Source organism: Salvelinus alpinus, chromosome 6, assembly GCF_045679555.1.
Source record: "Salvelinus alpinus chromosome 6, SLU_Salpinus.1, whole genome shotgun sequence".
Lineage (NCBI taxonomy): Eukaryota > Metazoa > Chordata > Actinopteri > Salmoniformes > Salmonidae > Salvelinus > Salvelinus alpinus.
Genome location: NC_092091.1, coordinates 73,379,969 through 73,499,683, shown reverse-complemented (window position 1 = coordinate 73,499,683; position 119,715 = coordinate 73,379,969). Strand labels below are relative to the sequence as shown.

Here is a 119,715-nt window from a genome sequence, read left to right as displayed (position 1 = left end):
AGCTCCTCAAACTGGCAGCGCTCTGCCAACCTCACCGACGGTGTCAACGAGACAGGCATCATCTGCATCACCCTATGCCCGGGCAAAGGGACCCTCAACAGTTCTATGGCGGTGGGCCCCAGAGCCCAAAAAAATGACCCTGTGGACTGCAGTGCCACCTGCTGTTAGAAGTTAGAACTGGTGGTAGAGGACAGGGCAGGCAACATGGGTGTGTGTCTGGGCTCAGTGAAGGACTCTGTTGGGGTAGTTGTGAGCTCTACAACCCAGGGCCCCGTTTCCCAAAAGCATCTTGGGAAACTACTACATCCACCCAGGTCTCTGTCACCAACACTACAGCTGTACCTGTAGTTAGTACTACATCCACCCAGGTCTCTGTCACCAACACTACAGCTGTACCTGTAGTTAGTACTACGTCCACCAGAGGGCCACCTTTGACTCTGTCCCTGTATCTAAGGATCTGTGTGATGCTTTCTCTCCTCCTGTGGAATAGAGTAGAGCTGTAGAGTTGTATAATAGTTCATGTAGGTAGATGTCATGTGGAACAGTGGAATCAGTGCAGAGAGAGTTGTGTCATTAGATGTAACCAGTATGTATATGTTATGTTGTACTAAAAGACAGGGTGGAAATATGAATGTTTTATCATAAAACATGTGAAGGGTTTTAATTGTTCTTTCTATTCTCTTAAATCTGTCAAACTGGAACTATGGAGATGTTGTCAGAACTTCTGCTTTTTCATTCTGAGTATTTCTTCACAGTCAGCATAGATAGAACAAAGAGCCTATATGGTACAGATCTAGAATCAGGTTTCCCTCCCAAAATCCTAACTTTAACCATTTGTGGTGGAAATTCAAAACGGACCTAAGATCAGTGTCTTGTGGCAACTTCCCCCTGCACCGCCGGTCACAGAGTGCAAGACATAAGTGTCTCTCCATTTGAAGGCTGTGGGTGCTGTACATTTAGTCAGGATATATGTAGGTTATATGTGAACGTATCCAAAATTGGGACCCTGTGACCCACACATACATCATATAGCATGATATAGAGTCATATCATGTAGTATATTATCACCTCAGTTGAATCACATGTTTAAAACTGATGAACACTGGGAAACAAACATGTTCAGATTAGGAACTAAGGCTGGTTCAAGTCACGTGGTGACCAGTTTCCCCTTCACTGTGGTTGAACGTTTAAAAAATAGTGTCACTACAGTATATCACACAGACGCAGGACAGTGCAGGGAGAAGACACAGCTATAGACATATATTAGAGTTGAGGTTAGAAGTAGAAGTTACTGTATTTGAGCACAAGTGTGTTAAGATGTCAGAGGGAGTCTATGAAAACTCAGATGGATTTGAAGACGATGAGCCTGATGCAATGAAGAACACAGACATTGATGGCCAAATATATGGCAACGTAAGAGCCTTCAAACCCAGTCCAAGAGATGGAGTTGTTGCTACAGGTAAGATCGCGCACACACAAATTACACACATTGAACAGGTGATATTAATATATATTGTATTGCTATAGCTTTTTTTGTCCCAATCCTGGATGATACAGTAAAACACATTACCAAAGATTACTTTACTTACTTTAACTTCTTGGAACTATAGGGGGTGCTGTTCCGCATTAGCATATTTGGGTCTCCAAATTAAACTGCCTCGTGTTAAATTCTTGATCGTACAATATGCATATTATTGTTATTATTGGATAGAAAACACTTTCTAGTTTCTATAGCCGTTGGAATTTTGTCTCTGAGTGGTACAGAACAATATCTACAGCACTTTTCATGACAGGGGTCAGATTTCAGAAATTTTTACCCCTGATCTGGAGTCTGTTTTTAAGGCGACAGTGAATGCTATGAAGAAACCGACACTGCCTACGTCTTCCTCTGGGTGTCTGTACGTCATCACGTTTTGAATGGAGTCTATTGCACAATCACAGCCACTATAAAACAAGAAAACGTGGAAGTACACTCTCTTTTCTTCGCGCGTCACAAGCAGGATGGACATCGGACTTGCCTCATTCCAAATCGTTGTTTAACCAGTAATATTTGTCTGGTCATGTTTTTACTCGTTATAGTTGTTAAAAACATCATAATGTAGTTAATTTGAACCGTTTTATAGCAATTTATATCCGTTTAGTGCGATTCTGAGGAATTTCTTTGTCGTGCACTTTTTAGCTTTGGGAACGTTTCGGGGTCTCGGTCGTTGTTAGTGGACATTTCGAAGGACAGAGGACATCTATCGACCAAAAGAAGTTTATAACATAGAAAGGATACATTGCCCAAGAATCTGATGGAAGAACAGCTCAAAGTAAGCAATATTTAATATGATAAATCGTTGTTCTGTCGAAATATTTTAAACGCATATTTCGCCATTTTGTTTGGTATAGCTTCACTTGGCGAACCCTGTATTGAAAAGTAAGGATAATTTTAAAAATGTAAGTCAGCGGTTGCATTAAGAACTAATTTGTCTTTCGATTCCTGTCAACCCTGTATTTTTTTGTCAAGTATATGATTAGCTTTCGATTAAACTAGATCACTCTGAAAGCTGACGTCCCTCATTTTGATGCTTGAGTTGTGACTATTTCCATTGTATAACCACGGTTTTGTATGGCTAAATATGCACATTTTCGAACAAACTGTATATGTATGTTGTAAAATGATGTTACAGGAGTGTCATCGGAAGAATTCTGAGAAGGTTAGTGAAAAAATTAATATATTTTGGCGGTGATTACGTTATAGCGCTCTTTGGCTGGAATCGATGCTCTGGTAACGTTTTCACATGTGGTATGCTAACTTATCGATTTATTGTGTTTTCGCTGTAAAACGCTTAGAAAATCTGAAATATTGTCTGGAATCACAAGATCTGGGTCTTTCCATTGCTATGCTTTGTCTATTCTTATGAAATGTTTTATTAAGAGTAAATTGGTCATACACGTTGCTCTCTATAGTAATTCTAGTCGTCTTGTGATGGTCGGTGCAATTGTAAACTGTGATTTCTACCTGAAATATGCACTTTTTTCTAACAAAACCTATCCTATACCATAAATATGTTATCAGACTGTCATCTGAAGAGGTTTTTTCTTGGTTAGTGGCTATCAATATCTTAGTTTAGCCGAATTGGTGATAGCACCTGAAGTAGTAAGAAACTGATGGAGTTAGAAAAGTGGTGTATTTTGCTAACGTGTTTAGCTAATAGATTTACATATTTTATCTTCCCTGTAAAACATTTTAAAAATCTGAAATGGTGGCTTTATTCACAAGATCTGTATCTTTCATCTGGTGTCTTGGACTTGTGATTTAATGATATTTAGATGCTACTATCTACTTGTGAAGCTATGCTAGCTATGCTAATCAGTGTGTGGGGGGGTGGGGGGTGATCCCGGACCCGGGGTAGAGGCTCGTTAGAGGTTAACAATTTGTGATTTAGTGCATTTTCAGTGGTGGAAGAGACCCTCTGGAATTGCTGCAGTTTGTCTGGGGCTGCTGTGTGTTCTCTTATTGGCTGGGATCATAGGCCTGTCTGTCTACTGTAAGTTGAATATGTTGTCACTGAGACTTAAGTAGCCTACTTAATCATCAATGGTGAGGAAATTACATTTTTACTTAACTCTTCCTTTTTACAGATGGAGTCATTGGTCATCACTACTCAACAGAGAGAGACCAGCTACAGGCCAGTTACAACACCCTGACCAAAGAGAGAGACCAGCTACAGACCAGTTACAACACCCTGACTAAAGAGAGAAACCAGCTACAGACCAGTTGCAACAACATGACTGAAGAGAGAAACCAGCTACAGACCAGGGTTAGGTTCTATGGTGAGTGTAGTTCACTCATTTCATTTAGTACATAGAAGAGATGTAGTATATTTGTAGACTTTTGAATGCCTGCTGTTCTGATGTGTTCATCTCAGAGAAACCCTGTCTAGCTGGATGGTGGAAGTTTGGCACCAGCTGTTATTATCTCTCCTCCACGATGAACTCAGCTTGGGCCGGTCAGAAGGAGTGCAGAACAATGGGAGGAGAGTTGGTTATTATAAACAGCAGAGAAGAACAGGTAATAGATAATACATTATTAATACTACAATACTACAGTTTCTTTATTATCATCTTCTTCTCTGATTAATATTCAACATGTATAACCAACTGCATTGCAAATGTTCATATTACTCTAAATTTTTTAAATACATTTCCTCTCAGAAACGAAAGGTAGCAAGAAATTATATAAACTCAGCAGAAAAAGAAAAGTCCTCTCACAGTCAACAGCGTTTATTTTCAGCAAACTTATCATGTGTAAATACATATTTCTATGAACATAACAAGATTCAACAACTGAGACCTAAACTGAACAAGTTCCACAGACATGTGACTAACAGAAATGGAGTAATGTGTCCCTGAACAAAGGGGGGGTCAAAATCAAAAGTAACAGTCAGTATCTGGTGTGGCCACCAGCTGCATTAACTTCTTATGGCTGAAGGGGCAGTATTGAGTAGCTTGGATGAAAGGTGCACAGAGGTGCCCATATTAAACTGCCTGCTCCTCAGTCCCAGTTGCTAATATATGCATATTATTATTCATATTGGATAGAAAACACTCTGAAGTTTCTAAAACTGTTTGAATGATGTCTGTGAGTATAAAATAATTCATATGGCAGGCAAAAACCTGAGAAAAAATGGGAATTATGAGGCTGGTCGATTTTCAACCAAGATCCTATTGAAATCACAGCGAGATATGGATGAGTTTGCACTTCCTACGGCTTCCACTAGATGTCAACAGTCTGTGGAACTTTGTCTGATGCCTCTACTGTGAAGGGGGGCCGAATGAGAGGGGAATAAGTCAGGTCTGCCATGACCTGACCATGCTCTAACCATGCGCGTTCACATGAGAGGGAGCTCTGTTCCATCGCTCATCTGAAGTCAATGTAATTCTCCTGTTGGAACGTTATTCAAGATTTATGTTAAAAACATTCTAAAGATTTATTCAATACATCATTTGGCACACGGGTTGGCGAGCGGAACGAACGGAACTAAAGGGTGAATGAGAACCAACTCCCTGTTAACACAATGAGGAGTTGGTCACGGTTCAAGAGCCACGTTTTCCGGTTCTGTGCACCGTGCCTTCAGTGCGCATCCACAGCCCGGTGCGCTCTGTGCAAGCTCCCCGCAGTTGCCGTGCTAGAGTGGGCATTCAGCCAGGACGGATTGTGCCGGCTCAGCGCTCCTGGTCTCCGGTGCGTCTCTTCTGCCCAGGATATCCTGCCCCAGCTCTACGCACGGTATCCCCAGTTCGCCAGCACAACCCAGTGCGGCCTGTGTCAGCTCCCCACACTCACCGAGCTAAAGTGTGTATCCAGCCAGGACGCGTTGTGGCAGCTCCACGTACCAGGCTGCCAGTACGTCTCCTCAGTCCGGTGAGACCTGTTCCAGGTCCACGTACGAAGCCTCCAGTGATGATCCATGGCCCGAATCCTCCAGTGATGATCCATGGCCCGAATCCTCCAGTGATGATCCATGGCACGAAGCCTCCAGTGATGATCCATGGCCCGGAGCCGGTCCGCAGTTCGGAGCCTGCAGCGACGGTCCGCAGTCCGGAGCCTTCAGCGACGGTCCGCAGTCCGGAGCCTTCAGCGACGGTCCGCAGTCCGGAGCCTGCAGCGACAGTCCGCAGTCCGGAGCCTGTGTAACGGATGTGAAATGGCTAGCTAGTTAGCGGGTACGCGCTAGTAGCGTTTCAATCAGTTACGTCACTTGCTCTGAGACTTAAGTAGGGTTTCCCCTTGCTCTGCAAGGGCCGCGGCTTTTGTGGAGCGATGGGTAACGACGCTTCGTGGGTGACTGTTGTTGATGTGTGCAGAGGGTCCCTGGTTCGCGCCCGTGTCGGGGCGAGGGGACGTACTAAAGTTATACTGTTGCATTGATGCTGTTGACCCGGATCACTGGTTGCTGCGGGAAAAGGAGGAGGTTGAAAGGGGGGTGAGTGTAACGGATGTGAAATGGCTAGCTAGTTAGCGGGTACGCGCTAGTAGCGTTTCAATCAGTTACGTCACTTGCTCTGAGACTTAAGTAGGGTTTCCCCTTGCTCTGCAAGGGCCGTGGCATTTGTGGAGCGATGGGTAACGATGCTTCGTGGGCGACTGTTGTTGATGTGTGCAGAAGGTCCCTGGTTCGCGCCCGTGTCGGGGCGAAGGGATGGTCTAAAGTTATACTGTTACACCTGCAGCGACGGTCCGCAGTCCGGAGCCTGCAGCGACGGTCCGCAGTCCGGAGCCTTCAGCGACGGTCCGCAGTTCGGAGCCTGCAGCGACGGTCCGCAGTTCGGAGCCTGCAGCGACGGTCCGCAGTCCGGAGCCACCAGCGACGGTCCTCTGTCCGGTGTCTCCAAAGACGGTCAGCAGTCCGGAGCCTCCAGCGAGGAGCTGCAGTCCAGAGTTTCCAGCGAGGAGCTGCAGTCCAGAGCCTCCAGCGGGGTTTCCCAGTCCAGAGCCTCCGGCGACGATCTGCAGTCCGGAGCCTCTGGCGACGATCTGCAGTCCAGAGTTTACAGCGACGAGCTGCAGTCCAGAGCCTCCAGCGGGGGTTCCCAGTCCAGAGCCTCCGGCGACGATCTGCAGTCCGGAGCTTCGAGCGGTGGTTCCCAGTCCAGAGCCTCCGGCGATGATCCACGGTCCGGTTCCTCTGGCAACGATCCATGGTCCGGAGTCTCCGGCGACGATCCACGGTCCGGTCCCACAGAAGCGGAGGGATCAGCTTACGGAGCGGGGGCTACATCCCGAACCGGAGCCACCACTGAGGATAGATGCCCACCCAGACCCTCCCCTATTGAGTCAAGTTTTGCGGCCGGACTCCGCACCTTCTTGGGGGGAGGGGGGGTACTGTCACGCCCTGACCTTAGAGAGCCTTTTTATTTCTCTATTTGGTTAGGTTAGGGTGTGATTTGGGGTGGGCATTCTAGTTTGTATATTTCTTTGTTGGCCGGGTATGGTTCCCAATCAGAGGCAGCTGTCTATCGTTGTCTCTGATTGGGGATCATACTTAGGCAGCCCTTTTTCCCACCTTCAGTTGTGGGATCTTGTTTTCTGTTTAGTTTCTTAGCCTTACAGAACTGTGCGCTTTCGTTATTTTGTCTTTGTTGTTTTGTTTTGGTGTCATCAATAAAAAGACGATGTACGCCTACCACGCTGCACCTTGGTCTACTCCTACAAACGAGAGCCGTAACAGTATGGCTGGTGGCATTGTCATGCTGGAGGGTCATATCAGGATGAGCCTGCAGGAAGGGTACCACATGAGGGAGGAGGATGTCTTCCCTGTAACGCACAGCGTTGAGATTGCCTGCAATGACAACATGCTCAGTCCGATGATCCTGTGACACACCGCCCCAGACCCTCCACCTCCAAATCGATCCCACTCCAGAGTACAGGCCTCAGTGTATGTTCATTCCTTCGACGATAAACGCAAATCCGATCATCAACCCTGGTGAGAAAAAAATGCGACTCGTCAGTGAAGAGCACTTTTTGCCAGACCTGTCTGGTCCAGCGACGGTGGCGACGTTAATGCCGATGATGTCTGGAGAGGACCTGCCTTACAACAGGCCTACAAGCCCTCAGTCCAGCCTCTCTCAGCCTATTGCGGACAGTCTGAGCACTGATGGAGGGATTGTGCGTTCCTGGTGTAACTCGGGCAGTTATTGTTGCCATCCTGTACCTGGCCTGCAGGTGTGATGTTCCGATGTACCAATCCTGTGCAGGTGTTGTTACACGTGGTCTGCCACTGCGAGGACGATCAGCTGTCTGTCCTATGGGTTGAAGAAATATATAAATTATATTTTAAACATAATTTAGAAGATTTTCTTTCCTAATAAATAATTGCATATGAAAACAAACAATTAAATATTGACCTCCATCCCTATACTGTCACAGAAATCACAATGAAAACTGCAGTGGAACCAGTGCTGTCAGTCACAGCACACCCATGGCACATCGGACTCACACTCCTGTGGGGAGCTTGCAAGCAGATAACGCTCTCCGCAGCGAGCACTGCAGGTGGTGTCTTGTTTTATAAAAAAATATAATTAAATTGATTAACATGGTTTGCAAATGTAGAAGTACTGCAGCAATACTAGTAATTGACACAACTGAGAGAGAAAAACAACCAGATGATGAAGTACCTGAGGGTGGAGCCATGGGTGGAGTGACAGAGGTGGCTGCTGGAGCTGTTCTCTTCCTTTTCTGTGCTGCAGAGAGAAACAGTCGTGTCAGACAGAGCATGTTTCATGAAAACAATTTTCTACTTTTTACATCAATACCTCTGGAGGAAGCTGCAGAAGTTTTGGAGGAGGTGGACATGCCTTGAGAGCTGGTGCTATGGACTGTAGATATGTAAAGAGAAACATTTTAAACATTGGAGTAAAAAAAAAAACATAAACAGTCTTTTTTTCATAATTGAGCATGCGTTCATGGAGGTGGCTGTATTCAAGTTGCAGGGGGCAGGGACACCAGACAAGGCTGCTGTGGTGGTGTGACTAGAGGAGATGGAGGAGGTAATTGGTCCAGAGGAGGCCGCTTCAGTGGTGACAGACAGGGGGGTGGTGTGCATCGTGGTGGTGGATGAAACCGCTGACAATGACTTGGAGGAGCTAGTGTTTGTGGTGGTGGGGTTGAAGGACCGACAGTGGTGTGGCTGAGAGAACAGGCATGTGGCCTACTTCGGCAGCAGGAGGCTCCGGCGGCTCCTACAGGTGTTGCACACTGGGAGGCACTGGCGGTGGTGACGCAGCTGTCAGGAAGGATTCCTGTGAGGCATCCAGCAGAGGTGATGGCATCAATGGTCTCATGCATAGCAGCCCTCTCCTGTGCTCTCTGTGTTCTGAGGGCTGCCTGATGCTCTTTCTCCTCTGCCTCGGCCCTCTCCTTCTCACCCCTCTCCTGCCACTGGCACGTGTGTTCCTCCCCGGTGAGGCATGCGGCAACAACTGGGAGTCTTCTGTATCGGTATAGCCGATACTTCAGGACAGTTAGGATGTGCCCCAGGTCCTTCGCTATCAGCCCCTCTATTAGGGGGTGCTCTTCTAGGGCTGGGACTGGAACAGGGGCTGGGGGTCCTCCTATGGTCGCTGGGGAGGAGGTGCTGGTGGACGACACAGTGCTGCTATTCAAGGAAAGGCGGTGGTGGGACCCGGTAGGGACCAAGACGGCATTAGACGGGACCTTTCAATGGCTGAAGGGTCAAAAAGGAAGAGGCCACATTTCTTAAACCCTTCCACCACATAGCGCATGTCCTTGCAGCGCTGGGACGGGTAGCGGAATACTCTGGCAAATTCTGATTTGTTTACCATGTAGGAGTGGTCAACATGGCTGAGGTCTCCAGCTACCTTGGAGAACTCAGCCTTTAAAGAGCCAGACTATGCCACGTCCAGAGGCTACAGGGCATAGGTGCAGTGTGGTGGAAGACAAAGAAGTCTTCCCTTAGTGCTGACGCCATCACCTCCGGGTCCACGTGGATCTTGTGCCCATCGAAGAGAAGAAGGAGAGGGCGCTCTTTCACTGTATGCTTATTGAAGTACTCAGACCACTTCCTGAACAGGTCCCCGTCAATGTAGCCACTGTTTGACCGTCCATACAAGGCTTGGGAGGGGCCTCCCAATGTGTTGTGGCCGCAGGGGAAACACTTGGGGTAGATGATAAACGGGGGGGATGTCATCTCTCTCTCTGTCTCGTCCTCTCTCTCTGAAGCAGGCCAGCTCGGTGATGTGTTCCTTGGTCCGCAGAGCCTGCTGGAACACGTGTTTCACGCCCCAGGGAGCCAGCACTTTGTGCCTGCTCTGACTGCTACTAAACCCAGACTTGTCACACTTATAGATTTGTCTGGGTTTCTCCCTCAACTCACTCTCCTCCATGTGCTTCTCATAACATTTACATTACATTTAAGTCATTTAGCAGACGCTCTTATCCAGAGCGACTTACAAGTTGGTGCATTCACCTTATGATATCCAGTGGAACAACCACTTTACAATAGTGCATCTAACTCTTTTAAGGGGGGGGGGGTAGAAGGATTACTTTATCCTATCCTAGGTATTCCTTAAAGAGGTGGGGTTTCAGGTGTCTCCGGAAGGTGGTGATTGACTCCGCTGACCTGGCGTCGTGAGGGAGTTTGTTCCACATTGGGGTGCCAGAGCAGCGAACAGTTTTGACTGGGCTGAGCGGGAACTGTACTTCCTCAGAGGTAGGGAGGCGAGCAGGCCAGAGGTGGATGAACGCAGTGCCCTTGTTTGGGTGTAGGGCCTGATCAGAGCCTGAAGGTACGGAGGTGCCGTTCCCCTCACAGCTCCGTAGGCAAGCACCATGGTCTTGTAGCGGATGCGAGCTTCAACTGGAAGCCAGTGGAGAGAGCGGAGGAGCGGGGTGACATGAGAGAACTTGGGAAGGTTGAACACCAGACGGGCTGCGGCGTTCTGGATGAGTTGTAGGGGTTTAATGGCACAGGCAGGGAGCCCAGCCAACAGCGAGTTGCAGTAATCCAGACGGGAGATGACAAGTGCCTGGATTAGGACCTGCGCCGCTTCCTGTGTGAGGCAGGGTCGTACTCTGCAAATATTGTAGAGCATGAACCTACAGGAACGGGTCACCGCCTTGATGTTAGTTGAGAACGACAGGGTGTTGTCCAGGATCACGCCAAGGTTCTTAGCACTCTGGGAGGAGGACACAATGGAGTTGTCAACCGTGATGGCGAGATCATGGAACGGGCAGTCCTTCCCCGGGAGGAAGAGCAGCTCCGTCTTGCCGAGGTTCAGCTTGAGGTGGTGATCCGTCATCCACACTGATATGTCTGCCAGACATGCAGAGATGCGATTCGCCACCTGGTTATCAGAAGGGGGAAAGGAGAATATTAATTGTGTGTCGTCTGCATAGCAATGATAGGAGAGACCATGTGAGGATATGACAGAGCCAAGTGACTTGGTGTATAGCGAGAATAGGAGAGGGCCTAGAACAGAGCCCTGGGGGACACCAGTGGTGAGAGCACATGGTGCGGAGACAGATTCTCGCCACGCCACCTGGTAGGAGCGACCTGTCAGGTAGGACGCAATCCAAGCGTGGGCCGCGCCGGAGATGCCCAACTCGGAGAGGGTGGAGAGGAGGATCTGATGGTTCACAGTGTCAAAGGCAGCCGATAGGTCTAGAAGGATGAGAGCAGAGGAGAGAGAGTTAGCTTTAGCAGTGCGGAGCGCCTCCGTGACACAGAGAAGAGCAGTCTCAGTTGAATGACTAGTCTTGAAACCTGACTGATTTGGATCAAGAAGGTCATTCTGAGAGAGATAGCAGGAGAGCTGGCCAAGGACGGCACGTTCAAGAGTTTTGGAGAGAAAAGGAAGAAGGGACACTGGTCTGTAGTTGTTGACATCGGAGGGATCGAGTGTAGGTTTTTTCAGAAGGGGTGCAACTCTCGCTCTCTTGAAGACGGAAGGGACGTAGCCAGCGGTCAAGGATGAGTTGATGAGCGAGGTGGGGTAAGGGAGAAGGTCTCCGGAAATGGTCTGGAGAAGAGAGGAGGGGATAGGGTCAAGCGGGCAGGTTGTTGGGCGGCCGGCCGTCACAAGACGCGAGATTTCATCTGGAGAGAGAGGGGAGAAAGAGGTCAAAGCACAGGGTAGGGCAGTGTGAGCAGAACCAGCGGTGTCGTTTGACTTAGCAAACGAGGATCGGATGGCGTCGACCTTCTTTTCAAAATGGTTGACGAAGTCATCCGCAGAGAGGGAGGAGGGGGGGGAGAGGGGGAGGAGGATTCAGGAGGGAGGAGAAGGTGGCAAAAAGCTTCCTAGGGTTAGAGGCAGATGCTTGGAATTTAGAGTGGTAGAAAGTGGCTTTAGCAGCAGAGACAGAAGAGGAGAATGTAGAGAGGAGGGAGTGAAAGGATGCCAGGTCCGCAGGGAGGCGAGTTTTCCTCCATTGCCGCTCGGCTGCCCGGAGCCCTGTTCTGTGAGCTCGCAATGAGTCGTCGAGCCACGGAGCAGGAGGGGATGACCGAGCCGGCCTGGAGGATAGGGGACATAGAGAGTCAAAGGATGCAGAAAGGGAGGAGAGGAGGGTTGAGGAGGCAGAATCAGGAGATAGGTTGGAGAAGGTTTGAGCAGAGGGAAGAGATGATAGGATGGAAGAGGAGAGAGTAGCGGGGGAGAGAGAGCGAAGGTTGGGACGGCGCGATACCATCCGAGTAGGGGCAGTGTGGGAAGTGTTGGATGAGAGCGAGAGGGAAAAGGATACAAGGTAGTGGTCGGAGACTTGGAGGGGAGTTGCAATGAGATTAGTGGAAGATAAGAAGTGAATAAGGTGTCCATGGTCGGACGTGTGGCACACTCAGCTCTCACCCTGTCCAGGGTGTCCAGCCTCCTCATGCTCAGGTTCTTGTGCCTCCTCCTGATCATTTCCCAACACCTCTTCCCCAGTGGTGGGATTGTCTTCCCTGGGTGCTGAAACCTGGAATAGAATAGAATGAAAATTCTCCATCCTGGATGAAAATGTTTATTTTGGCATCACAATATACATCCACATTTACATCACACACATTGAGAACAGTCAGTCCAGCATTCTACATACATTAACACATAGAACACCAGATACCTGCGGAGTTCATCAGCCTCTGTCTGGTGAAGGGGAACCCATGGCTGGCACAGTAGATACAGTACTGCTCCAGAGAATGTTCATCCTCGGTGCAAGCAATGTGGGTGGTCCCCTGCGACCACCATGGGTGACCCGACCGGGGGTCTGCCGAGCTACACCATGAACCTTGGTAGATAAGAAAATTAAACTGTTACTAGCAGATAAAATTCACGTACATGTGGTAATCTCCTAAAAACAAAATATGTCTAAACTTGGCAGCCTGGCAGATAGCCATCCCAGCATGGAACATGTCCCCCTGACTCCCCTGCTTCCTCTTGACAGTCTCCATGCTGTGTTGGGAACGTAGCTAAATAACTTGGCATAATATACACATTCTAGAAAGATAACTCCATCTGAATATGTAGAAACATTTACAATTCATAACTAAGGCATTGAAAGGTGACGATGAAAGGTTTCACAATAACTGAAAGTGTACCCACCTTTGTTGTTATCTGTAATAAAAATGATTTTAATATTGATACATACATTGTAACATTTGACTAAATACTGCCTCTATGTAGGTGTTGTAAGATGAAACACAGCCTACAGTGATAGGTGTCAAAAAGTGCATGGTTCAGAGTAGAAATGACCCCGTCAGACGACTCCAATATTGATACGCTAAAACTTGACAACGTTCAGCTGTTTTTGTGAAATGTGTTATCTTACACTTAAACTCATTTATTTTTTGGTTACTAAGCTGATCCGTGTAAAGGAAAGAATGAATGGGGCCATGTATCGTGAGATTTTGAGTGAAAACCTCCTTCCATCAGCAAGGGCATTGAAGATGAAACGTGGCTGGGTCTTTCAGCATGACAATGATCCCAAACACACCGCCCGGGCAACGAAGGAGTGGCTTCGTAAGAAGCATTTCAAGGTCCTGGAGTGGCCTAGCCAGTCTACAGATCTCAACCCCATAGAAAATCTTCGGAGGGAGTTGAAAGTCCGTGTTGCCCAGCAACAGCCCCAAAACATCACTGCTCTAGAGGAGATCTGCATGGAGGAATGGGCCAAAATACCAGCAACAGTGTGTGATAACCTTGTGAAGACTTACAGAAAACATTTGACCTCTGTCATTGCCAACAAAGGGTATATAACAAAGTATTGAGATAAACTTTTGTTATTGACCAAATACTTATTTTCCACCATAATTTGCAAATACATTCATTAAAAATCCTACAATGTGATTTTCTGGATTTTTTTTTCTCATTTTGTCTGTCATAGTTGAAGTGTACCTATGATGAAAATTACAGGCCTCTCTCATCTTTTTAAGTGGGAGAACTTGCACAATTGGTGGCTGACTAAATACTTTTTTGCCCCACTGTATATAGTACTTTTTTGAAAACTCTCATAACCTAACTCAACTTTAATAAATTGTAATGAAAATCAGTGGTCAGCTAGCTAGAAGGGTGTATTTAGTCGCAAAACTTACCGTTATCTTCTCCGAGTTCATTTAAGTTTTGAGCTCGAGGTCTCTGATACTGGGGGGAAATTGGGGGGAAATTAGCTACAGTACAGTACTACTACTGCTATTATGCCATTACTATTATACTACTACTATCATGATATTTTGGGTATGTGTACTTTTACTTTCTACTTACTTTTCCAGCAGTGGTGGAAAAAGTACCCAATTGTCAAAGTAAAGATACCTTAATAGAAAATGACTGAAGTAAAAGTGAAAGTCACCCAGTAAAATACGACTTGAGTAACAGTCTAAAAATATTTGATTTTAAATATACTTAATGTGAGAAGCTGTATCTTTAACAACCACAAGTCCCCCTCAACAGGAAGAGAGATGGGTTTGAGAAAACACCACTTTAAATACTGCTATTCTTCCTCCATTTACAGATGATACAACAGAGATGCTTCATACTTTGGGATTATATGAGGCAAATTATATTTTACACTTAAGTCAAATTTAGACAGTCATTGATGGCAATGGGAGACTAAGTGAAATTTTGAATTAAAGGGTTACTTCAGGATTTTGGCCCTTTATCTACTTCCCCAGAGACAGATGAGCTTATGGATAACATTTTTATGACTGTATCCAATATGAAGGAAGTTTGAGGTAGTTTTGTGAGCCAATGCTAACTACAGGTAGCCTGATGACTGGAGGTGATTGGCAAGCTAGCCTTTCACGAGTCACCAACCCTGATCCGGGAGCACCCCCCACTCCCCCCCCCCACTGAGTAGCATAGCTAGCATAGCGTCACAAGTAAATTGTAGCATCTAAATATCATTAAATCACAAGTCCAAGACACCAGATGAAAGATACAGATCTTGTGAATCCAGGCATCATTTCTGATTTTTAAAATGTTTTACAGGGAAGACACAATATGTAAATCTATTAGCTAACCACGTTAGCAAAAGACACCATTTTTTTACTCCAACAGTTTTTTCCTGCGTCAGTAGCTATCACTAATTCGACTAAATAAAGAAAATATATAGCCACTAACCAAGAAACAACTTCATAAGATGACAGTCTGATAACATATTTATGGTATAGCATAGTTTTATTTTGAAAAATTTGCATTTTTCAGGTATAAATCACAGTTCTACATTGCAGCTGCAATCTGAAATAGTGCCGACGCAGCCAGAACAATTACAGAGACCAACGTCATATAACTAACTACTCATCTTAAAACATTTCAGAAAAATACACAGCGTACAGATATTGAAAGCCCAACATCTGGTGAATCCAAACAATATTTCAGATTTATTAAATGTTTTATAGCGAAAACAAAATGTAGCGCTAAATTAGCATAGCTACGCCAGCCAGAACCAGCTGGGCGCCCACGACCAGTTCACATGCACGACAGATATGAAATAACATCGTAAATTGGGTCTTACTTTTGCTGATCTTTCATCAGAATGTTGATCAAGGTGTCCTTTGTCCAGATGAGTTGTTGTTTCGATTCAGAATGTAAACTTTCCCACTTCATTTAGCATTGGTACTGGTCGAGTGGCACGGATCTCTCAAACGAAAATAAAATCAGAGAACGGAACACCGCAAAACTCCCGAAAAAATTCAAATAATCTGATTAAACTATATTGAAAAAACATACATTACGATGATATGGTCACATGTATCAAACAAAATTCGAGACGGAGATAGATTTCATCCATAACGGCAGCAAAACAGTAGACAATCGCACCTCCAACTCGCGCGATTCAGAGAACCGGAAGTTGTCGGTCACGCCAAAGAAATAGGTCTTATTTCACGTCAGAACAAGATAAACAAAAAATTTCTACTCTGACGTCCTCTTGACACCCAGAGGAAGGCGAATGAATTGTGTTTCGGGTCATAGGTGGCATGACCATATATAGGCAGAGCGTTGAAGCGAGCATAGACATCTTGCATTCTACTTCATGGTCAGGGAAAGTGCTGTCAAATGACTTCTGTATCACTCAGAGACAAAATTGAAACGGTTTTAGAAACTAGAGATTGTTTTCTATCCAATGGTATTAATTATATGCATATAGTAAGAGCAATAATTGAATAAGAGGCAGTTTAATCTGTAGAGCAAATTATGCTAATGCAAAAACAGCACCCCCTATATTGACAAGAAGCTAGCAGATACCCAGGAAATCAGCTCCTATTGATTTTCATTTTGGAAATCTGTTCTCAAGTATAATAGATAGACAACCACCAATGTAAGCAAGGATTGAAAATATTAAGTTATCTGACTGTTTTTAACCCTGTAGGTGCTGGTATTAACCATGATATCTGACTGTTTTTAACCCTGTAGGTACTGGTATTAACCATGATATCTGACTGTTTTTAACCCTGTAGGTACTGGTATTAACCATGATATCTGATTGTTTTTAACCCTGTATGTCCTAGTATTAAACATGATATCTGTGTTATTAACCCTGTAGGTACTGGTATTAACCATGATATCTGACTGTTTTTAACCCTGTAGGTACTGGTCTTAACCATGATATCTAACTGTTGTTAACCCTGTAGGTACTGGTATTAACCATGATATCTGACTGTTTTTAACCCTGTAGGTACTGGTATTAACCATGATATCTGACTGTTGTTAACCCTGTAGGTACTGGATTTAACCAGGATATCCGACTGTTTTTAACCCTGTAGTTACTGGTATTAACCATGAAATCTGACTGTTTTTAATCCTGTAGGTACTGGTATTAACCATGAAATCTGACTGTTTTAACCCTGTAGGTACTGGTATTAACCATGAAATCTGACTGTTTTAACCCTGTTGGTACTGGTATTAACCATGATATCCGACTGTTTTTAACCCTGTAGTTACTGGTATTAACCATGAAATCTGACTGTTTTTAATCCTGTAGGTACTGGTATTAACCATGATATCTGACTGGTTTTAACCCTGTAGGTACTGGTATTAACCATGATATCTGACTGTTTTAACCCTGTAGGTACTGGTATTAACCATGATATCTGACTGTTATTAACCCTGTATGTACTGGTATTAACCATGATATCTGACTGTTTTAACCCTGTAGGTACTGGTATTAACCATGATATCTGACTGTTATTAACCCTGTAGGTACTGGTATTAACCATGATATCTGACTGTTTTTAACCCTGTAGGTACTGGTATTAACCATGATATCTGACTGTTTTAACCCTGTAGGTACTGGTATTAACCATGATATCTGACTGTTTTTAACCCTGTAGGTACTGGTATGAACCATGATATCTGACTGTTTTTAACCCTGTAGGTACTGGTATTAACCAGGTACTGGTATTAACCATGATATCTGACTTTTTTTAACCCTATATATTCTGGTATTAACCATGATATCTGACTGTTTTAAACCCATAGGTACTGGTATCAACCATGATATCTGACTGTTTTTAACCCTGTAGGTACTGGTATTAACCATGATATCTGACTGTCGTTAACCCTGTAGGTACTGGTTTTAACCTTGATATCTGACTGTTTTTAACCCTTTAGGTACTGGTATGACCCACAACCTGATTTTGCAGGTCCAACTGGGAACGAGGACTGAGATGAGATACGTAATGACCAGCTTCCTCTAAAGGCATGGAATGACTTGTCATGTGACAGGAAACTCAAATGGATTTGTGAGAAAGTGTTTTAGCACTTAACATACTGTAACACATACAGTAGACTACAGTGCACACATCTTCCTCCTTCGTTCATTTTCTCTCTCTGTGTCTCAAACCAACGGCCATGTTGTATTTCTTTATATAGCATATTAATAAAAGTCTGACTTATTTCCTGACATTGTAACTTCCTGTGTACCAGAGTCAACATGAAGTTAGTACATTTGACTTTGTCCACACTCTGCATGCAGTGCATTTCATCAATTCCAATTCTAATATATTATTTTACCTTGCTACAGTTATTTACATTCTCCAATTTAGATCTGGTGATAACATTCTCAACAGTACCAAACCACCATTACATACACTGTATAGGAGTTGACTGTATCACTAATCAATGAGTGTAGTAGAGATATCAAAGGGTATCAAAGGATGATTACTTAATAATCTTTGACAGTCAGTCTTTGTTGTCATGTTACATATTAGTAAAATATCAAATGCTCATATTTGACTGTTGTTCCCCTATATGGGTCCCAAAAGAGGGAAGTGAAGTGGATCTTTTCAGTGGTTCAACCAGCTGTCACTCAAAGCCTCCTCAACCAATCCGGTTCATTTAGAGAGAGCAGAACTGCGTCCAATTATGTCGCCATCTCCTCCTCACTGGTTAAGCCTACCCACCCTCAATATCCACTTGGAGCAGTTTGTAGTGTCAAATCTATTGTCTGGACATTATAATGACCCATGTTTGTAGTCCTGGACCTCCTGAACATTGTGCTGCAGAAAATGTTTTAACAATAACCACTGTAACAATCTCTCACATGCACACTTGCACACAAGTATGCAAACTTGTTATATTTTTTATATTAGCATAGCCACAACTACCCATGTAATTTTGTTGATACTTCCCTAGAGTTAATTAACACCTACAGCAGTCACACAGACAGACACACACAGATGACTCAGAGACAGAGATATCACTAGAAGCAGAGACTTAACGTATAGAGGGCTTGCAGTTGACGTACGATGCCTCCTGGCGGCCATGTTGGAAGACCACCACATTAATTCTAGAAGCAGAGACTTAATGTATAGTAGACCTACATAGAAAGAAAGACCCAGGCATTGTTAAAGATGTCAAAGGTCATCTATGCTGAACCAGATATGAACAAGAAGGTCAAGTTTGACAGAGGTGAGATGGAGGAGAGGATTGTGGATATCTACGTCAGTGCAGACACCCTGAGAGACGGTGAGACCAGCACCAAGAGAGAAGAGACAGCAGACACTGCTCCTAATAATGGACCAGGAGACCAGCACTCAGGTAACAACACACACACACACACACACATACAAAACATAAAAGTATATGGAATGTGTCCACAGAGCCTGATAGCTCAGGGAAGAGACCCTTCCTAGTTGCTGCAGTGTGTCTGGGGCTGCTGTGTGTTCTACTGGCTGGGATCATAGGCCTGTCTGTCTACTGTGAGTTTGTGTGCAAGTTCATTGCTTTTCACATAGTTGTATTAAGTGCTGGTTACTAAGCCTATTTACCTGGTGTTTTACCTAGTAACTATGTGTTAATACTTTGTAGATAACAGAGCCATCAAAGATTCTGAGGATAAAAGGAACAACTTGTCACAGAGTCTTTCCCTTTATAAGACCAACACAACTGCAGAGAGAGACAAGCTACAGACCAGATACAACACCCAGAATAAAGAGAAAGACCAGCTACAGACCAGTTACAACACCCCGTGTCACACCCTGGCTAGGGTCGGTATGTGATATCTGGTGTAATTCGCCTGTCTTATATGGTGTCCAGTGTGAATATAAGTATGCTCCCTCTAATTATAATTATCTCTCTCTCCCGCCCTTGCTGGAGGACATGAGCCCTAAGACCATGCCTCAGGACTACCGGGCCCGATGACTCCTGGCAGTCCCCAGTCCACCTGATCGTGCTGCTGCTCCACTTTGATATGTTCTGCCTGCGACTTATGGAACACTGACCTGTTCACTGGACTTGCTACCTTGTCCAGGACCTGCTGTTTTTAGAAAAATCTGGCCTTTAATGGCCAGGTACACTTATAATCTCCACCCAGCACAGACAGTTACCAGGGAGTTTTTCCTAGCCACCGTGCTTCTATATCTGCATTGCTTGCTGTTTGGGGTTTTAGACTGGGTTTCTATATAGCACTTTGTGACATCTATCAGGGATGAAGGTAAGACCCAGATGCAGGCCACGTTGAATTAACAAAGGTTTAATAATCCAACAGGGGCAGGCAATAGACAGGTCAAGGCAGGCAGGGGTCAGTAAACCAGAGGTGGGGCAACGGTACCGGACGGCAGGCAGGCTCAGGATCAGGGTAGGCAGAGGTCAACAATCCAGAGGGTGGCAAAGGTACAGGTTGGCAGGCAGGCTCAGTGTCAGGGGCAGCCAGAATGGTCAGGTAGGCGGGCTCGGAGTCAGAACAGGTAAGGGTCAAAACCAGGAGGGCGAGAAAAAGAGAGACAAGAAAAGGCAGGAGCTGAGACACAAAACCGCTGGTTGACTTGACAAACAAGACTAACTGGCAACAGACAAATAGAAAACACAGGTATAAATACATAGGGGATAAGGGGAAGATGGGCGACACCTGGAGGGGGGTGAAGACAATCACAAAGACAGGTGAAACAGATCAGGGTGTGACTACATCTGCTGATGTTAAAATGGTTTTATAAATACATTTGATTGATTGATGATTACAGACTAGCTACGATGCCCTGACTGAAGTGAGAAACCAGCAACAGCGAGACCAAGACAGGGTTCAGGAGATGTTTGCTATGCTTGGTAAGTGGTGGATATAAATACGGGAGGCCAGGACATTAGACAGGTTTAGGCAGCCTCATAGAGAGGCAGATTGACGAGGGCAGCATTTTTCTGGCTAAATTGACCAAGACACACCCCTTCTAGCCTTTAGGTGGCCTTAAGTTAGATTTGGTTGCCCCATGGGCTGTGTGTACAACCTACAGTAAACAGCCTGGTCCATGGAGCACTGGGCTTTGTGTACAACCTACAGTGGTTCTTCCTTTAAAAGTTGCGAGCTTGCACCGCATGATTTAGAGGTACCCAGCATCACGGCTTCATTGCTCCAGAGCACCTCAAGGGGGAGTTAGAGCACTCATTATGCATTTGGACTCATTATGCATTTTATATGACCAATCATATCGAGTGGTTCCAGTGATGTTGACGTGAGCCACCCTTGCCTTGTGGCGTTCTTCAACAAAGATGGCTGACAAAACATTACAGTGGATCCAGATGTAAGTTGCTATAACATCATAACGAGTCAAGCATAACATTTTCAATTGAGAGGAAAATGTTAGTTAATGTAGAGACAAACGTTTGTGCATATTATTTTGTCATAAAGTTAATTCACGAAAATCGCTCTTTAGCAAGTTATCTGTCTAGCTAACATTAGCCAGCTAGCTAGTGTTAGGAGAAATAATTTAACATTTGTGTTGATTAATGTTTTAGGGATTCCTGAGAAAACCAGCAAACCAGGCTGTCGTCATGTGAAACAGTGAATGTAAAGAATCTAGCTAGCTAAAGCATTTACTGCAAATGTAATGTACAGTTGTGTAAGCTTGCCTTGCAATGCAGCTGAAGTAATATAGCTAACTATCTATTTACTTGCTTATTGTGTAGTGGAGGATAAACATAACTGTATGCCTATGGATGTGTAGCTAGCTACAGTATGTAGCCGATCTGTGTATGAACCCTAAAACGTTAGGTTCTGAACTAATATTCATACCAATCTATTAACCTCAGCTATCATAGTTGTTGTATCAACTTCAAGTCTGAATGGCATTAATGAAGCCTGTGGATAGAGTAGAATATAATAACTTTATTGTGCCAAGGATGCAAGTACTACATACACATGTACTGTAGTTATTACCACGCATGAAATCCCCACATTGTAGCCTGTACATTGAATATATTCACTGATCATGTACTCTTCCTTGGCTAATAAAGATGCGGTTCAGGTATGAATCTCTGTGAGACATTATTTTTCAGTCATATCAAACTCCATTCTTTGAATGATGCTGTGTCTGCATGTATGTATTACAATTAGACACGTCAACAGTGTTTACCACTCCTGCTCCTTGGACATCAATGATTATACATTGTAACTATGCAATAGACTAGAAGCATGATTGATTTGTATTTCATATATACAGAAGAAGAAAAACTATGCATATCTAACTCCCTTCATCTTTATTAATCTGAGGACACAGGATAGTATTTCAATGAGATACTTCATTTCAACCAGTGGAGAATGTGAAACACTTTATTGAAAGAAGTTCATTATCCAGGTGTTATAAATGCATTATAATTATGATAATTGTAATATTAAAAATACAAGTTCAATCTGTACTTCAATGCACATATGGTGTGCATTATAAAACGAGGAAGAAAGACGAGGTGGGTAAAGTGGTGTAGAAGACAGAAAGGGAAAGAGGTAAGAACCTCGCAGACAGCATATGATTCATAAATTACAGTGCTACCCTAATATTCTCTCAGTTCATCACAATTGCGGTGTCTCCTAACCAGCCTTGGGCTCCCAGTCGGCCCGAAGGTTATCTTAAGATCGGGTGAGGTGGCAATGACGGGACTGGCTTCCTCTCTCACATCAAAACATACCTGCAGACGAGAGAGCATGATTAAGCCTTGTTTGTTATATTCTAACAAGGTCAGTCATCTTAAATCAGGAGGTGAAATGCAAAACTGACCTTTGATCATTAACTCTGGGACTGCTACATCTCTGTCTGTATTTCAATTAATAATACTTCCTGTTGACCTGACCAAGTGACATCTCACCTATGATCATGCTGTGCTCTCTGCGTCAGCATGGGGGGTCAATGTAAATAGTCCGGTGGCCATTTGATTAATTGTTCAGCAGTCTTATGGTTTGGGGGTAGAAGCTGTTTTATGAAATAGAGTAAGGTTCTCAGATAGGACGAGAGGAGATGGGAGGAGAGGAATATAGGAAAGACTAATAGAGATAGAGCCTGTACTCCGGAAAATGATTCTTCATTATTTTTATTAGAAACATGTCATGTGATTTAACATAGGCTTATACTAAACAAAAGAAAGAGGGACCAAATATTAACCTATACTTTTCACTTTAATAATGCACATAATAAAGTCACAGATTAATAAATTAAGTAACAATGTTCTTTAACAAGGTCTACCAACTTCCTGATTAAATGTGATTGGATACTTAAAACAGTGTGACCTGGACACACACAGAGTGCAGAACAGTACAGAGAGGGCACAAACACACACATTCACACACTGCTGTTGTGTCTCTTCCTGGAGGTTGCTGTCTGTGTGAAGTCCTCCCTAAACCTATAACAGTGTCTGTTCTCAGACTCAGACTGTTAAAACAAAACAGCTGTTTAACAGCATATAGTCCCAATCCAGTGTATACTCTCTAGCTCCATAGAAAACAACAGTATATTTTAGGGGGTAATTAGAATGAACCTATAAATGGAGATATCTTAGGAGATGTACGTTAATGTAGACAGGAAGAGCTGTGGACAGGATACTGTGAACTGGAGCATAAATAAACAACCTGAATCTCAGAACACTGGTAAATACCCTGTAGTCATAGAGACACACACATGGAAATCTAAACCAATAGTTATTATCCCTCCACTTGCCACACAAACTGTTTACCTTAAGATCATGAGGTTGGTTGATGTCTAATGCCCCAAACTCAAATGTTTAAAATAATGATCTGTAACAAACAGATTGTTAATATTTAAAAACAGAACACAACTTGTCTTCCAAACAATGGTGTCTTACTTCACAAGGGAAAGGTTTTGAAACAGTCATTAGAATGATTTGCTGGTGGAAATTGATACATGAAATGCTACATACTACGTGTCCCAGTTTAAATGTTCTGAAATGTTGGAGGCTCCAAAGGTGTATTTGTCATGATTGTGTGTAGAATAAACGGACCAAGGCGCAGCGTGCATAGAGTTCCACATGTTTAATAAATGAAACTCAACAAAACAATACAAAAACAAACGAAACGGGAAGTCATGGAGTGCTAACTAGACGTAAACAAGATCCCACAAAGCGCAATGAGGAAATGGCTGCCTAAATATGATCCCCAATCAGAGACAACAATAGACAGCTGCCTCTGATTGGGAACCATACCAGGCCAACATAGAAATAAAAAAACTAGAGTACCCACCCTAGTCACACCCCGACCTAACCAACATAGAGAATAGAAGGCTCTCTATGGTCAGGGCGTGACAGTAACCCGCCCCCAAAGGTGCGGACTCCGGCCGCAAAACCTGACTCAATAGGGGAGGGTCCGGGTGGACATCTAACGTCGGGGGCGGCTCCGGTGCGGGGCGAAGTACCCACTCCGCTCGCGGATATGGAGCCGGGTAGAACGCCGTGCCCGGACTGGGCACCGGTGCCGAAGAAGGCTCCGGCCATGGAGCTGAGTTGACCGCCGTGCCTGGACTGGGCACCGGCGCAGAGCAAAGCTCCTCCCAAGGAGCGGCACCGGCTCAGAGGAAGGCTCCGGCCTTGGAGCGGGACTGGATGCTGGATGCTGTGCCTGGACGTCTCAGGAGGTTCCGGACTATGGACCGTCGTTGGAGGTTCCGGACTGTGGACCGTCGTTGGAGGTTCCGGACTGTGGACCATCGTTGGAGGTTCCGGACTGTGGACCGTCGTTGGAGGTTCCGGACTGTGAAACGTCGCCGGAGGTTCCGGACTGTGACGTGAGACTGAATTGTCGCCGGAGGTTCCAGACTGTGAAACGTCGCCGGAAGCTCTGGACTGGGATCCGTCGCCGGAAGCTCTGGACTGGGAACAGTCGCCGGAAGCTCTGGGCTGGGAACTGTCGCCGGAAGCTCTGGACTGGGAACAGTCGCCGGAAGCTCTGGACTGGGAACTGTCGCCGGAAGCTCTGGACTGGGAACTGTCGCCGGAAGCTCTGGACTGGGGATCGTCGCAGGAAGCCTGGTGCGTGGGGCCGGCACTGGTGGTAGGTGCGTGGGGCCGGCACTGGTGGCACCGGACTGGTGACACGCACTGTAGTTCCCTGGGCTGCTGCTGTGGATACAGCTCTTCCTGAACTGCAAGCCACTTGAGATGAACGTACGAGCCAGATACAAAGCTATGAAGATTCTGCAGGAGAGCAAAACAGTGAACTGCCTCAGGCACTGATTTTACAGTATCGAGAAGAACCAAATTCAGACAATGTGCATTACAGTGCCCATAAAATGCAAATCTTGCACTGTTTTTAATCCGGGCAGACACACCAGAATGATTTCCGCTCATGGCGGATGCACTGTCATAGCCTTGCCCCACAAGATTATTTCAGTAGTCCAGACCATGTTTTTCAAGGCAATCAATTATAATTTTTGTGAGCCCTGATGCATCTAAGCTTTCAGCTGACTGAAAGCGTAAAAAACTTTAGTGGATGGCCCCTGTGTAATAGTACCTCACAACTAAAGACATTTGTTCTTTTTTCATTAACTCTTTGGTTTCATCTGCAATTACACTAAAAACGTCACTTTCTTTTACTTCTCTTATTAGTTCACTTTGAAACATCTCTGCTCAGCCCTCAAGAAGTTCCTTCTGGATTTGGTGGCTTTTGTACTTAGCATTGTCACATGCATTCATCCTTTTCTCTATGAGAGGGTCATGCTTTGCTATTTCTTCTAAGATTGTCAAAAAATGACCCTTTTTGTCAGAGTCATCAGACTCTCGATGACCTCTCTGCGCTATATTTTGAGTGGCAGTTAATAGGAGCACATCTGCAATTGTTTAAATGTAAGTACAGTTTTCCCCCACTTTCTTTTTTCGGTCCTCATTTATGACATCTAACTTTGATGAGTTGCTGTCAATAGCCCTTTTATGCTGATTCCAAGCATACATAGCATTGATATGATGCTCTGCCTTCGAATTGAGCTTAAACCCAGAATATTTAAACAGCGCCATTTTCCATTTACAAAAACCTGACTGTGATGTGAAGGCAGATTAACCTGTGGATAGACAGTAGATGTTATGACAGTTAACCTGTGGATGGACAGTAGATATTATGACAGTTAACCTGTGAATAGACAGCAGATGTTATGACAGTTAACCTGTGGATAGACAGTAGATGTTATGACAGTTAACCTGTGGATGGACAGTAGATATTATGACAGTTAACCTGTGAATAGACAGCAGATGTTATGACAGTTAACCTGTGGATAGACAGTAGATGTTATGACAGTTAACCTGTGGATAGACAGTAGATGTTATAACAGTTAACCTGTGGATAGACAGTAGATGTTATGACAGTTAACCTGTGGATAGACAGTAGATGTTATGACAGTTAACCTGTGGATGGACAGTAGATTTTATGACAGTTAACCTGTGGATGGACAGTAGATGTTATGACAGTTAACCTGTGGATGGACAGTAGATTGTATGACAGTTAACCTGTGGATAGACAGTAGATGTTATGACAGTTAACCTGTGGGTAGACAGTAGATGTTATGACAGTTCACTGCCACCCTATGACCTCTGTTGTCTCTGCTAGTCAACATGATGTCTGCTGAAAGATTCCTTCATTACCAAGTCCCGCCGTCTTTCTCCTCCAACCCCACTAGTGACATTGTCCACGTTCCAGATTGACTACATTGAAGTCACCTGTCAGATCTCACAATGCCTGGATTGGTGTTTAACACATCAGTTAATCATATCATGTTGTATAGTAATCGTATGCCCATTTGTTAATGCGTGCAACTCAACTGCAATATAGTCGGCCTGGAACGAGACAGCTCTCTCCTCATTGTAGTTGATAGATTGAGCCGTACTGAGCTCTGACCTCACAGACACAGGAAACTACTAACCCTGCTACTGTTCTCCACCCATATCACTCTGACAGCTACAGTTTCCTCTTCTCTCTCTGGTTGGACAGAATACTTGTTACTCTTTGGCCTCAAGTTTATTTCAAAGCTATGTATTAGTGTTACTTTTGTGTAAAACTATGTCTAATGATTCATTTGAAAGTCAACAATAGGTGTTTCTATATGTCCTGCAAGCATTTCTGAAAACATTTTTTTGCTTAGTCATTATGCGGTATTGTGTGTAGATTGATGAGGGGAAAAAACAATGTAATCAATTTTAGAATAAAGCTGTAACGTAACAAAATGTGAAAAAAGTGAAGGGGTCTGAATACTTTCTGAATGCACTGTAAAGTACATGGTATTTGGCGGCCAGTCAAACGCTGGGGGGAAGTTTCCATTAGGTATATGATCAGCAATCCCTCCCCCGATCCTAACCTTAACCATTTGTGGTGGAAATGCAAAACTGACCCAAGATCAGCGTCTAGGGACAACTTCCCCCTACACTACCAGTCACAGAGTGAGAGCCATAATGTGTTCTCCATTTGAAGGCTGGGGGTGTTGTAAACTCAGTCAAGATATATGTAGTATATATCCTGTGAATTAACAGGATCCCAATTAATTTTAGCACATCCAGATTTGGGACCCTGTGAAATCACACATTCATCATATGGCATGATATAGAGCCATATCGTGTAGTATATTATCAAACTAAGGCTGGTGCAAGTCACGTGGTGGCTTGCTGATTGTGTTGTGTTGAACTCACACTTTGGTTGACTGATAAAGAGTTTCACTACTTAAAGTCACACAGACGCAGGACAGTGCAGGGAGAAGACACAGCTACAGACGTACATTAGAGTTGAGGTTAGAAGTAGAAGTTACTGTATTTGAGCACAATTGTAAGATGTCAGAAGGAGTCTATGAAAACACAGATGGATTTGAAGACAACAAATCTAATGCAATGAAGAACACAGACATCGATGGCCAGTTATATGGCAACGTAGGAGCCTTCAAGCCCAGTCCAAGAGATGGAGTTGTTGCTTCAGGTAAGATTACACGAACACGCACGCACGCACGCACGCACGCACGCACACACACACACACACACACACACACACACACACACACACACACACACACACACACACACACACACACACACACACACACACAATATATTAAACAAGTGAGCTTATCCTGTAGTACTCTAGCTTTATTTGTCTCAATCCTGGATGATACAGTAAAACACATTACCAAAGATCTTTAATAATGTGTGATTCAGTACATGTTCAGTGGTGGAAGAGACCCTCTGGAGTTGCTGCAGTGTGTCTGGGGCTGCTGTGTGTTCTCCTAATAATCTTTGAAAGTCAGTCTGTTGTCAAATTACATATAAGCACAATATCAAATGCTCATATTTGATTGTTGTTCCTCCATATGGGTCCCAAAAGAGGGAAGTGAAGTGGACCTTTTCTGTCATTCAACCAGCTGTCACTCAAAATCTCCTCGACCAATCAGGTTCATTAAGAGAGAGGGAGGCAAGTTGTCTAGCGGTTAAGATTGATTGGCCAGTAACCGAAGGGTGCTGCATCGAAATCCTGAGCCGACTACGTGAAAAATCTGTTGATGTGCCCTTGAGCAAGGCACTTAACCCTAATTGGTCCTGTAAGTCTCTCTGGATAAGAGCGTCTGATAAATAACTAAAAGGTAAATGTAGAGGAGAGCCCTGGTGGTTACTGTTGTCATCTCATCCTCACCGGTTAAGACTACCCACCCTCAATATCCACTTGGACAGGTTTGTAGTGTCAAATATATTGTATGGACATTATAATGACCCATGTTTGTAGTCCTGGACCTCCTGAACATGTTGATGTATATTTGGGAGTAAACAGAGGGTCCAAATCAGCAGAAAGGTGAAAGGAAGGAGGAGTTCTGGAAACTCCCTGAATTATCTTGGGGCTGTTACATATGATATGTAATATATGTTAACAACTAGCCTTTGTTGTCCACTTCCCCTCTATGATCTATATCTTCCTGGTATAATAGTGTCCTGTCCATCATCACAAATAGCAAGTCCCATTCCCTGGGCAGGAGGACTGTGTTGAGATGTACTCTGGACAAGATGACCATGTAGAGACATGGAATGATTTAACCACTGTAACAATCTCTCTCACACACACACACACATACACAAGCACGCAAGCACGGACACAAGCATGCAAACGTATTCTATTTTTTAAATTAATAACTACTGTGTCATTATGTTGATACTTCCTTATAGTTAACACCTACAGCAGTCACACAGACAGAGACACACAGATGACTCAGAGACAGAGATATCAGTAGAAGCAGAGACTTAACGTATAGAGGGCTTGCAGTTGACATACAACATCTCCTGGTTGCCATGTTGGAAGACCATCACATTAATTCTAGAAGCAGAGACTTAATGTATAGTTGACCTACATGGAAAGAAAGAAACAGGCATTGTTAAAGATGTCAAAGGTCATCTATGCTGAACCAGATATGAACAAGAAGGTCAAGTTTAACAGAGGTGAGATGGAGGAGAGGATTGTGGATATCTACGTCAGTGCAGACACCCTGAGAGACGGTGAGACCAGCACCAAGAGAGAAGAGACAGCAGACACTGCTCCTAATAATGGACCAGGAGACCAGCACTCAGGTAAAACACACTCAACCCTATTATAGGAGAAGGTCCAAGGCACCTCCCCTAGGATTGTAGACAAGTCTCCCCTAGCCCATAGACAAGTCTGTAATAGCACTATTTCACCTCTATGTGAGTTACTCTCTCATGTTAACCACTAGGTGGAATCATCACTGAACCATTCAGTACTGTATCCAACCATCAACATATGAGAGAGAGAGAGAGAGAGAGAGAGAGAGAGAGAGAGAGAGAGAGAGAGAGAGAGAGAGAGAGAGAGAGAGAGAGAGAGAGAGAGAGAGAGAGAGAGAGGACTTCGTCATAGTAGGTTATTGTTACACCACTTTCTCACAGATCCAGTTATGATATTGATCATCATTCCATGTCTTTACAGGGTCATCTAGTCCTATGTTTTTACAGCATGTCCTGTCCACCAGTACCTAAACAACACAGAGATCCAGACAGTCAGACACTGTAATACAAACATCCTCCTCATTTATAGACATAGTCCTATGTTTTTACAGCTTTAAAGACACTGTCAAAGATGAGCATACCATTATCAACACATTTTGTCTCTCTTTCCATTACATTTTCAAATGCAAATAGTACTTGGCTTCTATAATACATCTACAGTTCTCATGGAATGACATCCATGAGTCAAAACATATATTTTTACATGATTGGAAGCTCTCTCTCTCAGTGTTTTTCTGGTAGTCTAGTAATTACTATGCTGATAAGTCCAACCTAGTCTCAAAACATTTTGTATTATTCCGTACGTAAATCAGAGACACTCCATTTTAATATGATATATTACCTTTCATATGGTATGTATCAAATTGTGGATGCCCATCATCCATTTTGTATGATATGTTACAAATTACAATGTGTATGATATGTTACAAATTTGCAAAAACATACAATAAACATATGAACATCCTAAACATATGAATTCTACTAACATTAGCTAGCTGGTAGAAATGACTATGTTGATCGTTGGATACAGTGACACGGAGGAGAGGAGATCGGAGGAGGGGAGAGACTAATTGAGATAGAGCCTTAGTGTCAGAGAGAGACATAGAGGAGGAAGAAGAAAATTAATAGAATAAAGAAGAGAGAAAAAATAAGACAAATAATTGTTCTTTTTAGATTTAGAGGAGAGTATGTAGACATACTGTACTCTCTAAAATTATTCTTCATTAGTTTTATTAGAAAAATGTCATGTGATTTTCCCAAAAAAGTGGGACCAATTATTTTACCTTTATTTAACTAGGCAAGTCAGTTAAGAACAAATTCTTATTTTCAATGACGGTGTAACTGCCTTGTCCAGGGGCAGAACGACAGATTTTGTACCTTGTCGGCTCAGGGATTTGATCTTGCAACCTTTCCGGTTACTAGTCCAATGCTCTAACCACTAGGCTACGCTGCCGCCCCACCTATGCTCATCACTTTAATAATAAGAATAACAAAGCACAGATTAGTAAATGAAGGAACAATATTCTTTAAAACTTCTTATGGCTGCAATCCCGTTAACGGGATCGATATGACAACAGCCAGTGAAAGTGCAGGGCGCCAAATTCAAACAACAGAAATCTCATAATTAAAATTCCTCAAGCATACAAGTATTTCACACCATTTTAAAGATACACTTCTTGTTAATCCCACCACAGTGTCCGATTTCAAAAAGGCTTTACAGCGAAAGCACCACAAACGATTATGTTAGGTCACCGCAAAATCACAGAAAAACACAGCCATTTATACAGCCAAAGACAGGAGTCACAAAAAGCAGAAATAGAGATAACATTAATCACTAACCTTTGATGATCTTCATCAGATGACACTCATAGGACTTCATGTTACAAAATACATACAGTGGGGAGAACAAGTATTTGATACACTGCCGATTTTGCAGGTTTTCCTACTTACAAAGCATGTAGAGGTCTGTCATTTTTATCATAGGTACACTTCAACTGTGAGAGACGGAATCTAAAACAAAAATCCAGAAAATCACATTGTATGATTTTTAAGTAATTAATTAGCATTTTATTGCATGACATAAGTATTTGATACATCAGAAAAGCAGAACTTAATATTTAGTACAGAAACCTTTGTTTGCAATTACAGAGATCATACGTTTCCTGTAGTTCTTGACCAGGTTTGCACACACTGCAGCAGGGATTTTGGCCCACTCCTCCATACAGACCTTCTCCAGATCCTTCAGGTTTCGGGGCTGTCGCTGGGCAATACGGACTTTCAGCTCCCTCCAAAGATTTTCTATTGGGTTCAGATCTGGAGACTGGCTAGGCCACTCCGGGACCTTGAGATGCTTCTTACGGAGCCACTCCTTAGTTGCCCTGGCTGTGTGTTGCGGGTCGTTGTCATGCTGGAAGACCCAGCCACGACCCATCTTCAATGCTCTTACTGAGGGAAGGAGGTTGTTGGCCAAGATCTCGCGATACATGGCCCCATTCATCCTCCCCTCAATACGGTGCAGTCGTCCTGTCCCCTTTGCAGAAAAGCATCCCCAAAGAATGATGTTTCCACCTCCATGCTTCACGATTGGGATGGTGTTCTTGGGGCTGTACTCATCCTTCTTCTTCCTCCAAACACGGCGAGTGGAGTTTAGACCAAAAAGCTCTATTTTTGTCTCATCAGACCACATGACCTTCACCCATTCCTCCTGTGGATCATCCAGATGGTCATTGGCAAACTTCAGACGGGCCTGGACATGCGCTGGCTTGAGCAGGGGGACCTTGCGTGCGCTGCAGTATTTTAATCCATGACGGCGTAATGTGTTACTAATGGTTTTCTTTGAGACTGTGGTCCCAGCTCTCTTCAGGTCATTGACCAGGTCCTGCCGTGTAGTTCTGGGCTGATCCCTCACCTTCCTCATGATCATTGATGCCCCACGAGGTGAGATCTTGCATGGAGCCCCAGACCGAGGGTGATTGACCGTCATCTTGAACTTCTTCCATTTTCTAATAATTGCGCCAACAGTTGTTGCCTTCTCACCAAGCTGCTTGCCTATTGTCCTGTAGCCCATCCCAGCCTTGTGCAGGTCTACAATTTTATCCCTGATGTCCTTACACAGCTTTCTGGTCTTGGCCATTGTGGAGAGGTTGGAGTCTGTTTGATTGAGTGTGTGGACAGGTGTCTTTTATACAGGTAATGAGTTCAAACAGGTGCAGTTAATACAGGTAATGAGTGGAGAACAGGAGGGCTTCTTAAAGTAAAACTAACAGGTCTGTGAGAGCCGGAATTCTTACTGGTTGGTAGGTGATCAAATACTTATGTCATGCAATAAAATGCAAATTAATTACTTAAAAATCATACAATGTGATTTTCTGGATTTTTGTTTTAGATTCCGCCTCTCACAGTTGAAGTGTACCTATGATAAAAATTACAGACCTCTACATGCTGTGTAAGTAGGAAAACCTGCAAAATCGGCAGTGTATCAAATACTTGTTCTCCCCACTGTATATGTTTTGTTCGATAAAGTTCATATTTAAATCCAAAAACCTCAGTTTACATTGGCGCCATGTTCAGAAATGCCTCCAAAATATCCGGAAAATTGCAGAGAGCCACATCAAATAACAGAAATACTCATCATAAACTTTGATGAAAGATACATGTTGTGTCAGATTTCAAAAAGCTTTACGGCAAAAGCACAATATTCAATAATCTGAGAACAGCGTTCAGCCACAAAAGGAAGCCATACAGTTACCCGCCAAATTGTGCAGTCAACAAAACTCATAAATAGCATTATAAATCTTCACTTACCTTTGCTGATCTTCGTTGGAATGCACTCCCAGGACTCCCACTTCCACAAGAAATGTTTGTTTTGTTCGATAATGTCCATAATTTATGTCCAAATAGCTATTTTTGTTAGCGTGTTTGGTAAACAAATCCAAAGTCAGGAAGTGCGTTCACTAAAAGCAGACGAAATGTCCAAAATTTTCGTAACAGTCAGTAGAAACATGTCAAACGATGTATTGAATCAATCTTTAGGATGTTTTTAACATACATTTTCAATAATGTTCCAACCGGAGAATTCCATTGTCTTCAGAAGTGCGATGGAACAGAGCTCCCTCTCATGTGAACGTGCATGGTCAGAGCATGGTCAGCTCATGATAGACCTTACTCATTCCCGTCTCCTTCGGCCCCACTTCACAGTAGAGGCATCAGCCAAGGTTCTACAGACTGTTGACATCTAGTGGAAGCCGTAGGAAGTGCAAACTGACCCATATCTCACTGTGTATTTGATAGGCGATGAGTTCCTGGTTGGATTTTTTTCTCAGGTTTTTGCCTGCCATATGTGTTATGTTATACTCACAGACATCATTCAAACAGTTTTAGAAACGTCAGTGTTTTCTATCCAATACTAATATTAATATGCATATATTAGCAACTGGGACTGAGGAGCAGGCAGTTTACTCTGGGCACCTCTTGGCACCTTTTCATCCAAGCTACTCAATACTGCCCCTGCAGCCATAAGAAGTTTTAACAAGGTCTACCAGCTTCCTGATTAAATGTGATTGGATACTTTAAACAGTGTTACCTGGACCCACACAGAGGGCAGAACATTACTGAGAGGAAACTCACTCACACAAAAGCAATGCTAATAGAAGGTGAGAATGACTCACAACCTTCACTGTACAAGGGACAACGTGTAGGTTACCAACGGCAACACAATGCACCATACACCAGTGGACCTGCCTGCTACATATCCACACACTCATCATGGTGTCTATCTGCTGTTGTGTCTCTTCCTGGAGGTTGCTGTCTGCTCAAACCACTGGTTAAGGTGTGAAGTCCTCCCTACACCTGTAACACTGTACGTTCTCAGACACAACAGACTGTTAAGCTAAAGCAGCTGTTTAACAGGATATAAAACATAATATACTGTCTGTTGTACTGTGTGTAGATACATAAAGTACCAAAGTATATTTTAAGGGGGCAATTAGAATTAGCCTTTATATGGAGCAGTCTGAGGATATTTATGCTAATGTAGACAGGAAGAGCTGTGGACAGGATACTGTGAACAGGACCATAGATAAACAACCTGAATCTCAGAACACTGGTAAATACACCGTAGTCATAGAGACACACACGTGGAAGTTTAAACTAATGGTTATTATCCTTCCACTTGCCGCATAAACAATTGTGCCTATGTTAATGTGATGAGGTTGGCTGATGCCCCATGCTCCAAGGCTTCAAAATTCAACTGAGTAAAATAAACTGTAACAAACAGATTATTAATATTCAAAAACAGAATACAATGTGTCTTCCAAATATAGGTCTTACTTCACAAGGGAAGCTTTTGAATTGATATACTTGTGGAAAAGGACACATGAAACGCTAAATACTACATCTCCTAAAGGAAACGTTGTTCCTTTAAGACTAGAGGTTAAATGTTCTGAAATGTTCGAAGCTCTGTATTTTAGGATGTACACTAACTGCTGAAACATTCATTTTCATGTTCATAAAGTCCAATGCAAATTGCTACTGTGTATTTCCATCTGGTCTCATTGCATTTCTTATTATTCTGTACGTAAATCCGAGTCACTCCATTTAGTGTAATATGATAGGTTTCATATGATATGTATCAATTTGTGGATGTCCATGTGTCACGGCCGTCGAATGAAGAGGACCAAAGCGCAGCGTGGTGAGCGTACATATTCCTTTTATTTAGGATGCCGCTGTCACGCCCTGACCTTAGAGATCCTTTTTATGTCTCTATTTTGGTTGGTCAGAGCGTGAGTTTGGGTGGGCATTCTATGTCTGGTGTTCTATGTTGTCCTTGTTTTGTATTTCTATGTGTTTGGCCTGGTATGGTTCCCAATCAGAGGCAGCTGTCTATCGTTGTCTCTGATTGAGAACCATACTTAGGTAGCCTGTTCCCACCTGTGTTTGTGGGTAGTTGTTTTCTGTTTTGTGTATCGTCACCTTACAGAACTGTTCGTTTGTCGTTTTTGTTGTTTTGTTCAGTGTTCAGTTGATTGATTAAAATATGAACACTTACCATGCTGCACCTTGGTCCTCTTCTCCTTCTCCCGACGACGTTCGTTACAGACGCCGACAAAAAACAATAAACAATACAAAACAACCGTAAGGGCTATGTGCCACAAACAAAGTTAACTTCCCACCAAGAAAGGAGGGAAAAGGGCTACCTAAGTTTGGTTCCCAATCAGAGACCATGATAGACAGCTGTCCCTGATTGAGAACCATACCCGGCCAAAACATAAAAATACAAAATCATAGAAAACAAAAATATAGAATGCCCACCCCAAATCACACCCTGACCAAACCAAATAGAGACATAAAAAGGATCTCTAAGTTCAGGGCGTGACACCATGATTCATATTGTATGTTACAAATTACAATTTCTATGATGTTACTATTTACATTTTGTATGACATGTGTCGTGTCTTTGACTATGCCAGATTGATTGCTATGACATGCTATTCTATAAAATTATTTCTCCGTAATTAATATTACCTGATTGAACTAATCATGTAAATATTAATTAACTAGAGAGGGACACCACGAAATAATATTTATAGAGCTGTTATCTTTCGAATAAACTCTTAAAGATTTTGTAATATTTTACTAAATAGCCGTCACATTAATCGTCATTATATTCAGTCTCATCTGAAAGTTGTAAGTCCTTGATTGTCTGCAAGAATCCTGGCTAACAAGTTGAATCAGCAATACAAAATTGGGTTTAATTATTTATTTACTAAATACCTAACTAATCACACAGAATCACACATATACAATTAAATCATAACTTGATCACAAATTACGTCATACAGAAAACGTCCCTAGCGGGCGGAATAGATATGACAGCTTGTTACACAAAGGGAATGGGCTGAGTCTTAGTGAAAGAGCGGGAGATTGGAACATAGGCGAGCTGTGTATCTGATGCAGTATCTGATGCATTCTAAATTACCGCCCATTTGAGAAAGAAAATGCAATACATATTTACTCTGAGCTGCGCTTCAGTAGGTTGGTGGTAGATGGAAGAACGTATCGCCAACCCGAGTCCTCTGTCCTTTGGAGAATGTCTCTGGTTGTCACGGGATACTTTGTAGTAACGTTGTGTGTGGAAGACGGGATACTCGGACTGTCCTTCCTAACCTGCGTTTGTAGCAGCTGTTGCCAACTCAACGGCTAGGAGATATCACTTCTGTAGTGAACACGAGTTCAAAGTTCATACCATTCACAATCAAAGTCCATGCTGATGTTGGCCTAGTTCTGTAGTTATTGTCTGAACCATCTTGACATCGGATCGTCATCCAAAATGTACCCGGAACAGGAAGTTACATTTTTGTCACTGGCTTTATATAGTGGAGGTAGAGGGGTGTGTCTGAAAAGTCTATTACCCAGGTCTCTTCACAGGGGTTTGGAAGGTAAAATTCATTTGGAAGGTAAAATTACATTTCACCTCTTCACAAACAATGTCATATTCAAACATTTGAATTAAACAACAATTCCATGTGAATCCGATACCTCTGACGTTTAGACTTTTCACAGTAGCGTTTGTCATTCTATCATTGATGAAAATGTGTCAGAGGGCAACCGAACTGACATAATATACCTTAAGTACCACCGCATATGTACAGTGGGTTGGATTACCAGAATATAGTTAATTTCCCCCAACTTCTGATGTTACCCAGAATCTCTATGTTAACCCATGGGTTTCCTTATGTCACATCAGTTATAGTGGGGAGAGAGAAAAAGGGGGAAAGAGGTATTTATGACTGTCGTAAACCTACCCCCAACCCAACGTCATGACACATGTTACGAATTACAATTTGTATATGTTACGAATGTCCTAAACATATGAATTCTACTAACACTAGCTAGCTGGCTAACGTTAGCAAGGCTAGGAGATAACTAACTGGTCACTATATTTCATGTTAATGTGAGAAGCTGTATCTTTAACAACAACAAGTCCCCCTCAACAGGAAGAGAGATGGGGTGAGAAAACATCACTTTAAAAGTGTTATTGTGTCTCATTGATGCTATGTACAGTACCTGTGTCCACAGAACCTGATAGCTCAGAGAAGAGATCCTCCAGAGTTGCTGCAGTGTGTCTGGGGCTGCTGTGTGTTCTCCTACTGGCTGGGATCATAGGCCTGTCTGTCTACTGTAAGTCTTAAGTTACAATTCCTACATTTCACCAGCATTCACTTACAATTCACCAGATTATCTATTTTATTGATACACTTTGTTGTTGTTATAACAGATGATGGGGTCTCTAAGAGCTTCATAGCCTATAAGACCAACTCATCTGCAGAGATAGAACAGCTACAGACCAGCTACAACAACCTGACTAAAGAGAGAGACCAGCTACAGACCAGTTACAACACCCTGACTAAAGAGAGAGACCAGCTAAAGACCAGTTACAACACCATGACTAAAGAGAGAGACCAGCTACAGACTGAGAGAGAGTTTCTTAACTGGAGGCTTAGCAATCTCAGTGAGTAAACCTACAGTAATACATTATCATTAATCCCACACAACTAATCATCATTCTGTGTTCTTTCATTAAGTGTCCAGTGTGATAAATTGAAGGAAATTCGTATGTTCATCAATATTTTCAAACCTGTCCTGAAGGCTGGAAGAAGTTTGCATCCAGTTGGTACTTCCTGTCTACTGAGACTAAAACCTGGAAGGAGAGCAGAGAGGCCTGTCTGGAGAGAGGAGCAGACCTGGTGATCATAAACAGCAGAGAGGAACAGGTGAGACGGAGAGGAAATGGGTGTGCAGGGGGTAGATATGATCAAACATATACGTCTGCTAATTTATCTTTCTCAACAACAGACATTTCTCTTCAACCTCAAGAAGAGAGTCTGGATTGGTCTGACTGACTCTGTTAAGGAGGGGACCTGGAAATGGGTGGACGGCACCCCACTGACCACAAGGTGAGAGATGATAACTAATCTGGAGGCTCCATTCAACCTTTTTCTATGCAGGTTACTGACATTGATGATAGCAGTCAACACAGTTAACTATAAGATGTCGACATATTATTTAGTATTATGATGTGATGTCTGACTGTTTTTAACCCTGTAGCTACTGGTATTAACCATGATATCTGACTGTTTTAACCCTGTAGGTACTGGTATTAACCATGATATCTGACTGTTTTAACCCTGTAGGTACTGGTATTAACCATGATATCTGACTGTTGTTAACCCTGTAGGTACTGGTATTAACCATGAAATCCTGCTGTTTTTAACACTGTACGTACGGGTATTAACCTTGATATCTGACTGTTTTTAACCCTGTAGGTACTGGTATTAACCATGAAATCCTGCTGTTTTTAACCCTGTAGGTACTGGTATTAACCATGATATCTGACTGTTTTTAACCCTGTAGGTACTGGTAATAACCATGATATCTGACTGTTGTTAACCCTTTAGGTACTGGTATGCCAAACAGCCTGATAATGCAGGTCCTACTGGGGACGAGGACTGTGCTGAGATACACGAAGATCAGAGTCCTCTAAAGTCATGGAATAACATGTCATGTGACAGCAAACTCAACTGGATGTGTGAGAAAGTGGTTTATGATATCATCCACAGAATAAAAGGGAAATGTAGAGAGGAAGATAATAAAAGTGTAACATAGAGGTTGAGGTTGGGACAATTACTGCACCAGTTTATCTTTATAGCTGATTCCTGAGAACAGAGGACTTTCTTATCAGGAGAAACTGTATAACCTCAATTTCCGTCTACTGCACAGGCCTCATGTTGTGTCTAATGTACTGACCTCATGTTGTGTCTAATGTCCTGACCTCATGTTGTGTCTAATGTCCTGACCTCATGTTGTGTCTACTATACTGACCTCATGTTGTGTCTAATGTACTGACCTCATGTTGTGTCTAATGTCCTGACCTCATGTTGTGTCTAATGTCCTGACCTCATGTTGTGTCTAATGTCCTGACCTCATGTTGTGTCTACTGTACTGACCTCATGTTGTGTCTAATGTCCTGACCTCATGTTGTGTCTACTATACTGACCTCATGTTGTGTCTAATGTACTGACCTCATGTTGTGTCTAATGTCCTGACCTCATGTTGTGTCTAATGTCCTGACCTCATGTTGTGTCTAATGTCCTGACCTCATGTTGTGTCTACTATACTGACCTCATGTTGTGTATAATGTACGGAACTCATGTTTTGTCTACTATACTGACCTCATGTTGTGTGTGTGTGTGTGTGTGTGTGTGTGTGTGTGTGTGTGTGTGTGTGTGTGTGTGTGTGTGTGTGTGTGTGTGTGTGTGTGTGTGTGTGTGTGTGTGTGTGTGTGTGTGTGTGTGTGTGTGTGTGTGTGTGTGTGTGTGTGTGTGTGTGTGTGTGTGTGTGTGTGTTACCTGAGTGCTGGTCTCCTGGTCCATTATTAGGAGCAGTGTCCTCTGTCTCTTCTCTCTTGGTGCTGGTCTCACCGTCTCTCAGGGTGTCTGCACTGACATAGATAACCACAATCTTCTCCTTCATCTCACCTCTGTCAAACTTTACCTTCTTGGTCATATCTGGCTCAGCAGAGATGACCTCAGACATATCCAAAAACGTACTGTGTTTTCTGTCTGTACTCAGGTTCTGGTACTATTGTTGTCTCTCTGTCTGTGTCTCTTTCTGTCTCTGCTGTTTCTGTCTCTGAGTCTTTAACTAACTGTTTATGATATCATCCACAGAATAAAAGGCAACTGTAGAGAGGAAGATAATACAAGTGTAACATAGAGGTTGAGGTTGGGACAATTTCTGCACCAGTTTATCTTTATAGCTGATTCCTGAGAACAGAGGACTTTCTTATCAGGAGAAACTGTATAACCTCAATTTCCGTCTACTGCACAGGCCTCATGTTTTGTCTAATGTACTGACCTTATGTTGTGTTTCTAATGTACTGATCTCTTTTTGTGTCTAATGTCCTGACCTCATGTTGTGTCTAATGTCCTGACCTCATGTTGTGTCTAATGTCCTGACCTCATGTTGTGTCTAATGTACTGACCTCATGTTGTGTCTACTGTACTGACCTCATGTTGTGTCTAATGTACAGACCTCATGTTGTGTCTAATGTCCTGACCTCATGTTGTGTCTACTGTACTGACCTCATATTGCGTCTAATGTCCTGACCTCATGTTGTGTCTAATGTCCTGACCTCATGTTGTGTCTAATGTACAGACCTCATGTTGTGTCTAATGTCCTGACCTCATGTTGTGTCTACTGTACTGACCTCATGTTGTGTCTAATGTCCTGACCTCATGTTGTGTCTACTGTACTGACCTCATGTTGTGTCTAATGTACAGACCTCATGTTGTGTCTAATGTCCTGACCTCATGTTGTGTCTACTGTACTGACCTCATGTTGTGTCTAATGTACAGACCTCATGTTGTGTCTAATGTCCTGACCTCATGTTGTGTCTACTGTACTGACCTCATGTTGTGTCTAATGTCCTGACCTCATGTTGTGTCTAATGTCCTGACCTCATGTTGTGTCTAATGTCCTGACCTCATGTTGTGTCTACTGTACTGACCTCATGTTGTGTCTACTGTACTGACCTCATGTTGTGTCTAATGTCCTGACCTCATGTTGTGTCTAATGTACTGACCTCATGTTGTGTCTAATGTACTGACCTCATGTTGTGTCCAATGTACTGACCTCATGTTGTGTCTAATGTCCTGACCTCATGTTGTGTCCAATGTACTGACCTCATGTTGTGTCTAATGTCCTGACCTCATGTTGTGTCTAATGTACTGACCTCATGTTGTGTCTAATGTACTGACCTCATGTTGTGTCCAATGTACTGACCTCATGTTGTGTCTAATGTCCTGACCTCATGTTGTGTCTACTGTACTGACCTCATGTTGTGTCTAATGTACTGACCTCATGTTGTGTCTAATGTACTGACCTCATGTTGTGTCCAATGTACTGACCCCAATGTACTGACCTCCATCTCCCCTTCCTCCAGGTGACAACCCCCCCCCCCCCCCCCCCCCACCCCCCACCCAGCTGACTGCAGCGTCTCTTTACTGGCAGCTCTCTGACCGACGGTGTCAACTGGACAGGCATCATCTGTGTCACCTTATGCCAAGGCAACGGGACCCTGAACACTTCTATGGCGTTGGGCCCCAGGGTCGAGAATGTGACCCGGGTGGCCTGCAGCACCACCTGCTCTTCAAAGGAGGTGGAACTGATGGTGGTGGACAGGCAATGTGGGTGTGTCTCAGGGCTCAATGAAGGACTCTGTTGAGATGGTAGGGAGCTCTATAGCCCAGGGCCCAGTTTCCCAAAAGCATTTTAAGGCTCCATTGTTATTACCACAGGATCCTATTGTTCTAAGATTAATTTAGCCTTAATATGCTTTGGGTAACTGTGCCCAGTTCTCTGTCACCAACACTACAGCTGTACCTGTAGTTAGTACTACATCCACCCAGGTCTCTGTCACCAACACTACAGCTGTACCTATAGTTAGTACTACATCCACCCAGGTCTCTGTCACCAACACTACAGCTGTACCTGTAGTTAGTACTACACCCACCCAGGTCTCTGTCACCAGCACTACAGCTGTACCTGTAGTTAGTACTACATCCACCCAGGTGTCTGTCACCAACACTACAGATGTACCTGTAGTTAGTACTACATCAACCAGAGGGCCACCTTTGACTCTGTCCCTGTATCTAAGGATCTGTGTGATGCTTTCTCTCCTCCTGTGGAATAGAGTAGAGCTGTAGAGTTGTATAATAGTTCATGTAGGTAGATGTCATGTGGAACAGTGGAATCAGTGCAGAGAGAGTTGTGTCATTAGATGTAACCAGTATGTATATGTTATGTTGTACTAAAAGACAGGGTGGAGATATGAACTTTTTGTCATAAAACATGTGAAGGGTTTTTATTCTTCTTTCATTTCCCTTCAAACTGAAACTATGGAGATGTTGTCGGAACTTCTGCTTTTTCATTCTGAGTATTTCTTCACATTAAGCATAGATAGAGCAAAGAGCCTATATGGTACAGATCTAGAATCAGGTTTCCCTCCCAAAATCCTAACTTTAACCACTTGTGGTGGAAATTCAAAACGGTCCTAAGATCAGTGTCTTGTGGCAACTTCCCCCTGCACCGCCGGTCACAGAGTGCAAGACATAAGTGTCTCTCCATTTGAAGGCTGGGGGTGCTGTACATTTAGTCAGGATATACTGTATGTAGGTTATATGTGAATGTATCCAGAATTGGGACCCTGTGACCCACACATACATCATATAGCATGATATAGAGTCATATCATGTAGTATATTATCACTTAAGTTGAATCACATGTTTAAAACTGATGAACACTGGGAAACACACATGTTCAGAGTAGGAACTAAGGCTGGTTCAAGTCACGTGGTGACCAGTTTCCCCTTCACTGTGGTTGAACGTTTAAAAAATAGTGTCACTACAGTAAATCACACAGACGCAGGACAGTGCAGGGAGAAGACACAGCTACAGACATATATTAGAGTTGAGGTTAGAAGTAGAAGTAGAAGTTACTGTATTTGACCACAAGTGTGTTAAGATGTCAGAAGGAGTCTATGAAATCCCAGATAGATTTGAAGACGATGAGCCTGATGCAATGAAGAACACAGACATTGATGGCCAAATATATTCCAATGTAAGAGACTTCAAACCCAGTCCAAGAGATGGAGTTGTTGCTTCTGGTAAGATTGCATGAACACACACACACACACACACACACACACACACACACACACACACACACACACACACACACACACACACACACACACACACACACACACACAAATTACACACATTGAAGAGGTGATGTTACCCTGTATTGCTATAGCTTTATTTGTCCCAATCCTGGATGATACAGTAAAACACATTTCCAAAGATTACTTTACTTACTTTAACAATTTGTGATTTAGTGCATTTTCAGTGGTGGAAGAGACCCTCTGGAATTGCTGCAGTGTTTCTGGGGCTGCTGTGTGTTCTCTTATTGGCTGGGATCATAGGCCTGTCTGTCTACTGTAAGTTTAGTATGTTGTCACTGAGACTTAAGTAGCCTACATAATCATCAATGGTGAGGAAATTACATTTTTAATTAACTCTTCCTTTTTACAGATGGAGTCATTGGTCATCACTACTCAACAGAGAGAGACCAGCTACAGGCCAGGGTTAGGTTCTATGGTGAGTGTAGTTCATTCATTTCATTTAGTACATAGAAGAGATGTAGTATATTTGTAGACTTTTGAATGCCTGCTGTTCTGTTGTGTTTCTCAGAGAAACCCTGTCTAGCTGGATGGTGGAAGTTTGGCACCAGCTGTTATTATCTCTCCTCCACGATGAACACAGCTGGGGCCGGTCAGAAGGAGTGCAGAACAATGGATGGAGAGTTGGTTGTTATAAACAGCAGAGAAGAACAGGTAATAGATAATGCATTATTAATTCTACAATACTACAGTTTCTTTGTATAACCAACTGCATTGCAAATGTTCATATCACTTTCAATTGTTTAAATACATTTCCTCTCAGAAACGAAAGTTTGTATGAAATTAAATAAACTAAGCAAAAAAAGAAAAGTCCTCTCACAGTCAACTGTGTTTATTTTCAGCAAACTTAACATGTGTAAATACATATTTCTATGAACATAACAAGATTCAACAACTGAGACATAAACTGAACAAGTTCCACAGACATGTGACTAACAGAAATGGAATAATGTTTCCCTGAACAAAGGGGGGGGGGTCAAAATCAAAAGTAACAGTCAGTATCTGGTGTGGCCACCAGCTGCATTAACTTCTTATGGCTGAAGGGGCAGTATTGAGTAGCTTGGATGAAAGGTGCACAGAGGTGCCCATATTAAACTGCCTGCTCCTCAGTCCCAGTTGCTAATATATGCATATTATTATTCATATTGGATAGAAAACACTCTGAAATATCTAAAACTTTTTGAATGATGTCTGTGAGTATAAAATAATTCATATGGCAGGCAAAAACCTGAGAAAAAATCCAAACAGGAAGTGGGAATTATGAGGCTGATCGATTTTCAACCAAGATCCTATTGAAATCACAGCGTGATATGGATGAGCACTTCCTGCTGCTTCCACTAGATGTCAACAGTCTGTGGAACTTTGTCTGATGCCTCTACTGTGAAGGGGGGCCGAATGAGAGGGGAATTAGTCAGGTCTGCCATGACCTGACCATGCTCATGCGCGTTCACATGAGAGGGAGCTCTGTTCCATCGCTCATCTGAAGTCAATGTAATTCTCCGGTTGGAACGTTATTCAAGATTTATGTTAAAAACAGTCTAAAGATTGATTCAATACATCATTTGACATGTTTCTACTGACTGTTACGGAACTTTTGGACATTTCGTCAGCTTTTAGTGAACGGGCTTAGTGACTTTGGATTTGTTTACCAAACGCGCTAACAAAAGTAGCTATTTGGAGATAAATGATGGACATTACCGAACAAAACAAACATTTCTTGTGGAAGTGGGAGTACTGGCAGTGCATTCCGGCGAAGATCAGCAAAGGTAAGTGAAGATTTATAATGCTTTTATGAGTTTTGTTGACTGCACAATTTGACTGGTAACTGTATGGCTTGCTTTTGTGGCTGAACGCTGTTTTCAGATTATTGAATATTGTGTTTTGCCGTAAAGCTTTTGGAAATCTGACACAGCGGTTGCATTAAGAACAAGTGTATCTTTAATTCTATGTAAAACATGTATCTTTCATCAAAAATTATGATGAGTATTTCTGTTATTTGATGTGGCTCTCTGCAATTTCTCTGGATATTTTGGAGGCATTTCTGAACATGGCGCCAATGTAAACTGAGGTTTCTGTATATAAATATTAACTTTATCGAACAAAACATATATGTATTGTGTAACATGAAGTCCTATGAGTGTCATCTGATGAAGATCATCAAAGGTTAGTGATGAATTGTATCTCTATTTCTGCTTTTTGTGACTCCTGTCTTTGGCTGCAAAAATTACTGTGTTTGTCTGTGATTTTGCGGTGACCTAACATAATCATTTGTGGTGCTTTCGCTGAAAAGCCTATTTGAATTCGGACACTTTGGTGGGATTAACAACAAGATTACCTTTAAAATGGTATTAGATACATGTATGCTTGAGGAATTTTAATTATGAGATTTCTGTTGTTTGAATTTGGCGCCCTGCACTTTCACTGACTGTTGTCATATCGATCCCGTTACCAGGATTTCAGTCATAAGAAGTTAAGTACTGCAGCGCATCTCCTCCTCATGGACTGCACCAGATTTGCCAGTTTTTGCTGTGAGATGTTACCCCACTCTTCCACCAAGGCACCTGCAAGTTCCCTGACATTTCTGGGGGGAATTGCCCTAGCCCTCACTCTCCGATCCAACAGGTCCCAGACGTGCTCAATGGGTTAGAGATCCGGGCTCTTTGGCAGAACACAGACATTCCTGTCTTGAGGGAAATTACGCACAGAACGAGCCGTATGTGTCACGCCCTGACCTGTGGTAAGGTCAGGGTGTGATTTGGGGTTGGCATTCTAGTTTGTATATTTCTTTGTTGGCCAGATATGGTTCCCAATCAGAGGCAGCTGACTATCGTTTTCTCTGATTGGGAGTCATACTTAGGCAGCCCTTTTTCCCACCTTCAGTTGTGGGATCTTGTTTTCTGTTTAGGTTCTTTGCCTTACAGAACTGTTTTGGTGTCATCAATAAAAAGACGTCTACCACGCTGTGCCTTGGTCCACTCCTTCTACAAACGAGAGCCGTAACAGAAGATCCCACGACCAACGGACCAAGCAGCGTGCCTCGGAGTGGAGGACATCATGGTTATGGGTGGAGGTAATTGCAGGGCATGAGAGCCTGCCGTGGAAACAGGCGGAAGGAGCGAGTGAGGAACGGCGGCGATACCAGGAGTCACGGCAAGGACGGAAGCAAGAGAGGCAGCCTTCCCCAAAAATTGAGGGGAGGGACACAGGTTGGCGAGCGGAACGAACGGAACTAAGGGGTGAACGAGACCAACTCCCTGTAAACACAATGAGGAGTTGGTCACGGTTCAAGTGCCACGTTTTCCGGTTCTGTGCACCGTGCCTTCAGTGCGCATCCACAGCCCCGTGCGCTCTGTGCAAGATCCCGGCAGTTGCGGTGCTAGAGTGGGCATTCAGCCAGGACGGATTATGCCGGCTCAGCGCTCCTGGTCTCCGGTGCATCTCTTCTGCCCAGGATATCCTGCGCCAGCTCTACGCACGGTATCCCCAGTTCGCCAGCATAACCCAGTGCGGCCTCTGCCAGCTGTCCGCGCTTGCCGTGCTACAGGGGGTATTCAGCCAGGACGCGTTGTGCCAGCTCTGCGCTCCAGACCTCCAGTGCGCCTCCATGGCCAAGTATATCATACGCCGGCTATATGCACTATGCCTCCAGTGCGCCTTCTTAGCCTGTGCCTTAGCCGTCCTGTGCCAGCTCTCCACACTCACCGAGCTAAAGTGGGTATCCTCAGTCCGGTGAGACCTGTTCCGGCACCACCAACGAAGCCTCCAGTGATGATCCATGGCCCGAAGCCTCCAGTGATGATCCATGGAACGAAGACTCCAGTGATGATCCATTGCCCGGAGCCTGTAGTGATGATCCATGGCACGAAGCCTCCAGTGATAATCCATGGCCCGGAGCCTCCAGCGACTGTCCGCTGTCCCGAGCCTCCAGCGACGGACCGCAGTCCGAAGTCTCCAGCGACGGTCAGCAGTCCAGAGTTTCCAGCAACGAGCTGCAGTCCAGAGCCAAAAGCGGGGGTTCCCAGTCCAGAGCCTCCGGCGATGATCCACGGTCCGGTTCCTCTGGCAACGATCCATGGTCCGGAGTCTCCAGCGACGATCCACAGACCGGTTCCACAGAAGCGGAGGGATCAGCGTACAGAGTGGGGAATACATCCCGAACCGGAGCCACCACCGAGGATAGATGCCCACCTAGACCCTCCCATACTGGAGACTGGAGGCGGCTGGAGTCCGCACCTTCTTGGTGGGGGGGGGAGGGCGGGGTACTGTCACGCACTGACCTTAGAGAGCCTTTTTATTTCTCTATTTGGTTAGGTTAGGTTATGATTTGGGGTGGGCATTCTAGTTTGTATATTTCTTTGTTGGCCGGGTATGGTTCCCAATCAGAGGCAGCTGTCTATCGTTGTCTCTGATTGGGGACCATACTTAGGCAGCCATTTTTCCCACCTTCAGTTGTGGGATCTTGTTTTCTGTATAGTTTTTTAGCCTTACAGAACTGTGCACTTTCGTTTTTTTGACTTTGTTATTTTGTTTTGGTGTCATCAATAAAAAGACGATGTACGCTTACCACGCTGCGCCTTGGTCCACTCCTTCTACAAAGCCGTAACAGTATGGCTGGTGGCATTGTCATGCTGGAGTGTCATATCAGGATTAGCCTGCAGGAAAGGTACCACATGAGGGAGGAGGATGTCTTCCCTGTAACGCACAGTGTTGAGATTGTCTGCAATGACAACAAGCTCAGTGCGATGATGCTGTGACACACCACCCCAGACCCTCCACCTCCAAACCGATCCCACTCCAGAGTACAGGCCTCAGTGTATGTTCATTCCTTCGACGATAAACGCATATCCGATCATCAACCCTGGTGAGAAAAAAATGTGACTCATCAGTGAAGAGCACTTTTTGCCAGTCCTGTCTGGTCCAGCGACGGTGGGTTTGTCCCCATAGGCGACGTTAATGCCGATGATGTCTGGAGAGGACCTGCCTTACAACAGGCCTAAAAGCCCTCAGTCCAGCCTCTCTCAGCCTATTGCGGACAGTCTGAGCACTGACGGAGGGGTTGTGCATTCCTGTTGTAATTCGGGCAGTTATTGTTGCCATCCTGTACCTGTCCTGCAGGTGTGATGTTCCGATGTACCGATCCTGTGCAGGTGTTGTTACACGTGGTCTGCCACTGCGAGGACAATTTAGAAGAATTTCTTTCCTAATAAATAATTGCATATGAAAACAAAGAATTAAGTATTGACCTCCATCCCTATATTGTCACAGAAATCACAATGAAACCTGCAGTGGAACCAGTGCTGTCAGTCACAGCACACCCATGGCACATCGGACTCACGTTCCTGTGGGGAGCTTGCAAGCAGATAACGCTCTCTGCAGCGAGCACTGCAGGTGGTGTCTTGTTTTATAAAAATTATAATTAAATTGATTAACATGGTTTGTAAATGTAGAAGTACTCCAGCAATACTAGTAACTGACACAACTGAGAGAGAAAAACAACCAGATGATGAAGTACCTGAGGGTGGAGCCATGGGTGGAGTGACAGAGGTGGCTGCTGGAGCTGTTCTCTTCCTTTTCTGTGCTGCAGAGAGAAACAGTCGTGTCAGACAGAGCATGTTTCATGAAAACAATTTTCTACTTTTTACATCAATACCTCTGGAGGAAGCTGTAGAAGTTTTGGAGGAGGTGGACATGCCTTGAGAGCTGGTGCTATGGACTGTAGATATGTAAAGAGAAACATTTAAAACATTGCAGTTAAAAAAAAAACATAAACAGTATTTTTTTCATAATTGAGCATGCGTTCATGGAGGTGGCTGTATTCAAATTGCAGGGGGCAGGGACACGAGACAAGGCTGCTGTGGTGGTGTGACTAGAGGAGATGGAGGAGGTAATTGGTCCAGAGGAGGCCGCTTCAGTGGTGACAGACAGGGGGGTGGTGTGCATCGTGGTGGTGGATGAAACCGCTGACAATGGCTTGGAGGAGCTAGTGTTTGTGGTGGTGGGGTTGAAGGACCGACAGTGGTGTGGCTGAGAGAACAGGCACGTGGCCTACGTTGGCAGCAGGAGGCTCCGGCGGCTCCTACAGGTGTTGCACACTGGGAGACAGGTGTTGCGCACTGGCGGTGGTGACGCAGCTGTCAGGGGAGATTCCTGTGGGGCGTGCAGCAGAGGCGATGGCATCAATGGTCTCATCCATAGCAGCCCTCTCCTGTGCCCTCTGTGTTCTGAGGGCTGCCCGATGCCCTTTCTCCTCTGCCTCGGCCCTCTCCTTCCCACCCGTCTCCTGCCACTGGCACGTGTTTTACTCCCCGGTGAGGCATGCGGCAACAACTGGGAGTCTTCTGTATCGGTATAGCCGATACTTCAGGACAGTTAGGATATGCCCCAGGTCCTTCGCTATCAGCCCCTCTATTAGGGGGTGCTCTTCTAGGACTGGAGCAGGGGCTGGGGGTCCTCCTGTGGTCGCTGGGGAGGAGGTGCTGGTGGACGACACAGTGCTGCTATTCAAGGAGAGGCGGTGGTGGGACCCGGTAGGGACCAAGACGGCATTAGACGGGACCTTTCAATGGCTGAAGGGTCAAAAAGGAAGAGGCCACATTTCTTAAACCCTTCCACCACATAGCGCATGTCCTTGCAGCGCTGGTACAGGTAGCGGAGTGCTCTGGCAAATTCTGATTTGTTTACCATGTAGGAGTGGTCAACATGGCTGAGGTCTCCAGCTACCTTGGAGAACTCAGCCTTTAAAGAGCCAGACTATGCCACATCCAGAGGCTACAGGTTATAGGTGCAGTGTGGTGGAAGACAAAGAGGTCTTCCCTTAGTGCTGCCGCCATCACCTCCGGGTCCACGTGGATCTTGTGCCCATCGAAGAGAAGAAGGAGAGGGCGCTCTTTCACTGTATGCTTTTTGAAGTACTCAGACCACTTCCTGAACAGGTCCCCGTCAATGTAGCCACTGTTTGACCGTCCATACAAGAATTGGGAGGGGCCTCCCAATGTGTTGTGGCCGCAGGGGAAACACTTGGAGTAGATGATAAACGGGGGGTATGTCATCTCTCTCTGTCTCGTCCTCTCTCTCTGAAGCAGGCCTGCTCGGTGATGTGCTCCTTGGTCCGCAGAGCATGCTGGAACACGTGTTTTGCGCCTCAGGGGGCCAGCACTTTGTGCCTGCTCTGACTGCTACTAAACCCAGACTCGTCACACTTATAGATTTGTCTGGGTTTCTCCCTCAACCCCCTCTCCTCCAAGTGCTTCTCATGAGAAGTGAAGAAGGTGTCCATGGACTCAGCTCTCACCCTGTCCAGGGTGTCCAGCCTCCTCATGCTCAGGTTCTTGTGCCTCCTCCTGATCATTTCCCAACACCTCTTCCCCAGTAGTGGGATTGTCTTCCCTGGGTGCTGAAACCTGGAAGAGAATAGAATGAAAATCCTCCATCTTGGATGAAAATGTTTATTTTGGCATCACAATATACATCCACATTTACATCACACAAATTGAGAACAGTCAGTCCAGCATTCTACATACATTAACACATAGAACTCCAGATACCTTCTGATTTCATCAGCCTCTGTCTGGTGAAGGGGAACCCATGGCTGGTGCAGTAGGTACAGTACTGCTCCAGATAATTTTCATCCTCGGTGCAAGCAAGGTGGGTGGTCCCTTGCGACCACCATGGGTGAACCGACCGGGGGTCTGCCGACGTACACCATGCACCTTGGTAGATATGAAAATTAAACTGTTACAAGCAGATAAAATTCACATACACGTGGTTATCTCCTAAAAACAAAGTATGTCTAAACTTGGCAGCCTGGCAGATAGCCATCCCTGCATGGAACATGTCCACCTGACTCCACTGCTTCCTCTTGACGTTCTCCATGCTGTGTTGGGAACGTAGCTAAATAACTTGGCATATTATACACATTCTAGAAAGATAACTCCATCTCAATATGTAGAAACATTTACAATTCATAACTAAGGCATTGAAAGGTTTCACAATAACTGAAACTGTACCCACCTTTGTTGTTATCTGTAATAAAAATGATTTTAATATTGATACATACATTGTAACATTTGACTAAATACTGCCTCTATGTAGGTTTTGTAAGATGAAACACAGCCTGCAGTGATAGGTGTCAAAAGGTTCATGGTTCAGAGTAGAAATGACCCCGTCAGACGACTCCAATATTGATACGGTAAAACTTGACAACGTTCAGCTGTTTTTGTGAAATGTGTTATCTTACACTTAAACTCATTTATTTTTTGGTTACTAAGCAGTTTTATCAACATTTAGTGACCAATCTGGCAATATTAGCAATGCCGTTAGCTATATTTCAGAGATAAAAAGTTGGATATTAAATTATGTGTGGTCTGTTGCGCAGTCAAATTTTACAACATACAGTGTCTCCCTCAAAATGTGTATATACAGTATACAGTATACTGTATATATAGTAATTTTTTGAAAACTCTCATAACCTAGCTCAAATTCAAAAAATTGTAATGAAAATCAGTGGTCAGCTAGCTAAAAGGGTGTATTTAGTCGCAAAACTTACCGTTATCTTCTTCCAGTCCATTTAAGTTTTGAGCTCGAAGTCTCTGATATTGGGGGGAAATTGGGGGGAAATTAGCTACAGTGAAGTACTACTACTACTACTGCTATTATGCCATTACTATTATACTACTACTATCATGATATTTTGGGTATGTGTACTTTTACTTTCTACTTACTTTTCCAGCAGTGGTGGAAAAAGTACCCAATTGTCAAAGTAAAGATACCAACTTCTTAGGGATAGGGGGCGACATTTTCACTTTTTGATGAATTTGTGCCCAAATTAAACGGCCTCGTACTCTGTCCTAGATCATATGATATGCATATTATTATTACTATTGGATAGAAAAAACTGAAGTTTCTAAAACTGTTTGAATTATATCTGTGAGTAAAACAGAACTCATATGGCAGGCAAACTTCCAAACAGGAAGTGAAAATTCTGAAATGGGTCGCTGTGAAAGGCCTCGCCTATTCAATTGCCTTATATTTATGGATCTGTATGCACTTCATACGCCTTCCACTAGATGTCAACAGGCAGTAGAACGTGGAATGAAGCATATAGCTTCATGTGGGACCGGATGAGAGCCTTTGGAGTGACAGGTCAGGCAGATTGCCAGTTCTTGGCCACGCACAGAGGGCATGTGATGTCTTTGTCTGCACTGCGTTAGATAGGCATGAAGAAATGCTCCGTCTGGGACGTTATTGGATATATATGAGAAAAACATCCTGAAGATTGATTCTCAACTGAGTTTGACCAGTTTATTCGACTTGTAATACCACTTTTTGAAGTTTTCGTTCAACGTTTTCATTCAATTGCGCAAGTGTTTGGACACATGCACTACACATGCTAGCCAAAGTTGCTAATTCGACAGAAGTAATGGACATTATAAAACAAAACAACAAATTATTGTGGATCTAGGATTCCTGGCACTGCATTCTGATGGAAGTTCATCAAAGGTAAGGGAATATGTATGATGTTATTTCATATTTCTGTTGACTCTGTTGACTCCAGCATGATGGAGAATGGCTGAGCGCTGTCTCAGATTATTGCATGCTGTGCTTTTTACTAAAGTATTTTTTTTTTTTTAATCTAACACAGCGGTTGCATTAAGAACCAGTGTATCTTTAATTATATGTTAAACATGTATCTTTCATCAAAGTTTATGATGAGTATTTCTGTATTTCACGTTGCTATCTGTAATTACTTTCGCTATTTTGGAGCCATTTCTGAACATGGCGGCAATGTAAAACCACGATTTCTGGCTATAAATATGCACATAATCGAACAAAACATAAATGTATTGTATAACATGATGTCATATGACTGTCATCTGATGAAGTTGTTAAAAGGTTAGTGATTAATTTTATCTCTATTTGTGGGTTTTGTGAAAGCTATCTTTTCTGTGAAAAAATGGCGGTGTGTTTTTGGATATTGTGGTGAGCTAATATAAATATATGTTGTGTTTTCGCTGTAAAACATTTAAAAAATCAGACATGTTGGCTGGATTCACAAGATGTTTATCTTTAATTATGTGTACATGTATTTTTCATCAAAGTTTTATGATGGGTATTTCTGTATTTCACGTTGCTCTCTGTGATTATTCTGGCTGTTTTGGAGCCATTTCTGAACATGGCGCCAATGTAAAACCACGATTTCTCGCTATAAATTTGCACATTTTCGAACAAAACATAAATGTATTGTATAACATGATGTCTTAAGACTGTCATCTGATGAAGTTGTTCAAAGGTTAGTGATTAATTTTATCTCTATTTGTGGCTTTTGTGAAAGCTATCTTTGCGGTTAAAAAATGGCTGTGTTTTTGGGGATATGGTGGTGAGCTAACATAAATATATGTTGTGTTTTCGCTGTAAAACATTTAAAAAATCAGACATGTTGGCTGGATTCACAAGATGTTTATCTTTCATTTGCTCTATTGGACTTGTGATTTCATGAAATTATATTATATTATATCCCTGTGGCGCTAGGCTATGCAATGCCAGTCAGCGTTTCTGATGAGAATGATCCCGGATCCGGGCTGGGTAGTCCAGAAAGAAAATGACTGAAGTAAAAGTGAAAGTCACCCAGTAAAATACTACTTAAGTAACAGTCTAAAAGTATTTGATTTTAAATATACTTAAGTATCAAAAGTAAAAGTCTAAAGAATTTCAAATTCCTTATAAAGCAAACTGAACAGCATAATTTTCTTGTTTTTTTATTTACGGATAACCATGGGCATGCTCCAACACCCAGACATAATTTACAAACGAAGCATGAGTTTAGTGAGTCTGCCAAATCACAGGCAGTAGGGAAGGCCATGGATGTACTCTTGATAAGTGTGTGAATCAGACCAATTTCTTGTCCAGCTAAGCATTCAAAATGTAACGAGTACTTTTGGGTGTCAGGGAAAATGTATGGAGTAAAAAGTATATAATTATCTTCAGGAATATCGTGAAGTAAAAGTACTATTATACTACTACTGTTATACCACTGCTATGATAATAATACTATTATACTACCACTATTATACAACTACTACTACTACTATCATACTACTACTATTATGTATGTCTCTGCCGTGGAGATCAAATAATGGCCATTGTTTTTCTTCCAAATTTATATAATAGATATTCATTCATGAATTTAAGAAGAATGTCTGGATTGGTACTTATAAAGAAGACGGAATCTGGCAGTGGGTTGACAACACATCATTTACAACTACGTGAGTGATTGACAGTTCTGAATTACTTTTACTATCTGTTTCTCTGTTGTTGCAATGATAATTTTTACAGTCCGATAACCTCATCTCCAGCCAGCTCACTCTCTCTCTCTGTCTGTCTCTCTCTCTCTCTCTCTCTCTGTCTCTCTGTCTGTCTCTCTCTCTCTCTCTCTCTCTCTCTGTCTCTATGTCTCTCTCTCTCTGTCTCTCTCTCTCTCTCTCTCAAATGGTAGCAGTAAAGCCTGGTGACGAAGTGAACGGACTGATTCTCTATGATGTTTTAGAGGATTTTTAACTCTGATTAACTGTGTGGTTTATAGGTATTGGATGGAAGGGGAACCTAATAACATGAACGACAAGGTGGCTTGTGTTGAGATCTCACAGACAGCAACAGACCCATTGAAGAGTTGGAAGGGCGGACCATGTGTTGAACAACACTGGGTCTGTGAGAAACCAATCACAGAGTAATTATCGGATATCCCTGTGATAGGCTTAAGATGCTTTTGTCTCTCTCTCTCTCTCTCTCTCTCTCTCTCTCTCTCTCTCTCTCTCTCTCTCTCTCTCTCTCTCTCTCTCTCTCTCTCTCTCTCTCTCTCTCTCTTGTTGTTTACTGGTAAGTGATGATGTCTAGTAGTTATCATGTTGATGGTTGGATACAGTACTGAATGGTTAAGTGATGATGTTTAGTAGTTATCATGTTGATGGTTGGATACAGTGCTGAATGGTTAAGTGATGATGTCTAGTAGTTATCATGTTGATGGTTGGATACAGTGCTGAATGGTTAAGTGATGATGTCTAGTAGTTATTATATAGATGGTTGGATACAGTGCTGAATGGTTAAGTGATGATTTCTAGTAGTTATTATATAGATGGTTGGATACAGTGCTGAATGGTTAAGTGATGATGTCTAGTAGTTATTATATAGATGGTTGGAAACAGTGCTGAATGGTTAAGTGATGATGTCTAGTAGTTATCATGTTGATGGTTGGATACAGTGCTGAATGGTTAAGTGATGATATCTAGTAGTTATCATGTTGATGGTTGGATACAGTGCTGAATGGTTAAGTGATGATGTTTAGTAGTTATCATGTTGATGTTGGATACAGTGCTGAATGGTTAAGTGATGATGTCTAGTAGTTATCATGTTGATGGTTGGATACAGTGCTGAATGGTTAAGTGATGATGTCTAGTAGTTATCATGTTGATGGTTGGATACAGTGCTGAATGGTTAAGTGATGATGGCTAGTAGTTATCATGTTGATGGTTGGATACAGTGCTGAATGGTTAAGTGATGATGGCTAGTAGTTATCATGTTGATGGTTGGATACAGTGCTGAATGGTTAAGTGATGATGGCTAGTAGTTATCATGTTGATGTTGGATACAGTGCTGAATGGTTAAGTGATGATGTCTAGTAGTTATCATGTTGATGGTTGGATACAGTGCTGAATGGTTAAGTGATGATGTTTAGTAGTTATCATGTTGATGTTGGATACAGTGCTGAATGGTTAAGTGATGATGTCTAGTAGTTATCATGTTGATGTTGGATACAGTGCTGAATGGTTAAGTGGTGATGTCTAGTAGTTATCATGTTGATGGTTGGATACAGTGCTGAATGGTTAAGTGATGATGTCTAGTAGTTATCATGTTGATGGTTGGATACAGTGCTGAATGGTTAAGTGATGATGTCAGGTAGTTATCATGTTGATGGTTGGATACAGTGCTGAATGGTTAAGTGATGATGGCTAGTAGTTATCATGTTGATGGTTGGATACAGTGCTGAATGGTTAAGTGATGATGGCTAGTAGTTATCATGTTGATGGTTGGATACAGTGCTGAATGGTTAAGTGATGATGGCTAGTAGTTATCATGTTGATGTTGGATACAGTGCTGAATGGTTAAGTGATGATGTCTAGTAGTTATCATGTTGATGGTTGGATACAGTGCTGAATGGTTAAGTGATGATTTCTATTAGTTATCATGTTGATGGTTGGATACAGTGCTGAATGGTTAAGTGATGATGGCTAGTAGTTATCATGTTGATGGTTGGATACAGTGCTGAATGGTTAAGTGATGATGTCTAGTAGTTATCATGTTGATGGTTGGATACAGTACTGAATGGTTAAGTGATGATGTCTAGTAGTTATCATGTGTATAGTCATGCTGAATGGTTAAGTGATGATGACTAGTAGTTATCATGTTGATGTTGGATACAGTGCTGAATGGTTAAGTGATGATGTCTAGTAGTTATCATGTTGATGGTTGGATACAGTGCTGAATGGTTAAGTGATGATGTTTAGTAGTTATCATGTTGATGTTGGATACAGTGCTGAATGGTTAAGTGATGATGTCTAGTAGTTATCATGTTGATGTTGGATACAGTGCTGAATGGTTAAGTGATGATGTCTAGTAGTTATCATGTTGATGGTTGGATACAGTGCTGAATGGTTAAGTGATGATGTTTAGTAGTTATCATGTTGATGTTGGATACAGTGCTGAATGGTTAAGTGATGATGTCTAGTAGTTATCATGTTGATGTTGGATACAGTGCTGAATGGTTAAGTGATGATGTCTAGTAGTTATCATGTTGATGGTTGGATACAGTGCTGAATGGTTAAGTGATGATGTCTAGTAGTTATCATGTTGATGGTTGGATACAGTGCTGAATGGTTAAGTGATGATGTTTAGTAGTTATCATGTTGATGTTGGATACAGTGCTGAATGGTTAAGTGATGATGTCTAGTAGTTATCATGTTGATGTTGGATACAGTGCTGAATGGTTAAGTGATGATGTCTAGTAGTTATCATGTTGATGGTTGGATACAGTGCTGAATGGTTAAGTGATGATGGCTAGTAGTTATCATGTTGATGGTTGGATACAGTGCTGAATGGTTAAGTGATGATGGCTAGTAGTTATCATGTGTATAGTCATGCTGAATGGTTAAGTGATGATGACTAGTAGTTATCATGTTGATGGTTGGATACAGTGCTGAATGGTTAAGTGATGATGTCTAGTAGTTATCATGTTGATGGTTGGATACAGTGCTGAATGGTTAAGTGATGATGTCTACTAGTTATCATGTTGATGGTTGGACACAGTACTGAATGGTTAAGTGATGATGTCTAGTAGTTATCATGTGTATAGTCATGCTGAATGGTTAAGTGATGATGACTAGTAGTTATCATGTTGATGGTTGGATACAGTGCTGAATGGTTAAGTGATGATGTCTAGTAGTTATCATGTTGATGTTGGATACAGTGCTGAATGGTTAAGTGATGATGGCTAGTAGTTATCATGTTGATGGTTGGATACAGTGCTGAATGGTTAAGTGATGATGGCTAGTAGTTATTATGTTGATGGTTGGATACAGTGCTGAATGGTTAAGTGATGATGTCTAGTAGTTATCATGTTGATGGTTGGATACAGTGCTGAATGGTTAAGTGATGATGTCTAGTAGTTATCATGTTGATGTTGGATACAGTGCTGAATGGTTAAGTGATGATGTCTAGTAGTTATCATGTTGATGGTTGGATACAGTGCTGAATGGTTAAGTGATGATGTCTAGTAGTTATCATGTTGATGGTTGGATACAGTGCTGAATGGTTAAGTGATGATGTCTAGTAGTTATCATGTTGATGGTTGGATACAGTGATGAATGGTTAAGTGATGATGGCTAGTAGTTATCATGTTGATGGTTGGATACAGTGCTGAATGGTTAAGTGATGATGGCTAGTAGTTATCATGTTGATGTTGGATACAGTGCTGAATGGTTAAGTGATGATGTCTAGTAGTTATCATGTTGATGGTTGGATACAGTGCTGAATGGTTAAGTGATGATGTTTAGTAGTTATCATGTTGATGTTGGATACAGTGCTGAATGGTTAAGTGATGATGTCTAGTAGTTATCATGTTGATGTTGGATACAGTGCTGAATGGTTAAGTGATGATGTCTAGTAGTTATCATGTTGATGGTTGGATACAGTGCTGAATGGTTAAGTGATGATGTCTAGTAGTTATCATGTTGATGGTTGGATACAGTGCTGAATGGTTAAGTGATTATGGCTAGTAGTTATCATGTTGATGGTTGGATACAGTGCTGAATGGTTAAGTGATGATGGCTAGTAGTTATCATGTTGATGGTTGGATACAGTGCTGAATGGTTAAGTGATGATGTCTAGTAGTTATCATGTTGATGGTTGGATACAGTGCTGAATGGTTAAGTGATGATGTCTAGTAGTTATCATGTTGATGGTTGGATACAGTGCTGAATGGTTAAGTGATGATGGCTAGTAGTTATCATGTTGATGGTTGGATACAGTGCTGAATGGTTAAGTGATGATGTTTAGTAGTTATCATGTTGATGGTTGGATACAGTGCTGAATGGTTAAGTGATGATGGCTAGTAGTTATCATGTTGATGGTTGGATACAGTGCTGAATGGTTAAGTGATGATGGCTAGTAGTTATCATGTGTATAGTCATGCTGAATGGTTAAGTGATGATGACTAGTAGTTATCATGTTGATGGTTGGATACAGTGCTGAATGGTTAAGTGATGATGTCTAGTAGTTATCATGTTGATGGTTGGATACAGTGCTGAATGGTTAAGTGATGATGTCTAGTAGTTATCATGTGTATAGTCATGCTGAATGGTTAAGTGATGATGACTAGTAGTTATCATGTTGATGGTTGGATACAGTGCTGAATGGTTAAGTGATGATGTCTAGTAGTTATCATGTTGATGTTGGATACAGTGCTGAATGGTTAAGTGATGATGGCTAGTAGTTATCATGTTGATGGTTGGATACAGTGCTGAATGGTTAAGTGATGATGGCTAGTAGTTATTATGTTGATGGTTGGATACAGTGCTGAATGGTTAAGTGATGATGTCTAGTAGTTATCATGTTGATGGTTGGATACAGTGCTGAATGGTTAAGTGATGATGTCTAGTAGTTATCATGTTGATGTTGGATACAGTGCTGAATGGTTAAGTGATGATGTCTAGTAGTTATCATGTTGATGGTTGGATACAGTGCTGAATGGTTAAGTGATGATGTCTAGTAGTTATCATGTTGATGGTTGGATACAGTGCTGAATGGTTAAGTGATGATGTCTAGTAGTTATCATGTTGATGGTTGGATACAGTGATGAATGGTTAAGTGATGATGGCTAGTAGTTATCATGTTGATGGTTGGATACAGTGCTGAATGGTTAAGTGATGATGGCTAGTAGTTATCATGTTGATGTTGGATACAGTGCTGAATGGTTAAGTGATGATGTCTAGTAGTTATCATGTTGATGGTTGGATACAGTGCTGAATGGTTAAGTGATGATGTTTAGTAGTTATCATGTTGATGTTGGATACAGTGCTGAATGGTTAAGTGATGATGTCTAGTAGTTATCATGTTGATGTTGGATACAGTGCTGAATGGTTAAGTGATGATGTCTAGTAGTTATCATGTTGATGGTTGGATACAGTGCTGAATGGTTAAGTGATGATGTCTAGTAGTTATCATGTTGATGGTTGGATACAGTGCTGAATGGTTAAGTGATGATGTCTAGTAGTTATCATGTTGATGGTTGGATACAGTGCTGAATGGTTAAGTGATTATGGCTAGTAGTTATCATGTTGATGGTTGGATACAGTGCTGAATGGTTAAGTGATGATGGCTAGTAGTTATCATGTTGATGGTTGGATACAGTGCTGAATGGTTAAGTGATGATGTTTAGTAGTTATCATGTTGATGGTTGGATACAGTGCTGAATGGTTAAGTGATGATTTCTAGTAGTTATCATGTTGATGGTTGGATACAGTGCTGAATGGTTAAGTGATGATGTCTAGTAGTTATCATGTTGATGGTTGGATACAGTGCTGAATGGTTAAGTTATGATGTCTAGTAGTTATCATGTTGATGGTTGGATACAGTGCTGAATGGTTAAGTGATGATGTTTAGTAGTTATCATGTTGATGGTTGGATACAGTGCTGAATGGTTAAGTGATGATGTCTAGTAGTTATCATGTTGATGGTTGGATACAGTGCTGAAATGTAAGTGATAATTCCACCTAGTGGTTAAAGTGAGATATCAACTCATCACAGAGGTAAAATAGTGGTATTACAGACTTGCCAACGGCTTTTTCTCAATGAATCCATTGTCCTCGCATCCTTCCTCCTCTGCTCCTCAAAACACATTGGATAATATGGTCCAAGAAGAGTGACCTTGGACTTTCTCCTCTAATAGTGTTGTGAAGGAAGAGAGGAGATAGGAGGAGAGCAGACAGGAGGAGAGAAATCTAGGAAAGACTAATTGAGATAGAGCCTTTGTGTCAGAGAGAGACATAGAGGAGAAGAAAATTAAGAGAATAAAAACAAAAAAACAAAAACATTAAATTGTTTTAGATTTAGAGGATAGTATGTAGACATGCAATCAGTAAAATGCTTATATTAATGGTTTTTATTAGTAGGTAAGTCTCTCTGGATGAGGGCTTCTGCGAAATGACGAAAATGTACATTTAATGTAATTTGCCATAGGCTTATGCTTGTTTATTATTCATATCTTGATATTTTTTTTGCATATTAAATTGTTAGCATAAATGGCTTTTATGATAACAACAAAGTAAAGTAATAAAGGAACAATGTCCTTTAACCAGCTTCCTGATGGAATGTGATTGGATTATTAAAACAGTGTCGTTTGCAGTTGGACACACACAGAAAGCAGAACTGTACTGAGAGGGCACGCCCAAATGAATGCATGAGCACACACACAAGTCTGAAGTTCCCCTTTTACAACCTCTGAGAAAGATGCAAACATCGATTCATAGGTCATATTAGTTTATAACGGAGGAAACCATCTTGTTCATGAGTCTCAGCTTTCAATAGAGTGGTTATAATAGTTTATAATGTAGGAAACCATCGTGTTCTTTAGAGAGTCTCAGCTTTCAATAGAGTGGTTATAATAGTTTATAATGTAGGAAACCATCTTGTTCATGAGAGTCTCAGCTTTCAATAGAGTGGTTATAATAGTTTATAATGTAGGAAACCATCGTGTTCTTTAGAGAGTCTCAGCTTTCAATAGAGTGGTTATAATAGTTTATAATGGAGGAAACCACCGTGTTCTTTAGAGTCTCAGCTTTCAATAGAGTGGTTATAATAGTTTATAACGGAGGAAACCATCGTGTTCTTTAGAGAGTCTCAGCTTTCAATAGAGTGGTTATAATAGTTTATAATGTAGGAAACCATCGTGTTCTTTAGAGAGTCTCAGCTTTCAATAGAGTGGTTATAATAGTTTATAATGTAGGAAACCATCGTGTTCTTTAGAGAGTCTCAGCTTTCAATAGAGTGGTTATAATAGTTTATAATGTAGGAAACCATCGTGTTCTTTAGAGAGTCTCAGCTTTCAATAGAGTGGTTATAATAGTTTATAATGTAGGAAACCATCGTGTTCTTTAGAGAGTCTCAGCTTTCAATAGAGTGGTTATAATAGTTTATAATGTAGGAAACCATCGTGTTCTTTAGAGAGTCTCAGCTTTCAATAGAGTGGTTATAATAGTTTATAATGTAGGAAACCATCGTGTTCTTTAGAGAGTCTCAGCTTTCAATAGAGTGGTTATAATAGTTTATAATGTAGGAAACCATCGTGTTCTTTAGAGAGTCTCAGCTTTCAATAGAGTGGTTATAATAGTTTATAATGTAGGAAACCATCGTGTTCTTTAGAGAGTCTCATCTTTCAATAGAGTGGTTATAATAGTTTATAATGTAGGAAACCATCGTGTTCTTTAGAGTCTCAGCTTTCAATAGAGTGGTTATAATAGTTTATAATGTAGGAAACCATCGTGTTCTTTAGAGAGTCTCATCTTTCAATAGAGTGGTTATAATAGTTTATAATGGAGGAAACCATCGTGTTCTTTAGAGAGTCTCATCTTTCAATAGAGTGGTTATAATAGTTTATAATGTAGGAAACCATCGTGTTCTTTAGAGAGTCTCATCTTTCAATAGAGTGGTTATAATAGTTTATAATGGAGGAAACCATCGTGTTCTTTAGAGAGTCTCAGCTTTCAATAGAGTGGTTATAATAGTTTATAATGTAGGAAACCATCGTGTTCTTTAGAGAGTCTCAGCTTTCAATAGAGTGGTTATAATAGTTTATAATGGAGGAAACCACCGTGTTCTTTAGAGTCTCAGCTTTCAATAGAGTGGTTATAATAGTTTATAACGGAGGAAACCATCGTGTTCTTTAGAGAGTCTCAGCTTTCAATAGAGTGGTTATAATAGTTTATAATGTAGGAAACCATCGTGTTCTTTAGAGAGTCTCAGCTTTCAATAGAGTGGTTATAATAGTTTATAATGTAGGAAACCATCGTGTTCTTTAGAGAGTCTCAGCTTTCAATAGAGTGGTTATAATAGTTTATAATGTAGGAAACCATCGTGTTCTTTAGAGAGTCTCAGCTTTCAATAGAGTGGTTATAATAGTTTATAATGTAGGAAACCATCGTGTTCTTTAGAGAGTCTCAGCTTTCAATAGAGTGGTTATAATAGTTTATAATGTAGGAAACCATCGTGTTCTTTAGAGAGTCTCAGCTTTCAATAGAGTGGTTATAATAGTTTATAATGTAGGAAACCATCGTGTTCTTTAGAGAGTCTCAGCTTTCAATAGAGTGGTTATAATAGTTTATAATGTAGGAAACCATCGTGTTCTTTAGAGAGTCTCAGCTTTCAATAGAGTGGTTATAATAGTTTATAATGTAGGAAACCATCGTGTTCTTTAGAGAGTCTCATCTTTCAATAGAGTGGTTATAATAGTTTATAATGTAGGAAACCATCGTGTTCTTTAGAGTCTCAGCTTTCAATAGAGTGGTTATAATAGTTTATAATGTAGGAAACCATCGTGTTCTTTAGAGAGTCTCATCTTTCAATAGAGTGGTTATAATAGTTTATAATGGAGGAAACCATCGTGTTCTTTAGAGAGTCTCATCTTTCAATAGAGTGGTTATAATAGTTTATAATGTAGGAAACCATCGTGTTCTTTAGAGAGTCTCATCTTTCAATAGAGTGGTTATAATAGTTTATAATGTAGGAAACCATCGTGTTCTTTAGAGAGTCTCAGCTTTCAATAGAGTGGTTATAATAGTTTATAATGGAGGAAACCATCGTGTTCTTTAGAGAGTCTCAGCTTTCAATAGAGTGGTTATAATAGTTTATAATGTAGGAAACCATGGTGTTCTTTAGAGAGTCTCAGCTTTCAATAGAGTGGTTATAATAGTTTATAATGTAGGAAACCATCGTGTTCTTTAGAGAGTCTCAGCTTTCAATAGAGTGGTTATAATAGTTTATAATGTAGGAAACCATCGTGTTCTTTAGAGAGTCTCAGCTTTCAATAGAGTGGTTATAATAGTTTATAATGTAGGAAACCATCGTGTTCTTTAGAGAGTCTCAGCTTTCAATAGAGTGGTTATAATAGTTTATAATGTAGGAAACCATCGTGTTCTTTAGAGAGTCTCAGCTTACAATAGAGTGGTTATAATAGTTTATAATGTAGGAAACCATCGTGTTCTTTAGAGAGTCTCAGCTTTCAATAGAGTGGTTATAATAGTTTATAATGTAGGAAACCATCGTGTTCTTTAGAGAGTCTCAGCTTTCAATAGAGTGGTTATAATAGTTTATAATGTAGGAAACCATCGTGTTCTTTAGAGAGTCTCAGCTTTCAATAGAGTGGTTATAATAGTTTATAATGTAGGAAACCATCGTGTTCTTTAGAGAGTCTCATCTTTCAATAGAGTGGTTATAATAGTTTATAATGTAGGAAACCATCGTGTTCTTTAGAGAGTCTCATCTTTCAATAGAGTGGTTATAATAGTTTATAATGTAGGAAACCATCGTGTTCTTTAGAGTCTCAGCTTTCAATAGAGTGGTTATAATAGTTTATAATGTAGGAAACCATCGTGTTCTTTAGAGAGTCTCATCTTTCAATAGAGTGGTTATAATAGTTTATAATGTAGGAAACAATCGTGTTCTTTAGAGAGTCTCATCTTTCAATAGAGTGGTTATAATAGTTTATAATGGAGGAAACCATCGTGTTCTTTAGAGAGTCTCAGCTTTCAATAGAGTGGTTATAATAGTTTATAATGGAGGAAACCATCGTGTTCTTTAGAGAGTCTCAGCTTTCAATAGAGTGGTTATAATAGTTTATAATGTAGGAAACCATCATGTTCTTTAGAGTCTCAGCTTTCAATAGAGTGGTTATAATAGTTTATAATGGAGGAAACCATCGTGTTCTTTAGAGAGTCTCAGCTTTCAATAGAGTGGTTATAATAGTTTATAATGTAGGAAACCATCGTGTTCTTTAGAGAGTCTCAGCTTTCAATAGAGTGGTTATAATAGTTTATAATGTAGGAAACCATGGTGTTCTTTAGAGAGTCTCAGCTTTCAATAGAGTGGTTATAATAGTTTATAATGTAGGAAACCATCGTGTTCTTTAGAGAGTCTCAGCTTTCAATAGAGTGGTTATAATAGTTTATAATGTAGGAAACCATCGTGTTCTTTAGAGAGTCTCAGCTTTCAATAGAGTGGTTATAATAGTTTATAATGTAGGAAACCATCGTGTTCTTTAGAGAGTCTCAGCTTTCAATAGAGTGGTTATAATAGTTTATAATGTAGGAAACCATCGTGTTCTTTAGAGAGTCTCAGCTTTCAATAGAGTGGTTATAATAGTTTATAATGTAGGAAACCATCGTGTTCTTTAGAGAGTCTCAGCTTTCAATAGAGTGGTTATAATAGTTTATAATGTAGGAAACCATCGTGTTCTTTAGAGAGTCTCATCTTTCAATAGAGTGGTTATAATAGTTTATAATGTAGGAAACCATCGTGTTCTTTAGAGAGTCTCATCTTTCAATAGAGTGGTTATAATAGTTTATAATGTAGGAAACCATCGTGTTCTTTAGAGTCTCAGCTTTCAATAGAGTGGTTATAATAGTTTATAATGTAGGAAACCATCGTGTTCTTTAGAGAGTCTCATCTTTCAATAGAGTGGTTATAATAGTTTATAATGTAGGAAACAATCGTGTTCTTTAGAGAGTCTCAGCTTTCAATAGAGTGGTTATAATAGTTTATAATGTAGGAAACCATCTTGTTCATGAGAGTCTCAGCTTTCAATAGAGTGGTTATAATAGTTTATAATGTAGGAAACCATCGTGTTCTTTAGAGAGTCTCAGCTTTCAATAGAGTGGTTATAATAGTTTATAATGTAGGAAACCATCGTGTTCTTTAGAGTCTCAGCTTTCAATAGAGTGGTTATAATAGTTTATAATGTAGGAAACCATCGTGTTCTTTAGAGAGTCTCAGCTTTCAATAGAGTGGTTATAATAGTTTATAATGTAGGAAACCATCGTGTTCTTTAGAGAGTCTCAGCTTTCAATAGAGTGGTTATAATAGTTTATAATGTAGGAAACCATGGTGTTCTTTAGAGAGTCTCAGCTTTCAATAGAGTGGTTATAATAGTTTATAATGTAGGAAACCATCGTGTTCTTTAGAGAGTCTCAGCTTTCAATAGAGTGGTTATAATAGTTTATAATGTAGGAAACCATCGTGTTCTTTAGAGAGTCTCAGCTTTCAATAGAGTGGTTATAATAGTTTATAATGTAGGAAACCATCGTGTTCTTTAGAGAGTCTCAGCTTTCAATAGAGTGGTTATAATAGTTTATAATGTAGGAAACCATCGTGTTCTTTAGAGAGTCTCAGCTTTCAATAGAGTGGTTATAATAGTTTATAATGTAGGAAACCATCGTGTTCTTTAGAGAGTCTCAGCTTTCAATAGAGTGGTTATAATAGTTTATAATGTAGGAAACCATCGTGTTCTTTAGAGAGTCTCATCTTTCAATAGAGTGGTTATAATAGTTTATAATGTAGGAAACCATCGTGTTCTTTAGAGAGTCTCATCTTTCAATAGAGTGGTTATAATAGTTTATAATGTAGGAAACCATCGTGTTCTTTAGAGTCTCAGCTTTCAATAGAGTGGTTATAATAGTTTATAATGTAGGAAACCATCGTGTTCTTTAGAGAGTCTCATCTTTCAATAGAGTGGTTATAATAGTTTATAATGTAGGAAACAATCGTGTTCTTTAGAGAGTCTCAGCTTTCAATAGAGTGGTTATAATAGTTTATAATGTAGGAAACCATCTTGTTCATGAGAGTCTCAGCTTTCAATAGAGTGGTTATAATAGTTTATAATGTAGGAAACCATCGTGTTCTTTAGAGAGTCTCAGCTTTCAATAGAGTGGTTATAATAGTTTATAATGTAGGAAACCATCGTGTTCTTTAGAGTCTCAGCTTTCAATAGAGTGGTTATAATAGTTTATAATGTAGGAAACCATCGTGTTCTTTAGAGAGTCTCAGCTTTCAATAGAGTGGTTATAATAGTTTATAATGTAGGAAACCATCGTGTTCTTTAGAGAGTCTCAGCTTTCAATAGAGTGGTTATAATAGTTTATAATGTAGGAAACCATCGTGTTCTTTAGAGAGTCTCAGCTTTCAATAGAGTGGTTATAATAGTTTATAATGTAGGAAACCATCGTGTTCTTTAGAGAGTCTCAGCTTTCAATAGAGTGGTTATAATAGTTTATAATGTAGGAAACCATCATGTTCTTTAGAGAGTCTCAGCTTTCAATAGAGTGGTTATAATAGTTTATAATGTAGGAAACCATCGTGTTCTTTAGAGAGTCTCAGCTTTCAATAGAGTGGTTATAATAGTTTATAATGGAGGAAACCATCGTGTTCTTTAGAGAGTCTCAGCTTTCAATAGAGTGGTTATAATAGTTTATAACGGAGGAAACCATCATGTTCTTTAGAGAGTCTCAGCTTTCAATATAGTAGTTATAATAGTTGATAGGCGTTTTTGTGAGAAGATTTTTGGGACGTATCATGGTCTGAAAAACACCCCTCTAACTCTGCCACGTTTCACCAGAGATGTGGAAGTGTGATATCGGCGGATGAGATGGATTAAGACGCAGTCCAGGAAAAAAACACAGATCTCTAGTTAAAACAAACAGATTTTGATGGGGATTTCTTAGTTATGTTAATTAGATTTCGGCAGGGCATGACCATTGTAGTCAAAGGGTTAAGTAATGAAGGGACAACGTCCTAGCAGGTCTAACAGCTTCCTGCTTGAATGTGATTGGATCGTTAAAACAGTTAAAACACACACACACACACACACACACACACACACACACACACACACACACACACACACACACACACACACACACACACACACACACACACACACACACATACAAAGTCCCCTTTTAAACCTATGAGAAAGATGCAGGATTAGATTTCCAACACACACTTCTGAATAACATTATAGATGTAAAAATGGCCCCTATATGGCATAGGGCCATTGGTGATGTATAAATAAATAGGTTGCTGGCCACAGAGTACAACCCATAATGTGACCTCAGTTTGAAGGCTGGGGTGTCAAAGCCTCAGTAATGCTATATGATCTATGTGCAAATTCACTGAGTCCAGTCTTTTATCTGATAAAATATATGATTACTTCAATTCTATCTTGAATCATACTGAATGTTTCAAACAGATGTGCACGGTGGAACACAAAATGTTTCCATTAAAACAGTGTGATCTGGACACACACAGAGGGCAGAACAGTACTGAGAGGGCACACACACACACACACACACACACACAAACACACACACAATGATGCTAATGAATTGTGATAATGACTCACAGCCTTCACTAAACAAGGGACAAGGTGCAGGTGACCAATGAAAACACAATGCACCAGTGGACCTGTCTACTACATACCCACAGGTGTCTATCTGCTATGTGTCTCTTCCTGGAGGTTGCTGTCTGCTACATACCCACACACTCATCATGGTGTCTATCTGCTGTTGTGTCTCTTCCTGGAGGTTGCTGTCTGCTACATACCCACACACTCATCATGGTGTCTATCTGCTGTTGTGTCTCTTCCTGGAGGTTGCTGTCTGCTACATACCCACACACTCATCATGGTGTCTATCTGCTGTTGTGTCTCTTCCTGGAGGTTGCTGTCTGCTACATACCCACACACTCATCATGGTGTCTATCTGCTGTTGTGTCTCTTCCTGGAGGTTGCTGTCTGCTACATATCCACACACTCATCATGGTGTCCCTGCTGTTGTGTCTCTTCCTGGAGGTTGCTGTCTGCTACATACCCACACACTCATCATGGTGTCTATCTGCTGTTGTGTCTCTTCCTGGAGGTTGCTGTCTGCTACATATCCACACACTCATCATGGTGTCTATCTGCTGTTGTGTCTCTTCCTGGGGGTTGCTGTCTACTACATATCCACACACTCATCATGGTGTCTATCTGCTGTTGTGTCTCTTCCTGGAGGTTGCTGTCTACTACATATCCACACACTCATCATGGTGTTTATCTGCTGTTGTGTCTCTGCCTGGGGGTTGCTGTCTGCTACATACCCACACACTCATCATGGTGTCTATCTGCTATGTGTCTCTTCCTGGAGGTTGCTGTCTGCTACATACCCACACACTCATCATGGTGTCTATCTGCTGTTGTGTCTCTTCCTGGGGGTTGCTGTCTGCTACATACCCACACACTCATCATGGTGTCTATCTGCTATGTGTCTCTTCCTGGAGGTTGCTGTCTGCTACATACCCACACACTCATCATGGTGTCTATCTGCTGTTGTGTCTCTTCCTGGAGGTTGCTGTCTACTACATATCCACACACTCATCATGGTGTCTATCTGCTGTTGTGTCTCTTCTTGGAGGTTGCTGTCTACTACATACACACACACTCATCATGGTGTCTATCTGCTGTTGTGTCTCTTCCTGGGGGTTGCTGTCTACTACATATCCACACACTCATCATGGTGTCTATCTGCTGTTGTGTCTCTTCCTGGGGGTTGCTGTCTGCTACATACCCACACACTCATCATGGTGTCTATCTGCTATGTGTCTCTTCCTGGAGGTTGCTGTCTGCTACATACCCACACACTCATCATGGTGTCTATCTGCTGTTGTGTCTCTTCCTGGAGGTTGCTGTCTGCTCAAACCACTGGTTAAGGTGTGAAGTCCTCCCTACACCTGTAACACTGTACGTTCTCAGACACAACAGACTGTTAAACTAAAGCAGCTGTTTAACAGGATATAAAACATAATATACTGTCTGTTGTACTGTGTGCAGATCCATAAAGTACCAAAGTATATTTTAAGGGATTAATTAGAATTAGCCTTTATATGGAGCAGTCTGAGGATATGTATGCTAATGTAGACAGGAAGAGCTGTGGACAGGATACTGTGAACAGGACCATAGATAAACAACCTGAATCTCAGAACACTGGTAAATACACCGTAGTCATAGAGACACACACATGGAAGTCTAAACCAATGGTTATTATCCCTCCATTTGCCACATAAACGTTTTACCTTAAGATAATGAGGTTGGTCGATGTCCAATGCCCCAAACACAAGTCTTCCAAACCCAACTGAATAAAATAAACTAACAAACAGATTACTAATATTTTAAAAATAGAAAACAACTTGTCTTCCAAACGATGGTGTCTTCCTTCACAAGGGAAAGGTTTTGAAACAGTCATTAAAATGATGTATGTGTGGAAACTGATACATGAAATGCTACTATGTGTTCCAGGTTAAATGTTCTGAAATGATGGAGGCTCCTAAGGTGTATTTTAGAATGAATACTAACTGCTGAAAGTTATTTATATGTTCATATAGTCCTATTAAACTGGCCACTGTACTTCCTGTTGCTGTGAAAACGTGTATGGTTAACAACAACATGCATGTCCCCCTCAACAGGAAGAGAGATGTGGGTGAGAAACCAGCACTTTAAAAGTGCAACTATTCTTATATTTTTCATTACAGAAGATAATCTTTATACTTGGGATCACTCATTATGGGGTGAATTCTATTTTCCACTTAACCTGTTATGGCTGCAGGGGGCGTATTGAATAACTGGAAAAAGGTGCCCATTTTCAAACGGCCTCTTACTCAATTTTTGCTCGTACAATATGCATATTATTATTACTATTTGATAGAAAACACTCTCTAGTTTCTAAAACCATTTGAATTATTTCTCTAAGTGGAACAGAACTCTTTTTACAGCCCATTTCCTATCCGGAAGTGAGATTTCCAAAAGCGATGTCTCTCTTCAAGAGCTTGTCTATAAAAGGGCATGTCACTTAGGACTGTAGAAACACGTCATACACCTTCCCCTGGGTGTCATGCGGAAGTGAGAGCAGAAATGACTTGATTATCTCGTCCTGGGATTGAATACAACCTCTTGGAGTGAGATTTGCGCCATTTTTTTTTTTTCGTGGGCGCGAAGTTTAACCTGGAATCGCCTCCTGGAAAACCCTCGTTATAGGTGAATATGATCTCCGGCTTCGATTTTATTTGATACATGTCACAATATCATCCTAAAGTATGTTTTTTCAATATAGTTTAATTATATTATTGAAATTTATTCTGGACTTTAGACGTGATGCGTTGCAAGAATTTGTTCAAGAAGGAGAGGTTAGCACCGCACGGCCAGTGTGCTTGCTAATTCAAGAGGGAAATAGTTCGTTCTGGATCCAAATAAAGACGGTTCTGAACAAAGGACCCCTTGGAGAACATTCTGATGGAAGATCAACAAAGATAACGACCCAATTTGGGATACTATTTCATATATCTGTCGAACTGTGCTATCGCTACCGTTTGACTAGAATCAATGCTGCTGTGTGTTAGCTATTGTAGTAAGCTAATATAACGATATATTGTGTTTTCGCTGTAAAACATTTTAAAAATCTGAAATATTGGCTGTATTCACAAGATCTTTGTCTTTCATTTGCTATCCACCATATATTTTTCTGAAATGTTTTATGATGTGTAATTAGGTAGTTGACGTTGGTGTCTGTATTTTCTCTGGCTACTCCCGTGCGATTTCTGACTGTAGCTATGATGGTAGCAGTAATGTAAAACTGATTTATAGCTAAAATATGCACATTTTTTGAACAAAACATAGATTTATTGTGTAACATGTTATAGGACTGTCATCTGAGGGAGTTTTTTCTAGGTTATTTAGGTTGGTTCTAGGTTAGTTAGGTTGGCTTGTGCATGCTACCTGCATCCTACTTGTGCTGTGAAAAATGTCTGTCCTCTTTTTTATTTGGTGGTGAACTAACATAAATATATGTGGTGTTTTCTCTGTAAAACATTTTAAAAATCGGACATGTTGGCTGGATTCACAAGATGTTTATCTTTCAAATGCTGTATTGGACTTGTTAATGTGTGAAAGTTAAATATTTTTAAAAAATAGATTTTGAATTTCGCGCCCTGCACTTGAGCTGGATGTTGTCATAGGTGTACCGGTGTCGGGCTTGCAGCCCTAACAGGTTTTAACCTCTCTTGGGTACGTGAGACGTTAGCGTCCAAACTCTTCAACAGCCAATGAAACTGCTGGGCGCCAAATTCAAATACAGAAATACTCATTATAAAAATCAGAAAACAAAACATATTTTACATAGGTTTAAAGATTAACTTCTTGTGAATCCAACCACGGTGTCAGATTTAAAAAATGCTTTACGGCGAAAGCATACCTTACGAATTTTTGAGAACATAGCCCAGCAGACATATCATTACAAACAGTAACCAGCCAAGTAGAAGAGTTACACAAGTCAGAAATAGAGATAAAATGAATCCCTTACCTTTGATGATCTTCATTTGGTTGCACTCAGCAGACATTAATTTACTCAATAAATGTTCCTTTTGTTCGATAAAGTCTCTTTATATCCAAAAACCTCTGTTTTGTTCGCGTGTTTTCTTCAGTAATCCACAGGCTCAAACACAGTCAAAACAGGCAGACAAAAAAATCCAAATTGTATCAGTAAAGTTCATAGAAACATGTCAAACGATGTTTATATTCAATCGTCAGGTTGTTTTTAGCCTAAATAATTGATAATATTTCAACCGGACAATAACGTCATCAATATAAAAGGTAAACAAGAAAGGCACTCTCTCGGTCGTGCGCATGAAAAAGCTCTGTGACACTTTAGGGTCTACTCATTCAGACTGCTCTTACTTCCTCATTGTTCAGAATACAAGCCTGAAACAATTTCTAAAGACTGTTGACATCTAGTGGAAGGCATAGGAACTGCAATTTGAGTCCTAAGTCAATGGATACTGTAATGGCATTGAATAGAAAACTACAAAACCAAAAAAAAAACTACTTCCCGATTGGATTTTTCTCAGGTTTTCGCCTGCCAAATCAGTTCTGTTATACTGACAGACACTATTTTAACAGTTTTGGAAACTTTAGAGTGTTTTCTATCCAAATCTACCAGTTATATGCATATCATATATTCTGTGCCCGAGAAGCAGGCAGTTTAATTTGGGCATGCTTTTCATCCAAAATTCCGAATGCTGCCCCCTACCCTAGAGAAGTTCAGTCATAATTTAAGTACATGATACTGGGAGACTAAGTGACATTTGACTGAAGCTGAAGTTAGGGTTCACCCCTATATCAATCACCATAGTCCATGTTTGATTGTGTGTCATTGATGATGCTATGTACAGTATCTGTCTCCACAGAACCTGATAGCTCAGGGAACCCTTCCTAGTTGCTGCGGTGTGTCTGGGGCTGCTGTGTGTTCTACTGTGTGTTCTGCTGGGATCATAGGCCTGTCTGTCTACTGTGAGAAACTCAACTTTATGTTACACTAAACCTCACATAGGCTATGTCATTTCAATGTATGTGATTTTTGTGGAGCAGGGTATGTTATTGGTTAGGGATGTTGTGTTTGGTTATTATTCCTCTCCACCAGTGGCGGTCGGTGTCGTTTAAGATGAGGGAGGATTTTATTTTTCATGAGCATGGCCTTTTTCTATTACAGCATACTGGATGACTGTCAATCAAATTCCATTCACCCAGTTCAATGTAACAGCGATAGGTTGAGGCTACTACATGATACTCAAAATGCCCCTTTACCCATCATGATGTTTCTACGACCTAGCCTATGAATGAACATTTACAACGTAGGTGTACGCAGGCCGAGATAACATTTTGAGATGACAGACACATTCAATACCACCTTGCACACTCTTGCCTGCATCTAGCTTATCTAGGGTGTAATTATTAGTCCAACAGTTCTATTGGACAAATTCAGGTATGTTTCTCCCCGTTTCTTCCATTTGCTTACGTTTAAGAAACTTTTTTCAACAGAATCGGCGGAATGAATACAACCCTGATCACTTGTAAACACAGTTCACTTTCATAGCAGCCACTGTGTATTCCTTCTCGCAACTATGCGTTCTCCTCCTCTCACTGTTTCCCTTCGCTTGTGGACTTCAATGCACATCACATCAGCTGTATGTGACCAGCAGAAAAAACCTTTCCAAGCCAAACCATATCATAACCGCTACAAACAGCCTACATCGTTGTCACCATATTAGCTAAAGTAACGTCATAGTCAACGTCAGTGGTGATTTTGCAATGTAAATCTTGGTGGGGAAAAATCTAATTCAAACTCCAGCGAAGCCCATACATAACACAACAATAAACAATGAATTGGACTGTAACGGTGACAAATGGTGCCCCCCAATTGTTAGGGCCTACATTAAGCTGTCCCAACAGCAGAGTCTAAACAGCAGTCCCAACACTTTACCACTGCAACAGAGGTAGGTTTGTATTGTTCAGCTGCAGGACTTGTGTTTGCAGACTGTCCGATAAAATCTACTTAAACCTGGTCAGCAATCTGACTTTACAAGCAGACATGACTACAAACCATGTTCCCACACTGAAGCACCACGTGCATGCACAAAGTCATACAGACCTTCATGGCTGCACATCAGTGGCAGCTGGTGGGAGGAGCTATAGGAGGATGGGCTCATTGAAATGGTTGGAATTGAATTCATGGAACGGAGAGAAACATGTGGTTTGAGAGAAACCAGTTAATGAGGCAAAGAAACCAGTTACTGAGGAACAGGTACCAGTTAAAGAGTGAGAGAGACCAGTTAAAGAGTGAGAGAGACCAGTTACTGAGGAAGAGGGACCAGTTACTCAGTTACTGAGGGAGAGAGACCAGTTACAGATGCAGAAAGACAAGTTACTGAGGAACAGATACCAGTTAAGGGTGAGAGAGACCAGTTACTGAAGCAGACAGATTAGTTACTGAGGCAGAGAGACCAGTTACTGAGGGAGAGAGACCAGTTAGTGAGGGAGCTAGACCAGTTACTGAGGGAGAGAGACCAGTTACTGAGGTGGAGTGACCAGTTACTGAGGCAGAGAGACCAGTAACTGAGGCAGAGAGACCACTTACTGGGGGAGGGAGAACAGTTACTGAGGGAGAGAGACGAGTTAAATTGTGAGAGAGAGACCAGTTACTGAGGGAGAGAGACCAGTTACTGAGAGAAATAGACCAGTTACTGAAGGAGAGAGACCATTTACTGAGTGTGAGAGACCAGTTGCTGAATGTGATAGACCAGTTACTGAGAGAGAGAGAACAGTAAAATAGTGATAGAGACCAGTTACTGAGGGAGAGAGCCCAGTTACGGAGGGAGAGAGACCAGTTACTGGGGGAGAGAGACCAGTTACTGAGGGAGAGAGAACAGTTACTGAGTGTGAGAGACCAGTTACAAAGGGAAATATACCAGTTACTGAAGGAAAGATACCAGTTAATTAGTGAGGGTGACCTGTTTTTGAGGACGAGAGACTAGGTTAGTGAGGGAGAACAGTTTCAGAGGAAGAGAGACCAGTTACTGAGGAACAGATATCAGTTAAAGAGAGAGAAAGACCATTTACAGAGGCAGAGAGACCATTTACAGAGGGAGAGAGATCAGTTACTGAGGGAGATAGATCAGTTACTGAGGGAGAGAGACCAGTTACTTAGGGAGAGATCAGTTACTGAAGCAGAGAGACCAGTTACTGAGGGAGAGACACTAGTTTCTGAGGGATCGAGACCAGTTACTGAGGGAGAGAGACCAGTTACTGAGGTTTCAAGACTAGGTATTTAGGGTGAGAGACCAAATACTGAGTCAGAGAGACCAGTTACTTGGGGAGAGAGACCATTTACAGAGGCAGAGAGACCATTTACAGAGGCAGAGAGACCATTTACAGAGGGAGAGAGATCAGTTACTGAGGTAAAGAGACCAGTTACTGAGGGAGTGAGACCAGTTACTGAAGCAGAGAGACCAGTTACTGAGGGAGAGAGACCAGTTACTGAGGCAGAGAGACCAGTTACTGAGAGAGCGAGACCATTTACAGAGGCAAGAGAAAACAGTTACTGAGGCAGAGAGACCAGTTACTGAGGAACAGATACCAGTTAAGAGTGTGAGAGACCAGTTACTGAAGGAAACAGAGAGGTTATTGAGGCAGAGAGACCAGTTACATAGGCAGAGAGACCAGTTACTGAGACAGAAACTAGTTCAAGTGTGAGAGAAACCAGTTAAAGAGGGAGAGAGTCCAGTTTCTGAGGGAGAGAGACCAGTTACTGAAGGATAGAGACCAGTTACTGAGGGAGAGAGACCAGTTACTGAGTTAGAGAGACCAGTTAAAGAGTGAGAGAGACCAGTTAAAGAGTGAGAGATAGCCGGTACTGAGGCAGAGCGACCAGTTACTGAGGCAGAGCGACCAGTTACTGAGGTAAAGAGACCAGTTACTGAGGGAGTGAGACCAGTTACTGAAGCAGAGAGACCAGTTACTGAGGGAGAGAGACCAGTTACTGAGGCAGAGAGACCATTTACAGAGGCAAGAGAAAACAGTTACTGAGGCAGAGAGACCAGTTACTGAGGAACAGGTACCAGTTAAGAGTGTGAGAGACCAGTTACTGAAGGAGACAGAGAGGTTATTGAGGCAGAGAGACCAGTTACATAGGCAGAGAGACCAGTTACTGAGACAGAAACTAGTTCAAGTGTGAGAGAAACCAGTTAAAGAGGGAGAGAGTCCAGTTTCTGAGGGAGAGAGACCAGTTACTGAAGGATAGAGACCAGTTACTGAGTCAGAGAGACCAGTTACTGAGTTAGAGAGACCAGTTAAAGAGTGAGAGAGACCAGTTAAAGAGTGAGATAGAACCGGTACTGAGGCAGAGCGACCAGTTACTGAGGCAGAGCGACCAGTTACTGAGGGAGAGAGACCAGTTACTGAGGGAGAGAGATCAGTTACTGAGGGAGAGAGACCAGTTACTGAGGCAGAGCGACCAGTTACTGAGGGAGAGAGACCCGTTACTGAGTGAGAAAGACCAGTTAATGAGGGAGAAAGACTAGTTCAAGAGTGAGAGAAACCAGTTAAAGAGGGAGAGAGTCCAGTTTCTGAGGGAGAGAGACCAGTTACTGAAGGATAGAGACCAGTTACTGAGGGAGAGAGACCAGTTACTGAGTTAGAGAGACCAGTTAAAGAGTGAGAGAGACCAGTTAAAGAGTGAGAGATAGCCGGTACTGAGGCAGAGCGACCAGTTACTGAGGCAGAGCGACCAGTTTTCTGAGGGAGAGAGACCAGTTACTGAGGGAGAGAGACCAGTTACTGAAGGATAGAGACCAGTTACTGAGGGAGAGAGACCAGTTACTGAGTTAGAGAGACCAGTTAAAGAGTGAGAGAGACCAGTTAAAGAGTGAGAGAGAACCGGTACTGAGGCAGAGCGACCAGTTACTGAGGCAGAGCGACCAGTTACTGAGGGAGAGAGACCAGTTACTGAGGGAGAGAGATCAGTTACTGAGGAACAGGTACCAGTTAAAGAGTGAGAGAGACCAGTTAAAGAGTGAGAGAGACCAGTTACTGAGGAAGAGGGACCAGTTACTCAGTTACTGAGGGAGAGAGACCAGTTACAGATGCAGAAAGACAAGTTACTGAGGAACAGATACCAGTTAAGGGTGAGAGAGACCAGTTACTGAAGGAGACAGAGAGGTTATTGAGGTAGAGAGACCAGTTACATAGGCAGAGAGACCAGTTACTGAGACAGAAACTAGTTCAAGTGTGAGAGAAACCAGTTAAAGAGGGAGAGAGTCCAGTTTCTGAGGGAGAGAGACCAGTTACTGAAGGATAGAGACCAGTTACTGAGTCAGAGAGACCAGTTACTGAGTTAGAGAGACCAGTTAAAGAGTGAGAGAGACCAGTTAAAGAGTGAGATAGAACCGGTACTGAGGCAGAGCGACCAGTTACTGAGGCAGAGCGACCAGTTACTGAGGGAGAGAGACCAGTTACTGAGGGAGAGAGATCAGTTACTGAGGGAGAGAGACCAGTTACTGAGGCAGAGCGACCAGTTACTGAGGGAGAGAGACCCGTTACTGAGTGAGAAAGACCAGTTAATGAGGGAGAAAGACTAGTTCAAGAGTGAGAGAAACCAGTTAAAGAGGGAGAGAGTCCAGTTTCTGAGGGAGAGAGACCAGTTACTGAAGGATAGAGACCAGTTACTGAGTTAGAGAGACCAGTTAAAGAGTGAGAGAGACCAGTTAAAGAGTGAGAGATAGCCGGTACTGAGGCAGAGCGACCAGTTACTGAGGCAGAGCGACCAGTTTTCTGAGGGAGAGAGACCAGTTACTGAGGGAGAGAGACCAGTTACTGAAGGATAGAGACCAGTTACTGAGGGAGAGAGACCAGTTACTGAGTTAGAGAGACCAGTTAAAGAGTGAGAGAGACCAGTTAAAGAGTGAGAGAGAACCGGTACTGAGGCAGAGCGACCAGTTACTGAGGCAGAGCGACCAGTTACTGAGGGAGAGAGACCAGTTACTGAGGGAGAGAGATCAGTTACTGAGGAACAGGTACCAGTTAAAGAGTGAGAGAGACCAGTTAAAGAGTGAGAGAGACCAGTTACTGAGGAAGAGGGACCAGTTACTCAGTTACTGAGGGAGAGAGACCAGTTACAGATGCAGAAAGACAAGTTACTGAGGAACAGATACCAGTTAAGGGTGAGAGAGACCAGTTACTGAAGCAGACAGATTAGTTACTGAGGCAGAGAGACCAGTTACTGAGGGAGAGAGACCAGTTAGTGAGGGAGCTAGACCAGTTACTGAGGGAGAGAGACCAGTTACTGAGGTGGAGTGACCAGTTACTGAGGCAGAGAGACCAGTAACTGAGGCAGAGAGACCACTTACTGGGGGAGGGAGAACAGTTACTGAGGGAGAGAGACGAGTTAAATTGTGAGAGAGAGACCAGTTACTGAGGGAGAGAGACCAGTTACTGAGAGAAATAGACCAGTTACTGAAGGAGAGAGACCATTTACTGAGTGTGAGAGACCAGTTGCTGAATGTGATAGACCAGTTACTGAGGGAGAGAGAACAGTAAAATAGTGATAGAGACCAGTTACTGAGGGAGAGAGCCCAGTTACGGAGGGAGAGAGACCAGTTACTGGGGGAGAGAGACCAGTTACTGAGGGAGAGAGAACAGTTACTGAGTGTGAGAGACCAGTTACAAAGGGAAATATACCAGTTACTGAAGGAAAGATACCAGTTAATTAGTGAGGGAGACCTGTTTTTGAGGACGAGAGACTAGGTTAGTGAGGGAGAACAGTTTCAGAGGAAGAGAGACCAGTTACTGAGGAACAGATATCAGTTAAAGAGAGAGAAAGACCAGTTACTGAGGGAGAGAGACCAGTTACAGAGGAAGATAGACCATTTACAGAGGCAGAGAGACCATTTACAGAGGGAGAGAGATCAGTTACTGAGGGAGATAGATCAGTTACTGAGGGAGAGAGACCAGTTACTTAGGGAGAGACCAAATACTGAGTCAGAGAGACCAGTTACTTGGGGAGAGAGACCATTTACAGAGGCAGAGAGACCATTTACAGAGGCAGAGAGACCATTTACAGAGGGAGAGAGATCAGTTACTGAGGTAAAGAGACCAGTTACTGAGGGAGTGAGACCAGTTACTGAAGCAGAGAGACCAGTTACTGAGGGAGAGAGACCAGTTACTGAGGCAGAGAGACCAGTTACTGAGAGAGCGAGACCATTTACAGAGGCAAGAGAAAACAGTTACTGAGGCAGAGAGACCAGTTACTGAGGAACAGATACCAGTTAAGAGTGTGAGAGACCAGTTACTGAAGGAGACAGAGAGGTTATTGAGGCAGAGAGACCAGTTACATAGGCAGAGAGACCAGTTACTGAGACAGAAACTAGTTCAAGTGTGAGAGAAACCAGTTAAAGAGGGAGAGAGTCCAGTTTCTGAGGGAGAGAGACCAGTTACTGAAGGATAGAGACCAGTTACTGAGGGAGAGAGACCAGTTACTGAGTTAGAGAGACCAGTTAAAGAGTGAGAGAGACCAGTTAAAGAGTGAGAGATAGCCGGTACTGAGGCAGAGCGACCAGTTACTGAGGCAGAGCGACCAGTTACTGAGGTAAAGAGACCAGTTACTGAGGGAGTGAGACCAGTTACTGAAGCAGAGAGACCAGTTACTGAGGGAGAGAGATCAGTTACTGAGGCAGAGAGACCAGTTACTGAGAGAGCAAGACCATTTACAGAGGCAAGAGAAAACAGTTACTGAGGCAGAGAGACCAGTTACTGAGGAACAGGTACCAGTTAAGAGTGTGAGAGACCAGTTACTGAAGGAGACAGAGAGGTTATTGAGGCAGAGAGACCAGTTACATAGGCAGAGAGACCAGTTACTGAGACAGAAACTAGTTCAAGTGTGAGAGAAACCAGTTAAAGAGGGAGAGAGTCCAGTTTCTGAGGGAGAGAGACCAGTTACTGAAGGATAGAGACCAGTTACTGAGGGAGAGAGACCAGTTACTGAGTTAGAGAGACCAGTTAAAGAGTGAGAGAGACCAGTTAAAAAGTGAGATAGAACCGGTACTGAGGCAGAGCGACCAGTTACTGAGGCAGAGTGACCAGTTACTGAGGGAGAGAGACCAGTTACTGAGGGAGAGAGATCAGTTACTGAGGGAGAGAGACCAGTTACTGAGGCAGAGCGACCAGTTACTGAGGGAGAGAGACCCGTTACTGAGTGAGAAAGACCAGTTAATGAGGGAGAAAGACTAGTTCAAGAGTGAGAGAAACCAGTTAAAGAGGGAGAGAGTCCAGTTTCTGAGGGAGAGAGACCAGTTACTGAAGGATAGAGACCAGTTACTGAGGGAGAGAGACCAGTTACTGAGTTAGAGAGACCAGTTAAAGAGTGAGAGAGACCAGTTAAAGAGTGAGAGATAGCCGGTACTGAGGCAGAGCGACCAGTTACTGAGGCAGAGCGACCAGTTTTCTGAGGGAGAGAGACCAGTTACTGAGGGAGAGAGACCAGTTACTGAAGGATAGAGACCAGTTACTGAGGGAGAGAGACCAGTTACTGAGTTAGAGAGACCAGTTAAAGAGTGAGAGAGACCAGTTAAAGAGTGAGAGAGAACCGGTACTGAGGCAGAGCGACCAGTTACTGAGGCAGAGCGACCAGTTACTGAGGGAGAGAGACCAGTTACTGAGGGAGAGAGATCAGTTACTGAGGGAGAGAGACCAGTTACTGAGGCAGAGCGACCAGTTACTGAGGGAGAGAGACCCGTTACTGAGTGAGAAAGACCAGTTAATGAGGGAGAGAGACCAGTTACTGACAAGCAGATACTAGTTAAAGAGTGAGATTGTAACTGATCTGAGGCAGAGAGACCAGTTACTGAGGCAGAGAAACTAGTTCAAGAGTGAGAGAAACCAGATAAAGAGGGAGAGAGTCCAGTTTCTGAGGGAGAGAGACCAGTTACTGAGGGAGAGAGACCAGTTACTGAGGGAGAGAGACCAGTTAGAGTGAGATAGACCAGTTACTGAGGAACAGATGCCAGTTAATGAAGGAGAGAGACCAGTTACTGAAGGAGAGAGACCAGTTACAGAGGGAGAAGACCAGTTACAGAGGGAGAAGACCAGTTACTGAGGCAGAGTGAGTCAAGGTAAGGGTCAGTGTTCTGACCAATGAGAAGGTAGCGCTGGAGAAGAGGCTCTCCGAGTTTGGTAAGTCGTCAAGTCAGTCACTAGGACTCCATTCCTCTACTCTAACCATCTTTCCCCTGATGTGTGTACTTGTGGTGTACACTTAGACACTGGCTGAATTCTGATTCTCTACCCTTCGCCAGAAGTGTGCATTGGATTGGTGCAAACACGGTTGGAGGGAGTTTCCACCACATTCCTCAAACTAGTTCATTGAGGTGGAGTGTACCAGTTAAATACCGCGTTAGAATTTGTTGTGTGACATACAGAAGATTTCTCCAACAGAGCTAAACAGTTGTCTGAAAATCAGGAAAACCTGTCCTGAAGGAAACTTGTCACAATAATCTCTACTTTCTCCAGGTGTGTGCACTTGTTCACTTTCCTTCATGGATTTGAATGGAAATGACTGGTACATAGGAATTCACTCTAGTGCCCATACCTACACCAACCCAATGCTTTACGATTTGTGGGAAGTACTGGACGAATGCAAACTTCCAGAGAAAGGAGATATTATTTGAACGCAATCCAGATCCGAATGTTTAAAAACCAATATGGTGGACACTGTATGTGTTGTATGTAGGTACTAGAACACTGGTGGAAGAGAGGGACATTGCAGTCCCAACGATGAGGACCGTGTTGAGGTGTCCTGAAGGATGGGGGCTGTTGGGATTCAGATGTTACTTCCTGTCTACTGAGAGGAAAACCTGGGCTTACAGCAGACAGTACTGTCTGGAGAGAGGAGCAGACCTGGTGATAATAAACAGCAGAAAGGAGCAGGTGTGTGTGTGTGTGTGTGTGTGTGTGTGTGTGTGTGTGTGTGTGTGTGTGTGTGTGTGTGTGTGTGTGTGTGTGTGTGTGTGTGTGTGTGTGTGTGTGTGTGTGTGTGTGTGTGTGTGTGTGTGTGTGTGTGTGTGTGTGTGTGTGTGAGAGAGATGCTTATGAATCAGGAAAATTATTAATACTCACATTTCCCACACACACTTCTCAATATCTCTTCACACTGATGACTTTATGGCCATCGAGTGCAAGCCATCACATGACTTCCTTATGAACGATGCCACAAACAGTATAACCTTGCAAAGTATAACTTCCTGCTTGAAGGTGATTGGATTCTTAAGACATTCTATCAACTGTAGTGGACCAATGACATATGACATAGGCACGTTAGACATAGGCACGTTGACATAGGGCAATGACATAGGCACGTTAGACCAACTACATAGCTACTTGTCAGTACATGAAGAATCATACAGCAAATATTACCATTATGAGTCAGTTAGAAAGGTAATCATACAGTAGATATTACCATTAGGAGTCAGTTAGAAAGGTATTCATACAGTAGATATTACCATTATGAGTCAGTTAGAAAGGTAATCATACAGTAGATATTACCATTAGGAGTCAGTTAGAAAGGTAATCATACAGTAGATATTACCATTAGGAGTCAGTTAGAAAGGTAATCATACAGTAGATATTACCATTAGGAGTCAGTTAGAAAGGTAATCATACAGTAGATGGGTGAGACAGCTGAACAGACAAATACATGTTCCCAACAGCACAAGCATATATACCCCAGTTTAGGTGGAGTCTCCTCCTTCCCTCTAAACATTACATCTTTATTGCAAAGCAGGAAGTTAAGTGATTTGTCTAATAAACTGTTCCTTCTCCCTTAATGTGACCTGAGCTGACCTCATCCTCCATTCCTCACTAATCCACAGCTCTCCATCCTTATCTGACTGCAACCATGTGATTGCCTTTCCCTTACTCAGTGACATTCCCCTGGTTCATTCAACCTCCATTGACCCCACCATATACATTCCTCCTACAGATAACCATTAACGTCTGGTGTAGCAAGTATTTCAAATTACAACCCAGTAACTGAAACCAGACTGTGGACCTTCTCCTTTCCATAAGATACCTGATGTCAAACAATAACATGTTCTGACAGAATGTAAAGGTCCTGCATTCCCCTCTCTCCCTCAGTACCATGAACTAGGATATTTCATATTTCAAGTTTAGAACCCATCAGTCCCCTCTTTTGAAAAATAATTCCAGCCTGTTCAACATGATATAAACTTGGAAATTACTTCTAAATTCACAAAAACATAAATCATGATTAACTTTCACAGTTGATTATTAAGTTTACACCTCTGAGATTTATGGTCTGTGACCTAAAATTACACTATACACACTCTTATTTACATCTCTTGTCAGACAACTGAGAATTATATTTCAGCTGGAGCTTGATTGCAAGATGAGTCCTCTATCTATCTCTATGGGTCAAGGTCACATAAATAGAAGGAAGAAACTGAGCTTGTAGAAAACAGCCAGTAGGGGGAGACAAACACTTATAAAAGTAGGTATTATACCCAACATGAGGGATGTTTCTGACCAGCATCACATTGACAAGCAGATTATAGACAAAACCTCTAACTGACCCCTACCTTGACCCCAACCTTCACCTAATTTGAACAAATTCAGAAATTGAACAGATTATAAATGTTTTATGATTAAATAAAATGATGTTCTTGAAGGTTAAAATTAAGCCTTTTTCTTTATAAATGTCCTGTTGTACTTACATTTACATTTTACATTTAAGTCATTTAGCAGACGCTCTTATCCAGAGCGACTTACAAATTGGAAAGTTCATACATATTGTGGGGACCTTATATCCATGGATGAAAAGTGGCCTGTGTTTTCAGGACAGATACAGTACATAAGACCTACATAGAATGTGAATAATGACATGAAGGGTACATCTCAAATGGCACCATATTCCCTGTATAGTGCACTACTTTTGACCAGGGTCCATCACTATGTAGGAAATAGGGTTCCATTTGGGACAGAGTAGTTTAGGGAAGTTATTGTTGGAACATCTATTGTATTGTAATTTCAGTTGATTTCAGCATGCGTTGCTGTGCCAACTCTTATTTATCCATACCACTGACTTCCTTTAATAAATGCCTCCTTTCTGCATGTCTGTCAGTGGTTGGTGCTTATTAGCAGACCTGGGTAACGTATTGGTTAGGACACACCATAGCAAAAATGTTTTGCAGCGGAAAATGAAAACACATTTTTCTTACTGGACAGGTACAGTTAGTCCCTCCCTGTTTCCATTTGCTTTCTTCTGGTTGGTGCCTAATGAATACAACCCAAATACTTTAGCTGTTCTTGGTTGAGCTTGTCTGGCTTAATGTAACCAATAGAATAGTCCCAAACGCTCAAAGTAATTTACAGATATTAAATAGTTTTTAAACCCAGGTCTGGTTATTAATTATTTTTAAAGCATCCAGAGACATTATTAACATGTATACATCCAATATGTTAATCAGTGATATAGAGTAGTAAGAGACTATATAAGAGGGTGTGTCTGGTGTATGTATTTGTATTTATTACGGATCCCCATTACTTCCTGCCAAGGCAGCAGATACTCTTCCTGGGGTTTATTATGGATCCCCATTAGTTCCTGCCAAAACAGCAGCTACTCTTCCTGGGTTCCATCAAAAATAAAAAACAAACAATTTTAACAACAATACATTCACAACAGATTTCACAACACATTCAGTGTGTGCCCTCAGGCCCCTACTCTACTACAACATATCTACAACACAAAATCCATGTGTACGTGTGTGTATAGTGCTTATGTTACCTAGTGTGTGTATGCATGTGTATGTTTCTATGTTTTGTTGCTTCGCAGTATGTGGGTGGAACTTCCCCCAGAAGACCAGGAAGTTATTCAGGAATCAGAAAACAAGGTGAAAAGAAGAAGGTATCCCAACTATAACCAGTCATGACATGTTTCTGTTCCACAAATCCATATAAATGTTGTTGCTGCTGCTATTTTCCTCTTTTGATATTTGATACTTCCTGTGCTCTGTGGATAACCCCCACCACCTACAACATGGTCAAAAGCAGTCAGCTTCGGACTCAGACACAGGGCAGAGATACTCTCCTGAACCACTGAAATTGTCTTGTGTACTCTAAGGCAGGGTTTCCCAAACTCGGTCCTGTTACTTGAATCAGCTGTGTAGTGCTACGGCAAAAGTGAAAACGTGCACCCAGGGGGGCCCCAGGACCGAGGTTTGGAAACCCTTCTTTAATGCACCGTAGCTTTAGTTATAAAACGTTGTTGTAGATGTCTGAGTCCATCTATACCAAGCCAGATATGACCAACAAGGTTTGACAGAGGTGAGATGGAAGAGAGGATTGTGGATATCTACATCAGTACAGACACCCTGAGGGACAATCAGATCAGCACCATGACACATGTGCAGAAAGGCCAGCTACGGCTACAGTGCTAGCTGTGACACTAGAGATTCTGGGTTTGAGTCCAGGCTCTGTCTCAGCCGGCCGCGACCGGGAGACCCATGGGGCGGCGCACAATTGGCCCAGCGTCATCCGGGTGAGGGGAGGGTATGGCCGGCAGGGATATCCTTGTGCCGTTGCGCTCTAGCGACACCTGTGGTGGGCCGGGCGCAGTGCACGCTGACACAGTCGCCAGGTGTACGGTGTTTCCTCCGACACATTGGTGTGGCTGGCTTCCGGGTTAAGTGGGCGTTGTGTCAAGAAGCAGTTCGGCTTGGTTGGGTTGTAATTTTGGAGGAAGCACGTCTCTCAACCTTTGCCTCTCCCGACTCCGTACGGAAGTTGCAGCGATGAGACAAGACTAACTACCAATTTGATACCACGAAATTGGGGAGAAAAAGGGGTAAAAATATATATATAAAAAAGAAAAAAAGGCCAGCTACAACACCCTTACTGAATAGAGATACCAGCTAGTTCTGATGCGATATATTTTAGTGAGCAACAGCTTCTTTATTGTTGTTGAAGATAACGTCTCAAATAACTCAGAGACCAGATACAACAACCTGACTGAAGAGAGAGACCAGTTACAACAACCTGACTAAAGAGAGACCACCTACAGACCAGCTACAGCAACCTGACTAAAGAGAGACCACCTACAGACCAGCTACAACAACCTGACTAAAGAGAGAGACCAGTTACAACAACCTGACTAAAGAGAGACCAGCTACAGACCAGTTACAACAACCTGACTAAAGAGAGAGACCAGCTAGTTCAGTTATGATCTGTATTAGTGAACAACTTCTTCTTTATTGTTATTGATGGTAACAATGTCTCAAATAACTCCGCTGCAGAGAGAGACCAGCTAGAGATCAGATACAACAACCTGACTAAAGAAAGACCAGCTAGAGACCAGTTACAACACCCTGACTAAAGAAAGACGAGTTACAGACCAGTTATAACAACCTGACTAGAGAGAGACCAGCTACAGACCAGTTACAACAACCTGACTACAGAGAGAGACCAGCTACAGACCAGTTACAACAATCTGACTAGAGAGAGACCAGCAACAGAGGGAGAGAGATGGTACTACAACTTCACCAAGTCCAAAACCTGGACAGCAGACAGTACTGTATCAAGAGAGGAAAAGACCTGGGGCCTCATTTATCAACACTACTTTAGACCTGAATTTAGAATGTTAGTCTGAATAGAACAAGTTAGATTTATCAATAGGAGATAACCTTTGATCAATACCAAATTGTTCTCAGCCTCAGCGCTCTTGCACAACCTTGGCTAGTTGGATGTCCGAAATGCCTCTAATTAACCTCACTAGGGTAGGGGGCACTATTTTCACCTCCGGATGAAAAGCGTGCCCAAAGTAAACTGCCTGCTACTCAGGCCCAGAAGCTAGGATATGCATATAATTTGTAGATAGAAAACATTCTAAAGTTTCCAAAACTGTTAAAATATAGTCTGTGAGTATAACAGAACTGATATGGCAGGCGAAAACCTGTGTTTGTAATTTTCTATTGAATGCCATTACAGTATCCATTGACTTGGGACTCAAATTGCACTTCCTATGGCTTCCACTAGATGTCAACAGTCTTTAAAAATTGTTTCAGGCTTGTATTCTGAAAAATTTGGGAGTAAGACCACTTTGAATGAGTGGACACTGCAGTGTCCCAGAGGTTTTTCATGCGCGCGACCGAGAGCACACCTTTCTTGTTTTCCGTTTATATTGAAGAAGCTATTGTCCGGTTGAAATGTTATTATTATTGATTATTATGACTAAAAACAACCTGAGGATTGATTATAAACATTGTTTAACATGTTTCTGATACTTTTCGGATTTTTCGTCTGTCTGTTGTGACTGACTGCCTTTGAGCCTGTGGATTACTGAACAAAACGGAGGTTTTTGGATATAAAGAGGGACTTTATCAAACAAAACTAACATTTATTGAGTAAATGGGAGTCTTGTGAGTGCAACCATATGAGATCATCAAAGGTAAGTGATTAATTTTATCACTATTTCTGACTTGTGTAACTCCTCTACTTGGCTGGTAACTGTTTGTAATGATTTGTCTGCTGGGCGCTGTTCTCAGATAATCGCATGGTATGCTTTCGCCGTAAAGCCTTTTTGAAATCTGACAAAGCGGCTGGATTAACAAGAAGTTAATCTTTAAGCCGATATATAACACTTGTATACTTGTATGTTTTATCAATTTGTATTATGAGTATATCTGTTTTTGAATTTGGCGCTCTGCAATTTCACTGGATGTTGGTCAGGTGAGATGCTACCGTCCCACGTACCCTCGAGAGGTTAAACCTGTTGGTACTGGGATTAACCATGATATAATGACTGTTTTTAACCCTGTAGGTACTGGTATTAACCATGATATCTGACTTGTTAACCCTGTAGGTACTGGTATTAACCATGATATCTGACTGTTTTAACCCTGTAGGTACTGGTATTAATCATGATATCTAACTGTTGTTAACCCTTTAGGTACTGGTATTAACCATGATATCTAACTGTTGTTAACCCTTTAGGTACTGGTATGCCAAACAGCCTGATAATGCAGGTATTACTGGGGAAGACTGTGTTGAGATACACAAAGACCAGAGTCCTCTAAAGCCATGGAATGACTTGTCATGTTGCAGCAAACTCAACTGGATTTGTGAGAAAGTGTTTTAAAATCACCATGACAACATGATGTAACACATACAGTAGCCTACAGTGCACACAACTTCCTCCTCTGCCTCTGTCTCTCTCTATCTTTGTCTCAAACTCATGGACACAAATGTTGTATTTGTTTGTATTAGTATATTAATAAATGTTCTACTTGTTTCCTGACATTGTAGCTTCCTATTTACCAGTTGCAACATGAAGATAGTACATCAGACTCTGCTATATGGGTCTCAAAAGAGGGAAGTGAAGTTGTTATTTTAAGTGGTTCAACCAGCTGCACTCCTCAAACCTCCTCGACCAATCAGGTTCATTAAGAGAGAACAGAGCTGCGTCCGTTTCTGTCGCCATCTCCTCCTCACTGTTTAAGACTACCCACCCTCAATATCCACTTGGAGCAGTTTGTAGTCTCAAATCTATTGTCTGGACATTATAATGACCCATGTTTGTAGTCCTGGACCTCCTGAACATGTTGATGTATATTTGGGAGTAAACAGAGGGTCCAGATCAGCAGAAAGGTGAAAGGAAGGGGGAGTTCTGGAAACTCCCTGAATTATCTTGGGGCTGTTACATATGATATGTTATATATGTTAACAACTAGCCTTTGTTCTCCACTTCCCCTCTATGATCTATGTCTTCCTTGTATGACAGTGTCCTGTCCATCATTACAACTAGCAAGTCCAATTCCCTGGGTAGGAGGACCGTGTTGAGATATACTCTGGACAAGATGACCATATAGAGACATGGAATGATTTATATTGTGCTGCAGAAAATGGTTTAACAATAACCACTGTAAAAATCTCTCACACACACACATGCACACAAGTACGCACAGATGTATGCAAACTTGTTATATTTTTTATATTAGCGTAGCCACAACTACCCGTGTCATTTTGTTAATACTTCCCTAGAGTTAACTACAGCACCGTAAAGCCTTTCTGAAATCTGACACAGTGGTTGGATTAACTGTCCCGACTCCCACCGAAGGTGGCTCCCCTGCCAGTTCGGGCGGCGCTCGGCGGTCGTCGTCGCCTGTCTACTAGCCGCCACCGATTCCCTTTTCCTTTTCTGTTTGTTTTGTCTTATTGGTTGCACCTGTCTCTTATTTTGTTTTTGATTCATGTCTATTTAAGCCTGTTTTTGTGCGGGCTTGTTTTCTGTTAGTCAGGTTGTGCGTGTAGTGATCCTGTCCGTTTGTGCCCTGTGTTTGGGTTGGACAATTTTGGATTTATTTCGCCTGTTGTTTTTGGGCGTTAGCTTTGGCATTAGCTTTGGAAACCGAAATAAATGACGGTTTCCCCAGTATCCTCTGCTCTCTGCGTTTGACTCCGCACCCACCACTCCAGACGTTGTGACATTAACAAGAAGGGTATCTTTAAACCGATGTATAACACTTCTATGTTTTATGAATTTTTATAATGAGTATTTCTGTTTTTGAATTTGGCGCTCTGCAATTTCACTGGATGTTGGCCAGGTGGGATGGTAGCGTCCCACACCCCCTAGAGAGGTTAACCATATATGGTCAAATAAACCCTTAAAGCTTACGGGAATATACAACGCCATACCACGAAATAGCCTACAAAGGCACAACCAAAAAAAGCTTAGAATGATAATAATCCAGACTGCAATACAGGTGCTAGTGTCAGATATTGAGTACAACTAACAGGTTTTATTGGTCTCACTCAGTTGTGGTTTGACCAGTATAAAAAAAAAACACAGCCACAAAGAGAGGACCAGGTCAGGACATTAGAAACACAACATAAGGTCAGGACATTAGACACAACATGAGGTCAGTACATTAGACACAACATGAGGTCAGTACATTAGACACAACATGAGGTCAGGACATTAGAAACACAACATGAGGTCAGTACATTAGACACAACATGAGGTCAGTACATTAGACACAACATGAGGTCAGTACAGTAGACACAACATGAGGTCAGGACATTAGACACAACATGAGGTCAGTACATTAGACACAACATGAGGTCAGGACATTAGAAACACAACATGAGGTCAGTACATTAGACACAACATGAGGTCAGTACATTAGACACAACATGAGGTCAGTACATTAGACACAACATGAGGTCAGGACATTAGAAACACAACATGAGGTCAGTACATTAGACACAACATGAGGTCAGTACATTATACACAACATGAGGTCAGTACATTAGACACAACATTAGCTCAGTACATTAGACACAACATTAGCTCAGTACATTAGACACAACTTGAGGTCAGTACAGTAGACACAACATGAGGTCAGGACATTAGACACAACATGAGGTCAGTACATTAGACACAACATGAGGTCAGTACATTAGACACAACATGAGGTCAGTACATTAGACACAACATGAGGTCAGTACATTAGACACAACATGAGGTCAGTACAGTAGACACAACATGAGGTCAGTACATTAGACACAACATGAGGTCAGTACAGTAGACACAACATGAGGTCAGTACAGTAGACACAACATGAGGTCAGTACAGTAGACACAACATGAGGTCAGTACAGTAGACACAACATGAGGTCAGTACATTAGACACAACATGAGGTCAGTACAGTAGACACAACATGAGGTCAGTACATTAGACACAACATGAGGTCAGGACATTAGACACAACATGAGGTCAGTACATTAGACACAAAATGAGGTCAGTACAGTAGACACAACATGAGGTCAGTACAGTAGACACAACATGAGGTCAGTACATTAGACACAACATGAGGTCAGTACATTAGACACAACATGAGGTCAGTACATTAGACACAACATGAGGTCAGTACAGTAGACACAACATGAGGTCAGGACATTAGATACAACATGAGGTCAGTACAGTAGACACAACATGAGGTCAGTACAGTAGACACAACATGAGGTCAGGACATTAGACACAACATGAGGTCAGGACATTAGATACAACATGAGGTCAGTACAGTAGACACAACATGAGGTCAGGACATTAGATACAACATGAGGTCAGTACAGTAGACACAACATGAGGTCAGGACATTAGACACAACATGAGGTCAGGACATTAGACACAACATGAGGTCAGTACATTAGACATAACATGAGGTCAGTACATTAGACACAACATGAGGTCAGTACATTAGACACAACATGAGATCAGTACATTAGACACAACATGAGATCAGTACATTAGACACAACATGAGGTCAGTACATTAGACACAACATGAGGTCAGTACATTAGACACAACATGAGGTCAGTACATTAGACACAACATGAGGTCAGTACATTAGACACAACATGAGGTCAGTACATTAGACACAACATGAGGTCAGTACAGTAGACACAACATGAGGTCAGTACATTAGACAACATGAGGTCAGTACATTAGACACAACATGAGGTCAGTACATTAGACACAACATGAGGTCAGTACATTAGACAAAACATGAGGTCAGTACATTAGACACAACATGAGGTCAGTACATTAGACACAACATGAGGTCAGGACATTAGACACAACATGAGGTCAGGACATTAGACACAACATGAGATCAGTACATTAGAAACACAACATGAGGTCAGGACATTAGACACAACATGAGGCCTGTGCAGTAGACGGACATTGAGGTTATACAGTTTCTCCTGATAAGTAAGTCCTCTGTTCTCAGGAATCAGCTATAAAGTTAAACTGGTGCAGAAATGGTCCCAACCTCAACCACTATGTTACACTTTTATTATCTTCCTCTTTCTACATTTCCCTTTTATTCTGTGGATGACATCATAAACAGTTAGTTATAGACTCAGAGCAGAGACAGAAACAGACACATACGCGGAGCAGCTACAGACACAGACTCAGAGTACAGACAGAAAACACAGAAAGTTATTGGAGATGTCTGAGGTCATCTATGCTGTGCCTGATATGACCAAGAAGGTCAAGTTTAACAGAGATGAGATGAAGGAGAGGATTGTGGATATCTACGTCAGTGCAGACACCCTGAGAGACGGTGAGACCAGCACCAAGAGAGAAGAGACAGCAGACACTGCTCCTAATAATGGACCAGGAGACCAGCACTCAGGTAACACAGACACACACACACACACGCAAATAAGTTACACACACAAAACATTAAACAGGTGAGATTACCCTATAGTACTACAGATGTATTTGTCCCAATCCTGGATGATACAGTAAAACACATTATCAAAGATCTTTAATCATTTGTGATTCAGTACATTTTCAGTGGTGGAAGAGACCCTCTGGAGTTGCTGCAGTGTGTCTGGGGCTGCTGTGTGTTCTCCTACTGGCTGGGATCATAGGCCTGTCTGTCCAATGTAAGTCTATAGTATATCTACACTAAACAACAATATAAATGCAACATGCAAACATTTCTAAAATTTTACTGAGTTACAGTTCATGTCAGTCAATGGAAATATATTCATTAGGCCCTAATCTATGTATGTCACATGACTAGCAGAGGTTCAGCCATGGGTGGGCCTTGGAGGGCATAGGTCCACCCACTTGGCAGCCAGATTCCAACCACTGGGGAACCAGACCCTGCCAATCAGAATGAGTTTTTCCCCACAAAGGGCTTTATAACAGACAGAAATACTCCTCAGCACCCTCCCTCAGACGATCCAACAGGTGAAGAAGACAGATGTGGAGCTCATGGACTGGCGTGGTTACATGTGGTCTGCGGTTGTTAGGCCAGTTGGACGTACTGCCAAATTCTCTAAACAACATTGGAGTCAGCTTATGTTAGAGAAATGAACATTAATTTATCTGGCAACAGCTCTGGTGGACATTCCTGCAGTTAGCATGCCAGATGCACGTTCCCTCAAAACTTGAGACATCTGTGGCAAAACTACACATTTTAAAGTGGCCTTTTATTGTCTCCAGCAGAAGGTGCACCTGTGTAATGATCATGCTGTTTAATCAGCTTCTTGATATGCCACACCTGTCAGGTGGATGGATTATCTTGGCAAAGGATACATGCTGAATAACAGGGATGTAAACACATTTGAGAGAAAAAAGCTTTTTGTGCGTATGAAACATTTCTGGGATCTTTTAATTCATCTCATGAAACATGGGACCAACACTTTACATGTTACATTTATATTTTTGTTCACTGTTTAAATAGTTCTTATAATTCAGATTTAGTAGTTCTGATGTGATCAATTTTAGTAAGCAACTTCTTCTTTATTGTTGTTGCAGACAGCAACGTCTCAAAGAACTCATCTGCAGAGAGAGACCAGCTACAGACCAGTTACAACACCCTGACTAAAGAGAGAGACCAGCTACAGACCAGTTACAACACCCTGACTAAAGAGAGAGACCAGCTACAGACCAGCTACAACAACCTGACTAAAGAGGGAGACCAGCTACAGACCAGTTATAACAACCTGACTAAAGAGAGAGACCAGCTACAGACCAGTTATAACAACGTGACTAAAGAGAGAAACCAGCTACAGACTGAGAGAGATGTTCTTAGCAGGAGGCTTTCCAATCTCAGTGAGTAAACCCACAATAATAAATTATTAACAACACAGACCTGATCTTGAGTCTGTGTTCTTTCATTTAGTATCCAGGGTGTTAAGTTGAAGGAAATTAATGTTATATTCTTGTAGAACAAACCTGTCCTGAAGGCTGGCAGAAATTTGAATCCAGTTGGTACTTCCTGTCTACTGAGACTAAAACCTGGGAGAAGAGCAGAGAGGACTGTCTGGATAGAGGAGCAGACCTGGTGATCATAAACAGTGATAAGGAACAGGTGAGAGAGAGAGAGAGAGAGACACACGGTTAGATATTATGAAACATATGAATATATATTTATCTTTCTCAACCAACAGACATTTCTCTTCAACCTCCAGAAGAGATTTTGGATTGGTCTGACTGACTCTGTTAATGAGGGGACCTGGAAATGGGTGGACGGCACCCCACTGACCACAACGTGAGATATAATAACTAATCTGTCAATAAGGCTCCATTCAACCTTTTTCTATGCAGGTTACTGACATTGATGATACCAGTCAAGACAACTAACTATGAAACATTTCTGTATATTATTTAGGATTGTGATGTTTTAACTGTGATGTCTGACTGTTTTTAACCCTGTAGGTACTGGTATTAACCATGATATCTGACTGTTTTTAACACTGTAGGTACTGGTATTAACCATGATATCTGACTGTTATTAACCCTGTAGGTACTGGTATTAACCATGATATCTGGCTGTTGTTAACCCTGTAGGTACTGGTATTAACCATGATATCTGACTGTTTTTAACCCTGTAGGTACTGGTATTAACCATGATATCTGACTGTTTTTAACCCTGTAGGTACTGGTATTAACCATGATATCTGACTGTTTTTAACCCTGTAGGTACTGGTATTAACCATGATATCTGGCTGTTATTAACCCTGTAGGTACTGGTATTAACCATGATATCTGTCTGTTATTAACCCTGTAGGTACTGGTATTAACCATGATATCTGACTGTTGTTAACCCTGTAGGTACTGGTATTAACCATGATATCTGAATGTTATTAACCCTGTAGGTACTGGTATTAACCATGATATCTGGCTGTTATTAACCCTGTAGGTACTGGTATTAACCATGGTATCTGACTGTTTTTAATCCTGTAGGTACTGGTATTAACCATTATATCTGACTGTTTTTATTCCTGTAGGTACTGGTATTAACCATGATATCTTAACCCTGTAGGTACTGGTATTAACCATGATATCTGACTGTTTTTAATCCTGTAGGTACTGGTATTAACCATGGTATCTGACTGTTGTTAACCCTGTAGGTACTGGTATCAACCATGATATCTGACTGTTTTAACCATGTAGGAACTGGTATTAACCATGACATCTGACTGTTTTTAACCCTGTAGGTATTGGTATTAACCATGATATCTGACTGTTATTAACCCTGTAGGTACTGGTATTAACCATGGTATCTGACTGTTTTTAATCCTGTAGGTACTGGTATTAACCATGATATCTGACTGTTATTAACCCTGTAGGTACTGGTATTAACCATGCTATCTGACTGTTTTTAATCCTGTAGGTACTGGTATTAACCATGATATCTGACTGTTTTTAATCCTGTAGGTACTGGTATTAACCATGATATCTGACTGGCGTTAACCCTGTAGGTACTGGTATTAACCATGATATCTGACTGTTATTAACCCTGTAGGTACTGGTATTAACCATGATATCTGGCTGTTATTAACCCTGTAGGTACTGGTATTAACCATGATATCTGACTGTTGTTAACCCTGTAGGTACTGGTATTAACCATGATATCTGACTGTTTTTAACCCTGTAGGTACTGGTATTAACCATGATATCTGACTGTTTTTAACCCTGTAGGTACTGGTATTAACCATGATATCTGACTGTTTTTAACCCTGTAGGTACTGGTATGGACAACAGCCTGATAATGGTGGTGGCAAACCAGAAAATGGTGAGGAGGACTGTGTTGAGATACGTAATGATCAGAGTCCTCTGAAAGCATGGAATGACTTGTCATGTGACAGGATACTCAACTGGATTTGTGAGAAAGTGTTTTAACATCACTATGACAACATACTGTAAGACATACAGCAACCTACAGTTACAGGTTTCTCTTTCAGTCTCTCTTTCAGTCTCTCTTTCAGTCTCTCTATCTCTGTCTCTCTATCTCTGTCTCTCTTTCAGTCTCTCTGTCTCTCTTTCAGTCTCTCTTTCAGTCTCTCTTTCAGTCTCTCTTTCAGTCTCTCTCTTTCAGTCTCTCTTTCAGTCTCTCTTTCAGTCTCTCTTTCAGTCTCTCTATCTCTGTCTCTCTATCTCTGTCTCTCTTTCAGTCTCTCTGTCTCTCTTTCAGTCTCTCTTTCAGTCTCTCTTTCATTCTCTCTTTCAGTCTCTCTTTCAGTCTCTCTTTCAGTCTCTCTCTTTCAGTCTCTCTTCCAGTCTCTCTCTTTCAGTCTCTCTTTCAGTCTCTCTTTCAGTCTCTCTTTCAGCCTCGCTCTTTCAGTCTCTCTGTCTCTCTCTTTCAGTCTCTCTGTCTCTCTCTTTCAGTCTCTCTGTCTCTCTTTCAGTCTCTCTTTCAGTCTCTCTATCTCAGTCTCTCTATCTCTCTTTCAGTCTCTCTGTCTCTCTCTTTCAGTCTCTCTCTCTCTTTCAGTCTCTCTTTCAGTCTCTCTCTTTCAGTCTCTCTTTCAGTCTCTCTCTTTCAGTCTCTCTCTTTCAGTCTCTCTGTCTCTCTCTTTCAGTCTCTCTGTCTCTCTTTCAGTCTCTCTTTCAGTCTCTCTTTCAGTCTCTCTTTCAGTCTCTCTTTCAGTCTCTCTCTTTCAGTCTCTCTATCTCTGTCTCTCTTTCAGTCTCTCTGTCTCTCTTTCATTCTCTCTTTCAGTCTCTCTGTCTCTCTTTCCATCTCTCTGTCTCTCTCTTTCAGTCTCTCTGTCTCTCTTTCAGTCTCTCTTTCAGTCTCTCTCTTTCAGTCTCTCTTTCAGTCTCTCTTTCAGTCTCGCTCTTTCAGTCTCTCTGTCTCTCTCTTTCAGTCTCTCTGTCTCTCTCTTTCAATCTCTCTGTCTCTCTTTCAGTCTCTCTTTCAGTCTCTCTATCTCAGTCTCTCTATCTCTCTTTCAGTCTCTCTGTCTCTCTCTTTCAGTCTCTCTCTCTCTTTCAGTCTCTCTTTCAGTCTCTCTCTTTCAGTCTCTCTTTCAGTCTCTCTCTTTCAGTCTCTCTCTTTCAGTCTCTCTGTCTCTCTCTTTCAGTCTCTCTGTCTCTCTTTCAGTCTCTCTTTCAGTCTCTCTTTCAGTCTCTCTTTCAGTCTCTCTTTCAGTCTCTCTTTCAGTCTCTCTCTTTCAGTCTCTCTATCTCTGTCTCTCTTTCAGTCTCTCTGTCTCTCTTTCATTCTCTCTTTCAGTCTCTCTGTCTCTCTTTCAGTCTCTCTGTCTCTCTCTTTCAGTCTCTCTGTCTCTCTTTCAGTCTCGCTCTTTCAGTCTCTCTTTCAGTCTCTCTCTTTCAGTCTCTCTCTTTCAGTCTCTCTGTCTCTCTCTTTCAGTCTCTCTGTCTCTCTCTTTCAGTCTCTCTGTCTCTCTCTTTCAGTCTCTCTGTCTCTCTCTTTCAGTCTCTCTGTCTCTCTCTTTCAGTCTCTCTGTCTCTCTTTCAGTTTCTCTTTCAGTCTCTCTTTCAGTCTCTCTTTCAGTCTCTCTTTCAGTCTCTCTCTTTCAGTCTCTCTTTCAGTCTCTATATCTCTGTCTCTCTTTCAGTCTCTCTGTCTCTCTTTCAGTCTCTCTTTCAGTCTCTCTTTCAGTCTCTCTTTCAGTCTCTCTCTTTCAGTCTCTCTTTCAGTCTCTCTTTCAGTCTCTCTTTCAGTCTCTCTTTCAGTCTCTCTATCTCTGTCTCTCTATCTCTGTCTCTCTTTCAGTCTCTCTGTCTCTCTTTCAGTCTCTCTTTCAGTCTCTCTTTCATTCTCTCTTTCAGTCTCTCTTTCAGTCTCTATTTCAGTCTCTCTCTTTCAGTCTCTCTTCCAGTCTCTCTCTTTCAGTCTCTCTTTCAGTTTCTCTTTCAGTCTCTCTTTCAGTCTCGCTCTTTCAGTCTCTCTGTCTCTCTCTTTCAGTCTCTCTGTCTCTCTCTTTCAGTCTCTCTGTCTCTCTTTCAGTCTCTCTTTCAGTCTCTCTATCTCAGTCTCTCTATCTCTCTTTCAGTCTCTCTGTCTCTCTCTTTCAGTCTCTCTCTCTCTTTCAGTCTCTCTTTCAGTCTCTCTCTTTCAGTCTCTCTTTCAGTCTCTCTCTTTCAGTCTCTCTCTTTCAGTCTCTCTGTCTCTCTCTTTCAGTCTCTCTGTCTCTCTTTCAGTCTCTCTTTCAGTCTCTCTTTCAGTCTCTCTTTCAGTCTCTCTTTCAGTCTCTCTCTTTCAGTCTCTCTATCTCTGTCTCTCTTTCAGTCTCTCTGTCTCTCTTTCATTCTCTCTTTCAGTCTCTCTGTCTCTCTTTCAGTCTCTCTGTCTCTCTCTTTCAGTCTCTCTGTCTCTCTTTCAGTCTCTCTTTCAGTCTCTCTCTTTCAGTCTCTCTTTCAGTCTCTCTTTCAGTCTCTCTTTCAGTCTCGCTCTTTCAGTCTGTCTGTCTCTCTCTTTCAGTCTCTCTTTCAGTCTCTCTTTCAGTCTCTCTTTCAGTCTCGCTCTTTCAGTCTCTCTGTCTCTCTCTTTCAGTCTCTCTGTCTCTCTCTTTCAGTCTCTCTGTCTCTCTTTCAGTCTCTCTTTCAGTCTCTCTATCTCAGTCTCTCTATCTCAGTCTCTCTATCTCTCTTTCAGTCTCTCTGTCTCTCTCTTTCAGTCTCTCTCTCTCTTTCAGTCTCTCTTTCAGTCTCTCTCTTTCAGTCTCTCTTTCAGTCTCTCTCTTTCAGTCTCTCTCTTTCAGTCTCTCTGTCTCTCTCTTTCAGTCTCTCTGTCTCTCTTTCAGTCTCTCTTTCGGTCTCTCTTTCAGTCTCTCTTTCAGTCTCTCTTTCAGTCTCTCTCTTTCAGTCTCTCTATCTCTGTCTCTCTTTCAGTCTCTCTGTCTCTCTTTCATTCTCTCTTTCAGTCTCTCTGTCTCTCTTTCAGTCTCTCTGTCTCTCTCTTTCAGTCTCTCTGTCTCTCTTTCAGTCTCTCTTTCAGTCTCTCTATCTCAGTCTCTCTATCTCTCTTTCAGTCTCTCTGTCTCTCTATCTCTCTTTCAGTCTCTCTGTCTCTCTTTCAGTCTCTCTGTCTCTCTCTTTCAGTCTCTCTGTCTCTCTTTCAGTCTCTCTTTCAGTCTCTCTTTCAGTCTCTCTTTCAGTCTCTCTATCTCAGTCTCTCTATCTCTCTTTCAGTCTCTCTGTCTCTCTATCTCTCTTTCAGTCTCTCTGTCTCTCTTTCAGTCTCTTTTTCAGTCTCTCTTTCAGTCTCTCTTTCAGTCTCTCTTTCAGTCTCTCTTTCAGTCTCTCTTTCTCTCTCTCTCTCTCTCTCTCTCTCTCTCTCTCTCTCTCTCTCTCTCTCTCTCTCTCTCTCTCTCTGAAACCCACACACACATGGCATATTTTATTTGTTTGTATTAGCATATTAATAAAAGTCCAACTTATTTCCCGATTGTTGCTTTCTGTGTCTCAGTAGTTATGTTTCACACATTATCAGACACAACATCAAGTTAGCACAGTAGACTCAACAGAATACATTTAACAATGAAAATGTATAATTTTGCTGTTATAATACCACACACACACAAACTCATTTACATGTTTGTATGAGCATATTAATACAATTCCTACTCATTTCCCGATTGAAGCTTCCTGTCTACCAATAGGTTAGTTATGTTCCACAAAACATGGTGGAAGTGTGATGATGTGAAACCGAGGTATTGGCGCTAAGTACAAACCTTTGTCTGCTGCATACAAGCCAAGTCAATTTAAAAACAAATCTATTTGTTCTCTTGAGGATCTTGGATCCCATCATTCTGCTAGCTCTGTTTAGAAACTCAAGGTGGAGTCGGTCGCCAGTAATGTTTGCTCTGAAATGAAGCCTAGCCAGGATGAAATGCCTGCAGCGGCAGGTGTAGTAGAGACTTCCAGCCTTGGCCCTGATCTTACCAGAGATGATTTTGGACGGGTAGGAGTGAGATTTTGGGAAAAAGTGGATCCCTGCTCTTTGGCCGACCCATATGTTGTGTCAAGCTGGGAACTGTTACATATGTCACATGTTCGAGAAGTGTAATTGTTTAGATTGTGTGCATCCAGAGGCAGAGGGTGCTCCACATCACACATCTCAGGGCTCGACCTGTGGTGTGCTTTGCTCTGCGGAGCAGGGTGCCTCTCAAAGGAGTGATCAGTGGAGTGGCGTTGAGTGTAGATCTGAAAAACAATATTTCTGGTGTTTTTTACGTCCTCGGCTGGTGAGAAGTGAACCCGGTGACTGAGACTGAGAATACCCAGAATGTCTTGTTGAGCTTGAATAGAGTTCTTACCTGTCAGGTTAGGTTATGTCAGCTATTTTGGGGTTTTGCAGAAGGTTTCCTATGCTGAGGCAGTGAGGAAAGTATATGATAGCCTAAGGGTGAGTGATTCGACTGGGAGCCCCCACTGAGTAGGACTGAAGACAGAGATCCAGAGAACATATGTTTTAGATTTCTTGCATTTATTGTCATGGTCATTAATTGTACTGCACTGATGGAGCGGAAATCCCAGAAGATACTGTGTGGTAGCGGCAGCAGTGTGAGAGATTTTAGTGCAGAAGATCTACAGGGGGTTTTGAGAGAAGGTGTTCCATCCTCCCAGGCCGACGGCCTGATGTAGCATATGATAGGGCCAAAGTAGAGGGATGGTGTGGTGGGTGTGTTGGGATAGTGCTGTATACAGGTGTAGGATCTGTTAGGGTCAAGTAGTGGGATGGGGCGGTGGGTGTGTTGGGGACAGTGCTGTACACAGGTGTAGGATCTGATAGGGCCAAGAAGAGGGATGGGGTGGTGGGTGTGTTGGGGACAGTGCTGTATACAGGTGTAGGATCTGTTAGGGTCAAGTAGAGGGATGGGGTGGTGGGTGTACACAGGTGTAGGATCTTAATTTGATCCCCCTTTTTCACAATAACTTTTCTGCAATGCATTTAGCATGTAGTTTAGTATTGGTAGTCTACTATTGGCATGTTTTTTCAAATACAAATATTCTAATATTCTAATACTTCTATGTATTTCAATCCAGGTCTGACGCATATCCTACTTTCTCTTCTGCACTGAAGGTGAAGCAGGAAGAGATACATTTTCCTTGATGGGCCTTGAAGGAATGAAAGTGTTTTGGCGCCACCTGCTGACATTTTAAAGTAATGATCTCTCTGCAAAGAGGTGATTTTATGAAGGAACAGTTTGTGTCTCTGTCGCCCTCTACAGCCAGTCTGTGTCATGGTAACGCTGCACCCTGTACCACTACGGTGACTCTTTTGTCAGAGGAAAAATCACTGTTAGTCTCAGCAGAACCCCTGTCACCGGTTGTCCTTTATTCCTCATGTTTCTCTCTTTCTCTCTCTCTCTTACTGTCTCTCCCTCCATCCATCCTGACCAGCAAAAACTCCAGGCCCCCATTATTATAATGATAGCACAGAGTTCTTCTGGTCAGGTGGTCAGCAAGTTGAACTCCTGGTCCACTGTTGCAAATACTTTTTTCTCCCAACACAGACAGACATTGATGTATCTATTATATTATATTATATGACCAATTATAACGCGTAACACTACAACCCTGGTGTTGTAACACTAACAGACCCTGCTGTTGTAACACTAACAGACCCCGGTGTTGTAACACTACAGACCCTGGTGTTGTAACACTAACAGACACTGGTGTTGTAACACTACTGACCCCGGTGTTGTAACACTAACAGACCCCGGTGTTGTAACACTACAGACCCTGGTGTTGTAACACTAACAGACCCTGGTGTTGTAACACTAACAGACACTGGTGTTGTAACACTACAGACCCCGGTGTTGTAACACTACAGACCCCGGTGTTGTAACACTAACAGACCCTGGTGTTGTAACACTAACTGACCCCGGTGTTGTAACACTACAGAACCCTGTGTTGTAACACTAACAGACCCTGGTGTTGTAACACTACAGACCCCGGTGTTGTAACACTACAGAACCCTGTGTTGTAACACTAACAGACCCTGGTGTTGTAACACTACAGAACCCTGTGTTGTAACACTACAGAACCCTGTGTTGTAACACTAACAGACCCTGGTGTTGTAACACTACAGAACCCTGTGTTGTAACACTACAGAACCCTGTGTTGTAACACTAACTGACCCCGGTGTTGTAACACTACAGAACCCTGTGTTGTAACACTAACAGACCCTGGTGTTGTAACACTACAGACCCCAGTGTTGTAACACTACAGAACCCTGTGTTGTAACACTAACAGACCCTGGTGTTGTAACACTACAGACCCCGGTGTTGTAACACTACAGACCCCGGTGTTGTAACACTAACAGACCCTGGTGTTGTAACACTAACTGACCCCGGTGTTGTAACACTAACAGACACTGGTGTTGTAACACTACAGAACCCTGTGTTGTAACACTACAGACCCTGGTGTTGTAACACTAACAGACCCTGGTGTTGTAACACTAACAGACCCCGGTGTTGTAACACTACAGACCCTGGTGTTGTAACACTAACAGACACTGGTGTTGTAACACTACTGACCCCGGTGTTGTAACACTAACAGACCCTGGTGTTGTAACACTAACAGACACTGGTGTTGTAACACTACTGACCCCGGTGTTGTAACACTACAGACCCTGGTGTTGTAACACTACAGACCCCAGTGTTGTAACACCCTGGTGTTGTAACACTAACAGACCCTGGTGTTGTAACACTAACAGACCCTGGTGTTGTAACACTAACAGAACCTGGTGTTGTAACACTAAAAGACCCCAGTGTTGTAACACTACAGACCCCAGTGTTGTAACACTACAGACCCTGGTGTTGTAACACTAACAGACCCTGGTGTTGTAACACTAACAGAACCTGGTGTTGTAACACTAAAAGACCCCAGTGTTGTAACACTACAGACCCCAGTGTTGTAACACTACAGACCCTGGTGTTGTAACACTAACAGACACTGGTGTTGTAACACTACAGACCCTGGTGTTGAAACACTACAGACCCTGGTGTTGTAACACTACAGACCCTGGTGTTGTAACACTACAGACCCTGGTGTTGTAACACTACAGACCCTGGTGTTGTAACACTACAGACCCTGGTGTTGTAACACTACTGACCCCGGTGTTGTAACATTAACAGACCCTGGTGTTGTAACACTACAGACCCTGGTGTTGTAACACTAACAGAACCTGGTGTTGTAACACTAAAAGACCCCAGTGTTGTAACACTACAGACCCTGGTGTTGTAACACTAACAGACACTGGTGTTGAAACACTACAGACCCTGGTGTTGTAACACTACAGACCCTGGTGTTGTAACACTACAGACCCTGGTGTTGTAACACTACAGACCCTGGTGTTGTAACACTACAGACCCTGGTGTTGTAACACTACTGACCCCGGTGTTGTAACATTAACAGACCCTGGTGTTGTAACACTACAGACCCTGGTGTTGTAACACTACAGACCCTGGTGTTGTAACACTACAGACCCTGGTGTTGTAACACTACAGACCCTGGTGTTGTAACACTACAGACCCCGGTGTTGTAACACTACAGACCCCGGTGTTGTAACACTAACAGACCCTGGTGTTGTAACATTAACAGACCCCGGTGTTGTAACACTAACAGACCCTGGTGTTGTAACACTACAGACCCTGGTGTTGTAACACTAACAGACCCCAGTGTTGTAACACTAACAGACCCCGGTGTTGTAACACTGACAGACCCTGGTGTTGTAACTCTAACAGACCCTGGTGTTGTAACACTAACAGACCCTGGTGTTGTAACACCAACAGACCCCGGTGTTGTAACACTAATAGACCCTGGTGTTGTAACACTACAGACCCCGGTGTTGTAACACTAACAGACCCTGGTGTTGTAACACTACAGACCCCAGTGTTGTAACACTACAGACCCTGGTGTTGTAACACTACAGACCCTGGTGTTGTAACACTACAGACCCCAGTGTTGTAACACTACAGACCCTGGTGTTATAACACTAACAGACCCTGGTGTTGTAACACTACAGACCCTGGTGTTATAACACTAACAGACCCTGGTGTTGTAACACTTCAGACCCTGGTGTTGTAACACTACAGACCCTGGTGTTGTAACACTACAGACCCTGGTGTTATAACACTAACAGACCCTGGTGTTGTAACACTAACAGACCCTGGTGTTGTAACACTAACAGACCCTGGTGTTGTAACACTTCAGACCCTGGTGTTGTAACACTACAGACCCTGGTGTTGTAACACTACAGACTCTGGTGTTGTAACACTACAGACCCTGGTGTTTTAACACCACAGACCCTGGTTTATCAATCTGAGCTATTGGATCCTCCGTCTGTCCCTCTCTAGTGTCTTGCTAAGTTTTCCTGACGTGTCCGCTTCCTGTGTGGGTTGGAATGCAGATCCGTTTCCTGAGAAAGAAAGAAAAGAAAGAAAAGAAAGAAAGAAAGAAAGAAAGAAAGAAAGAAAGAAAGAAAGAAAGAAAGAAAGAAAGAAAGAAAGAAAGAAAGAAAGAAAAAGGTAAACCAGGACCATGAGACCTCAAGGCTAGAGAAACATTTAGCTGAGTTCATCTCATCCACTTTCCCCCTCTTGCCATGAACTAGAGCACAATCAGACACTTATACCTCTTGAACATGCTTCAGTGAAGGGCTAGAATTCCTCTCATAGTCTCACAGCCCAAAGTATTTAGATTTCTGTTCTATCGTTGGAAAGCTGAACAGGCACAATTCAGGAGTGGAACTATTCATACCATTCTATACAATCTAGCTCTATGTCTAAAGTGAGGTGAGTGGGGGCACCTGTTTTATTATTGACAGAAGTGGGGGCACATGTAGACTGCGGTCCAGTGGAGGCTGCTGAGGGGAGGGCGGCTCATAATAATGTTTGGAATGGTATTCATATCAACCATATAGAAACCACGTCGTTGATGTGTTTGATACCATTCCATTGACTCCATTCCAGCCATTATTATCATCCCTCCTCCCCTCAGCAGCCTTCCAGCCTCCACTGCTGCACACACACAATATTGTACAGTCACACTCACACAAACACACACACACATACACTCTCCCCTTCATGCATCCTACTGCTGTAGAGGTATGTGTGGAATACCCTCAAAAACATCTGACAAGCGAAGATGAGTGCATCACCGTCCCATCCAACGTGTATACCATCAGCCAGCTGCCTCCGTCACAAGCAACATGCAGCCTGCAGCCCCTCCCCTCTCCCCCTGACTCTCTGTCTCCAGTATTTCCTGCTGATGCTGCTGTGGCAACCGTATCCAAGGAAAACAGTCATTTCCTGGCCGTCTGCTGGAGGCGACCAATGCCAGCACAGCCGGTGTCCAGCGTCAGTGCTGTTTCATCCAGGGAGCTCTCGTCATCACCAAGTCCCAGACTCTGGCCCCAGACCCTACAGCCAATAAACTACAGGAGGAGACAACAGGGTGTGTTCACTCGGAACCAAACAGAGCCAAACAGTACGAAACAGAACCAAACGGGGAGGGACCCAGATAAATTAGTCCAATAGAAAATCTTGTTTTCGTTGCAAAACTTTTTCCGTTTGGAGTAACTATTTCCGTTGCAAAACATTTTAGACTAATGTTTACGGATTCTTACGGATTCGTCGACATCCATTGTGACATGCTGCTACAAAACATACTGAATGGGATGCTTCAGCAGAAAGCCCCACATGTACTGTAAGCCAAGGAGGGCAAGTGACATCCAGGACAGTGAATGCATAGACCTTTAACCCTGTCAGTCCCAGAATCTGTGTACAGCCCTCATGTTTAGTGTTTCACCATTTCATTTTCAGAGGAGACACTTTTATTCAAAGCGTCTTACCTGACAGTGAATGCATAGACTTTTAAGTGCATTTCATCCCTGCGGGAGTCGAACCCACAGCCCTGCAGATGCTGAGCCACACAGGACATAATACTGTAATGTGTAACAGACCATGTAACCCACAACCCCTCAAAGCACCCTTTCAGCCCTTCACTGTACATTTTCTCTTTCATATGGGCCTCTATAAAACCAAGTTTGTCTCCTGCATGTGTAACTCTGTTCTGCTTTTGGTTCTGAGACTGAGACAGGGTGTTCTTTGTGAATCAGTTGACCTTTGAAAACAAACAGTCAGTCCGTCTCCAGAGACACAAACAGATCATCCATCACATCAACAATATAGTTTTAACCATGTTTTAAGGATATACATACAGTTTGTTTACAATATCATTGCTGACAAATAATGGAATAAAAAACATATTTTGGGTTCTGATGTGTTACAACTGTTTAACTAAGTTCATGAGGCATTTATAAGTTATCATCTTTAAGAATGGATTGTTAGACTTTGTCATAAAACAGCTGTGAGAAACAGTCCTATTGTGACTGATTATGTCACACCCCCAACCTCTTATACGTGTGTGTGTGTGTGTGTGTGTGTGTGTGTGTGTGTGTGTGTGTGTGTGTGTGTGTGTGTGTGTGTGTGTGTGTGTGTGTGTGTGTGTGTGTGTGTGTGTGTGTGTGTGTGTGTGTGTGTGTGTGTGTGTGTGTGTGTGTGTGTGTGTGTGTGTGTGTGTGTGTGTGTGTGTGTGTGTGTGTGTTCTCCCATCAGTGTGTATCTCATCAGGACCTGAGGATTCAGGGAGAACACTCTATAGGATGGTTGCTGTGAGCTTTGGGATTCTGTGTGTTCTACAAGTCACTCTCAACATCTCCCTGAGACTAGTCTGTGAGTGTATTCTTGTCTAATCATTACACTCTATCAGACTTTCACAACAAGGTCTAAATTCAGATGTTATCTGTGTACAGTAGCTAAATTCCTCCTCTGTTACAGACCAGTTACAACAAACTGACTGACTGAAGAGAGAGACCATCTTCAGGCAAAGGTTTGTTGCAAAGTTTCTCAATGTGTTCACCTTTGCTCTTCAACAGAGCAGATACTTAATACTTTGATTCCAATTCCTACTTCCTCTCCACCGAGAAAAAAACCTGGGCTTCCACCATTTTTAAAGTAGTCAAAGTTTTTAACTGGGTGGGTTTTCCTATGGGTTGTAGCCTCAATGGCGCTACCCACATTGTCAAATATAAAGATGAGTCCTCTATCTATCACTATGGGTCAAGGTACAGTAATAGAAGGAAGAAACTGAGCTTGTAGAAAACAGCCAGTAGGGGGAGACAAACACTTATAAAGGTAGGTATTCATACACATGTAACAGGAGAGACTTATTTTAACTTAATTAGAAGTAAAATCAACACCAATAGTAAATATATATGGGTTTGAGAGTATAACGATACTTGCTAACTTTCACAATGTGTTCACCTTTGCTCTTCAGCAGAGCAGCGTTGCCAAGAGGAATGGAGATACTTTGACTGCAGTTTCTACTTTCTCTCCTCTGAGAAGAAAACCTGGGTTTCCACCATCCTTCCACCATTTCAAAGTACTCAAGGTTGTCAACTGGGTTGGTTTTTCTATGGATTGTAGCTATAATGGAACAGATATGAAGATGAATCCTCTATCTGTCTCTATGGGTCAAGGTCACAGTAATAGAAAGAAGAAACTGAGCTTGTAGAAAATAGCCAGTAGGGGGAGACAAACACTTATATAAGTAGGTATTATACCCAACATGAGGGACTTTTCTGACCAGCATCACATTGAAAAGCAGATTATAGACAAAACCTAAAACTGACCCTTACCGTGACCCCAACCTTCACCTAATTTTAACCAATTCACAAATTGAACAGATTATAACTGTTTTATGATTTAATAAAATTATGTTATTGATGTTTAAAATGAAGCCTTTTTCTTTCGAGATGTCCTGTTGTACTTGTGGTGACCTTATATTTACATTTAAGTCATTTAGCAGACGCTCTTATCCAGAGCGACTTACAAGTTGGTGCATTCACCTTATGATGCCCAGTGGAACAACCACTTTACAATAGTGCATCTAACTCTTTTAGGGGGGGGGGGGGGTTAGAAGGATTACTTTATCCTATCCTAGGTATTCCTTAAAGAGGTGGGGGGGTGGGGGGGTGACCAGTGACCTTATATCCATGGATGAGAAGTGGCCTGTGTTTTCAGGACAGATACAGTGCATAAGGCCTACATAGAATGTGAATAATGACATGAAGGGGACATCTCAAATGGCACCATATTCCCTGTATAGTGCACTACTTTTGACCAGGGTCCATCACTATGTAGGAAATAGGGTTCCATTTGGGACAGAGTAAGATTAAGGAGGTTATTGCTGGAACACCTATTGTATTGTAATTTCAGTTGATTTCAGCATGTGTTGCTGTGCCAACTCATATTTAGCCATACCACTGACTTCCTTTAATAACAGCTTCCTGTCTGTCTGTCTGTATGTCTGTCAGTGGTTGGTGGTTATTATCAGACCTGGGTCACGTATTCATTAGGAGACACCATAGTAAAATGTTTGTCAAATGAAAACATGTTATTCTTATTGGACAGGTACAGTTAGTCTCTCCCTGTTTCAGTTTGATTTCTTCTGTTTGGTGCCTAATGAATACAACCCAAATACTTTAGCTGTGCTTGGTTGAGCTTGTCTGGCTTAATGTAACCAATAGAATAGTCCCAAACACTCAAAGTATTTTAGAGATATTAAATAGTTTTTAAACCCAGGTCTAGTTATTCATTATTTTTAAAATCATCCAGAGACATTATTAACATGTATACATCCAATATGTTAACAGGTGATCTAGAGTAGTAAGAGATCATACAAGAGGGTGTGTCTGCTGTATGTATTTGTATTTATTATGGATCCCCATTAGTTCCTGCCAAGGCAGCAGATACTCTTCCTGGGGTCCAGCAAAATTAAAAAACAAACAATTTTAACAACAATACATTCACAACAGATTTCACAACACATTAAGTGTGTGCCCTCAGGCCCCTAATCTACTACAACATATCTACAACACAAAATCCATGTGTACGTGTGTGTATAGTGCCTATGTTACCTAGTGTGTGTGTGTATGTGTATGTTTCTATGTTCGTGTTGCTTCACAGTATGTGGGTGTAACTTCCCCCAGAAGACCAGGAAGATACTCAGGAATCAGATAACAAGGTGAAAAGAAGAAGGTGTCCCAACTATAACCAGCCAGGACATGTTACTGTATAACCAGCCAGGACATGTTACTGTATAACCACTGTATTAACCAGACAGGACATGTTACTGTATAACCACTGTATAACCAACCAGGACATGTTACTGTATAACCAGCCAGGACATGTTACTGTATAACCAGCCAGGACATGTTACTGTATAACCAGTCAGGACGTGTTACTGTATAACCAGCCAGGACATGTTACTGTATAACCAGCCAGGACATGTTACTGTATAACCAGCCAGGGTATGTTACTGTATAACCAGCCAGGGCATGTTACTGTATAACCAGCCAGGACATGTAACTGTATAACCAGCCAGGACATGTTACTGTATAACCAGCCAGGACATGTTACTGTATAACCAGCCAGGACATGTAACTGTATAACCAGCCAGGACATGTTACTGTATAACCAGCCAGGACATGTTACTGTATAACCAGCCAGGACATGTTACTGTATAACCAGCCAGGACATGTTACTGTATAACCAGCCAGGACATGTAACTTTATAACCAGCCATGACATGTTACTGTATAACCAGCCAGGACATGTTACTGTATAACCAGCCAGGACATGTTACTGTATAATCAGCCAGGACATGTTACTGTATAATCAGCCAGGACATGTTACTGTATAACCAGCCAGGACATGTTACTGTATAACCAGCCAGGACATGTTACTGTATAACCAGCCAGGGCATGTTACTGTATAACCAGCCAGGACATGTAACTGTATAACCAGCCAGGAGATGTTACTGTATAACCAGCCAGGACATGTTACTGTATAACCAGCCAGGACATGTAACTGTATAACCAGCCAGGACATGTTACTGTATAACCAGCCAGGACATGTAACTGTATAACCAGCCAGGACATGTTACTGTATAACCAGCCAGGACATGTTACTGTATAACCAGCCAGGACATGTAAATTTATAACCAGCCAGGACATGTTACTGTATAACCAGCCAGGACATGTTACTGTATAACCAGCCAGGACATGTATGTCACGCGGGACTAAGTGGGTGAAAGAAATCAGACGCAGAGAGAGAGCCGCTTGGGAAAAATATTCCTTTTTACTGCTTCACAAAAATCATAAGCCCGAACATACAGGGCGCAGAGAAACACTTGCAAAAACCCAAAACACACACACGTAACCAAAAGACAATCCCGCACAAAACAAGGGCGGGTCAAACTCCTAAATATAGGGAAGCTCATTTACGCAACCAAAAAAACCACAGGTGCAACTAATCAGACAACACAAACAGACAAACGAAAAAGGGATTGGTGGCGGCTAGTAGGACGGTGACGACGACCGCCGAGCACCGCCCGAACAGGCAGGGGAGCCAACTCGAGGACGACCCGGAGGGCGAGGTGCCGGGCGATCCGCGCGTCAGGAGGGGGGTAATGTCACGACTTCCGCCAAAGTTGGCTCCCCTGCCTGTTCGGGCGGTGCTCGGCGGTCGTCGTCACCGTCCTACTAGCCGCCACCAATCCCTTTTTCGTTTGTCTGTTTGTTTTGTCTGATTAGTTGCACCTGTGGTTTTTTTGGTTGCGTAAATGAGCTTCCCTATATTTAGGAGTTTGACCCGCCCTTGTTTTGTGCGGGATTGTCTTTTGGTTACGTGCGTTGTGTTTTGGGTTTTTGCAAGTGTTTCTATGTTGGGTTTAATGTGTTGCCTGATATGGTTCTCAATTAGAGTCAGGTGTTTGACGTTTCCTCTGATTGAGAACCATATTTAAGGTATGCTGTTTTCACTGTTTGTTTGTGGGTGGTTGTCTTCCGTGTCTGTGTATGTCGCACCACACGGGACTGTTTCGTTTGTGTAGTCTGTTCCTGTTCGTGCGTTCTTCGTTTCATGTAAGTTCTTAAGTTTAGGTCTGTTTAGTTCGTTTTGTTATTTTTGTAATTTTCAAGTGTTATTTCGTGTTTTGTCTTTTTCGTTTAATAAATCATTATGTCAAATTACCACGCTGCACATTGGTCCTCCAATCCTTCTCGCCTCTCCTCGTCTGAGGAGGAGGACGACGTAGACTGCCATTACAATGTAACTGTATAACCAGCCAGGACATGTTACTGTATAACCAGCCAGGACATATTACTGTATATCCAGTCAGGACATGTTACTGTATAACCAGCCAGGACATGTTACTGTTTAATAACCTTTTCTCAATATAGGGGGTGCTGTTTCCACTTTGGTAAATATCATCTCCAAATTAAACTGCCTCGTACTCAATTCTTGCTCGTACAATATGCATATTATTATTACTATTGGATAGAAAACACTCTCTAGTTTCTAAAACCGTTTGAATTATTTCTCTGAGTGAAACAGAACTCGTTTGGCAGCGAAATTCCTGATAGGTACTGCAAAATCTGAAAATGTTGACTCTGTTCTAGGATCAGTTTAAAACTCTGTATGTATCCTATGGGTCGACATGAACTGCACGCGCCTTCCCCTGGATGTCAGTAACCAATGAGAATTGGAATGGAGTTTCTAGGCAGATCTCAGACCTTATAAAGCCCCAAGGAATGGGGCGTGCACTCTTTTCGACGTTCGTCATGACGCAAAGCAAGACCTCAGGATGGCATTTTGAAACGCTCAGTTATCGGCCTGAGATATATCCGTCTGTAATTTAATTCGATATAGGTGTTAGAAACATGATAACGAAGTTATTTTAAACCAAGTTATTTCAGTTTATGTGTGTATATTGCGATTTTCGAAATTTTCTTTGTGCTGCGCCTCTTCCCCACATGGCTAATGTTTACAGCTAATTCCAAAGTTGAAGACGACTTTCTACAGCCGAGCAACGATTCTTTTGGACAAAGGACAACTTGCCCAAGATTCTGATGGAAGGTCGTCCAAAAGTAAGAGCTATTTATGATGTTAATTCGTATTTATGTGGAAAAATGTAAAAGGATTTGTCCGCCATTAATTTCGGCACTGGTCTGGCTGTAACGCACACTGTATGTCTAGTAACGTTAATTAAAAAAATCTAACACAGCGGTTGCATTAATAACTAATGCATCTTTCATTTGCTGTCCAACCTGTATTTTTTAGTCAAGTTTACGATTATTTATCGATTAGATTAGGTGCCTCTCCAAGATGGCGCCGGCCAGAATGCCTGAAGTGTTGCTACTGATCACATTGTATAACCACGATTTGTGCTGCTAAATATGCACATTTTCGAACAAAACCTATATGCATTGTGTAATATGATGTTACAGGACTGTCATCTGATGAAGTTTATCAAGGTTAGTCAAAAATAATATATCTTTTGCTGGATTGTTACGATCGCTAACCTTTGCTGCTGGTAAATTGCTTGTGTTTCTGGCTATTGTGGTAAGCTAATATAATGCTATATTGTGTTTTCGCTGTAAAACACTTAAAAAATCTGAAATATTGGCTGGATTCACAAGATGTTGGGCTTTCATTTGCTGTACGCTGTGTATTTTTCAGAAATGTTTTATGATGAGTAATTATGTATTTGACGTTGGTCTCTGTAATTATTCTGGCTGCATCGACGCTATTTCAGATTGCAGCTGCAATGTAGAACTGTGATTTATACCTGAAATATGCACATTTTTCGAACAAAACATATGCTATACAATAAATATGTTATCAGACTGTCATCTGATGAAGTTTTTTCTTGGTTAGTGACTATTTATATCTTTATTTGGTCGAATTTGTGAACGCTACCTATGCAGTAAGAAAATGGTGGAGAGAAAAAAGTTGAGTCTTTTGCTATCGTGGTTAGCTAATAGATTTACATATTGTGTCTTCCCTGTAAAACATTAAAAATCAGAAATGATGGCTGGATTCACAAGATGTGTATCTTTCATCTGGTGTCTTGGACTTGTGATTTAATGATATTTAGATGCTAGTATTTACTTGTGACGCTATGCTAGGCTATGCTAGTCAGCTTTTTTACTGATGGGGGTGCTCCCGGATCCGGGATGGTGTGCAATTAGAAGTTAACCAGCCATGACATGTTTCTGTTCCACAAATCTCCATCTACAACATGGTCAAATGCAATCAGCTTCGGACTCAGACACTCTGTACTGGGGGCCCTTCCCTGGGTGCACAATGAGTTTTTACCCCTAGCACTACACAAGTGATTCTAATCATCAAAGCTTGATGATGAATTGGTTATTTGAATCAGCTGTGTAGTGTAGGGTAAAAACCAAAACGTTCAACAAGGGGGGCCCCAGGACTGAGTTTGGGAAACCCTGCTTTAAGACACTGTAGCTATAGTCAACAAACATTGTTAAAAATGTTGGAAGCCATCTATACAAAGCCAGATATGACCATTAAGGTTTGACAGAGGTGAGATGGAAGAGATGATTGTGGATATCTACATCAGTGCAGACATCCTGAGAGACGGTGAGATCAGCACCACGACACATCTGCAGAATGGCCAGCTACATGACAGTTACAACACCCTTACTGAAGAGAGAGGCTAGCTACAGACAAGCTAAGACAACCTGATTGAAGAGAGAGACCAGCTACAGACCAGTTATAACAACCTGACTGAAGAGAGAGACCAGCTACAGGCAAGATACAACAACTTGACTAAAGAGAGAGACCAGCTACAAAGGGAGAGAGATGATTTTGAAGGGTGGTACTACATCTCGACCAAGACAAAAAAATGGAGGGACAGAAGAAAGGACTGAATGAACAGAGGAACAGCATTGAAGCCTCATTTATCAAGACTACTGAACCCATCATAGTCCAAGCCCTGTTTCATCTGGGGGCTGAGATCTAAAACAGCAACATTTTCTCTCAGCCTCATGGCAAAATGTGGAGATTAGCTACAAACTGAGCAACTCCACTGCCACGACAGCAAACAACACACAAACATTTTTTGTATGAACATATTCATGTAATCACTACTTATCAGCATCCTGTGTGTCTAGATTTAAAGAAGTATAAAATGTCCCAACCTCAAACACCATGGTACTATTTCATCATCTTCCTCTTTTTACATGTTCCTTTAAATCTGGGGATGACATCTTAAACAGTTAGTCTCAGACAGAGCAGAGACAGAGACAGACCCAGAAACAGACAGAGGAGCAACGATAGGACCAGAACCTGAGTATGGACAGAAAACACAGTAAGTTGTTGGAGATGTCTGAGGCCATCTATGCTGAGCCCGATATGACCAAGAAGGTCAAGTTTAACAGAGATGAGATGAAGGAGAGGATTGTGGATATCTACGTCAGTGCAGACACCCTGAGAGACGGTGAGACCAGCACCAAGAGAGAAGAGACAGCAGACACTGCTCCTAATAATGGACCAGGAGACCAGCACTCAGGGAACACACACACACGCACTCATTAACACACGCAAATAAATTACACACACAATATATTAAACAGGTGAGATTACCCTGTAGTACGATACCTTTGTTTTTCCCAATCCTGGATGATACAGTAATACACATTACCAAAGATCTTACTTTAATCATTTGTGATTCAGTACATGTTCAGTGGTGGAAGAGACCCTCTGGAGTTGCTGCAGTGTGTCTGGGGCTGCTTTGTGTTCTCCTACTGGCTGGGATCATAGGCCTGTCTGTCCAATGTAAGTCTACAGTAAATCTATACTAAACAAAAATATAAATGCAACATGCAAACATTTCTAAGATTTTATGAGTTACAGTTCATATCAGTCAATTGAATTAAATTAATTAGGCCCTAATCTATGGATGTCACATGACTGGCAGAGGTTCAGCCGTGGGTGGGCCTTGGAGGGCATAGGACCACCCACATGGCAGCCAGATTCCAACTACTGGGGAAACAGGCCCAGCCAATCAGAATGAGTTTTTCCCCACAAAAGGGCTTTATAACAGACAGAAATACTCCTCAGCACCCTCCCTCAGACGATCCAACAGGTGAAGAAGCCAGATGTGGAGGTAATGGACTGGCGTGGCTACATGTGGTCTGCGGTTGTTAGGCCAGTTGGACGTACTGCCAAATTCTCTAAAACAACATTGGAGGCAGCTTATGGTAGAGAAATTAACATTAATTTATCTGGCAACAGCTCTGGTGGACATTCCTGCAGGTAGCATGCCAGTTGCACGTTCCCTCAAAACTTGAGACATCTGTGGCAAATCTACACATTTTAAATTGGCCTGTTATTGTCCACAGCAGAAGGTGCACCTGTGTAATGATCATGCTGTTTAATCAGCTTCATGATATGCCACACCTGTCAGATGGATGGACTATCTTGGCAAAGGATACATGCTGAATAACAGGGATGTAAACACATTTGAGAGAAATAAGCTTCTTGTGCGTATGAAACATTTCTGGGATCTTTTAATTCATCTCATGAAACATGGGACCAACACTTTACATGTTACATTTATATTTTTGTTCACTGTTTAAATAGTTCTTATAATTCAGATTTAGTAGTTCTGATGTGATATATTTTAGTAAGCAACTTCTTCTTTATTGTTGTTGCAGACAGCAACGTCTCAAAGAACTCATCTGCAGAGAGAGACCAGCTACAGACCAGTTACAACAACCTGACTAAAGAGAGAGACCAGCTACAGACTGAGAGAGATTTTCTTAGCGGGTGGCTTACCAATTGCAGTGAGTAAACCTACAGTAATACATTATCATTAACAACACACACCTGATTATGTGTATGTATTCTGTCATTAAGTGTCCAGTGTGATACATTGAAGGAAATACATGTTTTCAACTTGTAAAACAAACTTGTCCTGAAGGCTGGCAGAAGTTTGAATCCAGTTGCTACTTCCTGTCTACTGAGACTAAAACCTGGAATGAGAGCAGAGAGGACTGTCTGAAGAGAGGAGCAGACCTGGTGATCATAAACAGCAGATAAGGAACAGGTGAGAGAGAGAAAGAGAGAGACGGGTAGATATGATCAAACATATGAATATATATTTATCTTTCTCAACAACAGACATTTCTCGTCAACCTCAAGAAGAGAGTCTGGATTGGTCTGACTGACTCTGTTAAGGAGGGGACCTGGAAATGGGTGGACGGCACCCCACTGATCACAGGGTGAGAGATGATAACTAAACTGTCAATAACCTTTTTCTATGCAGGTTACTGATATTGATGATAGCAGTCAACGCAGTTAACTATAAGATGAAAAATGTCTACATATTATTTAGTATTGTGATGTTCTAACTGTGATGTCTTATTGTTGTTAATCCTGTAGGTACTGGTATTAACCATGATATCTGACTGTTGTTAACCCTGTAGGTACTGGTATTAACCATGATATCTGACTGTTGTTAACCCTGTAGGTACTGGTATTAACCATGATATCTGACTTATTAACCCTGTAGGTACTGGTATTAACCATGATATCTGACTGTTATTAACCCTGTAGGTACTGGTATTAACCATGATATCTGACTGTTTTTAACCCTGTAGGTACTGGTATTAACCATGATATCTGATGGTTTTTAATCCTGTAGGTACTGGTATTAACCATGATATCTGACTGTTTTTAGCCCTGTAGGTACTGGTATTAACCATGATATCTGACTGTTGTTAACCCTGTAGGTACTGGTATTAAACATGATATCTGACTGTTTTTAACCCTGTAGGTACTGGTATTAACCATGATATCTGACTGTTGTTAACCCTGTAGGTACTGGTATTAAACATGATATCTGACTGTTTTTAACCCTGTAGGTACTGGTATTAACCATGATATCTGATGGTTTTTAATCCTGTAGGTACTGGTATTAACCATGATATCTGACTGTTTTAACCCTGTAGGTACTGGTATTAACCATGATATCTGACTGTTTTTAACCCTGTAGGTACTGGTATTAACCATGATATCTGACTGTTTTTAACCCTGTAAGTGCTGGTATTAACCATGATATCTGACTGTTGTTAACCCTGTAGGTACTGGTATTAACCATGCTATCTGACTGTTTTTAACCCTGTAGGTACTGGTATTAACCATGATATCTGATGGTTTTTAACCCTGTAGGTACTGGTATTAACCATGATATCTGATGGTTTTTAACCCTGTAGGTTCTGGTATTAACCATGATATCTGATGGTTTTTAACCCTGTAGGTACTGGTATTAACCATGATATCTGACTGTTTGTAACCCTGTAGGTACTGGTATGGACAACAGCCTGATAATGGTGCTGGCAGACCAGAAAATGGAGAGGAGGACTGTGTTGAGATACGTAATGATCAGAGTCCTCTGGATGTATGGAATGACTTGTCATGTGACATTAAACTCAACTGGATTTGTGAGAAAGTGTTTTAACATCACTATGACAACATACTGTAAGACATACAGCAACCTACAGTTGCAGTGCACACAACTTCATTCTCTGTCTCTGTCTCTGTCTCTCTTTCAGTCTCTCTGTCTCTGTCTCTCTTTCAGTCTCTCTGTCTCTGTCTCTCTTTCAGTCTCTCTGTCTCTGTCTCAGTCTCTCTGTCTCTGTCTCTCTTTCAGCCTCTCTGTCTCTGTCTCTCTTTCAGTCTCTCTGTCTCTGTCTCTCTTTCAGTCTCTCTGTCTCTGTCTCTCTTTCAGTCTCTCTGTCTCTGTCTCTCTTTCAGTCTCTCTGTCTCTGTCTCTCTTTCAGTCTCTCTGTCTCTGTCTCTCTTTCAGTCTCTCTGTCTCTTTCTCTGTCTCTCTTTCAGTCTCTCTGTCTCTGTCTCTCTTTCAGTCTCTCTGTCTCTGTCTCTGTCTCTCTTTCAGTCTCCCTGTCTCTGTCTCTTTCAGTCTCTCTGTCTCTGTCTCTCTTTCAGTCTCTCTGTCTCTCTGTCTCTCTGTCTCTCTGTCTCTCTGTCTCTCTGTCTCTCTGTCTCTCTTTCAGTCTCTCTTTCAGTCTCTCTGTCTCTGTCTCTCTTTCAGTCTCTCTTTCAGTCTCTCTTTCAGTCTCTCTGTTTCAGTCTCTCTGTCTCTCTTTCAGTCTCTCTCTCTTTCAGTCTCTCTCTTTTAGTCTCTCTCTCTTTCAGTCTCTCGCTCTTTCAGTCTCTCTCTCTTTCACTCTCTCTCTTTCAGTCTCTCTCTCTCTCTCTTTCAGTCTCTCTCTCTCTCTCTCTCTCTCCCTCTCTCTCTCTCAAACCCACACACACACGGCATGTTTTATTTATTTGTTTAGCATATTAATAAAAGTCCAACTTATTTCCTGATTGTTGCTTCCTGTGTCTCAGTAGTTATGTTTCACATATTATCAGACACAACACCAAGTTAGCACAGTAGACTGAACAAAATACATTTAACAATGAAAATGTATAATTTTGCTGTTATAATACCACACACACACACACACACTCATTTACATGTTTGTATGAGCATATTAATACAATTCCTACTCATTTCCTGATTGTAGCTTCCTGTCTACCAATAGGCTAGTTATGTTCCACAAAACATTGTGGAAGTGCGATGTTGCGAAACCGAGGTAATGGCGCTAAGTACAAACCTTTGTCTGCTGCATACAAGCCAAGTCAATTTAAAAACAAATCTATTTGCTCTCTTGAGGATCTTGGATCCCATCATTCTGCTAGCTCTGTTTAGAAACTCAAGGTGGAGTCGGTCTCCAGTAATGTTTGCTCTGAAATGAAGCCTAGCCAGGAAGAAGTGCCTGCAGCGGCAGGTATAGTAGAGACTTCCAGCCTTGGCCCTGATCATACCAGAGATGATTTTGGACGGGTAGGGGTGAGATTTTGGGAAAAAGTGGATCCCTACTCTTTGGCCGACCCATATGTTGTGTCAAGCTGGGAACTGTTACACATGTCACATGTTCGAGAAGTGTAATTGTTTAGATTGTGTGCATCCAGAGGCAGAGGGTGCTCCACATCACACATCTCAGGGCTCGACCTGTGGTGTGCTTTGCTCTGCGGAGCAGGGGGCCTCTCAAAGGAGTGATCAGTGGGGAGGTGTTGAGTGTAGATCTGAAAAACAATATTTCTGGTGTTTTTTACGTCCTCGGTTGGTGAGAAGTAGACCCGGTGAATGAGACTGAGAATACCCAGAATGTCTTGTTGAGCTTGAATAGAGAGTTCTTACCTGTCAGGTTTAGGTTATGTCAGCTATTTTGGGGTTTTGCAGAAGGTTTCCTATTCTGAGGCAGTGAGGAAAGTATATGATACCCTAAGGGTGAGTGATTCGACTGGGAGCCCCCCACTGAGTAGGACTGAAGACAGAGATCCAGAGGAGATATGTTTTAGATTTCTTGCATTTATTGTCATGGTCATTAATTGTACTGCGCTGATGGAGCGGAAATCCCAGAAGATACTGTGTGGTAGCGGCAGCAGTGTGAGAGATTTTAGTGCAGAAGATCTACAGGGGGTTTTGAGAGAAGGGGTTCCATCCTCCCTGGCCGACAGCCTGATGTAGCATATGATAGGGCCAAAGTAGAGGGATGGGGTGGTGGGTGTGTTGGGGATAGTGGTGTATACAGATGTAGGATGTTAAGTTGATCCCCCTGTTGCACAATAACTTTTCTGCAATGCATTTAGCATGTAGTTTAGTATTGGCAGTCTAGTATTGGCATGTATTTTCAAATACTAATATTCTAATATTCTAATACTCCTACGTATTTCAATCCAGGTCTGACTCATCCTACATTCTCTTCTGCACTGCAGGTGAAGCAGGAAGTGATACATTTTCCTTGATGGGCCTTGAGGGAATGAAAGAGTTTTGGCGCCACCTGCTGATAATTTAAAGTAATGATCTATCTGCGAAGAAGTGATTTTATGAAGGAACAGTTTCTCTCTCTGTCGCCCTCTACAGCCAGTCTGTGTCATGGTAACGCTGCTCCCTGTAA

General features: G+C 42.3%; 4 protein-coding genes and 1 long non-coding RNA gene across 5 annotated transcripts; all 5 read left to right on the top strand.

Annotated features, from left to right (window-relative positions):
* Nucleotides 1-310: 310 nt before the first annotated feature.
* Nucleotides 311-4,054, top strand: LOC139579367 (uncharacterized). The gene is made up of 4 exons (XR_011675735.1): nucleotides 311-1,459; nucleotides 3,432-3,533; nucleotides 3,628-3,819; nucleotides 3,915-4,054. It is a non-coding gene; the product is annotated as an uncharacterized lncRNA (long non-coding RNA).
* Nucleotides 4,055-27,409: 23,355 nt separating this feature from the next.
* LOC139579350 (CD209 antigen-like protein E) lies at nucleotides 27,410-118,079 on the top strand. The gene is made up of 6 exons (XM_071407922.1): nucleotides 27,410-27,640; nucleotides 37,300-37,401; nucleotides 37,499-37,732; nucleotides 37,870-37,994; nucleotides 115,865-115,965; nucleotides 117,047-118,079. The coding sequence occupies exons 1-6, from the start codon at nucleotides 27,499-27,501 to the stop codon at nucleotides 117,201-117,203; spliced, it is 861 nt and encodes a 286-aa protein (XP_071264023.1). The 5' UTR covers nucleotides 27,410-27,498; the 3' UTR covers nucleotides 117,204-118,079.
* LOC139579363 (C-type lectin lectoxin-Phi2-like) lies at nucleotides 41,339-55,356 on the top strand. Its single transcript, XM_071407945.1, has 6 exons — nucleotides 41,339-42,946; nucleotides 43,178-43,279; nucleotides 43,374-43,439; nucleotides 43,533-43,675; nucleotides 54,188-54,282; nucleotides 54,600-55,356. The coding sequence occupies exons 1-6, from the start codon at nucleotides 42,805-42,807 to the stop codon at nucleotides 54,745-54,747; spliced, it is 696 nt and encodes a 231-aa protein (XP_071264046.1). The 5' UTR covers nucleotides 41,339-42,804; the 3' UTR covers nucleotides 54,748-55,356.
* LOC139577920 (M protein, serotype 6-like) lies at nucleotides 91,777-93,671 on the top strand. The gene is made up of 3 exons (XM_071405045.1): nucleotides 91,777-92,230; nucleotides 92,385-92,486; nucleotides 93,367-93,671. The coding sequence occupies exons 1-3, from the start codon at nucleotides 92,044-92,046 to the stop codon at nucleotides 93,669-93,671; spliced, it is 594 nt and encodes a 197-aa protein (XP_071261146.1). The 5' UTR covers nucleotides 91,777-92,043.
* Nucleotides 113,269-115,799, top strand: LOC139577919 (killer cell lectin-like receptor subfamily F member 1). The gene is made up of 5 exons (XM_071405044.1): nucleotides 113,269-113,320; nucleotides 113,474-113,558; nucleotides 114,237-114,517; nucleotides 115,399-115,527; nucleotides 115,665-115,799. Exons 1-5 carry the CDS (start codon nucleotides 113,269-113,271, stop codon nucleotides 115,781-115,783), a joined length of 666 nt encoding a protein of 221 aa, XP_071261145.1. The 3' UTR covers nucleotides 115,784-115,799.
* Nucleotides 118,080-119,715: the final 1,636 nt, after the last annotated feature.

Excerpts from the sequence above, each read along its gene's own strand:
- LOC139579350 (XM_071407922.1), top strand. The coding sequence starts at position 27,499 with ATGTCAGAAGGAGTCTATGAAAACACAGATGGATTTGAAGACAACAAA. Across the intron at positions 37,733-37,869 it reads CTGGAGGCTTAGCAATCTCA|GCTGGAAGAAGTTTGCATCC; the intron begins GTGAGTAAACCT and ends CCTGTCCTGAAG. Across the intron at positions 37,995-115,864 it reads TAAACAGCAGAGAGGAACAG|ACATTTCTCGTCAACCTCAA; the intron begins GTGAGACGGAGA and ends TCTCAACAACAG.
- LOC139579363 (XM_071407945.1), top strand. The coding sequence starts at position 42,805 with ATGTCAGAAGGAGTCTATGAAATCCCAGATAGATTTGAAGACGATGAG. Across the intron at positions 43,280-43,373 it reads CATAGGCCTGTCTGTCTACT|ATGGAGTCATTGGTCATCAC; the intron begins GTAAGTTTAGTA and ends TCCTTTTTACAG. Across the intron at positions 43,676-54,187 it reads TAAACAGCAGAGAAGAACAG|ATATTCATTCATGAATTTAA; the intron begins GTAATAGATAAT and ends TTTATATAATAG.
- LOC139577920 (XM_071405045.1), top strand. The coding sequence starts at position 92,044 with ATGTCTGAGGTCATCTATGCTGTGCCTGATATGACCAAGAAGGTCAAG. Across the intron at positions 92,231-92,384 it reads ACCAGGAGACCAGCACTCAG|TACATTTTCAGTGGTGGAAG; the intron begins GTAACACAGACA and ends TTTGTGATTCAG. Across the intron at positions 92,487-93,366 it reads CATAGGCCTGTCTGTCCAAT|ACAGCAACGTCTCAAAGAAC; the intron begins GTAAGTCTATAG and ends TTGTTGTTGCAG.
- LOC139577919 (XM_071405044.1), top strand. The coding sequence starts at position 113,269 with ATGGAAGAGATGATTGTGGATATCTACATCAGTGCAGACATCCTGAGA. Across the intron at positions 113,321-113,473 it reads TGCAGACATCCTGAGAGACG|AGAGAGACCAGCTACAGGCA; the intron begins GTGAGATCAGCA and ends ACCTGACTGAAG. Across the intron at positions 114,518-115,398 it reads CATAGGCCTGTCTGTCCAAT|ACAGCAACGTCTCAAAGAAC; the intron begins GTAAGTCTACAG and ends TTGTTGTTGCAG.